This window comes from Lytechinus pictus, chromosome 5 (assembly GCF_037042905.1).
Source record: "Lytechinus pictus isolate F3 Inbred chromosome 5, Lp3.0, whole genome shotgun sequence".
NCBI lineage: Eukaryota > Metazoa > Echinodermata > Echinoidea > Temnopleuroida > Toxopneustidae > Lytechinus > Lytechinus pictus.
The window spans coordinates 18,745,506-18,888,444 of record NC_087249.1 but is presented as its reverse complement, the minus strand read 5'-3'; the positions used below and the strand labels follow the sequence as shown (position 1 = coordinate 18,888,444).

General features: G+C 36.5%; 6 protein-coding genes and 2 long non-coding RNA genes across 8 annotated transcripts; 4 read left to right on the top strand and 4 right to left on the bottom strand.

Moving 5' to 3' along the window:
* Nucleotides 1-781: 781 nt before the first annotated feature.
* On the top strand, nt 782-8,120 carry LOC135154257 (uncharacterized). The gene is made up of 3 exons (XR_010293676.1): nt 782-948; nt 4,507-4,636; nt 5,046-8,120. It is a non-coding gene; the product is annotated as an uncharacterized LOC135154257 (long non-coding RNA).
* Nucleotides 8,121-19,631: 11,511 nt separating this feature from the next.
* Nucleotides 19,632-25,279, bottom strand: LOC135154256 (uncharacterized). The gene is made up of 3 exons (XR_010293675.1): nt 25,128-25,279; nt 23,235-23,418; nt 19,632-22,155 (listed from the first exon to the last, which is right to left on the bottom strand). It is a non-coding gene; the product is annotated as an uncharacterized LOC135154256 (long non-coding RNA).
* A 16,315-nt stretch (nt 25,280-41,594) lies between these two features.
* Nucleotides 41,595-50,663, top strand: LOC129260429 (large ribosomal subunit protein uL24m-like). The gene is made up of 5 exons (XM_054898407.2): nt 41,595-41,821; nt 43,073-43,168; nt 43,449-43,552; nt 44,432-44,568; nt 46,428-50,663. Exons 1-5 carry the CDS (start codon nt 41,627-41,629, stop codon nt 46,562-46,564), a joined length of 669 nt encoding a protein of 222 aa, XP_054754382.2. The 5' UTR covers nt 41,595-41,626; the 3' UTR covers nt 46,565-50,663.
* LOC129262322 (protein pygopus-like) lies at nt 49,930-68,112 on the bottom strand. The gene is made up of 3 exons (XM_054900426.2): nt 67,937-68,112; nt 58,119-58,225; nt 49,930-54,776 (listed from the first exon to the last, which is right to left on the bottom strand). Exons 1-3 carry the CDS (start codon nt 67,971-67,973, stop codon nt 54,228-54,230), a joined length of 693 nt encoding a protein of 230 aa, XP_054756401.2. The 5' UTR covers nt 67,974-68,112; the 3' UTR covers nt 49,930-54,227.
* A 4,629-nt stretch (nt 68,113-72,741) lies between these two features.
* LOC129260430 (monocarboxylate transporter 12-like) lies at nt 72,742-77,512 on the top strand. Its single transcript, XM_054898408.2, has 4 exons — nt 72,742-72,943; nt 73,287-73,427; nt 75,166-76,119; nt 77,385-77,512. Exons 1-4 carry the CDS (start codon nt 72,742-72,744, stop codon nt 77,510-77,512), a joined length of 1,425 nt encoding a protein of 474 aa, XP_054754383.2.
* A 2,486-nt stretch (nt 77,513-79,998) lies between these two features.
* On the bottom strand, nt 79,999-84,493 carry LOC135154109 (uncharacterized). The gene is made up of 6 exons (XM_064099354.1): nt 84,359-84,493; nt 83,156-83,328; nt 82,325-82,400; nt 81,544-81,759; nt 80,611-80,729; nt 79,999-80,082 (listed from the first exon to the last, which is right to left on the bottom strand). The coding sequence occupies exons 1-6, from the start codon at nt 84,486-84,488 to the stop codon at nt 79,999-80,001; spliced, it is 798 nt and encodes a 265-aa protein (XP_063955424.1). The 5' UTR covers nt 84,489-84,493.
* A 3,487-nt stretch (nt 84,494-87,980) lies between these two features.
* On the top strand, nt 87,981-109,481 carry LOC129262323 (T-complex protein 1 subunit alpha-like). The gene is made up of 12 exons (XM_064099950.1): nt 87,981-88,282; nt 94,846-94,931; nt 96,774-96,902; nt 97,400-97,497; nt 98,041-98,151; nt 99,280-99,461; nt 99,873-99,999; nt 100,989-101,164; nt 102,056-102,179; nt 103,343-103,535; nt 105,248-105,411; nt 106,037-109,481. Exons 1-12 carry the CDS (start codon nt 88,213-88,215, stop codon nt 106,272-106,274), a joined length of 1,698 nt encoding a protein of 565 aa, XP_063956020.1. The 5' UTR covers nt 87,981-88,212; the 3' UTR covers nt 106,275-109,481.
* Nucleotides 109,482-111,403: 1,922 nt separating this feature from the next.
* LOC129261699 (uncharacterized) lies at nt 111,404-123,789 on the bottom strand (the record flags this gene model as incomplete). The annotated part of the gene is made up of 6 exons (XM_064099951.1): nt 111,404-114,354; nt 114,796-114,883; nt 115,620-115,739; nt 116,662-116,743; nt 118,528-118,805; nt 123,609-123,789. Coding segments are annotated over 6 exons (2,247 nt in total), but the record flags the coding sequence as incomplete, so codon positions are not given.
* Between the last annotated feature and the right edge of the window lie 19,150 nt (nt 123,790-142,939).

Here is a 142,939-nt window from a genome sequence, read left to right as displayed (position 1 = left end):
ACTAAGTTTTTCGCCGATAAACTTAGTTTTTCGCCGATAAACTAAGTTTATCACTTGAAAAACTAAGTTTATCAAGAAAAACTAAGTTTATCGCCGAAAAACTTAGTTTTTCAATTGAAAAACTAGGTTTTTTTGATAAACCTAGTTTATCAATTGAAAAACTAAGTTTATCGGCGAAAAACTAAGTTTTTCACCGATAAACTAAGTTTTTCAATGAAAAACTAAGTTTTTCAATGAAAAACTAGGTTTTTCAAGTGAAAAGCAGAGTTTCTTGAAAAACTTAGTTTTTCGACTGATAAACTGAGTTTTTCTAGATAAACTGAGTTTTTCAAGTGATAAACTTAGTTTATCGGCGAAAAACTAGGTTTTTCAAGTGATAAACTTAGTTTTTCAATTCTGATAAACTAAGTTTTTCGAATCTGATAAACTGAGTTTTTCTAAGAACGCCATTTGTCCCATAAAGGCGATAAACTAGGTTTTTCAAGTGATAAACTGAGTTTTTCTAAGAACGCCATTTGTCTCATAAAGGCGATAAACTAGGTTTTTCGCCGATAAACTAGGTTTTTCAATTTCGATAAACTAAGTTTTTCGAATTGAAAAACCTAGTTTATCGAAATCGAAAAACTAAGTTTATCGAATCGAAAAACCTAGTTTATCGCCGATAAACTTGGTTTTTCGCCGATAAACTAGGTTTTTCGATTTCGATAAACTAAGTTTTTCGAATTGAAAAACCTAGTTTATCGAAATTGAAAAACTCAGTTTATCGAATTTGTGAGCGGGCGCGCGCGCGCGCACGTACTGCATGCATTTACACGGCAAACAAAGCTGCCATTGCGATTATTACAAGAAACACAGTATTTTACCACTTTTACCACGTCTGAAGTTAGTTTTGGACGTCAAATTCATCAACGCCAACTGTACTGCTGGATAACTGAAACTAAAGCCAAGGTAAGTTCCAATTATATATTTTTTTATAATACAACGGCAGCCATGGTTGTCGGCTTTCATGGTGTTAACAAACCTGACACCCCAACCTGAGTAGCGGATACCGCTGATCCCTGCCCCGAATATCGGGGGAGAACAACGGAGAAGATGATGGTTCGATGCTTTCCGTGCCGCTTGGTTGCTAACCCAGAGGCAGAGAGCCCACACCCGCGAAGCTGCCCGGCCGCGGTGTGGATTCTCCCTGCTGCCTGGGTACGATTACGATTCTGCTGCTTTGAGTATGATATTGATAGCTAAGACCTAAGTAAGAAGAACTTTTGTCCATGGTGACTCGATGCTAATGTTGTAACTTAGGCATGAGCGCGAGTGCCTGTTAAGTGTTACCATTGAGGTTATCCAGCACAGCAAGAAGAAAAAAGCACGGAAGATGTATTTCATTTTCAACACAGTGAAAGTATCATTGATCATACCCAGGCCCGGGAGCGCCGGCATGCTTCGCGGGCCGGCGCCCAGGAGCTCACCGTGTATTTACCCATACTCACAGGATGTTCGCTATATCTATTAATCTAGCAAGATAAATTGTGAAAACAGAAATTATGCACTTACCACGATGGATGAAGGTCTATCGAGTGGTACATGTAGTATCCTGACATCGAGGCACGGACTGGAAGTTGGAACCTCAAAAAAACGAGAAGTTCTCCCAGTGAGTCCCAGGTCAGAGCTCACCGTGTATTTACCCATACTCACGGGACAGAATACCTCGTGATACATCTCCTAATTTTTTTCAAAATTCATAACAAAATGGCTGATCGAGACTGGGGTAGCAGGAGATAACTTTTCGTTTTTTTGAGATTCCAGTCTGTACCTCGATGTCAGGATACTGCCACACGATTGACCTGGCTTCATCCATATAATCATGGTAAGTGCATAATTTCTGTTTTCACAATTTTCTTTCCAAGTTATTGAGACCACAATCTACCCTAGTCCCATGTCTATGTTTAAATGCACTTTGGACTCCTGGGCCCAGGCTAGACCAAAAGCTTCAGTCTCTGTTATGTTGGTCGTTCAGCTGAACTCCGTTGGCTTCACTCACCAAATACAGAGACCGAAGTTCTAGCGCGATCTGTACAGGGGACTCACTGGCCATATGTTTATGTACTTAAGAGCGGATAAAACGGGGAAGTGAATTTGCGCGACAGCCGAGGTAAGTCACTGTTTTTGTTCCTTTTAACTTGATTTTTCTCTGTTTTTTGGCAATTAATGCCAAGAGGGAATATTAATTTGCATTTTGGTCGCGTTAATTTTCAAAAATTTTATTCATTAAAGACAAAAATTGAAGAGCCCCGACGGGGGGATTTTGCATTGCAAGTCCCCTAATGGTGGCTGCACGCTAGCGAGCCGTCTGTGTACGAGGAGAAATAAAAAAAATAAAAAAATGTTTAAAAACTCCTCGAAACAGACGGCTGCCAGCTGTCTAGGCCCAGGCCTGCTTCAGGCCAGCAGGCATGTGCAGCAGGCATGATTTTAGCTGTTTCGCTGTAGTTTTTCAGGCAAATTACACCATTATGTTTCATTCCTGACTTTCTGAGTCATGGTACTTTCCACCAAGAAAGTGAGTAAAGTATGAGATAAATAGGATCTATATATATGTAACATACAAATGTGAAAATTTGGAACGGAAAGTGCACGAGTCAAGTGAAAGTTTTAACGCATGTATTAAGTGCCCATTACAAGCGGCTAGGTTCAATGCTTGTATTTTCTGGTAGCCACTTTTGATGACAACAAAGGGCGATGAAATGTCCAGCTCCTACGTCACTCTCAATGGGACGGTTCGCCGATGAATATTCATTGGATCACGTGCATGGGTGTGTGTGTGTATACTATACCGAGTGTAAATAACGAGAGTTTTCAAATGGTGAGTGTGTATAAAACAACGTAGGGATAGGGGTTTATTTAACAGAGAATGAGTAGTATAGTGCAGAAAATAAAAGCGTACAATGAAGTTTTACAGAAGAGGAAATAATATAAATATATGGAGGACAGTGCAAGATGAGGTAAGGCAAGTACAGTGATGTTGTTTTTTCAAAAGTATTAGTAGAGGAAATAATACAAATATATTATTGAGGACAATGTAAGATGAGATAAGGCAAACTTGTGTGCAGTGAGGGTTTTTTCAAGAGGAGATAATACAAATATGGAGGACAATGTAAGATGAGATGATCAAGGGCTCAAGGCAAGTGTACAGTGAGAGCTCATCTTACATTGTCCTCTACAGTCTACATCATCATTATACATTATTTGATAAAACCTCAATGTACACGTGCCTCATCTTACATTGTCCTCTACATACCGGTATTTTTTTATCATCTCCTCTTTTGAAAAAACCTCACTGTACACTTACCACAGCTCATCTTACATTGTCCTCTTTTTATCTTATCCTAGTTATACATTCTTTGTTAAAACCTCACTGTACACTTAATTGCCTCATCTCATCTTACATTGTCCTCTAGATATATATTTGTATTATCTCCTCCTTTGAAAAAAAAACCTCATTGCAGACTTGCCTCATCTCATGTTACATTGTCCTCTATAATATATTTTTTCCCCATGATTTCCTCTACTACTAATACTTTTGAGAAAAAAAAATCACTGTACTTGCCTCACCTCATCTTGCATTGTCTTCCATATGTATTTATATTATTTCCTCCTCTGTAAAACTTCATTGTACACTTTAATTTTCTGCACTATACTTCTCATTCTCTGTAAAATAAACTCCTGCGTTGTGTTATACACACACACACCATTTGAAAACTTTCTTTGTTTTTTACACTCGGTATTGTACACACACACGTGCACACGACCACAATCTAATGAATATTCATCGGCGAACCGTCCCATTGAGAGTGACTATTTGAATTAGTTGATATTTTTGATAGCAGATATTGTTTTAACCAAAAGTAAGGTTTTGTGAGAGAAAAGGATTTCCAAAATTAGGAAAAACAATTATTTCAGAAAAAGGATAAATTATGCACCTAGCATTAGAATGTTTTGTTTTTATATGTGGAAACTGCACAGATAGTGTGTGTGTGTGTATTTGAGTTTTTGTCAGACGTGTATCAATCAGATATGATTATTTACGTCTGGGACCGACCTTTAACGTCACCATCCGAAAGACGTGACCAGGATTCGAACCTCGAACTTCTGCATCAAATTGTAACTTCCCCACGTAGCTTGGATTACAGGCGCACGCCACAACGCCCAGTTGAAATGCAAACATTAGTCTTCTTTCAGACGTTTAGATTTGTCTTTGGCAGAGTTAAATGCAACAAATATGCATCATTTTTTAACTGCTGCAGACACCTGTTCAGACATAGAAGATTATTTTTACCAACAATATTCAATTTATTTGTCAAGTCCATTTAATTCAGACTGTAGAGTCAAATATGCATTACATGTAGGTTCATGATGATATAGAAAGTTATGTAAACTACAATTTCAGGGATATATTTATGGTCATGAAACTGAGGATGTTTTTTCCCTCTTTTTCTTTTAACCTCCTAGATTGAATAAACACAGTTACATTGGTTCTTCGGAGGCCAGCTCAGTTGATTGTTGTACTTATACAATCCCAAGAGGAATTTGCCATCCGTAATAGTTCCTTTTCGTCAACAAGCCACCTGACTTAACAAAGGTATGTTTTATAGGGGCATATGGGTCATATCTGCAAATTGTGCAAGGCTACAAAAAATACACAAAATGCACAGGGGTGAACAATTCTCAGTATTGACGTTATCATGATGAAGTTTACAGTTTTGTAGGAAATTGTCTTCATTGTTTATTTTTGTTCGTATACATAATTACAAATTTTTAGTGTTTTCTAAGTTTGTAGGAGCAGGATGGGGATGCACAACTGACATAGAATGTAATCATGATTATAATCAAAATTGAAACACTTAGTTTCTCAATATGAAAGAATGTCATTGAAAAAAGAAATGTATTCTACTAAAATTGAAAAACTTAACTTGCCTTATCAAAATCTAAAAACTTGCTTTTCGATATAAAAAACACGTCTCTCATTTGTTTACTTGTTACTGTCGCAGCTTTAATGAAACTTCCATTTAAAAGTTGTAAACAACGGGTCTCCTGGAGGATACAAGCACTTGGGCTGGTACCAACCTACACCATGGACGAGAAGAGGTTTCATATTCAACAAGACGGATTTTCCATTTCTTTCATTAAAAGAAAGAGTACCGAATTCCAATGACTTGGGCAGTCCTTTGATCGATGAGGTAATACAGCTTCATAGATACAATAAATAATTTTTTATGCAGTTCATGCAGGTATATCAAAGTTCAACTCTTATTTTTGGTACATGTATTTCCAAATTCTTTAAAAGAAAGAAAGAACAATCGAATTGAATGAAAAATTAACTTTTTTTATATATATATTGTATCGTATCCGAACATCTACCCCCTGGGCATCCACCCCCCGGACATCCACCACCCGGACATCCACCCCCCGGACATCCACCCCCTTAAGACATCTACCCCCTAGGACATCTACCCCTGAACATTTACCCCCCGGACATCTACCCCCCGGACAATTACCCCCGGACATTTACCCCCCGGACATCTACCCCCGGACATTTACCCCCGGACATTTACCCCCCGGACATTTACCCCCCGGACATCTACCCCCCGGACATCTACCCCCTGGACATTTACCCCCCCCCCAGACATCTACTCAGTACTCACGGATATTTTGGATACGGGGGTTCCAAAATTACGCATCATTTCATAAGTGCATGCAGACCCAAAATTGCACAAAAACGTAAATTTGTGTACAAATCCAATGCAAATAGAGTTTTTAGCCGAAATTCATAAATGTATAATTTTTCCATTTACTGATTGAAATCAATTAATTCCATCTTATTTATGGTCCAAATAAAGTCCCCGACAATTTCCATTGAAAAAACAATAAAAAACATAAAGTCCAAAAACAAAGAAATACATAAGAAATTTTGAAAACAGTTAAATACATGAAAAAATTAATGTGATTTTGAAATTTTTTGTTAGTACATTTGAACAGATTAATATTAAGTGTCTGTGTACCAAAAATTAGCATTTTAGGGGCATTATTTAGTTAATTAAAGCAAAATTCTGATTTCATGCATAAATTAGCATAATTAATTAGCAATGAGATTTTTCACAGAGTTTGATCCTGTAGTTTTGTATATTATGCCATTGGTAACGCGGGTGCCAAGTTTCGTCGCGATCAACGGCCGAGATCATAAGGAGGGGGGCTGAATCAGCCCCCCCCCCCCCCCCCACAGTCTTCTTAGGCATCGAAATAGCCCAGTCTATTTAGGTTTAATTCATGTGTAATATCTGTTTTATAAATCTTCCAAATGATACCAAGTATCGTTCAAGTGGGTTTAAAGGGGAAGTTCACGCTGACAAAAAGTTTATTGTTAAAACAGAAGAAAAAAATAATAAAAATATTGCCTAAGTTTTGAGGAAAATCCATCAAAGAATTAAAAAGTTATTTGAATTTCAATTATTTGAGTTGTAACGTCATATTCGGGCAGCATTTCTACATAATGAATTTTTTTTTCTATACCTTTTCTATATCAAAGGACCAATCATTTTACACCCAAACATGAAAAGAAAACACAAAATAACAAAAATATGTCCTCTGGAACCATTAAAAAATGAAATTCATGCATTTTATATTACATAACTTTATTTGGCAGCTGCTCGTGTGTGTGACGCCACAAATCCAAAGGCTAAGCTTAGAATTCTAATAAATTTTTTAATATTTAACAGATTTTCCTCAAACCTTCACCAATTTTTTTGTCTCACCTGCATAGCAGACTTGTTTTGTCCAAGTGAACTTTCATGTTAAGATTGAATGAGTTGCAATTATCTTAACTTTAATATATTTAAAAAAATTATTTGCTTCTAAATTGAAGACAAAGTGAAGATTGAAATGGTTTGATTTGTTTCAGTAGCAAAAGAGGTGCAGACTGCAGAGCTTCAAAATATTTGATATCGCTATAATATTGTCAGTACTCTATATCATTCTTATCATTCCAACTATTTTGAGGCCGCCTGAATCGCAAACCCTGTCTGGCAAGTTTTTGTTTATGACAAACAATGATGAGGGATGGCTGAAAATCCCTCCAGGTAAGTTGGGGTTTATGTAATTGACATGGTAACCAAATATGAATTTAGTAATTTATAACAGGATGTATATTCCTGAAACAAAGTGCAATTGTTTGATAAATGTTAATTGAATTGGCCACTATTGTAATTTTAAGATTGTCCTTATTGTTAGCTTTACATAGACACCAAAACAGAGGATATTGTTCCCAACTGGAATTATGATATCACTATGCTATTGTCATATTCATCATCATAATAATGTATCTGGTAATGTAATGCTATCTAAGGGGATGGTCTGGGCTGAAAGTATGTGTAGCTTAATAAATAGAGTAGAATTCACTGAGCAAAATGCAGAAAATTTCATCAAAATCGGATAACAAATAACAAAGTTATTGAATTTTGAAGTTTAGCAATATTTTGTGAAAACAGTCGTCATGAATATTCATTAGGTGGGCTGATGATGTCACATCTCCACTTGTTCTTTTGTATTTTATTATATGAAATTAGGTTTATTCAATTTTTTTTCCTCCAAGAACTAGAAAAATTGGATTGTCAACTGAATAGTGCATTAAATATTTATTGCTGCAACTTATTTCATTATAAGGGAGACATTCAGACAAGTATGAAATAATGAAAAAAATATGATTTTATGTAATAACATAAGACAACAGAAAGTGGAGATGTGACATCATCAGCCCACCTAATGAATATTCATGACAACTTTTTTCACAAAATATTGCTAAACTTTAAACTTCAATAACTTTATTATTTGTTATCCGATTTTGATGAAATTTTCGGCATTTTGCTCAGTGAATTATACTCTATGTATTAAGATATAAATATTTTCAGCCCGGACCATCCCTTTAAGTTTTGAACCAGGATTTGATTTTTGTGGGATATAATATACATGTATTTTATATACACCTCAGTTCAATATGTGTTACAATGTAACTGTACATCTGATTAAGTTTATCTTATTGTTACTTAATAAAACCACTTTACTCCAAAGAAGTATTTTGAATATTGGGTTATTTCACTATGAAGTATTCTTTATCCCGCTTAATATTCAACCTTTAATGAGAGATGTGGTAATGAGTTCCATGACATTTGCTCTGGCGACAATTGCTCCGCTGTAAATTCCACACACTATTCAGCTTCAACCCCTAAACCTACCATGAAACCCTATTGCAACCCTGACCCTCGAAGACAGAATTAATCCTGGGGCAATTATCGCAGGAGCAAATGTTGGGTCACCTGGTAATCAGATGGAAATGATTGGAGAGATGAAGATTAAATGGGGGGGGGGGGTGGTGGAGATGATGAAAGGTGGGATGGCCATGATGATGAGTGATGGAGTTTAAGGGTGGGGACGACGAGTGGATGGAGATGATGAGAGGAGGAATGGGGATGATGCAAGGATGGATGGAGATGATGTGGGAGGGATGGAGATGATAAAGTTTAGAGATGAGTGGGTTACAAGAGACGAGCAGGGAGATGAGGTGGATGGAAACGATGTGGAAGGGTTGACATGAGGAGAGGTTAGAGATGAGAGGAAGGATTGAGATGAAAGCTGGAGATGTGAAAATGGTTGGAGATGAAAAGGGAGTGATCATCATCAACTTCATCAATATCATTGCCATCACCACACCATCATGATCATCGTCACTATCATGACCATCATAATCACCATCATTATTAATATAATTACTTTCATTATCACCACCAAATAAATTATCATTGGCGTAATGAGCCAAAGATTTTGAGAGGGACAAGATATGGCAGATTGTGCCAGTATTTTTTTTTTTTAATTGTGAGCAAGCAAACTTTTCTATATTTTCATTACATAATTTTACGTTTTGATAGATTCTGACATAATACTGAAAATCTTCTCTCTTTTCTTTCTCTTATTATTTGTTTCATATGGCTTCATCATCACCATCATCGACACCATTACTATCACTATCCTCATCATCACCACCCACCTCATCACCATCACCAGTCTATAATTATCATCTTCACCCACATCATTATCCTCATCACCACATCTTGATCATCATCTTCACGATTATTTCATCTGTGATTTCATACATAGAAACTACATGTAGTACTAAGTATATGTCATATTATTTTTTACCATGCTTGAGATTATACTTTATATGACTTGACTTTATATTATATTCTCACCCAAAAAGGACATTTCAATGATTACTAGTAGAAATCTATGAAGATGATTTATATCTCCCTTATCAAATCAGCGCGTATTGAAAAGCTTTGACAATAGAACCAGAGAATAATGTATTTCAGAACTATTTGTGAGAATTAATGAAAAGTAAAATATCAAAATGCAAACCGGCAGCAAGATTTGCGTTAAAAAAGGAATATTTCTGTTTGTTGGAATTTTTAGAGAATTAGTATGATTAACATCAATCAAAAAGTGGCATGAATATTCATCCCTGCATAAAGACATGCAAGATTAATTTTCTAAATGTGTTGGAAACTGCATTACCATGGTAATAACAAGAGGTATCCCTTTTCAGCACTGTTATTCTTTTACCTTTTCATTTTTTTCAATTTCTTTATCCGCGCCCCTTTTCCCTTTTTGCACCCCCTACATACGACCCTGACATTGATACAATAGTAATATCTATTTGATGGAAGCTCCTATACAGTCAGTGCGTCCAAAAAAAAACTATACACCTTTGAAATGGCTGCCAAACAAAAAAATATATCACTTTGGGGGGGGGGGGGAAAGCCAATAAAGTCAACCTTCAAAGACACCCATAAGTGTTTAGCGAGCACTCCCCACTATGTTGATTTGAGTAAATAGAGAAAAATCAAACTTGCTAAACGCTGAAGATTTCATCAAAATCGGATGTAAAATAAGAAAGTTATGACATTTTAAAGTTTTGCTTATTTTTCACAACACAGTGTTATGCACAACTCAAATGAGACGGCCGATGATGCCCCTCACTATTTCTTTTGTTTTATATTGTTTGAATTATACAATATTTTATTTTTTTATAGATTTGAAAATAAGGACCAACATGTCTGAACAATATAGTATTAAATAATGCTAATTCTACATGTTCAGGGAGGAATTAATCGTTGTTTCACTTGACAAAGAGGAGAAAAATAGAATATTCCATATTTCACATAATAAAATACAAAAGAAATAGTGAGTGGATTATGTCATCAGTCTCCTCATTTGCATACTGACCAGCATGTGCATAACTGTTTTGTGAAATTAAGCAAAGATTTAAAATGTCAAAACTTTCTTTTTTTACATCCGATTTTGATGAAATTTTCAGTGTTATACTTGTTTGATATTTCTCTTTTTATTCAATCCACTATTTGTTGGGATGGACTTGTTCTTTAAAGAAAGGGTATGAAAATAAGGCTGGGCATGAATTAGCCTTACAATTTCTGCCAGTTCTGAGAGGCAAATCCTTTAATTGAAACCTGAAAAATTAAGGGTGTTGTGATGAATTAATGATCAATCATGACCAGTTTGGTTGTTCAAGTAAATTTCATAAATTATTAAATTGAACTTCAATGCATGAGTGAACACAAATTGTACTTTTCTGGGCAGCATTTTAACTATATCATGTGGATCTTCATGGGGGTCGGGATAATAGGGAGTGGTGAGATGGCACTTAGTGGGAGAATTAGGTTGATGGAATAAGGGTTAAGAGAACATTTAGCCCCCTCCCTCCCCTCCTGTTGACAGACAGATTGCTATTACATGTGCGTAAGAAAGTCAAGAGCACAATGTTGATTTAATGATAAATAATGAAAATCGGGAGTGGTGCATCAAGTTTTACATATCAATCATTTATTAAACAATTTATCAATAAGTCTACTCATAATCAATGTGTAATGTGATCAATCAAACATTCATATTTTTCAATAAATTATTAATAAATCAACATAATCAGTCAATATCTTGGTAATCATTCCATGAAAAAACAAGTGGAGCGCCTCTGGCAGTCTCACTCGCATCAAACGATTCACACTCTGAAACATACTATGAAATAATTATTCACAAAAACACCATTCATGTATAATGATACAATACTACGTTGACATTTGACCTTGATCATGTGATCTAAAACTTGTCAGAGATACTTGATTACCCCTATATCCACATTTTATACACTATATCTATAAACTTTGAGAGGTCATGTGACCTGTACCTCACACAAGACATTCAGTGATATTTGGTTACTCTTACATGTATGTCCAAGTTTCATGAATCAGATCCATAAAGCTCTCAAAGTTATGATGGTAATTCAATACCCCCATATGGCCAAAGTTCATTGACTCTAGACCTTTGACTTTGGTCATGTGACGTGAAATTCGCACAGGATGTGTAGTGGTACATGATTACTCTTATGTCTAAGTTTCTTGAAACAGATCCAAAAACTTCAGAAGTTATGGTAATTCAATAGATTATGGCCTAAGTTCATTAACCTTTGAACTTGGTCATGTGACCTGAAATTTGCACAGGATGTTCAGTGATACTTGATTACTCTTATGTCCAAGTTTTATGAACTAGACCAAAAAACTTTCAAAGTTATGATGGTAATTCAACAATACCCCAAATTTGGCCATGACCAAATCTCAAATTTACTTCTTATGCCAGGTGTAAATTAATGCAATGAGTCATTATACAGAAAAGATAAATAATATCAAGCTTCTATTTTAGCTTTGTTCCTTTAAAAAATACTTAAATGAGAGAACAAATTTTTCTTTTGTTTTACAAAAACAACATTGCCATAAGTAACAAGTCACACTCTGAAAAAAAAAACACAAAGCATGGAGTGGTTTTAAAATGAATTCTCTGTAAACTTTCTCAGTTCTGTCTGAACATCTTTACAAATCAATGGTTATAAAACGAACCCAACATGTATCTCAATAGATAATAAAAACCTATAGATTTTTTCTTGAAGTGTTGATCCTGACCAATCACATACTTTCCATCAAAAACTTGTGAAAGAAAACATAACAAAGTACAACTTAACAACAAAAACAAAAGAAAAAACCACTCCTAGTCTCCTAATAGCTTTTCCTAGTATTTATCAAAAAACGTCTACAAAGACAATATACAATCATGTACAGTAACCAGGGCAGTATTGAGCTCTATAATACCCTATAGGCCAAGATGTTCAATTCACAATGGACTTGGAATAGATTAGTTATTATCAAAGTATAAACACAAACAAAATAATTGAAGAAGTGGCTACATACATCAAGCTATAGCTCTTAATGTTTCCTTACACCAGATGTATGAGTTCTTACAAAAAGGATGATGCTTTTACAAACAAAAATGTATTGTAAAGTACAGCTTTTTTTTCATCAATCCTTCGGGGATTTGTTTAAGACATACATCACTATCCTGACTACTCTGAGAAACACAGAAACAATAACAAAAGCAAAAAAGAGAAATATTTGTTTTCCATTGAACATAATTTCTCAAGGATAACGATGGTACATGTTTAAGCCGCTCAATGAATAGCACCATATGTCTACATAAATAATATGCACCATAAAATTATTGGAAAAGTGTATCCTGTCAAAATCCTTGATTTATATGTATTTTCATTCAAATACCCTAACCACTTTCATCTTCATGAGGCCAATTGATAATGGAACCAGCCAGGAGCCCCAACAACTTGGAAACAGTCGTGTAAATAACAAATACATGTGTAGTAATATTATGATAATGGCAGATCTTTCATATGAAAGTCATAAAACAATACCTTATTTTTTGTTTCTTGTAAGAAACCAAAAATTAAATAATATGTATGAAATATAAATTGTCAGTTATCAGTTTCAACTTAAACGAAAGAGAGACATGTTGAGATATCAACACAATTCCTATTTACCAAAGGACAGGTCGTGACATAAAAATAAGAAAATCTCAGACAATTTTTCATCATCTAAGTTTCCTTTAACATTTAAAACTTTGCCTTTAAAATCTTCAGTAGCAAAACCCCTTTGATCATAGGAGTGGGCTATACATGGATCAAAAATACTTTTTTTGACATTTTAATATGGCAACAGTTTTGATCTATTCCTTGTAATGTATCTCAACATGAAATGACAAATATTTTTTGCCTCGGGTCCGAGAAAAAGTGTGCCAGGCCAAAATCCAAAATGGCTGCCAACCCCCCCCCCCCCCCCAATCAAAGTTTTGCCCACATATAATATGTTGGGGTTTTTTTGGGGGGGGGGAGCAGGCAATTTGTTTAACCTGAAATGATTACTTAAAAACCATTAATTTTGGAGTTAAAAGGTGATTTTACCTACATTTACACATACAATACCCTTTTCAGCCCAAAATTAGGTTTCTTGTGGTTCTTGGATATTGGACGATACCAGTTCCATAATAGCAAATAATTTCAAATAGCTATTTGCTCTTATTCTTCTACTTTGGTTTTTACGGATATTTGCGAAAAATATATTATTGAAAAAAAAAATTGTATTATCCATAGGGGCTATACAGTATACATTGTATTGTACATACTACACTGCATTCATGTATATTCATGCATTGACCATCATGACAAGGTCTGTATATAAACTATAGTGTGATACTAAATGATTTATTGAGAAATTGAAGATACTGTATGTTTTGTCTCAGATTGAAGACATATTTTGTCAATTATGCTCATTCAGGGGGGGGAGGAAAATATCTTTAACAATGGATTAAAGTCACCCCCCCCCCCTATTATGGCACTTACACTGGCTTTCTGATTATGGTAACTTTGCCATCCAATGGTAACTTGCATGGAATCCTGAAAGCCATTGACCAGCATTACCACATGTGGTATACCTGACTCCATAATATAGGATTAGAATACCAGGTAAAAACAAGCTGCCAAATGAAGATGTGGCTGAAAATATGATGTACATGTATGTACGTACACTACATGATGTTTACATGCAATTTATGTTCATCATCGGGTTACATCATGTTCATCAGCTAACAAGCAATCAAATTCACAAGTCACAATCTAATTCTAAACATCAGAAGCTCACTACTACATGCATGCCACTGGTATATATATAAAGTCCTAGTTGTATGCCATGGTGGTCAATGCATGGATATGTATGCAGTGTACAGTATGTACCATATATTGTACACCGTGCCACCCCTATGGATACCGTAAATTACATTTTTTTATTTGATAAGATGTATTTCGCAAATATCCGTCTTAAACTCAATTTAGAGGAATAAAAGCAATATAGCTATATGAAGCTGCTTACTACTGGTCAACTGGTGTCATCTAATATCCAAGAACCACAAGACGATGGAACCTAATTTTGCTTAAAAAAGGGTCTAAAAATTTGCAAATTTAAGTTAAATCACCTCTTAACTTTACAAATAATAGTTTAAAAGAACTAATTTTAGGAAAAACAAATTGCCTGCCCCCCCAAAAAACATGAATAGACACCAAAACCAGATAAAATGACCACCAAGAAAGAAGTTGTGGCCAAAACTGTGATTTGGGGGGATTTTGGCGGCCACTTTAGATTTGGGCCCGGCACACTTTTTTCTCGGACCACCGTGACCAGAGACAAATAATATTGTCATTTCATGTTGAGATAAGGTTAAAGGAATACGAAACAAGTGGAGTGCTTCTGGCAGTCTAGCCTGCATTACGCGATTTAATATAGCAGCAGTGCTAACTTTGAAAACTACTATAAAATAATCATTAACAAAAACACCATTCATATAATGACATTATACCACGTTCATTGACTATAAATGACATTTGGACGGTGAATAAAACTTGTCAACTACACCCATGTCCACATTTCATTCACTCTATCCATAAGCTTTCAAAGTAATGATGGCAATTCAACAATTACCCCAACATGGCCTAAGTTTATTGACCTTAAACTGACTTTTGACCTTAGTTTTGTGTCCTGAAACTCACAGGGGATGTTCAGTGATACTTGATTACTCTTATATCCCAAGTTTTATGAACTAGATCCATAAACTTTCAGAGCTAGGATGGTAATTCAACAAATACCCCCCAATACGGCCAAAGTTCATTGACCCTAAATGACCTTTGACCTTGGTCATGTGACCTGATACTCAGGCAGGATGTTCAGTAATACTTGATTAACCTTATGTCCAAGTTTCATGAACTAGGTCCATATACTTTTTGAAGTTATGTCATTTCAAAAACTTAACCTTGGGTTAAGATTTGATGTTGACGCCGACGCCATCGGAAAACGGCGCCTATAGTCTCGTTTTCTATGCAGGCGAGACAACAACTGTTGGCACAGTAAAACCAAAAATCACCCATTTATAGCACACTCCTATTGATAAACACAATGTATTGATGATTTTGATGATTATTCTTGTAAAATAACTTTGTAGATGAATAAGTGGATTCCTTTTCTTTCTCATCACAGGAACACGAGTGAAATAATAGATAATTTGAGAATCGCAGACTTCACTGTCAAACTTTCTCGTAATCCTTTGTTATGGAATTATTCTGATAATATCGACCAATTATCTCAATTAATCACTGCATGCCATGGTGAAGATGATCCCTTCTCTTTGTACTCTACATCATACATGTACTATGTAGCTGGAGATTTGTACCAATAAGCCTGATGCTCGTAGATTTGTTCTCACTTTTCCTCAAACGATATACCTGTTGCTCGAACAAGAAGCGCTTTTTTGAGCGATGCTGGCAGATCCGTAACAAAATGGACGCTATGACGAGGGGCTGTCTGGCCTTCACAATCACGGGTCGTTGAATGTAAACATGCTTTTTTGCTGATATGACTATGAGGTCAAAACACGATCTCAATCCATCATGGCCCCAAAATGCATTATGATTGGGTCGTGACCACGGCCGACATTCTGCTCACTTCCATGACCATGTGTACATGTAGATCTTCTTGGGCTTGGCAACCTGTGGCCGTGTGGGCATTAGTATTTGAACATTTTCTCTGTCTCTGACTCTTCCTTCGACAGGTCAATGCTTTGAGAAACCCAACTCTTGAATCGCATTTCTCACCACCTAGCTGTAGCACTTTCTCATCTTTTTTTTCTCAACGCCATATATGAGCAAGCTCATTTTTCTATCGTGAAACTCTAAGTTATAGATCCAGAATTATTTGTGTCAGATCTGTCTTAACTTAAGCTTTTTTTGGCGAGCATTGCCCTTGCAGTCAATGACTAACGAAATTCATCCATGGCCATACCCTTTCTCATGGTAGTGATATTTAGTATTCAGTACCGTAGGTCTAGTTTTTCTATAATCTTATCCATAGGCTTTACCAATTCTGCGGACTCCGGCTTGGCTGTTTCGGCTCACCGACAGTAGCTGTAGCAACGTTTTCGACCGAACTTTCGCCCGACGACGCCCCGGGCTGCTCTGCTCAGGCGCTGGTACCGTATGACCCACTCACACGTACCTTGTTCATTGCACCGGCTCGAGTCCACCCAAGGGTTCATTACATGCCGCCGCGCACAGAAAAATCAAGCCATAGAAGTCGTGTGTTGTGGACCCAAGAAGTGAGATCCCAGCACGTGCGACCCACTAGTAAGAAATCCACTGCCAAACGCGGTTCGTGGTGCGAGGTTAGTATACTAATACTAACCTGGCAATACGTGTGAGTGGCTCGAGTCACCGACGAAGATTGGGTTAACGTTAGGATTCCTATCCCTCAACAAATAAGGTCGCTGGCTAATTTCTTGAATCTTGCTCATAATCTTTTCTATTAAATATACAGAATCATATCTTGTTCTCCGGTCCGGTAAAAAGGGGGGAAAAACTCAAAATCAAACTTAGAGCCTTCCAATATTCTCCATGTCCAGGGTCGAATGGCGCCCACTACTGGCTTACAGTGAATAACCCTGATTATCGAAATTGAAAAACCTAGTTTATCGAATCGAAAAACTTAGTTTATCGAATCGAAAAACCTAGTTTATCGAATCGAAAAACCTAGTTTTTCGAATCGAAAAACCTAGTTTATCGAAATTGAAAAACCTAGTTTATCACTTGAAAAACCTAGTTTTTCAAATCGAAAAACCTAGTTTATCGAATCGAAAAACCTAGTTTTTCAATTTCGATAAACTAGGTTTTTCGGCGATAAACTGAGTTTATCGCCTTTATGGGACAAATGGCGTCCTTATGGGACGCCATTTGTCCCATAAAGGCGATAAACCTAGTTTATCGAATTGAAAAACCTAGTTTATCGAAATTGAAAAACCTAGTTTATCAGATTTGAAAAACTTAGTTTATCGGCGATAAACTAGGTTTTTCAAGTGATAAACTAGGTTTTTCAATTTCGATAAACTAGGTTTTTCAATTCGATAAACTAGGTTTTTCAATTCGAAAAACTTAGTTTATCACTTGAAAAACTTAGTTTATCAAATAACTCTGTTTATCAAATGAAAAACTGAGTTTATCGCTTGAAAAACTAAGTTTATCGAGAAAAACTAAGTTTTTCACTTGAAAAACCTAGTTTTTCATTGAAAAACCTAGTTTTTCATTGAAAAACTTAGTTTATCAGTGAAAAACTTAGTTTTTCGACGATAAACTTAGTTTTTCAATTGAAAAACTAAGTTTATCAAGAAAAACCTAGTTTTTCAATCGAAAAACTAAGTTTTTCGGCGATAAACTTAGTTTTTCTTGATAATCTTAGTTTTTCAAGTGATAAACTTAGTTTATCGGCGAAAAACTAAGTTTATCGGCGAAAAACTTAGTTTTTCAATTGAAAAACTAGGTTTTTCGATTGATAAACTAGGTTTTTCGGCGATAAACTGAGTTTATCGCCTTTATGAAACAAATGGCGCGCCATACGAGTCTGTCAGATCGTCACGCAAAGGTGAACATGAATACGGACTCTTTATTCATTGCTTTTAGCCTACACCTCTTGCACTTGCACACACCGAGCACTATTTCGCTTACTTCTTTAACTCGCCATATGCCATACATTGTTCTTTCATGTTTGACTCAACAGATTTACTGAATGCTGAAATCTTTTCACCCCAAAGTAAATATTATACAGCTAACGAATTCAATAATGCTTTCAACAAAACAGTTCCAAATTCTATTCCAGATTACTTTAGTTTAATGCACGTAAATATAAGAAGCTTACAGAAAAATTTTGATACGCTTTGCGAACTTTTATCCATTCTTGATACATTTCCATTTTCTATCATTGGTCTCACAGAGACTTGGTTGCATTCAACATCACCTCCCATTCTCAATATCGATAACTACAAATTTCTCCACATTGATCGTAAAATTGGTAAGGGGGGCGGTGTCGCTTTCTATATTCATAATGATTTGAATTTCAAATTAAGACATGATATTGAGCTGAAAAATATAGAATCCTTATTCATAGAAATTACTAATGCTAAAAATAAAAATAAAATAATCGGTGTTATTTATAGACCCCCAATCAGTTTAGCTGAAACATTTTTAAATGAATTGGAAGCCAGTCTTGATTCAATTTCGCGTGAAAACAAAGATATTTATATCATGGGTGACTTTAACATTGATCTATCATTTCCCTACAATCCCTGATAGCAGAAACTGGTAAAAATGACGTCATAATTACGTCAGTTTAACGACGAGTGTCACGTCATTTTGACGTCGTAACATGACGTCTTATTGACGGGATCTTGCACCCGCGAATAACGTCATTATGACGTCGTATATTGACGTCATTATGACGTCTCCAAGAGTGACTACGACGTCTTAATGACGTCTGAGCAACGTTTTTACAACGTTTTCTTGACCAGTATCAAGGGTCAGATTGACGTCGTGTATTGACGTGATTATGACGTCTTTGAGAGTCAACAACGACGTCTTAATGACATCCATGCAACGTGTTCCTGACCGGTTTTAGACGTCATATTGATGTAATTATGACGTCTTTAAAAGTCATCTACGACGTCTTAATGACAACTTTGCGACGTATTCCTGACCAGTTTCAGACGTCATATTGATGTAATTATGACGTCTTTATAAGTCAACTACGACGTCTGAATGACGACTTTGCAACATATTGCTGACTAGTAATAGACGTCATATTGACGTCGCATATTGAAATGAATATGACGTCTTTTGGAGTGAACTATGATATCTAAACGTATTCTGACGTGATAATGACCTAAACATTAAATTCTACATGCAATGTACATACACACATCACTTCAAAGACCTTGTCATTGAGGATTATCTATATTTGGTGAATACTGAGGTGGTCTGACAATGTCCAGCATTCCCAGTAACAATATAATGATCCTCCATGCCAGGGCCTTGCATAACTTGTCTCAGTCTCAAGAACATGACCCCCCCCCCCCCGAAAAAGAATATATACAAAAATGGAAAACGAAATCAAATACATGTACGCATTTCAATTACGAAATCGTGGCAAATATTCTATTAATAAATAAAAGTTGCATAACATATTACCAGGAAAAAAAAAAGGAATACAAAATGTTGAAAACTCTAAATAGATTGAAAAAAAAACACTTTTCTATGAAAATGCAGTATTAGGGTCAAAGGAATGAAATTACAATGTTTGTTATACCAATACATACAATTGTACATGTACATGTATAAATACACATTAATACATAACAGAGGCATAATGATCTCCAAGAATAAAGCTTTTTCGTTGAAATTGTAATTAAATATACCTTCAACTTTAGACAACTATGTAATGTAGGTAAAAATATACTGTATGTAAAAAAAAAATACCCGAGTTGGAATAGTTTCACGATTTATGGAAGCTCGAATTTGGGTGAAAGAATCATACATGTACATTAATTCTTATGAAATGTTTGGGTTGTATTACACTATCACTTAGGGCCAGGGGTAAAAGACAGTAGTTGCAGCAAACAATTATTTCTTCGGAAAGTCTTTTAAATTAAGGTTAATTGTCAAAATATTGTACATAATCTAGATCTGGGCCCTGTCTTACAAAGAGTTACGATTGATCCGATCAATCATAACTCTATGGAAATCCATCAGTGTCATAATTTTTTTCTACGAAAAATTTCCACAATGTCCTTTGTATGCAAAGAGAAGCGCAGCGAATTTTTGAGAAAACAATGAATGCATGAACATACATCATAGCTAGAAAATATTTTGAACAAACATGCTTAATAGATGTTAACGTTGCTGACCGTCCATAGTTGCGATTGATCGGATCAATCATAACTCTTTGTAAGACGGGGCCCTGGTAAATTAATGTAAACTTGTATCTTTGTAAAATCATGAATTTTGATCTTAAAATCAATAATTCTGATGATCACTAACACAGAAAAGCATATGTGGGACAGGACAGTGTATTATGATTGATTTGAAAAATACCCGACATTTGATAGAATTACATGCTTATTTTGCTAATTTCTCAGCAATTACACATTTTCTTCCCGAGCTTTTTGGCACACATCTTTTATATATACATACACTTTGCTGGTAATTCTGTTGGATTCTGTTCGAACTCATTTTAAGATAGTTACTACTAGAGGTGCGCTATTAACTTAAGGCAACTATGTAATGTAGGAAAAAATATACTGTACCGTATGTAAAAAAAAAAATACCTGAGTTGCAAAGTTTTCAGGATTTATGGAAGCTTGCATTTGGGTGAAAGAATCATGCATCAATAAGTCTGATGAAAATAGTTTGTGGAACTGTTGTATTACACTATCACTTAGAAGGAAAAGACAGTAGTTGCAGCAAACAATTATTTCTTGAGAAAATCTATAAAATCAAAGTTAATTGTCAATATATTGTACATAATCTACATCTGGTACATTAATGTAAACTTGTATCTTTGTAAAATCATGAATTTTTAAACTTAAAATTGATAATTCTGGTGATCGCTGTAAACACAGAAAAGCATATGTGGGACTGTGTATTATAATCGATTCGAAAAATACCTGACATTTGATAGAATTACATGCTTATTTTGCTCATTTCTCAGCAATTACGCATTTTCTTCCCTACATGTAGCTACGTAGGCTTTTTATGTGAGCTGAGAGATTTCATACCAGATTTCCTTTGCTTGATAAAGTTCTTATGATAGTCTGTGTATCAGCATAGCATGTGTTCAGTGTTTTGAACCCACTGGAAATTGTGCATCATATCTTTATGTATGGAAGTCATTTTGCGTCTGCAGTCTCCATGGTTTTTTCAGGATCTATGTGTTGACTAGACCAGTCCCATATTTATATTTTCGTGCTGTGTCACTTTGGAAGGCCATCTCTAATTGGTTGACTGGTGAGTTGGCAGATGCACAGCCCATCCCACTTTTCAATTATATCATTACATAATCTCTAACATGTCTAAGATATCCACCAGATCAAGAGGCCGCTTGCACTCGGCTAACGCATGTACACAATCCTCTGCTTCATCATTAACTGGATCTAAACAAAGCCCAGCATACCTAGATCATATTGATACAGTCGTTCAAAGAGCGGTGGCCGTGGCAATGGAACGCGAGAGACAAAAACTCAATGATGACATGGATAAGCGCGAAAATAAATTGCGTGAAATTCTTGATGAAAAGCTCACTAGTCTACACGTTCTTGAAATATCTATCGATACTAAATTGAAGCAACTCCGTGATTTTGAAAAATCGGTTTCTGATAACATGACTAACACCATAATGCTTTGTCAAATAGGCTTGACCACATCGAGCAGTACTCCTGTCGCAATAATATCCGTATCCGTATGAGATTGTTCGAAATGTAGCAAAGCAGATTGGTATCGATCTTACTCCATGTGACATTGATCGATCCCATCACCTTTGCCGACCAACTAGCAGTCATGATGTTCAACCCAAAGGATCATACCCCGGCGTGGCCCTGTAATGCCAACTTAGCAGCTCCACCAATCAATGTGAAATTCACTTCATACAGGCCGAAACAAACGATGATGAAAAATAGAGGAAAATGAAAATGCTCAGGAACAGATGACTGGGTGCAGGCAGGCAAGGCAGTTCAGGTGGGATGAAAATTTATTGGCAGGACACCTTCCGTTTCAAATTACAGCATCTGCAAAAATAACAGAAGAGGAGAAACATAAAAACCTTTTCTACATAAACTATTTATTAATCTTCATTAAAAACTAGATGGTTTCAATATTAATTTCCAATTTATTTTAAATGATTAAAAAACGATGTGGGGTTTGTTACATATTTTATACTTCAAATATTAACATGTTAAGTCAAGTCGGGGGGGGGGGGCATGATGCCCTCAAGACCTTTAACCATCTCTGTATAAGGAAGGAAATTTTAGAATCAATTTATTTGACACATAAAACATATTATTTTTTTATAATTACAATTTTAATTCATGCCTTTTTTATGTGTTTTAAATGGTTATGGGGTAACCAGGACTGTCAGGACCGATAATTCGAACTTCGAGGCTGAAATACAGCCATTCCCTATGCCTGATTTGGCTTAAATTCAGGTCAAGGATCAATTAAATATATATTTTGCAAAAAAAATCTGACAAATTTTGAGGTGGAATTAGTTTTCTGGCATCGCGAGATCGACCAATGCAAAATTTTATTAGCGCCAATTTACCATCTAAACTTGTCATTGAAATTAGAACGTCCAAACCGATCTAGTACCAGTACTAGCACAATGAATCAATCAGCTATGCATGTGCACCAATTCTGTATTTCTTGCATACGTACGTCACTCGAGTTAAAGTTCATGTCATTGCGTTATATAGCGTGGGAATTGTAAGAAAGTGATCCTTCAAAAATTTTACCTTCCAACAATTAAAATTTTTTAAGCCTTTGTATGCATTTAGAGTACAAAAGCTTACAAATTGGACAAATTAAATGTTTGCCCCAAAATTATTGTGGGAAGGGTGGATTTTCTAGGGAAATCCATCTTAGTGTACAAAGTTCTACAGGCAAAGGAGACTTGTCTAGGCTCCGTGAATGAAAATACAATGAAAAAATATCACAGAGTCCTCGAAGTACAGTCAGGACCATTAACAGATTATAAGGTGCCCCGAGTTTGTGCACACCCAAATCTGCGTGATTCTGATAATAGAGATTCCCAATGATCCCCCCCCCCCCAAAAAAAAGGCTTTACATCTGAAATAGCCTTCTAACTTACCTACTGCCCGATGCCTCCTATCATGTAGGGCAGCAACGAAGGATCTCCACTCCTGGCATCCAGCGATTCTTGGCCTTCTTCTGGAAACTCCCCCAGGCCAGGTAATATTCACTGACTTCATCTCCTCCTCAACTCCTCATGTGTGACACCGAGACAGGTGGTTTTGTGTCTCCCTCTCTTTCTCCTGAAATGTCAAACAGATCTATTCATTAAAAATCTTACTCAAAATGGTGCTTTTGGTAGAAAAATAATGAATATAGGGCATTCCATGTGACGGCCTTAACCCTTATTAAACTGGGGGGGGGGGGTCAATTTGACCCCCCCCCTCAACAAATTTCATCACTACGCTGTCGCGCAAAAAAATTTGATCGCGCCGCTCACTGACTTTTTACTTTCAAGTCTCGCGCAAATTTTGAGACCAAATTGGTGACACCCGGGTACGCGGTTACGACATTACGCAACATTATGTAAGTGCATGTCAGACCCAAAATTGCTCATAAACATGATTTCATGTACAAATCCAATGCAAATTGTGTATTTAGCCAAAATTCATAAATTTATCATTATTTCTACTTTTACTGATTAAACTTAATTAATTTTGCCTTGTTTATGATTAGAATTAAGTCTAGAACGATTTCCATCGAAAATACTTGTAATAAAAAACAAAATGTAAAAAAACAAAGAAATACATGATTAAAAAATAAATAAAATACATAAGAAATCGGTCTTGGTACCAGATTTTTTTTCATTCACAATTGTTAGGAATGCTATAAAGAATATTTTCACCCAAAAAATAGCATTCTAGGAGCTTTATTTAGTGAATCAGAGCAAAAAGTATGATTTCATGAATAAATTAGCATAATTAATTCATATAAAATAAAAAAATATGAATTCAGTGAAATTTACCAATGCAACATATTACGTCATTCTCTACCATCATGCAAATTTTCGTTGTGATCGTGCAATCCACGGCCGAGATCTTATAAGGGGGGGGGGGGGCAATAATACCCCCCCCCCCCCGGGAATGACAAGAATCAAAATACCCCGGTAGATTTAGGATTAAAAAAATTGTCAGTACGGTATATCATCGAGGATCTACATAGTAGGATGGGGGATCGGGTGTCCGGACACTTTATATTTTTGAAGCCTTCTTTTTTGTCTTAAGATTACACTAAAAATATGAATTCAAGAGTTGTAATCATCTTCTATTTTATTCTCTATAATATTTTCTAAAATTTTGTACTAAAATTTGATGAAACTTCGCTTGTAATTTTTTCCAAATGACTTTCTAAAATTGATCGTCCGGACACACAACCTGTCCGGACACACAACAACTGGGTATACATGATGTAGATCTGGTACAGTTACTTACAATTACATAAACTGAACTTTGTGAAATCTTGAAATCTACGCTGAAAAATGTTCAAACTGAAGATCACCAACACAGATAAGAGCACGTGGGACAGTTATTATTGCTCTGATTAATGTCGGCCCGGCCCGACGCTTGCCTTGGCTCGAGTTGACCCGAATCCTGTGCTTTTTTTGCTATTTCGCAGCAATTACACAATTTCTTCCAGAATCCTGGCTTTGGCACATAGCCTACCGGTATATTATTTATAAATATAGACAGACACTTTGGTGGTCATTTCATTGGATTCTGTACGAACTCATTTTGATATCGTTACCACAACTGGCATTTACCTTAAACTAAGTAAAGTGTGCACTGTGTCTGTGCAGACTTGGGCCCTGAGCCCACCAGCGCAGCCTGTCCTATTCAGCATGCCGGCGCTCGGGGCAGCCACCCCGGCCGGGCGGTGTCAGTGCACGAAATCTAAAGCCAAAGGCAAGCCGCGCTCCGAAAAGAAAATCTTAGAAGATGGTTATCTAACTTACTGTTTGGTCTCCTGAGCTGCGAATGCCTTCGAAGTCGTTATCCAAATCTGAACCGTGTTCTTAAAGTAGTAAAACTATTATTAACGGCCATCTTCGTCGCACTTAATTCTCGATCCAAAATTAGGCTGCAACATTTACCGGCGAAAAACGGGCGCATTCCAATTTTTCAAATTAAATGGTTGCGACTGAGCTGCATGCGCAGCAGCGCCAGTTGCATGCAGTGCAGCGCGCATGCGCAGGCTCGACGCCCGGCGGCGAATTAATTCTGCGGATCATGAATTTTTTATAGGGGGGGGGGCGTGCATGGGGGGGGGTGAGCTAACTAGATAGGGGGTTTGCATGACACCGGGGCATGACACCACTTGCGAAAAAAAAGTTTTAAAATAGATACAAACTTCTTTGACATATGAAGCTTCCTCGACCTAGTTTGGTTTGGTTGGCAACCAGTTAAGAAATGATTATTTTTGCCACTGCTTTTGAAACTTTTTTTCTTTGAAGAATTATATACTTTTTTTAGTTTTACTTTTCCTTTTATAAGTAGAAATAGCCTTGCTAACATGGCAAGGTTGAAAAAATGGCAAAATAGTATGTGGCTTTGAAATTAAACTTGTAAATTCTACGGTCGTTGATTGGTAAAATTTGATGTCATAATCACGTCGTAATGTGGTCATATGAAAACGCAAATTTCTTTGTCGTTGTTTGGTAAATAAATGATGTCATAATCACGTCATAATGTGGTCATATAAAAATGCAAATTCATTTGTTGCAGATTGGTCGATAAATGACGTCGTAATCACGTAATAATCTGGTCATATAAGAAAGCAAATTTACTTGTCGTAAATTGGTCAGTAAATGACGTCGTAATCACGTCATAATCTGGTCAAATAAAAATGCAAATGAAAGTTGCCATTCTAAGTCGTCAAAATGACGTCGTAAGAACGTCATAAATACGACGACATGACGAGTATTACCACTTTACGATCAGTTAATGACGTCATTACGACCGTGTCTGCTATCAGGGATGCAATCGCTCAACATTTTACAAATCTATTATCATCTTTTGGACTTCAACATCTTATAAATAAACCTACTAGAATTACAACCGTATCCAATACAATACTTGATAATATTTTTTCTAACGCACTTGATAATAACAATAATGGAATAATTTACTATGACATTTCAGACCATCTGCCTATTTTTGCAATGTATCCAAACGATAAACGCCAACTCAAGGCTACTGACAAATCATACACTATAATGCGAAGGAAAGAAACCCATCGTAATATTGAGTCATTGAAGGCAGATTTGGCTGAAGAATCTTGGCAAGATATTTATCTTGAACATAATGTTAATGACTCTTATGAAAGATTTTTGGACAAACTTCTTTATTATTACGAAAAAAATATGCCATTAATAAAAATTAAATCGAATAAAAAGAAGAGCAAACAACCTTGGATTACCCAAACTATAATCAAATCCATATTTACTAGAAATAGATTATATAAAATATCAATTAAATCGCCTACAACTGAAAATATAAATAAATACAAAAAATACCGCAATAAATTAACATCAGTTATACGCCAAGCTCGAAAATCCTACTTTTCTGATAAAATTGAAAATAATAAAGATAATAATTATACATTATGGAAATCTATAAAAGAAATTTTAGGTAAGAAAAAGGAAACATGTGATAACGTTAATTTCGTAGACAATGGTCAACAAATGCAAGACTCCTTTGATGTTGCTAATGCATTTAATAATTTCTTCAATAATATTGGCCCAAAACTAGCTTCAAAAATAACATCTAATGATGATGACTTTTCTGTATATTTAAACGATGTTCCAGAACATTCTTTATTTTTCAATCCAACAAATACTAACGAGATTTTAGAAATTGTTAGGTCCATGAAACCGACTAAATCCTGTGGGCATGATGGTATAAGTGTCTATCTTTTGAAAAAAATAATTTATTTTATAGCCTCCCCGCTTTCGCATATTTTCAATCGTTCTCTTTCTTGTGGTATTTTCCCCGATCTACTGAAAATTGCAAAAATAATTCCAATATACAAAAAAGATGATCCATATGTCTTATCTCAAACTATCGTCCAATTTCTTTATTACCGGGTATCTCTAAAATAATTGAGAGAATAGTTTACAAGCGTTTATATTCTTTTTTGAACAGCAATAATTTACTGATTCCTAATCAATATGGTTTCAGAGATAATCATTCAACGGACCTTGCACTTTTGCAATTATGTGACAAAATTTCTGATTCTTTATCTAAAAAGGAACACACTGTTGGTGTTTTTATGGATTTGTCGAAAGCATTCGATACCATGGATCATCGCATTTTACTTTGTAAATTAATGAAATATGGAGTTAGGGGGGTGGTTCTCGCTTGGTTTAAAGATTACTTAAGCAATCGACGCCATTATGTTTGTTTTAAATCTAAATCATCTAATATTTGTACTTTAAAATGTGGAGTACCACAAGGATCTATTTTGGGTCCCTTGTTATTTTTGATTTATATGAATGACATTGTGAATGCATCTAGAATATTAACGTTTGTTTTATTTGCAGATGATACAAATGTATTCTATTCACACAAAGACTTAAATATACTTGTTCCAACACTTAATTTAGAATTGAAGAAATTATCAATGTGGTTTAGAGCTAATAAGCTCTCTTTAAATATAAACAAAACAAATTTTATGTATTTTCAACACATTCAAAGTAAACACAAGTTTCTCAACAACATTTTTATAGATGATATTCCCATCACGGAAAAACAAGAAACCACATTTTTAGGTGTTTTGATTGATTCAAATTTGACTTGGAACAGTCACATTCGCAATATTTGTATGTTGACATCCAGAGGGATAGGAATCTTATATAGATTGAAATATTATATCTCAAAAAAGTCATTATTTATGCTTTACAATTCATTCATCTTATCCCACTTATCTTACTGCAACATTGTTTGGGGGTATAGTAGTAAGTCAAGAATAGAAACTATATTCCGTCTTCAAAAAAAGGCACTTCGCATCTGTACACTTTCACATTACATTGCACACACTAATCCAATATTTCACAATTTAAAGACATTGAAAATTGAGGATATTAACACATACCAAATAGCCATATTTATGTTTAAATTTTCCACAAATACCATTCCAATTCCATTTCGCAATTTTTTTATCTATAACAAAGACATACATACTTATCCAACGCGTCATTCAACAGATATCCACTTAACCAACCCCAGAATCTTACTCACTCATAAAACAATTCGCCACCATGGTCCAGATATTTGGAATGCCTTGCCACATAACATCAAACAGTCCGCGTCTCTTTTTTCTTTTAAAGCTTCATTGAAAAAGTTTCTTATTTCTAAGTATTCATAAATGTATCACCTGCACTCACCCACTAGCACTCACTCGCACTTTAAAAAAAAAACTTTATCTTGTCTCTCCCCATTAAAAATCTAAACTTTCATACTTTCTCTTTTGTGACATCATTTTATCGAATTATATTCATAACCTATTATTACGGTTCCCATGTAGCCCTCCCTCATGGCTGCTATTGTTTCAAGCAGTTACCTGCTTATTATAGCTGGCCCCTGCATTTTTACCAACTTTACTATTTTATGTGCTTCATTTATGTATTTTTCAGCCTTATTCATTATTTATATTTTCGATTGTCACACAAAAATGTACTCATTTATGTCATTGTTATTGTATCATTCTATTTTCATTTGTTGATTTATGAATAAATGCAGAAATTCCTGCAAATACAAAAAAATAACAGTAATGAGCCAAAAGTTTTGAGGGGGCTAGATATATGGCATATCGCTTAAAATATGTTATTGTGAGCGAGCGAGCAAGACTTTAGACATTTTTATTTTAAAGATCCAATTTTTGTGACAGATTTTGACATGAAATTTAGACAATAATATCATATTCACCCTTTTCTCTTTCTTATTTTCCTTTTTTTTTCTTGGTCGTGAATTTTTTTTTTTTTTTTTTTTTTTTTTTGGGGGGGGGGGGGGGGCTGAAGAGCCTCCTATAGTCCTATGTCCCCCATCTGTACGCCACTGAAAAATAGGATTCCCCAAATAACGGGGTCAAAAGGAATACAAATTATATAAGCATGATGAATATATACACCACCACTTGCATATAAAGCAATTAATAAATTTATATGAGTACACAATAAATTTTTTTAGTCAGGTCCGATGACCAATGGTAGTATATGGACGTAGGCTGCAACCAAAATTTATGTCATGAAAATCCATAAATGTACTTTATCCCAAAGTTGCTTAATTATAATTATAGAAAATGATGAAAGATGACATCTGTAACTGAATTCTTTACCCGGGGGGGGGGGGGGGGGTTGCAATATAATTATTATCATGGGGGACCGCCTCCCTCTATTTTCTCTCAGATTCCATCTTTCCTATTTTCTCTATTAATAGGTGAGGCAAGAGCCCTATGGCTCCTATATAGTTTGGCTGGATAATTGGGGTGGGTGAAACATGTAGATCATTAAGACCCATTCCCCCTTCGTGTATTCTCCCTCTTCGATTTGTTTATTCTCAAATTCTTCCTTTTAATTTTTTCCCCTGTATTTTCTTTGTTTTACAATGTTATAGAATAATGTCCATATTAGTATCACTCGATCTTAAATAATTAGTTTTTTAAAACATGAATCTATATAGGCCCTGGGAATCTATAGGTCGGATCTATCGAGCTGTGAGAATTTTCCTTTCTAAACCGAGGAACTGAAAAATGACAACGAGAGAATTTAGATTGAAATACGTTGAATTTGGATACTTTCGTTGGTCGACTTTTTTTTTTTTTTTTTGGGGGGGGGGGGGGGGGGAGCTTGAGCATCCAATTCCGCCCTCCGTATAACTACCATGGCCACTGGCAGTACACATTGTAAGAAAAACAAGAGAAGAACTTGAACACTATCGTAAACCCAACGGACATGGACTATTCTTCCCAGCATTCGATCAGCAGGGCCTTTTTACTCTTTTTTCTGAGGAAATGTTCCAGAAAGATATAAGATCCAGGAAATTCCGAGAAATCCTAAAAAAGCAATTACATAATAATTGAATGTAGGAAATTTCAATATCCACGTTATATTTTCCTGATATTGTAGCTCTTTTTTTGTTTGTTCCCGATTTAATTAGTGCGTGCTGATTATTAGTATATATCTCTATGGTGCTGAATAATTGATTTTTTGCCAGTGGACGGCGGTTCCACGGTACCCAAGTTCAGGCTCGCTCGCGGCATTGTTTTATTTGTACGATTTTTGTCTAAAATCTAACTTGGAGATTCAAAGAATTCCTTCTAAATTTCGGAAACTTTGGGACTCGGTTTCGTGAAATTTAGTTTTGTGCTCCATCCGGAGCTGCATGTGTTGTGGAAACACTAGACAGTGCACGCTTGGAGTAACATTTAGGAAATAAGCTGGAGGGTACCGTACCTTATTGTGTTTTAAATGTGGTCGATAAATTTAGTTGATTGAACGTGACGAGAGGTAAGTGATTCTTTTATCGTTTTTTGTCTTTTTTGCTGAGAAGTTCATATTATCTCAATAGTGAATTGAATTGAAGGTTATGTTCTTGCCATATTCTCATAATATGTTGTTAAAAATTATTTGTGTTCCCCCGACATCGTGAAAATATTGATTGAAACTTGTGTCGTGTCATAACCTGTAGTGTAAATTCTAGTCCCATGTACTAATATTTTTGTTAGTGTAAGATAGAACTTTGCAGTCTGCATCTGCACACTCATGGGATCAATGCATCTCGCGTGCGAAGGATTCATATGCACATGGTGCACGCGAATTTTTCACACCCTTTTTACTAAAATAACTAAGCCATTCCTTTTAAAATAATGTTTCTAATTGTGCTATGACACTTACCGAACCATATGGATCGTTTCTTGTCTTCTCTTTGGTGTGTTTTTAAGAAAAAAAATGCATTTTCTCGTGATCTTCACGTAGATACCGCAGGGTAATTGTGGTTGTAAACTTTTGCTTAAAGAGGGCGCGCGATATTATTCACAAGATGTTTGTTTACGACGGTTCTGCAGCTTGTACTGCTAGCTGCATTTTAGACGCTCAGCATTATTTTCCTCTTTCTGTTTTTTTTTTTTTGCTGTCAAGCGGTATTTTCTATTGTAACGCCATCAGCGATGATGAAATGTAAAGAGTCGCCTTGAAATGAAGAAAAATTATGTCACATTAATTCGTTAGTTTGTTTCCTATTTTTTTCCACTTTTTTCTTCTTCCTCATCTATGATCAAAGGTGAATACCTTTTTTTGATATCTGTTCTAAAAGCTGGACATTTTAAATATTTTGTTCAAGTAAATAAATCAACAGGATAGTAATCAAAATGCGATAGAGCTGCCCGAGCTGAAAATTCTGATACAAGGACTTGAAAATAAAACATTCTGAGCACTTTTTATAACCATGATGAGGAGACCTATATATTATATATGTGTGTGTGAAGTTATACATGTACTACAGCTTTGGCAACTCTTTTATTTAAATATTGTGTGAAAGATATATATATATATATATATATATATATAGGTTCAAACAAAGAAAAGTATAAAAACTCCGTGGACAGTAATATTTTAACGAATTTTTTAGCTCTGTCGGATGGCCGACAGAGCTACTGAACACCTAAGGTCCGTTAGACTCAACACTCAAGGTCTTCCTGTGGCCCGTCACTTCAATTTGCCTGGACACACCATAGATGATATGAAGATCTTCGGAATTCTATCTTGCAAAGGAAGTGATGAGGACAGAAAGCTTTTGGAAGAGAAGATTATCCATCGCCTTGGATGTCTCCAACCCAATGGACTCAATGTTTCTTTCCACTCATTTCGTCTGACGTAGATATTTCTTTTCTTCTTTTCTTCTTCTTTTTCTTTCTTTTTATTTTTCTTTTACCCACTCTTCCTTGTCTTTCTTTCCTTTTCTCTTTCCTTTTCTTTTTCCTTCTCTTTTTTCTTTCTTTCTCCCCTATCTCCCTCCTTCTCACCCGCTCTTTCTTTCTTTCTTTCTTTCTTTCTTTCTCTCTCAATGTTTCTTTCCACTCATTTCGTTTGACGTGGATATTTGTTTTCTTCGTTTTTTATTTATTTATTTTTTATTTATTTATTTTTATTTTTCTTTTACCTTCTCTTCCTTGTCTTTCTTTCCTGTTCTCTTTCCTTTTCTTTTTTCTTCTCTTTTTTTCTTTTTTTCTTTCTTCCTTATCTCCCTCCTTCTCACCCACTCTCTCTTCTTCTTTCTCTCACGCGCTCTCTCTCATTTTCTCTCTATCTACTTCTCCTACTGTCTTCTTTCGTTTCCCCTTTATGACGTATCCTTTTCGTCATCCTTTGTGCGCTTTTGCTCACTGCTTGGATACCGCGCATTTTTATGATGCATTATTTTGACGCAATCTAATAAATTTGTCATAACTTGACAAAGCCCTATGGGCGAAAATTCGTTAAAATATTACTGTCCACGGAGTTTTTATACTTTTCTTTGTTTGAACCTATTTATAATCTCCGAGCAGATCATTTGACTATATATATATATATATATATATATATATATATATATATATATATAAAATGCTTGATTTATTTACGCCTATATATATATATATATATATATATATATTTATATATATATATATGTATATGAAATAAGCTAACACGAAAAAAATACGTTTTGGGGACTGTTAAATAAGAATTCATGAGTGGGATAGGTAACTATCTATTCTATTCTTGTTCGTTTTCTATTATTATTTGTGTGTTGTGTTTATTTTTCTTGAAGCACCAAAAGGTGGACATGTCCGCTAAGATATATTAACGAAGTCACCATTATTATCACAAGCTAACGGATCAATTAAAATGCGAGCGTGAAACGTGAGCTTCTTTTTTTCTTAATTCAGTCTTAACGATACTTTTTCATCATATTTTAAAGGTGAATCTCATGATTCAAAATGATAAATGCTTGTCGCACGGGCAGAAATAGCGGGACCAATAGTTATTTTCAATATTCCGAACTGCATTCTGGACGTTGTATAAGCGCCTTTGTATAACAATTAAAAGGGTAGGTCTATTTACCTTACAAATTATGCGAGCGCTGAACTTTTGGACATTTAAACCTCAACAAATGGACATTTTTAAAATATGAACAACATCATAAATGTCACTTACAAAAATGATGCCAGCGCGAAGCTCGCGCTTAGAGTTTTTGATATTGATGACAGGACTGTATCTAAATGAAAAATAATGCGAGGGCATTTGCGCTTAAGATTTAAATTTGGGATTTGAAAAGTCCGACAGATTACCTATACTTTTAAAAGAGGAATGACCTCCAGAATTCAAGCGCGAAGCGCCAGTAGATTTATGTTGAAGTTTAGACCTAGAACAGGGACGTTGAACCTTTATAATCATGAAAAAGATGGTATTTTTATAAATAAAACATGGGAGTCTAATTTTGTTTTAGTGTTAATATTCAGATCTTCAAACTTGACATTTTCCTATCCCCTTCATTATCCCCTCTCCTTCTCCCTTTCCCCATTTTCGTTCTCCCTTCTTTTCTTCTCTCCCTTTCCCTTCCCTTTTTCGCTTTTCCTTTCCCTTCTTTTCTTTCCTTTCTCGCTCTTTCCATTTTTCTTTCCCTCTCCCTTCCCCTCTTCCTTTCCTTTGTTTTCTTTCTATTTTATGGTCTCCTTTTCCCTCTCTCTCCTCTACCTTTCCCCCTCCCTTTTCCTTTCCCTTTCCCTCTCCTTTTTTGTGCAAACATATAAAAATACGTGAAGGATATGTTCCTCTTCTGTTTTATACTTTAACAGAAAACATTTTGTTCAACCAAATTATGATTTGTATTTCCAAGTTCCATGTAATATTTTCATTGGAAAATCTCTTAAAGGTCAAGTGCACCCCAGAAAAAATTGTTTGAATAAATAGAGAACTATGTTGATTTTTGGTACAATTTCCTATTATGCGCCGACGACTTGAATCGAGAATGTTCGATAGGAAAATTTCGCATTTCGATTGTTGTTTGCGTAATTTCCACCGCAGTACGAAGGATGACTAAGGACGGACCGAGCGAAGTATCCTGGTTGAGATTTGGAGGTAAGCGATAAAAACACTTTAATAAATAATTTATAATTGCTTTTTCATAAAAACTTGATCATACGATCAAGATTAACATAGCGGACAAATATTGAAAGGTTTGGCGTAGTTTAGTCCCTCACATTCGTGTGATGAATGAAAACGTCAAAATGCACTATGAAATCACATGTGTTGTGCGAGGTTAGTATACTAACCTCGCATGTTGTGTGAGTGGCATCTGCAAAGCAAAGCCCCCCCAAAAGGCAAAGTGCAAAAAACACGTTGACATGTCAGTTTAGGAAGAGTTCCTCTTGTGACAGCCGTCCAAAGTGAAAAGAAATTATGAGTGAGAATGTTGTAAACTAGGCGTAGGCCTAGTCGATCTAAAGTAAAAGTTATATATAATTATAAAGCAAAATGAAATACCACCATAGCATATGAGACTATGTCTATGGCCCTATGAGACGATCAACAAATCAAAGCACGATCGGATCGACTGAGCCAGGTCTTAATAAAAAAGAAATCAACAAAGAAGGCTATACAATGTTAAACAAATGTAAAGAACAGAAAGGGAGATTGAACGAAAGAATGAAGGAGAGAAAGAAAAGAAAAAGATTAATTGAGAGGAAAGAAAGAATAAATTACAGTGAAAATAAAGGAAAAAAAGAAAAAGAATTAAAAAAAAGAAAGTTAGAATGAAAGAAGGATGAAAGGGGGAATAAAAATTGAAAGAAAAAACGTTTCTGTCATTCTTTGAAATGAACAAAGAAAGAAAGCAAGGGAAGATGAATAAATGTGTCAAAGAAAAAATAAAGGAGAGAAGAAAAAGAAAGTAAGAAAAAATGAAGAAAAAAGGAATGAAGGAAACAAGAAAGAAGAAAAAAATGGGAAGGGAGAGAAAGAATGAGGGAAAAGAATTAGAAGGCAATACATAAAATAAAGAAAGAATGAAAGAGGGAAGAAAGAATGAAGGGAGGAGAGAATAAAAAAGAAGAAAATAATGGAAGCAGAAAAAGAATGAAAAGAAGAGGAAGGGAGAAGGAAGGAAAAACAAATTTAAAGGGCAAGTCCACCCCAACTAGAAGTTGATTTGAATATAAAGAGAAAAATCCAACAAGCATAACACTGAAAATTTCATCAAAATCGGATGTAAAATAAGAAAGTTATGACATTATAAAGTTTCGTTTAGTTTTCACAAAACATTGATATGAACAACTCGGTGACATGCAAATGAGATAGGCGGTGATGTCCCTCACTATTTCTTTTGTTTTTATTGTTTGTATAATATAATATTTCATTTTTTACGGATTTGACAATAAGGACCAACTTGACTGAACCATATAGTATTGAAAAATTCTTATTCTACATGTTCAGGGGGGAATAAATCGTTGTTTCACTTGACAATCAGAAGAAAATTAGAATATTTCATATTTCCTATAATAAAATACAAGAGAAATAGTGAGTGGATGACGTCATCAGTCTCCTCATTTGCATACCGATCAGGATGTGCCATTTTGTGAAATTAAGCAAAAATTTAAAATGTCATAACTTTCTTATTTTACATCCAATTTTGATGAAATTTTCAGTGTTATGTTTGTTGGATTTTTCTCTTTTTATTCAAATCAATTTGTTGTTGGGGTGGACTTGTCCTTTAAGGAAAGAAAGAATGAAAGAAATAAAAAGAGGAAATGAAGAAAAAGGAAAGTAAGAGAAAGAAGTAAAGAAAGATAAATGAACAGAGGGAGAGAAAGGATCAGGAAAGAAAGCTAGGAAAGATTGGAAATAAAGATAGATGGAAAAAAAAAGGTAAGCAGGAAGGAAAGAAGGATAGAAAAGAAAGAAAGAAAGGAAAAACCTTCAAACTTCAAGCAACTCAAAAAATCTAATCATCTAACAAAAATCTTAATTACATTTTGGGTTTTTAAAATATATTTCAAACATTGTTAGAAAAATAAATGTTTTAGAAATGAATGAATTTCAAATGTAACATTGTCAAACTTAAAAAATTAGATGAAACATTGCAGCATCACACACAAGCATCCCATTACAAGATCACAACAAGACTCAAAATGAAAGCTGAAACAACTATGAAAACTCAATAAATTGCTCCTCCGATTACATCACCAAATAAGTAATCTGAGAATCCATAATATAATTAAAGATTTCCCGCCGATTGAAATCTTAACCAAGGTTAAGTTTTTGAAATGTCATCATAACTTAGAAAGTGCATGGACCTAGTTCATGAAACTTGGACATAAGAGTGATCAAGTATTACTGAACATCCTGCCTGAGTTTCAGTCAGGTCACATGACCAAGGTCAAAGGTCATTTAGGCTCAATGAACTAAGACCATGTTGGGGGAATCAATATCAAAATCTTAACCAAGGTTAAGTTTTTGAAATGTCATAACTTCGAAAGTATATGGACCTAGTTCATAAGACTTGGACATAAGGGTAATAGTGTATCAGTAAAGATCCTGCCTCAGTTTCAGGTCACATGATAAAGGTCAAAGGTCACTCAGGGTCAACGAACTTTGGTCATTTTTTTTAATAAAGGAATTGTCATCATAACTTTAAAAGTTTATGGATCTAGTTCATGAAACTTGGGCATACGAGCAATCAAGTATCCTTGAACATCCTGTGCAAGTTTCAGGTCATATGATAAAGGTCAAAGGTCAAAGGTTATTTAGGGTCAATAAACTTTGGTCATGTTGGGGGTATTTGTGGAATTGTCATCATAACTTTAAAAGTTTATGGATGTAGTCTATGAAACTAGGACATAAGGGCAGCAATGAATCCTTAAAAACCTTGTGTGCGTTTCAGGAACATGGCCAAGATCAAAGGTCATTTAAAGGTTAATGACGTCTGGCAGTGTGGGGAGTATGTGTTGAATTGACATAAGGGTAATCAAGTATGGATGATTGTTTTGCATGTGTCTTAGGTCACATGATCACGGTCAAAGGTCATTTGGGTGAATGGACATCATATTTTATCATGTTAGTGTTTTCTTCTGTGAATGATTATTCATTAGCTGTCTAAAGGCAGCACTGCTGCTATGTCGAATTGTGTAATGCAGGCGAGACTGCCAGAGGCATTCCACTTGTTTATTTTAGACACAGTCAAGTGAAGAGCATGCGATCGAAAAAAATTAGAATGTCTCAGATCAAGCTCTAAATTTATAAATTATGATTGGATGTTAAATAATTATGATTCAATAAGATTTTATGGCCATAATAAAAATATTGACAATGTCAGCAAAGTGTGTTATGTTCATATGGAAGTATTTATACTGTTATTATTTTTATTTTTATTCCATCTCTGGACGGACGTCTCCGAGAAAAGCACAATGTGCATGCGAGTTCAATGACGTATGACATATTTTCCATTTATGAATTCAGAGCCAAAATTTGGGCACAAACGAGCTTCAAATTGATGGGAAAAAATATCAAACGTAATTTTTTCTGTTTTTTTCATTTAAAATGTTATTATATGGTGATATCATAGTCGTGGAAAGAGTTTCTGCATATTGACAATGTTCAAGAATTAATCCTGACATGACAATTTTTTTTTTTTTGACAAGTGCACTCACTCACATCGATCGTGAAGTGATGTCCGTCATGAAAAATTGAAACGAAATACAAATGTTTCACATCAAGCTCTAAATTCATATAGTGATTATCATATGCAAATTATTGTTAAAATATTACGATTAAATAATGTTCTATGGTCATGATATTAATATTGTTCATGAAAGCAAGGTTTATTTTAAGTTGATCGTACAAATTTTCTGGTTTGATTAAAGCACAGTACTGCGCATGCGCGATCGATGGCGATGACTTCCATTCATGAATTCATCGTGCATAAATTATCTCAGCACGAGCAGATGAGTAAGACTCGAACTATTATCGAATTAAACTTCCAATTAATGGTGAATAGGCATCAAAATTACACAATCGGTTTCATTTTGGGGGGAATATAAATCAAGTAAGTAGTAGTCAAGTTAGACATTACTGTTTATTTCGAAGATTGTGTGAACCAAACGAAACGGCTGGTCGATGTATATGATATTAATAATAATATAGAGTATTTCTAAAGCGCCAAATCCACATTGATTATGTGCTCAAGGCGCTGCGAAAAGGAAAAAAGAGAAAAATTACATGGAGCAGGAAGGGACAAAGATAACAGAAGCACAGTCATGACAATGAAAGGAAACTACTGGAAGGCAATTTTAAACAAATGGGTTTTTAGAGCAATTTTGAAATTATCGATATTTGAAATACTACGATTGAAATATGGCAACTGATTCCACAAGGATGGCCCAGCATGTGCAAATGACCGATCCCCCCATGATTTCTTGGATTTAGGAACTGTAAGCAATTTGAATCAGAAGATCTTAAACGTCGAGGAGGATTGTATGGCATCAACAAATTAACATTATATTCTGGGGCAGATCCATGGATACAGTAAAAAACTAACAATAATAACTTAAATGCAATATGGTACTCGATGGGAAACCAATGCAGTGAGGACAGAACTGGAGTTATGTGAGTAGAGCGTCTGATAAGGGTAACAATACGGGCTGCAGAATTCTGTAATTTTTGTAAGCGTGAGAGTTGGGATTGTGGAAGCTGAAACAAAAGAGAATTGCCAAAATCAAGTCAAGATGATATCAGAGCATGTATTATCTTTTCTGTAGCGGAGCGGGTTAAATACTTGCGAATGATGCCTAAATTACGCAATTGATACCTGACTGATTTACACACGGCAGTGATCTGGGCAGACATAGACATTGTTGAGTCAAACAAAACTCCAAGATTCCTGCATGATTTTGATGGCATAACATTAGCATTACCTATTCTCAAAGAGGGAAGTATTATCTTATCTAGTGCAGCTTTAGAGCCAATAAACAGCAGCTCAGATTTATCTTCATTTAATTTTAAAGAATTGCAGCTCATCCACCTATTGATATCGTGAACACAAGCCTCAAGACTTTTTACAGTATGAATGGCATTGGTCTGGTTAGGTAGGAATGATGTGTACAGTTGGATATCATCTGCATAACAATGATATTTAAAACAATGGCATCTTAAAATCTGTTTAAGACCACCCAAGTACAATGAGAAAAGGGTCGGGCCTCCGACTGATCCCTGCGGTACACCATGAACTAATTCAGCAGGATCTCTCTTTGAATTATTAATACAGACTACTTGAAACCTTTCAGATAGGTATGACTTAAACCACTCTAGAGCTATCCCATCAACCCCAAGGGATCTCAGAGTATTTAGCATGATTGTATGATTGACAGTGTCAAATGCTGAAGATAAGTCAAGAAGTGAGAGAACAGTAATTTTTCCATTATCCATGTCTTTCAAGATGTCATTAGATAGATTGACAAGCAAAGTTTCAACACTATGATGCACTCTATTCTTTTTTTCGATGCACCGATTTTGCAAAATCTGCACCGGCGCTCGAAGACATCGATCGAACACTGATTTTAAAATCGATTAGACTCAGGCTTATCTGTAATCACACTTAAAAGAATAAAATTGGAAAGAAAATGTAACAAAGGAAATCTATATACTCATAAATTTAGCCGCACTATAGCCGTTCCTCAAAACTAGGCAAAAACGTCGGAAAAATTAGCTGGTGTGCGTTAAAAGTAGTTCATACAGGAAGCAATTAAGGATCGATATAGCCTTTAGACGAGGCACACAAGATAAATCAATTTTTATCACCAAACGGACAAAAACAGAAAAAAAAGAGAAAAGAAAAAATGTAAGAGAATAAAAGCATACTTATAAGAAATTGAAAAATAATATTACGCGATTTTAGTACGTTCATGTTATCATCAGATCTTGCCAATACCACTAAAGTCCATATAGAAAATACAACAGAAGGCCCTGACAAAAGGCTATTATTTGATGCATCGGAGAAAGATGTTGTTAATATTCATGAGTCTAGTTCCGTAAATTCTTCTTGCTTCTTCCTTCGTTTGGTTTGTCTGGTAACCAGTCAAGATGACTATTTTAGCAACGGGTTTGGTTTTTTCTTTGAAAGAAATAAGTTATTTTCGTTTGAATTATTTGCTTAATTCTTTCTTTCTCCTTCATTCTTTTCTTCTATTCTATTCTATTTCCTTGTTCTTTTTCCCCTTTTTTTATTCTTCTTATTTTGTTCCTCTACCTTCTTTTCATTTTTGTCTCACCTGCATAGCAGAGTGAGACTATAGGCGCCGCTTTTCCGACGGCGGCGGCGGCGTCAACACCAAATCTTAACCTGAGGTTAAGTTTTTGAAATGACAGCATAACTTAGAAAGTATATGGACCTAGTTCATGAAACTTGGCCATAAGGTTAATCAAGTATTACTTAACATCCTGCCTGAGTATCATGTCACATGACCAAGGTCAAAGGTCATTTAGGGTCAATGAACTTAGACCATGTTGGGGGAATCAACATCAAAATCTTAACCTAAGGTTAAGTTTTTGAAATGTCATCATAACTTAGAAAATATATGGACCTAGTTCATGAAACTTATACATAAGGTTAATCAAGTATCACTGAACATCCTGCATGAGTTTCACATCACATGACCAAGGTCAAAGGTCATTTAGGGTCAATGAACTTTGGCCGAATGGGGGTATCTGTTGAATTACCATCATAACTTTGAAAGTTTATGGATCTGATTCATGAAACTTGGACATAATAGTAATCAAGTATTACTGAACATCCTGTGCAAGTTTAAGGTCACATGATCAAGGTCAAAGGTCATTTAGGGTCAATGAACTTTGGCCAAATTGGGGTATTTGTTGAATTACAGCCATAAATTTGAAAGTGTATTGGTCTAGTTCATAAAACGTGGAAATAAGAGTAACCAAGTATCACTGAACATCTTGTGCGAGTTATAGTAGTTTTCAAAATCAGCACTGCTGCTATATTGAATCGCGTGATGCAGGTGAGACGGCCAGAGGCATTCCACTTGTTTGTCGGTTTTTTTTTTCTTTCTTCCCTTTTTCATTCTTCTCTTTTGCCTTTTGCTCTTTTTTCTCATTTTTTTTTCTTTTTCGTCATTTTTCTTCCTTCCTTCTTTTTTGTCTCTAAATTTCTTCTTGTCTTTATCCTCTCCTTTTCTTTATTTGAGAGATTATGCACATGGTGTCGTATAAGTTTTTTATATCTGATTACTGAATGGACGATCAGGAACATTTAAAGTTGTTTTTAGGTGCTAACAAGTAAAAACATATTTTATATACCTTCCGTTATGAACTCAATTGTGATTGCCTGAGAACAGATTCAAAATAAAATTCCATAATTTGTCACAATTTCTCTCTGAAAACCATCCAGATTCTAAACGCAGCAAATTACCATGGTGCGCCTGACGGATCTCCTGCTCATGGCAAGGAAGCAGATCCCTGCCTGGAAGAAGGTCAATCGACACTACCGCTATACCATGTCAAGGCCCTGGACCATCCAGGCCCAGATACAGAACCTTCCCGGGAGGGATCGTCCTAAGGTCCAGGTGGAACCAATCAACGAATGGAAGATCTTTAGAGGTGACTTGGTAAGTATAGATATCCTAAAATGTGACGCATTTTGAAAACTAAAGAAGTGACAAGATTAAACATTTTCTGTAAAAGATAACAGTGTTTCTCTCTTTTGCCTACATATATAAATGTAGACTGACATCAGCAGAGTCATGTCTTGTCTTGTCTTGTACTCCGCCAACTTTATTTAAAAACATCATGTTTGATTTTTTTTTTGGGGGGGAGGGGTGAAGCTATGAATAAAAAAATGCTGAAGTTTATAAAGGAAATGTTTCTTCTCTTGCAAAATATTAGTGATAAAGTAGCTGTCAGACATAGATGTTTTGACCAGCATATGCTGACATACTTTGTAGCAAGCCTTTTTCTTCTGCATTCCCCACTTTTTGATCTCAAGAATGTCATTTTTGTAATGTAAAGAATTGCAATTTGTTTAACAACCTGAAATATCAAAAATTGAAATTTTACATCAACATAATCACTGTGCTGTTAACAGAAGATTCTTCTTAGTATCAAGAAATGGGATAAAGAAAGTTGCTGGCCATAGCCTTTGTGCAGGTTTATTTTCATTTGGTCCAATGCCACAGTTCGTCCAATTGCCAACTCGTCTACTATCATTTGGTCTACCAACAATTCGTCCAATATCAACATGGTCTAATTGCCATTTCGTCCACTCACCATTTCGTCTAATAACCAGTTGGTCCAATCGCCAATTAGTCCTTATACCATTTGATCTAATTAGACTGTGTTAATTGGGCATAGTGAATGAAAATAAAACGAATATTAGACCAACTGGTTATGAGACGAAATGGTCATAGACCAACTGGTGATTAGATGAAGTGATGATTGGAACAAATGGTTATTGGACCAAATGGTTGTTAGACGAAATGTTGATGGACGGAATGGCATTAGACCAAATGGACGAATTGGCAATTTACCCTTCATACATTGGCTTACAACAGCTAAAACAAGCCCCATTAGATCTTGCAAATTTGATAGCGGACACTCCCGAGTGAGCGTTCTTTGACAGAGGTCTTCACTCGACTTAAACTCACAGTCCGCAAGGACAATAGTAAAAACGGTTGAGTAGCCATGTTTTATTTTTTTATATGGATTCTCTGTTGTTTTGGGTTGCTTATGTCTGTGTAAATTATAATCAAATGACGTGACTGTGTCTGATTATTTTCATTCAATGGGTGGGGCAGGGGGATGGGTATACATACAATAATGCTACTTTTATTCATCCCATCTATCTTGTCTTGCCTGTTTAGGTTCAGGTCTTGAAGGGGAGAGATACAAGCAAACTTGGACTTGTCCTAGATATTGTTAAGCAGAGAAATTGGGTCATCGTTGAAGGCTTGAATTGTGTAAGTATATCAGAATTTTCATTTTTTAATGTAAATGTAAAGTGTTTAGAGATGTTTTTGCAATGATTATGAACAAGTGTTAGTGTTCCAACCTCTGTCCAACCCATATTGCACCTTGTATATTTCTTACATGTAAGGTTACAAACACTTGATTTTCCACACAACTGGTGGACATCTTGTACAGAATGGGATCTTCCAGTTTAACTCTTCACCTTAGATCTGACTTGAAGCAAGTTGATAGAATTTGTTGCCAATTTCTTGTTCGCGATGAATTTTCCAGCATTATAGGAGGATAGGGAGAATGCCAGGATACTCTGGGACAATGGTCAAAAGTGAAGGACCCTTGGATGTTAGGGAAGTTGCACTTGTGGACCCTTCAGACAAGTGAGTTCAGAAATACTTTTTCATACTAAGTGTTTATTTCCAAATCCTCAGTTTTAATAATTCTTGGTCCTTAAAGATATAAAATATGAGGACTGAAGATCTTGAATGCTATAGGGAAACAAATTTACATGGGGGCTCTGGCAAATCCATCCCTGAAATGCATTACAAAGCCCGGGAAAACTAATAAAAAGCTCCTGAAATTCCCATAGGGTTTAGTATAAACTCTTATCTAATGTAGCAAAATTTGGGCTGTGAGCTCAAAAGGTAGCCCTGGTAAAAAAATTATTATATCCCCCCCCTGGAGGTATATCTTACCTGTGTAAGTAAATCATGGTTTTGTTTTTAAGACAGGAATCAGGGCCTTATCTTACAAAGAATGGTAATGGAGTCAATCAACCACAACTATGGAAAGCCTGCAATGCCAGCACATCTAAAATGCATTTTTGTTTTAAAAAACATGACGTATACTTATATATTTATTTATACATCATTCTTTTGACAATTCAGTGTGCTCGACTTTAATACAAAGGACATTGTGCAAATTTTCTGAAAGAAGAATTATGACAATAATGAAGGATTTCTATATAGTTTGGGTGGATTGGATTGATCACAACTCTTTGTAAGGCAGGACCCAGATGTCTGATGTCTTTGGAATGCTGGGTTTTATGTTATAAGTTTTCATGACAAAGATAACATAAATCAAATAATTCTTTGAAGCTAATTTAATTCTCAATTTTTTCCTTGTCATTTCATGCTGGCATTTTAACACATTCTGTGTTTATTTAACTACGTGTATGTGATTGGCAAGACAATATATGTGATTGGTGATGATAATTGCTCAAAGCTTAGCTGATAATGTTTAACTGTGCTTATTACTAGCAAACCAACGGACATTGATTTCCGGTACACGGAAGCAGGAGAGAAGGTACGGGTTTCCAGACGGACGGGGAGAATCATCCCCATACCAATAGTAGACTCTGATTCCAGAGATTACAAGAGCAAGGAAAGCTATGTCGGTAAGAACAAGGAAACACTTTCATTGTGTCCTTATTGTATTGTTATAGGGAAACAACGTATGCCAAAGTACCCCGGTTTATATACAATACTCTTGGTCTCACTTGGTCTACTTTCAGTTATTCCAACTGTTCATTTTTGGCAGATTTTATGCTGTATTTTAATGTAAATGCTGCATGTTTCATGGAAAATACTTTTTTACCCCAAATCATAATTATAGCACATGTCCATGACAGAAAATTTGAAAACAGTGTTTTTCCATCCAAATTCCTTTATTTTATCCCTAGAAATTCTGAAGATGTTTTACTAGTTTGTAATCCCTGGACTCTAATACCACATGGGCTAAACCCATTTGTTTTGCTATCAATTTGTTCTAACACTACACCTAGTCTGATGCCCACTTAGTCTAATTATCATTTACATTCAGGTAGTCTATTACCCATATTTTCCAATTTCCACTTTTTTGTGCTTTGTCAAATGAAATTTGGATTCATGATCATTTTTTTTTGTAATCATATAGACTAAATGCTGAATAGATTAAATGGATATTAGATGAAATGGGAATTGCCTAATTTTGGAAGAAAAAAAAAATGGTTGATGGGCCAAATGGCAAGTAGGCCAAATGGTTTGCAGGCAATTGGTTGAAGACCAAATGAATATTTGGTTCAGTAGCATATGGATTTTTAAAAGGGGAGGGTTTTCAAGCTGAATGAAATATTGACAAGCCCCCCCCCAAAAAAAACAAAAAGGTCTTCACTACAAAATCTTAGGGAGGGGTTTTGGGTAGCAAGCAAATTAAAGGGGGGGTCGAACCCCTGTAACCAGGTCTTCACTACAAATTTTAAGTCGTTTTGTACGACCGAAAATTTGAAAAGCAAACAAAAAATGAATAAAGTTTTTGAATTTTTTTATTAGGGGGGGGGTTGAAATCTTAGGGAGGGGTTTTGGGTAGCACAAAAAAATTAAAGGGGGGGGGGGGGTTGAACCCCTGTAACCATCCCCTGCGTACGCTACTGATTTGGTTCATCAACAGCTCATCTAATCAGATAGACCAAGTTTATATTAGACAAAGTAGGAACCAGTATTAGATGAAAACAGTCCATACTATATTACTATATTATACTAGTAAGTGACAGTTGGACCAAATGGTAGGTACACAATCTGGTTGTTGTCCAGGTAGGTGTTTCATAAAGGTCTCTGTAAGTTATTTATTATTATCATTATTATTTGTTTGGTGTCACCTGTGCCTGGGAGGCGAAAAGCGAACTGAATCACTATGACCCGCAGGTCTCTTCTCCTGATATAACTGATTGGGGGGGAGTGCAGGTGGACCACTACACCGGGGTTTCCTCCTACTCTTATACGAATAGTGCAGTGGGTTCTTAACGTGCAAAGGTGGTGACTCTCCTCTACACAGGGCCTCCATTTAACATCCTATCCGAGGGATGGATTGTTTTCGATTGTAACATAGCCTGCATCTATGAAACATGGGAGAGACGTTTACAGACAACGCACTGGATTCAGTCATCCGCCTCGGGGTGGACTCGAACCCACAATCTTTGGTTTGACGGGCAGACGCGTTACGGACTGAGCCAACAACACTCTCAACGCTCTTATGACTAATTTGCTAAATGATGTACACCAAATTTTCATTGGTGTTAATTTAATGTCCAAGAACGCATCACCTATCATTCATAAAGTCGCTTGTCGCGCTTGACTTATGAACAGCTCTATGAAACCCCCACCTGATGAGTTAATAGCAAACGGTAATTAGACAAATTTGGTGTAGACTGTAGAGTAAACCAAGTGGCAGATTACCATGATGATCAAACTATATCCATTTTGTATTCTTGAATTTCAGAGCAACCCAAAGACTCTGTTGCAGAGGACGTGTGTAAAAGAACATTTGAACCCTCATTGAAGACGGTCGAAGAGGAGCTCATGGAAGCATATGATATCAAAGAAACAAGGAAACGTGGCAAGACTTACTGGTATTGAGGACCTTTGTAGTCCCATGGATGAGAGGATTTGGAACTCCGAGCTGAGATAGACAATGCCAATAAAGACTTCCCAGTGTAAGCTTTTATGGAGGGATTTGATTTCTATGCAGTGTTAATGCAGCAATAGGTGCTGTCTTCTCACCCAGGGGCGAATCAAGCATCTATTATCCCATAGATGCTGTGCATTTGTTATCTTGTGCTCGCCGCCCCCCCCCCCCCTATGGAAAAATCATCACCTAGTCATCCCTGTTCGGACATTGCCTGAGTCAAGCAAAGGAATGTCTGTGATCCGATTCCGAGGTTCAGTCCCCCCGAGTCAGTCTCGTAGATGCAGCGATATCAGAGGGATTCCATGGATTATGACAGCGCCTGGTTTTAGCAAATTGCCATTTTAAACACCATGAAAACTCAAAACAGAGTGAACAGGGCCCTGTAATATAAAGCTTAGTGATTGATAGTGGGGCAGATAACTGTGATAGATCACTCACAGTAATCGGTGCAATCAACCCCATAAAGCAATCCCACAAACAGTTTCTAAGCTCTATGCTACTTGGACCCATATGACATTCAGTTTCTACTATAAAGAGATCGTAGGATGATGATACTGGTGGTTTTGTGTAGAGTACAGAAGAAGAATAAAGTGACTGTAGAGAATGAAGCTGACAAGATTTCTGGTTAAATTTTTTCTGACGAAATTCCACACTTCACATTCACAGAGTACTTTTTGTTTGTGTCAAACACGGACAGGTTATGTTGAGGAGGCACATTTAATTTGATCAATGATATGAGGATATCAACAAAAAATAATCCTGTATTGATAAAATAAGATATTTATATTTCTGCAGAACTTGAAGTTACCAGGGAACTTTGTCTCAAAATTGCCTAGTTATGTTTTACAATTTTGATTGATACTGTGTAATAAATAAAAGTATATAAATTTTCTTGTGTTATTTTCAAATTTATTGTTTTCCAGTATTATATATTTGCACTTTAATTTAAAAACAAATAGATAATGAGACATATATGCCGTGTATCAGAGGTAAAAAAAATCTCTGAAATATTTTAGTAACTGTTGCGTTTTCCCATCAGAAAGTTTTATTGCTAACATGATCACATTACATTGATGAGTATAATATAATACTAATTTAATGCTAATTTGATGTGGTGTGATTTATTAGTGATAATGTTCTCTCTAATATCTTTGGATCTCAAAACTAGTAAAATAGTATTGGCTGATGTCGTGGCCCAAAAAAGAAAGCTCATAGTGGGATGCTGTACAGCAATATTATCCTGTAATTCTCTTTAATTTTTGGTTTTGTGGCAACTGAAAAGTATAGCTCATTTACATCACATTGATGAGCAATATGAAGATATCCATGTAAGGCCTCCATACATTTGATGAGGATCTCAAATCCTTTTTCTCTCCAACTTTATTATGATGAATCAGTTGTAAATTTAAGTTAGAATCAAGTTTTAAAATCATTCAGTTTTCTTTTAAAATAATATTTTCATAATGGCATGAAATTTATTTGTAAACGATGGTTTTCATTCACTTTTATAAATTATGGATTTTTTGCAAAGAAGTTGATCAAAAGGCTTGTACGGTGTCTCATGAGTGGTGACATGAAAGACCGTCCTTGCAAGATCCTTTCAAGCGATTGGCCAAAGATTAATTCTGGTGAACAGATACAAACACTTGGGGGTTGTCATTGCATCAGATTCTCTTCAAATTATTTCATGATCAGTTGTCAAAATGAGAGTTGATATTCCTATCCAATTCTTATGTTTTCCTTGAGACGCCATTAACCATAAGTTAAAGGGGAAGATCCCTCTGACAAAAAGTTGGTGTGAATTAGAGCAGGAAAAAAAATGAAAGAAAAGTTCCCCAAAATGTCATTTTTTTAGAAACTGAAAGTGATTTTATTTAATAGGGTGGAATATATCAGACACATCATTTTTTTAAATTGATGGAATGTATATTGCATGTACATGACATAATGGGGGAATGGCTCGCATAAGACATCACAAATAAAAAAGAATTGAAATTTTGTGATTTTGTCTTATTCTTTGATGGGTTTAATCAAACCTTTACATTTTTCCCCTCTAATTTCTCTGCTTTTATTACAACAAACGTCTCGTCAGGATGAAGACATTAAAAGTTTTGCAGAATATCACCCAAAAAAATTACTAGAACATGAATATCCTGATTAATATGTAAATAAGGTAACTGATGATGTCGCCCACTCACGTTTTCTTTTTCAATCTATTATATGGAATATTGCATTTTTTCTTTACCAGAATGTTAAATAAGGTTCATTTCTCCATGAACACGTGGAGTTGTCTTTATTGTAACGTATGAATAGGTTCAATACCGTCGGCTCTACAAAAATCAATATTCTATGACTCATACTGTAAAGAAATGAAATAAGTGGTGGTAAGTCAGAGATGACATTTGCATGTCACTGTGTTTTGCATATAACTATTTCGTAAAAAAATAAGCAAAACTTGAAATAGTCATGAAATTTTTATATCTAAAGGACAAGTTCACCCCAACAAAAAGTTGATTTGAATTAAAAGAGAAAAATTAAAATTAAAAAAAGCCACGCATAACACTGAAAATTTCATCAAAATCGGATGTAAAATAAGAAAGATAAAACATTTTTAATGTTTCGCTTAGTTTTACAAAATACAATGTATGCACATCCCGGTCGGTATGCAAATGAGGGAACTGATGACATCACTCTTTATTTCTCTTGTATTTTATTATATGAAACATGAAATATTGTTTTCTCCTCATTGTCCTGTGAAACAAATATTTCTCCCTGAACATGTGGAATTACCATTGTTAAACATATACTGTTCAGTCAAGTTGATCTTTACTGTCAAATCTGTAAAAATTGAAATATTGTATACCGTAATTCAAACAATAAAAAACTAAAGAAATAGTGCGTGAGGGACATCATCGATTCTCTTATTTGCATGTGACTAAACTGTGCATATAACTATTTTGTGAAAAATAAGCGAAACTTTAAAATGTCATAGCTTTCTTATTTTACATCCCATTTTGATGAAATTTTCAGCATTATGCTTGTCTGATTTTCCCTATTGATTTAAATCAACATTTTTCTGAGGTGGACCTTTAATCTGATTTTGATTAAATTTAATTATGCTTGTTTGATTTTTCCTCTTTTTATTTGGAACAATAAACGTTTTGCTGGGTGGACTATACGTCTACTTTAATGGCGGTGGGGGTCAATTTGACCCCCTATTGTTTCATATGACTATGGTTCTTACATACAACTCCATATATATTGCGTACAAATCATTTCAAACAACAAATAATGAGACATGAATGCAGTGAAGTTGGGTAATCTTAGTTGTCAAAGTTGTAATTTTAAAACCTCATAAGAATTTCAATAAGTACTCTGTACAATATACAAAGATAAGTTAGACAGTCACGACTGACAAATTTGCATTTGAACGTTTTTCTTCAAAATTGTTGGTTCCATGATTATAAATACAACATGTATAGCCTTAAAAAATGAAATGAAAGGGGATGTTTTCAACATTGGCAAATGTAAATGTAACATGAAACTAACATGATCTCATCAACACAAATATAATAAATACTGTATGTGTTTATTGATTCTAAAGGGGGTCTCGCAATCTGTCGTGCAACTATTTGCGATGGTTGTGATCATGTACAAAATATACAGGTGAATGGTAGCATTGTAGCAAATGGTTGCACAACTAATTGTGAAAGTCCTTTAAATAGAGTATTCAAACGATGATGCTCTAGAACACTTTTCTTTTATATTTCTGTGCTTTGGACATCACATTTTGGCATGAGAAAACAACCAATGTCCCATATTTGGTAGGAACTGGTTCCTGGGGGCCTGGGCCCAGGGATATGCCACAAGCATACCTACAAGTACTTGGTCCCAATGAAACTGGTGTATTTTGGCCTGGTTACAAGAATAGTTCTGAACCATGCCTGTAATAGGTCCCCATGCCTTATGTCAAATTTGGTGTCATCATTTGCTACCAAAAAATATGATCATAAATATGTTGTGACACAGACACACACAAAACAAAAATATGTGCTGATCCACTTCACTTAAGCACTCTACATACACGTACAAGGGCTCCAAAATATTGAGGATTTCACTACTTTATTTCATATTGAATACAAAAACCATGCAAAAACTTCCATGATTTGATATTTTCATATTATTAGAGGAAAGCAATGAAACAAAATGTCAATATAATTTCATCATTAATTTAATTTACAGTTCCCTAAATTACAATAAATATTCCATAGGCCAACAGTAAATAAAACTTAAATATACAATGAGAAATATCGTCCAAAATCCTATTTTCCAGAAAAAGTGAATCAGAACATTTCATATCAGGCAAATCAACAATAATATTAAAGTAAAATCCTTACTCGTGAATCAGTAATGAAACGGCTATCTCTTGCAAAGGTAAATTCCAGTTAGATGAAAATTAAGTTCTGCTTGAATGCACAGTGCATCAATATGCTTTATCATTACTGTGCAAACTGGAAGTAAAACCAGCAAGAGGTGCATTATTAATTATATAAGGCATATTATCTTGAGCATTGCAAATTGTTGAAACACTGGACATTCAAATTAATTTGTACATTGCAAACAGGTGTGCCCCGGAAAGTGACATGCATGCTCCAGCAGACAGAATACCAAAAAAATAAACTATAAGACCCTTTGAAGACCTGTGTTCTGGGCAACTATTTGATAAAACAAATAATGCACCTGCTCTGGTGTGTGTAGAATAAATGCTGGGAAGTTTGATTTGCGTTTACTGCCTTATTTGTACAGATATGATATTCTCTTCTGCCAAAGTGGTCTTTTCAAAGGTGACTCAAACCATTCTAAGTTCATAAATGACCATTGGTACGTTTTCATGGGTAAATTTAATCACTTTAATGGCCTACATTTCATCAGGGGCCCATCTTACAAAGAGTTACGATCGATCCGATCAATCGCAACTATGGAAAGCCAGCAACGTCAACATCTAAAATTATATGTTTGTTCAAATATTTTGCAGAAATGAGGTTAATTCATATATTCACTATTTTCTTGATAATTCAAGGTGCTACTCTTTGATTTTCAAAGGAGAATGAGCAAATTTCCTAGAGAAAAAATTATGACATTCATGGATTTCCATTTACTTGAGATTGATCGGATCAATCGCAACTCTTTGTAAGACGGGCCCCAGATCTGATCCCACTTGGTCTAAACCCATTTCCTCTATTGTAACCAGTTCATTTCCTAACCACTTAGTCAAAGTGCCATTTAGCCCATTCTCAATTTTGTCTATAACCCACTTGTTCTAACTAGTCTTTATGATTAAATTAAATTAACCATTTGAGAATTAGACTAAACGACAATTAGACCAAATTAATAGTGGACCAAATGACCCATGTGGTATTAAACTATCTGAGAAGTACTTTAATATAGACCATTGGAATACAAATGCTTTTCATGGCATATTTTGACAGTAGGCAGGTGAAGATTTGCTTAACATTGTTAAGATATTTTAATCCTCAGTTTCATAGTGCAGTTTAAACTACATGTATTTGACCATATTACAAAGAATCTTTATACAGTGCAACCTCTTGTGGTTTGGGAGTTCAAAACTGTTAAGACAAAATATAAATATCATCAGTCAACATTTTGAGACAATCCTTTTCATAAAATATCTAGACATTTTTTTTCAGATTATAGAAAAATGTAATGACAAATATTACAGAACATGATATTTGTGTCGCTTTTTTAAATTTCTGATAAGAAAAATGCTCACAGTATAAAAGACAAATTTACTTCAAAACAAACATATACTGCAATGTGGCTAATTGGCTATGCCTCACTACTAAAAGCTAAATACATTCTTGTAACTTGTTCACAATAAATCCTCTTTACATTGTTGTGGGAAGACACTTTAATTTGGCATTTATTACAGTATATTTCAAATATTAATTTTTACTTCCAATGAATGAGTGGAAGAAATGGATAGGGTTCAATGCTTACAAAAGAAAATATTAATTTACAATAATATGACATTATCAAAATTATTTCAGTTATAAGTACAATACTGACCACTGCTTGTTTCTTTTTAAAATTTGAACAATGCATTTGATTTTATTATTTGTTTCAAGTGTCTCTCATGTAAGACTTACTGATCACACCTAAATTGTTACATAAGTTCTGTCTTTTGGCTCCTGTCCAAACAAACCCATATTAATTAGTTTGCCTAATTTCAATTACAGTCGTACCATAAGAGTTATTAACAATGACTTGAAATAAATAAGAGCTTAACATTCTAAATCACAAGAATACATAAAAAAATGAATATCGATTAAACATATACCTGAAGCATATCTAATCCTTTACTGGAAGGGGGGGGGGTAATTTTCTCCTTTCAAGTCCGATTTTGCGGTTATTTCAAGGATAGGACTCTTAGACACAATACTGCAATGTAAATGGGTTCACTTTATTTGTACAATCACTGCATTCTGTGATGTGTAATGATTGAGTTTTCTCTAGTTATTCAAATCATCTTAATGTTGAGATGGCCTCGACCTTAAACTACAAGTGCGTGTATTAGGTTCACGCGTACTGTAAAATGATAGAGAAAATATCTATTTCTTAGATGAGATATCTTACTTGATTTTTAAGTCAGAAGGTCATTAGCAAGGCTACATTCATGCCTATATTTCAAGGCAATTTGATTGTTTTTTTTTTAATATTTAGCTCAAATGTGAAAGCGATTAGATTTGTTTCATTTACAACCAATCCAGGGCCCGCAAAGGCAAGCGATTAATCACTAAATGAAATGGCCTATTAACACCATCGTTGCATGTGCATTTCGCTCAGTACATTGACTAGGAACCAATAAGAATTGTTATTTCAAATTGGCGATCGGATTAATATCGCTAACCTTTGTGTTATGGGGCCCAGATCAGTGTTTAGACAAAATGTTCCAAGGCTCAAGGATGTATCCATATATGAACTACCAGTAAACATATTTCAAAATGCTGATCCTCGCCCAAAGAACTTGATCATTGTAAATGCACGTTTAGAGGTTCTTCCATACACTCTTATTACAGCCCTTCTGAAATCACTCTATAGATGATGATGGAGTATAAAGAGCGATGTGGAGAGCCTCTTTATTCACCACCAAGTCACAAAACTACAATAAATAAACAATACATGTATACTTTTTTTTTAAAGAGGAGTTTGCACGACATCTATTCGGTTGTTTAAAAGAAATTTGATGACCCTACAAATTTCAACATAATTACACTCTATCAATTAATACCATAAATCATTAGAATTTACATTATGTCCTCCACTAATCAATGCCCAAGAAGAATCCTTTGCCAATAATGTAACTTCAAATGCTACTTGTCTAACTTGACAAAGCAGAGGAAGGTGTGGGAATTCCTTTGAAATATTGTTGGTAAAAACAATTGCTTTCAAAGAATGCAAGCATACACACAGAGGATATAAAATTCATATTACCTATGTGCAATGGGCATTAACAGATCAGTGCATTCTGATATGAACAATGCCTCTGGTGATAATCCAATATATACAAAACATAAGCAAGAAAGCGTAGATCTACGTGATTGGCTGTGTCTTCAGCCGGACCAAGGGAATCTTCTTCTCCCGTACGCACCGATCGCAAACCCATTCTGCCGCATGCTCGGAGTTGAGGAGCGTGTAGGCCGTTGTCGTCATACCCGTGCAGATGCGATGGAACCACGTATGGCAGCTACTGACGCAGATCACCGCGTCTTCCGAATCCTGGACCTGCTGATGGCAGATCCCACAAGGGAAAAGAGTCTGAGGGTTATTGTACATCATGGGAGGCATGGGGCCATTGGAGTTGTGACTGTTGGCCATGTTGTTAGGGTAAGGCCCACCACCACCACCGCCGCCACCACCTGGTGGCATACCATGTTGGTGATGAAATGAGTTGCCGTAAGGTCCAAACTGATTGTTCATGGCCGCTGTGCGGCCGAGGCGGCGCGTTAGTAGGTTGAGACCCCGAGCGGTTGCAGTGGCGCCGCTCGGGTCGTCCTCAAATGGGTTGGAGGCTACGATGTTGTCACCACTAGGGGTAGGTGGGGGAGCCAGGTTGCCACCTCCAGAACCACTCCCGGGCCCCTGTAGGTCAAAAAAACATCCAATAAATACTTACAATTAACAACAATATCCCAAATCAAAGTTGTTTGGGCATTAGTGTAATTAAAGGTGTACTCCGGGCTGAAAATATTTATTATATCTAAATAAATCAGAGTAAAATTTACAAAGCAAAACGCTGAAAATTTCATCAAAATCGGATAACAAATAACTAAGTTATTTGATTTAAAGTTTAGTAATATTTTGTGAAAATAATTATATGCAAGTCATCATGAATATTCATTAGGTGGGCTGAATTGGCTGATGATGTCACATCCCCACTTTAATTTTTCTTATGTTATTACATGAAATCATAATTGTTTCTTTTTTTCATACATGTGTGAATAATGTGTCTCCTTTATAATGATAAAGGTTGCAGCAAATGAATATCTAATGCACTATCAGCTTTCAGTTCTTGGTAGAAAAAATTTGCATAAACCTAATTTCATATATATAATAAAATCCAAAAGAACAAGTGGGGATATGACATCATCAATTTGCTCATTGAATATTCATGAAGACATGCCTAGAACAGTTTCACCGGAATACCGGTAATGCAAATCTTTAAAATGCCATAACTTTGTTATTCCTCGTCCAATTTTGATCAAATTTTCAGTGTTTTGTTTGTCTGATTTTTCTTTATCTGTTTAAATCAAATCATTTTCAGCCCAGAGCATCCCTTTAAACACACTCAGTACTTTCAAAACAGCCATTGCCTCATTCTGGTGAATTGTAATTTACTCATAAAGATATGCAGACTCTATGCATGACTTTATGCATGACTAAAGATTATGGACAAGTTTGCAGCATAGGGATACATCATTTAGCACAAGAAAGGGTCACCAGTCTTGTGTAAACTCATGTGTAAAGTACGATCAGCTTTATAAACTAGCCTGTGGGTGTGGGTTCCACACTTCCAATAGTAACTGAGGTGGATAATTCTTACTTAAGCCCTATTATTAGTATTATCTGTATACTCATAAAAAAAAGAACAAAAAGTGATGTTGTGAGCAGTCAATCTACATGTACAGTGACACTATAAACCTAGTGAACAATGAATGGCTCTATTAATAGAATTTTAAATGTTTCCCGAGGAAGTTGCATTATTATTTCTAACTTTCACCTAGTAAAGAGGAGAAGGGAAGCTGAAGTAATTGTTTCCAGTTCATGATGACTGTGTCATGGACCGGCATGCCTGGCAAGCTCCTGACACAGGCCTTGAAGGGCAATGCCACTTTCCTAGATTGCACATTTTAATGTTACAGCACAAATAAGAAATATAAAAAAGGGCACAACAAATCTCCATAGCCAATGAGAGGGGCACCAATGCCAAAACAGAGCATCCGAGACCATGGTCTTCTATGGCTTTGGATTAATTCTCGCTACCCCAAATAGGAACAAAAATCTCATAATGCGCGAGACGAGATAATTTTCACCCCGTCGGGTCGTCATCACCACTTCCGGTTTAGAGTCATGCTCGCGCGAGGTTCGCGATACTGAGTTTTCCACCACGCTGAAATCGATGCCAATCAGCGTAATATATGTACAGAGTATAATACTTTTTATTACATTTGGTCAGTTTTGATTCCATTTGAATTATAAATAAAAAAAAAATATATATTTCACGTGAGAATAATTTTTATTCATGCTTTTATTTGGTTATAAAAAAATCAAACAAATAATGAATATCTTAAAATTTTGCATTTAGCGACCGGCCTGACATCACGATCGTATTCAACTAGACACTAAATATATTCAGCATTCATTTCGTTCAATTTTTCGTCGACCACAAAATGGATAAAAATCAGTTTCGGAACTTAAAAAAATCTTAACTGACAGATGAATACCATGCAATGGAAAGCGTCAGGCAGAATTAGTGACTTTAGCAGAAAAGGCTGTAAAACTGTTAGTGTAAGAGAGGGTTGTGATCACGAACTTTCCGAGCGAAAGCTACGTTGTGTTGTTGTGCATGACGGCACTGTTGATCTAAATGGCAAATGCAGTGCGTTGGACTTCCGAACAGGAAGTTGTAATACCGAAAAAGCTATCCCATAATGCAATGCACGTTACAGGGATTTTCCCGGATCTCGGCGAAATCGCTATTTGGGGTAGCGAGAATTGAAACCCTGCTGACAGGATTACTGTCGCTCCAGCAGGTTCCAAGATTTTCCTTGATCATATTCCAGATTTCCTACCGTATGAAGGGTATCCAGAAAAATGTGCTTATAGAATGGAAAAGTCGTCTCTCTTTTACCCATTCCTTATTTCATTGCTAGTCAGTACTTTTATAACAAAAGTCGGAGCTCTGTATGTTTTAGCAGGGAGTTTGTGCTCAGTACCTTTCTTACCAATAGTTCGACATGTACCTATTAGGGGAATCTAGCCTTGATCATAAAATGTTGTTTTGGAATGGAGAAATAAATAAGACAGAATGATAAAACTTTGACAGAAGTCAGACAAGCAATAAGAAAATTATGGCCGTTTTAAAATTGAGATCCCTATAAAGACTATGTAGATTTCAAATCAGCAACTGGATACATTAAAAGTACTATGACAAATGGCAAAAGACAACTTTCCTATAGGCCATGTACTCAATTATCAGGGATTTGTGGTTTTCTCCTAAAGTACCTGTTACCCTGGGGCAGTAATCTATAAAATATAACCCAGGCAGTCTATTGTTTTATGTCCTCATGAAAGAAATATACAATTTGAAGTAAAATAAAATGACATTTTAGCCATTTTATGTACTAGTATTGGAGTACATGGAAAAGTAGTCCTTGCCTTACATCACTATGACATGACAAAGCCAATTTGAAGTCTCCATGTGTGTAGTGATTACCAATATTTACAACTTATAAAAATTCATATTACTTCTTATTGTTTATCCGATATTGTTACTTCAAACTTTCATATATCAACTTGTCTGATTTTTCTTTTTCCTCTAGAAGTTTTTATTTGGGTTGGATTCCCCTCTTAGAAATACATCAGAAATGTAGCGAAGCCAATATTAATTATAGTGAGTGGGATTCCTGCCAAAAGCGGTGCAGACTTATGTAAAGAGGCCTAACCAGGGAATTATTTTGCATACCAAAATTTGATTAGCACTTTGGTCATAAAAGAAGAGCTCTCATTTAAGTTCTGAACAGTCTTATGTAAAAAAAAGAGAGAGTTTTTTTTGTAGCAGTCTTTCAAAAATATGGAGCATAATTGCGATGCCTTACCAGGAAAATTATTCCCTGCTAACCTCCCCGTAAGTTGAAAATTAATGGACGTACACATGGACAGAATAGCTACATGTAACTTTCTTCAGGGATCAATAGAGATTACCTTTAGGCCGGGAGGTTTCTTGCGTTTCTTGGTGGGGCTTGGTGGCTGGCTTGTGGACGACCCCTTACTGCTATCAGTGTTCTCACGTTCACTGTCTGTTGATGCAGCTGGTACAGAAGGAGAAGGATCATAAAAAAAGACAACAATGCATAATAGGCCTACTACAGTGTATATTAAGGGTAAAGGGTATAAGTCAGAATTATGCACACAAGGTACTTTTAGAACAGTTCTAACTCGCCTGAAGCAAAACTGAGGACATTTGGACTGTTGTAAAAAGTGTAACTATTCCAATGCCAAAGCAGAATGATGTGTATCATTAAATGTTGAATAAAATAGTGACATGGATCATTGTGTACCATCCTCATCTCAAAACCATGACTGGTTGATAGAACTAGTCATCAGTGCCTGTTATCTAAAAAATGACCGTTAATGATAAGATGGTTCATCCAACCATTTTGTAAGGATCCATGTTATACATGTATACAAATAAAATAACTTATGGCATTGATGATTTGAATAGAGACCTATTCTTCATCAGCCACCACTCAAGCAACGCGTGGCCATCCATAAGCTATTTCTGAAAAGGAGGAGAAAGAGTGTAAGACAAAACACCTTCAGTGTTTATAGAGAGAAAAATGACTGGAACTCTTTGCCCGCTGATCAATGGCTTCAAGACAAAGCTAGACAAGTTCTAGTCTGCGTGGTATTATGTTCATGCATGGGAATAGTGCCTTTTCCTTTAATTGGTACAGCACATAGCACAATGTCAGTTTCGAATTTATCCAAGCTAGGAAGACAACAAGATAGACCTGGAAACTTGACTACAGGAACAACTGTGTTTTTCCGGTAGATGCAGTATAAACGTATAAACATGTACAATTGGAAATAATTAGAGGGTCTATAATCAGGGTGACCGAATTTCACAAAATGAAATACGGGACAAAGCACGATCCCCGAGCAGATCAACCAAGCCAGATTGGCCGAACCAGGTCTTAATAAAAAAACAAAGAAGGCTACACAATAGTAGTATTAGGGCTGTTATTGATATCATCTTTATCACTAGTCTTGACGATAATCGCTTGTTTTTTGCCACTTTGCGATATCGATACCCTTTCTCTCGTTGTCGATAATATGCACTATTATGTAGGGACACAGTGATTTTCCCCGATTTCAAAGGAATTCAGGGAAACAGCCTTTTGAAAGTGGCTTTTCAAACAGAAAATCACGGAAAACATATTTTTCCTCAAACTTCACAGAACAGCAACAGAAATTACTCTAAAATCGCAACAAAATACGAATACTTACTAGCCACAAAACACAATTTCATCCCCATTTCGCTATAATCATGACAATCCAAACATCGTAACTGCACTCGACTCCATTCGATCAAATCGAAAACATCACAAGCGCAAGCTCAATTTTAGCAAAGTACCAAACTAACGTAGAAGGTAGCACACAGCCGTGTGTTGCTGCCCTTTACGTTCGAAGATGATACAGCACGATATCAAAATGGAAAATAGGCGAAAGACATTGACTGCTCAGAACAATGTCTAAAAAGCCCCCAAATTATCGATAAACCCTAAAATAATGCTAATGACGTGAAAGGAGAGGATGTATTTATGCTAAATACGTTTGTTAAAAGGTGTTATGTAATCATTTACATCCGATGAACGCGGATTTTAAAGCGTTCTTGGTACAGTGGCAGATAAAAATTTTGACCAATGCGAGTATGTGACATCGCTGTAATGCATAAACAAGTGGAATGCCTCTGGCCGTCTCACCTGCATCACGCGATTCAATATAGCAGCAGTGCTGATTTTGAAAACTACTATAACTCGCACAAGATGTTCAGTGATACTTGGTTACTCTTATTTCCACGTTTTATGAACTAGACCAATACACTTATAGAGATATGATGTCAATTCAACAAATACCCCCAACGTGGCCAAAGTTCTTTGACCTTACATGACCTTTGACCTTGATCATGTGACCTGAAACTCGCACAGGATGTTCAGTAATACTTGATTACTATTATGTCCAAGTTTTATGAACTAGACCAACACACTTTCAAATTTATGGCTGTAATTCAACAAATACCCCAATTTGGCCAAAGTTCATTGACCCTAAATGACCTTTGACCTTGATCATGTGACCTGAAACTTGCACAGGATGTTCAGTAATACTTGATTACTATTATGTCCAAGTTTCATGAATCAGATCCATAAACTTTCAAAGTTATGATGGTAATTCAACAGATACCCCCAATTCGGCCAAAGTTCATTGACCCTAAATGACCTTTGACCTTGGTCATGTGATGTGAAACTCAAGCAGGATGTTCAGTGATACTTGATTAACCTTATGTATAAGTTTCATGAACTAGGTCCATATATTTTCTAAGTTATGATGAAATTTCAAAAACTTAACCTTAGGTTAAGATTTTGATGTTGATTCCCCCAACATGGTCTAAGTTCATTGACCCTAAATGACCTTTGACCTTGGTCATGTGACATGAAACTCAGGCAGGATGTTCAGTAATACTTGATTAACCTTATGGCCAAGTTTCATGAACTAGGTCCATATACTTTCTAAGTTATGCTGTCATTTCAAAAACTTAACCTCAGGTTAAGATTTGGTGTTGACGCCGCCGTCGCCGCCGCCGCCGTCGCCGTCGGAAAAGCGGCGCCTATAGTCTCACTCTGCTATGCAGGTGAGACAAAAATGTGTATTGATCGTTCTTTTGACAATAGTTATCGATATCGGTAAGATATTTTTAGCGAGATATCGACAGAGAATTTTCTCAAAGATAACTGCCCTAGTAAATATTGGGTAGCAAGAAAATCACCGCAGAACTTGCAAAAGTTTAGAGTAATCAATTTTATTGCTGTCTCTGCTTCATCCGTTGGTTATTTGATGAAAATTCTTCACTTTTCTATGTATCAATTACATTTTGTTCAATATTCTGAAATATGGGACAAATAGGCGTCCCGGGAAGGGTTTGTCGGGATGCAAGGACAAAGGAGCAAAATACGGGACGTCTGGTCTATAATTTTTTTTTTATGGCTAGGTGTTGTAGCTGGAAAGAGTTCCATTTGCACCCCCCACCAAAAATAACAAAAGATTGTTGAGACTTCCGGTTTGTTCACTTCAGATTTCTCTATGATTTTTTCACTCTTGCTTACCTTAGTTGGGAATCGAACTCACCTCGTTTTATCTGCAGTCAAGACTTCTTCCCGCTATGCTAGCGAGAAGCGCTGATACCGGAAGGAGTAAATTAACGATTATCAGCCAATAGTTCGACTCGTCCATACTCACAGACCCTTTACTGACTAACTAAACCGATGTTTATGGACAATTACACGCACTAGATCTTGCTCGAAATTTGATGGAATTAAGCCATATTTTGGTATACTGTATTTCCACTCTCCCATCATATAAGTTCTATATTAGGGCTAGATATATTATTCTGAACCTTCTCCATATTTTTATTTTCTATTTTAGTGGGGGGTGCATATGGAACTCTTACCTTGTAGCTCACTAACCCAAATTTGCTGGGAGAAAGTATCTAGGCCCTAGAATATCACATAAATGAAAAAAAGTAATTTTATACACATGAATTTGAAATCAAGAGACTGTTTAATACTTGTACTCTCAAAGTGAGCCCGGGCAGGGTACAATTGCTCAGACCATGATAATTGTGTGAAAAGAAAATTATCCCTCCATAGCTATCTCTCATGTGAATTGTAAATTTAGCTCATATCAAAGAAGCTATTATTCTTTATTCATAGTAGATGTAATGACATAGGCTATTTGATGATTTCAATATGGTTCCATCATCAATATCCTTAGGAACGATACATAGTAAAATTTATAGTTGGGTTGAGATTGATGTTATTCAGAGAGTAAGATTTTGTGATTCAATGAAAAACAAGCTCAATATCACTGGAATTTAGCTGTTGAATAAAAAAAATAAAAAATTATCAGTAAAATTTTTGGGATACAGTTCTAGCCTTGGATTAGACCAAAAGCTTCGGTCTCTGTTATGTTGGCTGTTCCGCTGAACTCTGTTGGCTCCACTCACCAATTACAGAGACTGAAGTTCTCACTCGATCTGTACAGGGACTCAATGGCCATATGTTTAAGTCCTGGGGGGGGGGGGGCACTCAGTAGGGGAAGGCGGGGCAAGTTGAGCCACCACCCCCAGGCCAATAATGAATGAGTCAGACATTGTGGTGGTGTCATCACTGTCATGCATTGATGACCCATTACATAACCCTTAACCCCACCACATTGTTTTCAACTTTGAAACAAAAAGTACTTTTTTAGAGGGAAAATACAAATTTCAGCCAAAAAAGTAAAAAGGATAAGGGCAATTCCATAGGTTGGTGGACATGAGCTTAAAAATTCAAATTCAATATTTTCTTGAATTTTAAACACTTTAAGTCCTTCATACATGATAGTTTCAGAAACAAAAAATAAAAAGTTTATTTTCATATGTATACTTTGGAAAAAAATGGTCAAAAGTTGTGTCTTTCATTCTGTACCAAAATACAAGAAAATAGTGAAAAATGAAATATGCCTTATTACCATTTTGTTATTGAAACATCATACCACTTTATATATTTCTGAAGCTTAGAAGAGTCAAATTACTTAAAGTACACAACAGCTTTTCAAGTTAGTTTGTAGTACTCATTCAAAAATAAATATTGCAACCTGCTCAGGTGATGTAACGTGAATAACCAAAAAAATGACTTTGTTTTCTGAGAGAAAAATTCTTCACAATTGGTGGGATTTTAAATTCTCTTCCTTCAAACAATCTTTGACACGGTGATGACTATCAAAATCATTAAAAAATACAAATTTTTTTAAAAATGATGAAGAAAAACTGTAACGTAACTGTGTAGCGTGAGTAACCATCATGTAACGTGAGTAACCAGTAAAAATTATGAAGTTAGGTAACATTTTCTGTGGGATGTCAAGGTTTAAGTCTCATGGTGAGTTGTGAAGTTATTTTTGATTAATTAAAAGCAAAATGAGGGTACACCTCTTTGATGTGACTCTTTTTTCATCAAAATATCAGTGGTCATACAATCACACAAAAAATGGAATACTACTGTAGTAGAGGTATTCACAATGCGAGAGTGCATTAGTAAGACTCAAAGTTTCTAAGATTAACCAAACTTTAAAGAGTGTTCGAACAATACATTGAATGCCCTTAACCCTATCTAGGCCGGGGTATTTTGGGAGTTCATATGGCCGGGGGGGGGGTGGCCTCCCAGGCCCCCCCCCCCTTCAGATCTCGGCCATTGGCCGCGCGATCGCGTCGAGAATTGGCATGCAGGTTGTCTTGGACATAATCTACAAAACTGTACAGTAATTTAATTCATGCAAATTGGTATTAAGCGGTTATGCTAATTTATGCGTAATTAGTACGCGAAATCATACTTTTCCCTCTTACTCCCTAAATAAAGCTCCAATTGTTCAAATTTTTGGTATAAAAACTCTTTTTGGTGTCCCTAGCAAGTGTACTTGAAAAAAAAATGCGATATCAGATCAATTTCTTATTTATTTTATTGTTTTTTTGCAATTATGTATTTCCTTGTTTTTTGGACCTTTTGTTTTTCATTGTTTTTTCAATGAAATTTGTTGGTGACTCTTCTGAGATTATAAACGGCATAAAATAAATACATTTAGACCAGCAAAACTAAAAATAATCATACATTTATGATTTTTGGTTGAAAACAGAATTTGCATTGACTTTGAAGAACCTGCTCCTTTTCTAATCCTGATATGATGGTGTGATTGGTTGATCAGTTTCTAGCTTTTTTTTCATTTACCATAGTTGATGTACATGTATCGGGATCTCATTTTTACTTTGACAGTCATTCTGCAAGGATCAATATTACTGACACTCTTCATGTCAAAGAAACTAGATCCACCGTCTATTGCTAATAATAGCGGACACTTTAAATTCACAGACACATTTTAATCAGCTGTATATTACAGTAAAAATGCAGGTTAAAATGACACAGAGAGTATCAAGAAATGGAAGCTCAATGTGTCTTTGTACTGTATAGCCCATCTGAACTGTACATTTTAATTGTGTTTGCCTTACTTATACTTATAGCTGGTTCTTCAATTGATGTTGAGGGTTTTACATTTTTTTATTTACACAGCCCAAGCCAGATCTCGTACAGTTTAGTGAATACATTACCAACATACTGACCAATAAGTAAAAGAGAGGAGAAAACTTATTTAGAATGTTAACTTTAAACATAAACTGGTGTCTGAAATCCTACTCATATTATTACAGAAACAGAAACATGAATTTTACACACATTATTGAATTTTTAGTGACATTTATGTTGTTGACCATACATGGACAAAATGTAACGTGAGTAACCGTAACGTGAGTAACCACTTTATCTGCACCCCTAGTAAAAACCATGTGTTCTTAATTTTTTTAATTATATACAAAGTTTGTCTCCCTAATATACTTCTTTGAAATTGATATAATCAACTTTCATAAAAGCTTTGTATGAGGACACTTTTCGCTTATGTCGACTTTTCATTTTATGCATGTCCAAATCATGTAACGCAAGGCTCGACATTAGCGGAGGCCCGGTGGCCCGGGGCCACCAGAAATTCACCTCGGGCAACCATTATTGAAAAAATATTAAGTTTTGGTGGCCCGAATCGGGCAACCAATAGTTTTCAGAATAGCACAATTTTTCTCCCCATTTTGCACGCATTTATCAACTTTCTACAGTTCAAATTGCAAGTCAGTTCGTCATGCGCCCTTTTTGTTGATCAACACACAAACACACACACAAAGTTGGCCTACCGCTATAGCATTAAGTAGCTTTTATCCAGCCGGCCGCGCCAGCCGGCTGGCGTGAGCTTTGCATGCTTGAAGCAGCTGTGCGTTAGCAGCCTATTCAGACTCAGGGAGCTGCAATACGAAATGTTGCTGCTAGTAAGAAATCTTTCACAGAACTGTGAAAATCCAAGTCAAAGTCACATTTTACACCAATGAAATGCCCTTCTACAGACCTTTTTGCTAAAATCTGGTGTATCCTGATTATTTGCAAGCATTAAAAAGAGGAATCATGACCTCTCTTTTGACTTAAAAAGACCGATTTCCAAATGAAAATAATACACATAAAAACACATAGGTGAGTACATCACAGTCCCACGTGTGCATTTATATGTATGTTGTTACTTGGTTTCTTTCGAAGCTGTGTCTTTTCCGGTCTTTTCTAGCCAAAAATAAACAGACAGTTACTTTCTTTCTTGTTTATAAATGACTTCTTAAACAACTCTTGAGAAAGTAAATATTTGGGAAGGCATTTCATTAATATGAAATGTGAATTTTTCCAACATTTTGGCAAATATAGGGAAGGAATTTTCTCACACTTTCTTTTGCCGTTTTATTATTTTCTTTCATTTTTTTTTTACCGTGGTTAAACCATTTATACCCATTTATTCATTTTAATGTTTTTCTTTATATTTTTCAGGCCACCAAACTTTAATATCGGGCCACCAAAAAAAATTATTTGAAGGTTTTGGTGGCCCAAACGGGCCACCACCAAAAAAAGTTAATGTGGAGCCTTGTGTAACGTGAGTAACCGACACATTTCAAAGATTTGACAGGAGCATAATAAAATTTCCCAAGTTTTGTTTTTATACAAAGGATAGTCAGACTGTGTGATTTGTTGTGATAAAGAGATGTTTAGTTCCTATCAATAATAATGGAGTTACAGCTCCAAGTATGAGTCAAGGTGTCTCCAAATGTAACGTGGGTAACCGTGGAAAAGCCCATAAGTGCTTTTTACCCACACACATCTTTCAATGTAATAAAGAAATAAGAACAATATCGTTAGTCCAGGTATGGATTATCATCCTTGTCATAGTCTTTTACATGATGGATGCATTAGAAATGGATATGAAAATATCGCATTAAGTTCGGACTGGGGTAATTTGTGCCAGCCAACATGGGGCAAGTTGAGCCATGGTAATTCTTGTGGTAATGTGTAATAAAAAACAAGCAAACCTTAAAAAGCCATTGATATGCAGGGAGAACAGAGAAAATTCACATGACAATTCTTTTACTTTTAGAGGATGTTAGTATTTATAGAGAATTAGCAAATTAAAAAAAACTTTAAATAAAAAATGGACATGCGGTTCTTCCCGCATACATTTTGTACATATTTGTTGTGGCTCAACTTAACCCAGAAGGTGGCACAACTTACCCCACAGATGGGGCAAGTTGAGCCATTTGACATTGTTTTTTCAAAGGTCACTATGACTTTCAGTGTGTGGGTAGAAAGTTATATATAGGTGAAAAATATTTCCCAACCCAAGAATCAAATTTATAGGCAAGGTACTTAATACTACAATATTATTACCGGGTAGTCATATCAATTCTAACATGCAAAATGCAAAAAGTGTCACAACTTACCCCGCCTTACCCTATATAATGCATAGTGGGTATGTGCCGTGGAGGGGACCCCCATTTTTACACTCAAATTTCCGTTCCAAGGCATATAATTTTTGTCTTATTGAGAAAAAGAATAAAGAAATCCGCTCCAAAGCATAGCATTTTCTTCTTATCGAGAAAAAAGAAGAAATCCGCGGCCGCAGAGCGCTGTCCGACCATCGCCTCTTCTTTCAGAATTCGTAGCAAAATGGCCGTTCGAGACCGGTACCGAGGGTGTAGGGCGCATGCGCGAATTTGACAACGTCTATATGCGCTAGTGCTATATAGCCTCGGTCTCGATCGGCCATTTTGTTTTGAATTCTGAAAGAAGGAGAGCTACCACGACAGAACTTTTCGTTTTTTGAGGTTCCAGTCTGTGCCTCGATGTCAGGAAGCTGCCACTCGTTAGACCTTCATCCATATAATCGTGGTAAGTGCTTAATTTCTGTTTTAACTATTTATTCTTAAAATTATTTAGACCATACTTCACGCTACTACCGTGGGTATGGGGAATTACACGGTAAGCCCCTGGGCTCCGGCCTGCACAGCGGGCCGGAGCTCCCTGGGTTAATACCTACCTTGCCCTTGGATAAGCTGATGAATTTGCTTTACACTTTATACCTTTTTGTGGCAGTGAATCGCAAGAAGACCCACACCCAAGTTGCTTTTTATCTGTGATAGGAGTGAGTCCGAGTGACTTATCTCTTTACTTCACTCGATCTTGACTGACTGAGCAAACTAAACGTGGTTGAATCTCCAGGGGGCCTAGGTTAAACTCAAGAGTCTCAGGAAATTTATTCTAACTCAACATAATTTACAACAAATAATGCTAAAAAAAAGATAGTGGAATCATACCGTACTGGACTGTACACATCTAACTTTAAGTTTCATCTGACTAGACCTCTATCTACTTCAGTCTTCATTCATTCATCCATTCATAAAAATATCAGAACCACAACATCTGAGACTGAAGTTCAATTTCAATCCAGCTAGGTCCTAGGAGTAGGAACAGTATTCAGTCGAGTGTGAGTCATTTCCAAGACTCGGGGCATTAGAAATAGAATCGCGAGACGAAGGGAACATATAGGGGGATAAGCACGAGACTCGTGACAAGTAAGGCTAAACTAAAGCGCGAGATTTGGTTTTACATGTAGTTTACTGCGACATTCCATCAAATCAAAGACTTCAGTAGCCGCATAGCGATACACTCACTAACGTCTACGCGGCCGGGCATGGCAGCGGAACAGGCCTCCGCGGGCTCCGAATCGATCTGCCGCTCAAGAAACCTACACTGCTGCAGTTCATTAATCAAAATCATTTTTAGGAGATACGAGATACTTACTGCGGAGTCTTTTGGTAGTCTTTTTTTCTCTTGGCATCAGGCAGCTAGTTGCAGAAATGATGCTGGGCAATTGTGGACGTTAAGCTCATAATTTAAGCGTTTACAAGCATCATTTAACCTTATCCGGTGCCTGGAAAATATCCGCGTCGAAAACTACAGTGGATGTAACAGTAGATGGCGCTAGTAATCTAATTAGATCAAAGTAATTCTCTGAATTCAGATAAATGCATGACGCAGAAGTAACAGTGACGAGCGAAACTATATAAAAGCCAAGAAGTTCAAACTTGGGCTTCTGAAGAAGAAGAAGATGAAGAAGAAGAAGAGGAAGAAGAAAAAGAAGAAGAAGGAGAAGAAGAGGAAGAAGAAGAAAAAGACTGAAGAAGAAGAAGATTTAGGAAAAGAAGAAGAAGGAGGGGGAGGAGAATGTTAAGGAAGAAGAATATGTTTTACCCTAGTTCATTCTGATTTCTTTTTCGCTTTGCTTTCTTACATTGTTTCAGAAATAATGCACCCATTTTCTTTTTCTTTCTTTTTGTCTTGCCTCATTGCACCATGTAAACACCCCTATAACCATACGCTTTGTAAAAATAAAAAGAACTCTGAAAGTTACAGCTGGCAAGGTTTTAAATTTTCCTCATTAAAATGGTATACATTAAAAAAAGTTGGACATTCTAAGCACTTGAACAGGTTCGTCACCTTACTAAACAAATTTTGATGCGAGCGCGAAGAGCGACATGAAATCTTTTGATATTCTGACCTAAAATTTAGACTTTCTAAGCACTTTTGGTAATCGTGAACAGGATGGGCATCTAACTAAGCATTATTTTGATGCGAGCAAACATGAGTTTGGCGCCCCATGTGAAACATGAATTTGGCGCCCCGGGTCAAGCATCAAACGCAGTGCCCCAAAGGTCTTATATGAATTTGGAACCCCCTCCCTAGGTACATAAATTTCGCGCCTCAGGACAAACATCAATTTGGCACCCGTATGTCGAACATCAATTCGGCACCCCCTATATAGGTTGAACATCAATTCGGCGCCCCCTTTTTCAAACATCACGTCGGCGTTCCCAGGTCGAACATAGATTCGCCGCCCCTAAGAAAAACATGAATTCAGCGCCTCCCCTATGTTGAACATCAATTTGGTCCCCCTAGGTCAAAAATAAATTTGACGCCCGTAGGTTGAACATTAATTCGGCGCCCCCTAGGTCGAACATCGATTCGGCGTCCCCCTTCCCTTTTTTTCCTTCTCTCTTTCTTTTCCCGGTTTTTCTCTTTCTCTTCTTCTTTCCCTCCTTTTTTCTCCCCCTTTTCCTTTTTACATTTCTTTCTTCCTCTTTTTGGCGCCCACTTTTTCGCGTACCCGCCCCCCCCGAATACGAGCTTGAATAATAATTATGATGATGATTAGATTTATATTGCGCTTTTCGAGAGGTCAGGATAGGTATACTAATAAATTATCATGGAAAGCACACATCGACAATATATGCAAAACAATTTCAAGAAATATTGGAATTATCAACAAGCTCAAATTTTTTTCTTCCATCTCGTACACTACTTACACTATATCACACCTTAATATTACCATACATTAATTACGGTATTTTGACATGGGGTTGTGCAATTCAAACACAATTACATAGGATACTTTTGTTACAGAAAAAAACACTTAGGATAATATTTCATACACATTTCAGATGTCACACAGATAAATTAATTTTTGAAAATAAAATCCTTAAAGTTAATTATATATATCTGTTCCAACTAGGCCAATTTATGTACAAAAACTAAATAAAGATGATCTCCCCGCAATTTTTTCAATTATGTTCTGCAAAAACTTCTCTGTACACGATTATCCTATAGACAACGAAACTCTTATCACCTACCTCCAACCCGAACTTTACTTGCAAAAAATTCTTTTGTCTTTTCTGGTCCCGTATATTGGAATTCCTTGCCCAACGACTTCAAGGAATCCCCAACATCACTATTTTTAAACATAACCTTAAAAAGATGCTTATTTGCCAATACTTTACACAAACAAGTCAATCTTCCATATAACTTAAACTGCAACAAAAACTACTAAAAAACCCCTCTTTTTTAACCTCCCAGGAAACTTGCCTGCCGACCTGTTCCCGCACATGCCATGCTCCTCATTGCACCTCCAATTGTACCTGCACCCCTCCTCTCTCCCTACATTTGCCTCTCTGTTTCTCCCTCATTATCACAATTATTGTAACCATATTATTATTATTTTATTTATTTATTTTTTAATTATTACTATTATCATTTATTCTAATTTGTGTCACTCTTTCGTTGTTACCTTCGATATTTTGTATAGCATCCTTTTAAACTGTCTTCCGTCTCTCCTTTATACTATAATTTTGTAATGTTGTCTCTAAGTTACGTATTGAAACTAAGTTACAGGGGCTTGCCTTCCATACAAGCTTCGCTTTTCTTGGCAAGCCCCTCCGTTCTGTTTTATATAGTTATTAGTCAAAATTACTTTAGTTCTCATTAGTTCTCATTGTTTATACCTTCTAATTCTTATGCATTATTCCGAGTGACATTGTACTTTAAATTTGACTATGTATTGTTACTTTGATTTTGTTTGTGCTTTGTGAACGGAAAATGAATAAATCTAAATCTAAATATTATTGTTACACAGGCAGATGCCTTTTTAATAGGTCAAGCACTTAAATTAAATAAAAACAAAATTTTAAAATAGATTTTGACATAGATTTGTGATAAAATAGATCACCATATCTTTCATCACTTTACTTGTTTATATTATTCTCAGCATAAATAACAAAATATGTTGATAACAAAATCATAATGAGATTAAAAACAGATGAGGGGGTAAGCATGCTATGTGGGTGAGTGGAGGTGCCGTAGCCGAGTGGTCTAAGGCGCCTGGCTATACATAAAAAGTCCGGGGTTCGATCCCCGGCCGCGGCACCTATGCCTGTGAGCAAGGCATTTAATGTGCTATGCTCTTTTATACTGCTTTAAAATAAATGGAAATGCTATAGGCATTATTGGTAACTTGGTGTGCACTTGTTTAAAAAAATAATAAAAACAAATCGGGGGAAAAAACATTCTAGCCATTTTATATACTGAGGTAAGTAGGAGAGTAGTCCTTACCTTACATTACTAGACATAATCCGGGGGGGGGGGCACTTCATGGATTACTTGTCAAGGGTACCGTTTTGTTTCCAATACTTGTTAAGGGGTGCATTTTCAGAACATGGAAAATACTTATGTAGGGTGCTTTTGGAAACCCCATGGTCACGCATGGTATCCACTCGTCAATGGAATTAAGTGGCCCCCGGGGTCCGATATTGCTCAAACTTTCAAGTATATCAACTTGACTGATTTTTTTTTTTCCTGTAAAAAGATCTTTTTAATTGGGTTGGATTCCCCTTTAAAATGCCAATTGTATATAAAACTATGTTTCCTTTGAATATTTAGAGTTTTGACTAAATATGCACATATCTGAACGGATCGCATACTCTTCTCAGTTTTTGTTAAATTCCTAAATGTACACGCGAATGCCTATATTGCGTGTATTCCGTTACCATGAGTAGTAGTGACGATTCTTGGTTTTTGCATCATGTTTCTGTCCGTCAGTACAGGAGGCAAAAAGTGGCTAATTGGTCCTGATACCCCTAAAGGCTTTAAAGCTGAAAATGAATTCAAATCTAATTACCACTGATCCTTCAAATTATGTTTATTCATGGTAGAGCCACTTATTACAGTCATAATACAGTATATACATATATTTGATTTGATTTTATAGATGTAAAGTACTTATTTTGTGTTGAATATTAGAGAATAAATTCATGCATGTGTGTAGAAATGTTCTGCCCCGTTCATTATTGTCTAGTGCTTGTGCTGAAGACATATTATCAAACCGTATGAAGAAAATGGATCGTCACGGGGTTATGAATTTGTAAAGTGCCTAGAAATTCTTGTACTCCGTTACTTTATTGTATCAACGGTTTCCTTTGGCAAATTTTTTTTCTTCTCTTTCATTCTATTCCCATACATAATATTAATACAATCTTTGCTAATGGTATATAGATGAATGCATAAATATAATTATGTTGTAATAAACAGAGCGAGTCAGAAAAAAATGTCCCATCAGATGTCTTTTCTGAAATATGAATTTACGAACAATTAAATATTAATTTCTTGATATGTCCTGATAGAGCTATTCTCTCCGCTTATTTTGGTACCATTTTCATTTGGTATGAGACAATCTCCTGAAGGTTGTAAAATTTCAGTTCCGCCAAGTTGATGGGTGAAAAGGCAGATAGATAAAGTTATAACTTCTGTGCATGCAGAAAGCTACCCATCCTTCAACACACAGACGCACACGCACCTCTACACCCTCACACGCACACACACACACACACACACGCCACCACCACACAGGGGCGTCGATCTTTCAGAGTGGGGGGGGGGGGGCAAAATCATGAGTCATAAATCAACATTACAAAGGCGCTCGATCTCACAAAACAAACTCACACACACGCACCCAACAACTTGGCACAAGTGAGATTTTGCGACCTGTCCAGGAGATTGTCTCATAGTCAGTCACGCATGCAAAGATCCACATGAAAATGGTACTAAAATTTGCCAGAGTTTTTTTATGGCAAAAGTTTTATGCAACAGGCCCAAAGACATATCAATAAATAAATCATACTTCAGAAAAGAAAACTTCAAACTGATGGGACATTTTTTCTGACTCACTCTGTATTTATTCCATATGCTGCTTGCTTACTATTCATGCAACCCGGAAAAAAATGGCGGAAACTATGCATGAAGATTCTTCCGATCCCTGGAAATATTTCATCTTTATGAGTAAGTTTCTGCTTCTATTTATCGACGGCGGGATTACCAAGTCATTCGGAGTACTCATCCCCGACGTCGTTGTCCTGTACGACAGCGACTACAAGACTGCAGCCTTTGTTTTGAGTCTTCCCAGCACGATGATGTATTTCGCTGGTGAGTACAGAAAATGGGTAACACCACAATAGCCTACACGTACGTTCGGGGTATCGCAAAGAAATTTTAATGGGGGGTGGGTCAGAACTCTACTTGTAATTTAATGATAAACTTCGATCTGCCATGTGTGCAGGTGTGTATGAATATACGAGCAAACTCAGCGAGCGAGGAAATAAGCAATTGCAATTAATATATCCTATATTTCGATTCAAGTCAACTTGCTGTTCGGATAGAATCGATTGGATTTGCTACAAATATGCCAAACATAACATGATTGACATTATCATAAACCAGGTCTGAGATAATGACTAAAAATAAATCAATTTGTCTTTTCTCTTTCAAGTTCCCATCACGATGTTATTGCTGAAATTGACAACACCCCGGACAATGGGGATGGTCAGTGGACTATTATGTGCCCTTCCAATGATATACGCCCCTTGGGCTCCATCTATCCATATACTTGGTATAGTGCTCTCTGTAACAGGTATATTTTGTCTCCGCCTTTTTCGTTGAAGTAATTCTACATTTTTTTTTGCTCATCTCTTTTATTCATGAGTATTTTTTTCAGGTCAATATAGTGATTCTAGTCGGTCGTGAAGAGATCTTTCATTCGTAACAATTCTTCAAAATTTCCTAACAAAACCTATAGTTTCGCCTATCCACTACGCGAATAAAATCTAGATGCACCCCGTCGATAGATATACATCTACATACACACCCACACACCCTCAAACCCACACACACCATTTAAAGTTACTAGATGCATTGTGTAATCGATATCTGAAAAAGTGGTCTGGCCTTGCGAGACCAGCCACTTTGGCTTTCCTTCATATATATGCCAGAATGTCTTAATACACCCATCATTTCAGATCTCTATAACGAAGCTCAAACTCAGAATTATACTAGAATAAGAGCAACGGGGGATGCTTAAACATGTTAAAGACAAGTCCATCCCAACAAAAAGTTGATTTAAACCAAAAGAGAAAAATCCAACAAGCATGACACTGAAAATTTCATCAAAATCGGATGTAAAATAAGAAAGTTATGATACTTTAAAGTTTCGCTTAATTTCACAAAACAGTTATATGCACATCCTGGTTGGTATGCAAATGAGGAGACTGGCGATGGCGTCATCCACTCACTATTTCTTTTTTATTTTATTATATGACATTAATTATGCTGTAAAAATGGAAATGTATAATTCAATATAATATAACAATCGAAAAAAATAAAACAAAATAAATAGTGAGTGAGGGACATCATCTTCTCTCTCATATCACTGACTTGTGTATGTTTTGTGAAAAAAGCCGAAAGTTTGAAATGTCATAACTTACTTATCTTACATCCGATTTTGTTGAAATTTTCAGCGTTATGCTAGCTGGTTTGATTTTCGTCAATTGTTTCAAATAATTTTTCTGTGGTGGACTTAATTTGATTTGATTATTTTTTCTGCATTCATATCATTCGTATAATACATTTTTTCATAACATAACAAACATGATATATTAAAACTGTTTTTGGCATGAATCATAAAGAAAAATTTTGAAAACAGAGAATAATTCTATATAAATATCTGCTACCAAATTACAACAAGCACAGTTTGCAGGAGGATTGTCATCATAAGCAGATTGCTTGAAAGAAGAATGACAACCCCAGATTTAAAACTCAATAAAATCAATCATACCTTTATACAGCAGAATGGTAATATCAGTTCATAATTTGAATAATGAAGATGCAGATGATGAGGATGATGATGACGGTGATGGTGGAGCTATTAAATGGTGATGATTATGTTGATACAGAAAATTTATTTCAAATATTCTGATAATAACATGGATTTAACGTTAGCCTTAAATGAGTAAGGAGAAGAGCGTTTATTATAGGCTCTGGCAGAGAGTTCCATAAATCGGGACCATGGTCAATAAGCAATTTTGGGTTTATTAAATAAAAATTTGAAGAGTTACGGGTAGGGTATGAATGAATAGATGTGTTCTTAGTATAAAAATTGTGGAATGAAGGCGGGAGCATGTTGAACATGAGCATGTTATTTACGTATACACTTGAACATGACTTGAAATTTAACCTAAGCCTATACTTTAGACCCATACTTGAAATAAAGGTGGAAATTCAACTCTTTTTGAGTGTCGGAGACCTTCAATAGCATGTCACGACTGGTCATTTCCTGAATTTTATCATGTAATTTTTTTCCGTTTTTTTTAAAGGTTACGGCATGGCTCTGACGTTTTATCCATTACTGCTGTATTTCAACGTCTACTTTTCCAAGTCCTTCATCTTTTCAAACGCGCTGACCTTCTTCGGGTGGACGTGCGGTGCTTTCCTAGTTCCTATCATCGTTGAGAGGTCTCTAGAAGCCTACGGATACACTGGTAGCTTTCTCATTCTCGGTGGTATCGCTTCCCATATTGTTGTTTGTGGTGCTGTCGTCAGACCACCTCGAGACAGGAGAAGACACGACTGCGTAAAATCCACAGACGATGGGGGAAAAGACCCACTGGTTGACACTCCAACGTCTGAGCCAGTCGACAAACGTGGAGATCAACACCATCACCATCCAGGAAAAGATGAGAGTGAGACATCAAAACTTTTGTCAGCGCAGCTGTCGGGGCAAAACTCGCAATCAAATAATGAAATGATGTCATCAGATGGCAAAAGTTCTTGGTGTTCATGTGCTTCATTCACGACCAAACTTAAATCAGTCGTGTTCTTACAAGAGCCCCTCTACACCCTTGTTGCTCTCGCCATAATCCTGCAATTTTTCATGATGGCCGGCTGGATGCTGTTTCTTGTACCCCATGCGGTAGGAGCCGGAATCGACAGATCGAATGCTGTCTTTCTGTCAAGTATTGCAGGCATTAGCGGGATATTCGGTCGCATCCTGTACCTGGTGCTTTTGTACTTCGACTATGACAACACAGTTATTTTCTGTATCGCTTGCATGATAAGTGCTTGCACGTTCTTCATCGATTTTGTCAGTTCAAGCTACATTTTCCTAGCAGCAATGGCTGGCGCTCAAGGCTTTACCTTGTTCATATTAGACTCCATTCCACATGCGATGATGAAGCTTTCAATTCGGAACGAAGAAAATATTCCTGGAGCACTTGCAGCAACTCCTTTCCTAGGCGGAGCAGCTATTGTAACGGGAGACTACGTATCTGGTATGAAATCAAAGTTATAGTCAATTTAACCATGATGCGATAAAGATTGTGATTATACAGATTGTATAGAGAAAACGTAAACTAAAAGTTATGAAAAAGATATATGAGTGTCAGTGACAATGAAGACCTGAAGGCAAGCAATCTTAGTAAACTCAAAAAGAAGGCAGTTTCAACATAAAAAGAGGGAGAAAAAAGGAAAAGAGAAGGATCGGCCATAACACCCCTATAATTCGATTGATGAAAATGTGACGCCACCTTTAAGTGGCCTTGTTCCCTATCAACCCCCTCCCCTACGCCCCTGCATCCGCCAATACCACGTAGTTGTCTTTCTTAACTCTTTTACGGAGGAATTCCTAGACGGATATTTCGTAATTGATACCAATATTATCGGCTAAAAGAGGGGTCTCCCCATTTTGTAGTGCATTTTTTTTTACCTCTTTAGACATGTCACAGAGCAAGACCGCTGAAATATGCTTATCGAAAGAACATGAGATTTGCATAATCTGCCAATGGCCTTCATTGAACTTTCCATCATTTCTAAGATTTTGCACTGTCACTCTTGAGCGATCTTTCGGTGACCAGCGGCCATTCAGGAATAACATTCTTGAGTGGTCTATCACATTCTTTAATCATTTTGCATCCCAACATGCACTTTCAAAAGTCTTATTAACGTGATTAATCTTCTTTGGTCATTTCGTCAGTACCTCTTTTTTGCAGATACCACTTATCTCCTGAAAGGTCATTGAAAGGCAAGTGGAATTCCTCAGAAAGATTGCTGAAAGATCATTTTGTTGCCTAAAATTTGCGAAAGACTATTGAAATAACTAACTTAAGGATCACCGCAGGACTAGTTTAACTTCACTACGACAAGACGTATCAGACACTTCCACAGTTCTTTTAGGGGTTTTTGGCGCCATTTCACAGATACCACAAATTTCAGTGATCTTGAGGAGTGCTGAAAGATTATTTTAACATTTTCCGGTGATCTTTCAAGGGTCCCCGTCCGGTGGAACGGGGTCTAGCCTTTCATTGATCTTTCAACAGTCTCTTAATTCTTGGGGATACCACTGAAAGAATTTTTAAAAAGAATCATTGAAAGAGAAGTGAAATTCAATCATGGAGATCGGCAATAATGACTGTCATCCCCAAATAAAAGTCATATATCTCGAGCACTAACACCAAACATTAAGGCAAAATGCAATATTGTTGAATATTTTTTTTCCACATCAGTCAAATCGGAGCTTTGTCTTCTTTCTTCATTCCAGGTTATATCTACGACGTCACATCATCGTTAAGAACTTTGTTTACGCTTTACGGGGTGCTTCTCGTCATCATTACAATCGATCTGGTCATATTCAAGTTGATTAGTCAACAACGCAGGACTCGTGAATAAAAAGAACAGTAGAAATTTGCAACGGTGGTGGGCTGGGGTGGGGGTGGATTAGAAAATTTTGCCAATGGGCTGGTCAGATATCCTTACATTTTTAATTTTTTTCTTCATATAATGGATAATAAATACGTACATATATCTTTCAGAAGACTGTAACTTCTAGTGCAATAAATGCCATTATTTTCGTTTGCTTCATTTCCCAACTGTAGGCCACTAATGTACAAGTTTATACGTTATGTTTCATAAATTGAAATATTATCACGTGTTTTAAGAAAATTGTACAAAAAGAAATGATATGATCTTTGTAGGTTTGCATGATGGAGTTTATAACGTGGAGAAGGTTTACGGTTCACCGTGTGTAATGGAAGGAAATACAGGCAGAAAGATTGAAATTGAAAGACGAGATAGGATGAAAAGAGGAAATTAGAAGTATTCTTTCTTGAAAGTGAGTGAAGTCCTGAAAAGCACTGTAAACCAGATGAGATAAGCTGAATATGGCTTGAGTAGCGATGGTTTGAGTAGAAGAAGGATGAAGTCCTATCTCGTCTTTCAATTTCAATCTGTCTGCCTGTATTTCCTTCCCTTCTTCATATTACACATGGTGAACCGTAAACTCCACGTTAAGAAATATTATGTTCGTCACTTTCTCCCTTCTCCCACTCTAGGCTTGTACATAGGTCTCAGAATTTGTTACTGTTTTGTCACTTTCGTTGCAAAAATATACGTCACTATCACGTCATGCTTCATTTCCACATGGTACGTATAGGCCATGCCTTATCAGATCTTCACGATTGTGACAGAACTTACAAAGTGAAAACGCTGTTTAAGATTTTATACAACGCTGTTTACTATATGAACCTTACAGTATCTGTTTAACCGTTTAAACAATCATGTTCAATTTATTGAAGATTAGATTTAAACTGTTTAAACAATTACTGTAAGGTTCATATAGTAAACAGCGTTGTATAATTTTTTTTACTGTGTATCATTTCTTTTCAACACACATTCACTGCCCTTTGTATAGGTCAGTATCAGTCACTCTTTGGTCACTTCCGTTACACAATAAATGTCACTATCATTTGCCTTATTTTCACATGGATGACCAGTACTTATTGTCATGGTTGTGAAAGAACTTGTGATTTCCTTTCATCACACATCCAAACACGCAGATAATGCACATTTCCGTGATATCTTCTTTTTTCTTTTATCATATCATCTCTTTTCCATCGAATTTCGACACTCGAAATATAAAATAGTGCATTATTTCGATGCATAACATAAACAAGAACACAGCAAAGATATCGTTTGACTATAATTAGAACGTGGTAATGAAAATAATTCTCCAAACGAATAACGCTCTTCTGTCTTCTTTTAAATTATACAAATTTGTTACTTAAAGAAATATAAGACTAAATAGATCGATAAGAGTTGAAAATCGATATTATTTTCTAACTGGAGCATGTATAATGGTTTATTATAATATTGAATATTTGAAAATTGAAATAGACGAATAAACGAAACTGAAAAAAAGACAATTTGATAACGCTCCGGCTTTGGTACACGAAATAATACATCTCCATTTACTTATAAAATTTGTATAATTTATAATCGTTGCACCATGGAGAATCCACGAGGTCGAGTATAACGTACCATGATACATCAACAGCTGTTCCGCTTAGCCTGATATTCAATGTATACTGAAATAATTATACCCTCTAGAAACAACATAATCATTTTAAACCAAGTATAAAATGATATATATGCACCTCCGTGGAATATTTTTTAAACTGAAAGCAGGGTTTATAAGGATAGAGCATATAGGCTAAGCAGAAAATAGTTTTGAGATGACAAACTTTGTCATCGGCCTCGTGGAAAGATCATTCCGTGACATGGCTATTTTGTACGAGGACTTTAATCAGAAACCTTCATTTAATATGACACTGCCACTTTTTTCACGTTAAAATTATGTTGATCTGTGCTTTTGAACGATTTCCCCGGAGTATTACACGATTTGATATAATTTTAAATTAAGTGGCATACAAGTGGCAACACAATACATAGCAAGCTAGCATTCCACATTATCGTACTTTAATTCGAACGCCGCTATGGTAGTATGATATGGTAAAATTACATTTAGAATATACAAATCTGTCATAATTTATGATGAATTATGCAGGTTTGATTTGGGTACATTAATACAAAAAGCCACCATTCATCCCTAACAAAAGCTGTCAACCATGGAATCACATATATTTGTTTAAAATACGATATATAGTTTAAAGCAATAACAAATTAATTTGTGAGAATAATCTTCTTTATTCAATATTATTATTTTTAAGTTTTCATACAAATTTTTAGAAACATTGTTATGTTTGAACAAACAATATTATAGGATTATGATTCTGATGATTGTTCTTCTTTTCGTAGGCCCCTATTTCGTCGTTCGCCTATGCATGAAGTAGCATATCAGATCATATAGGGTATAAAGTTTACAAGCCTCTGAACTGATCCAGTAAGAACTGCCTTGCTGGGAAATCCCCGGATGCCCGTCTTTGTCTTCTCGAGTCATCCGTCTGCAGCAGTCATTGAGAAAAATAAAGATTCATCTTCATTTGGTTACCATTTTCAGTCACTGATGGATATTTGATGGTCAGATTGCGAAATATCGTTAAGGACCAACTTTTCAGACTCGGGTCAATTATGAACGACGATGCACTCTAAAAATGAGATGTTAAATCAACATTTTAAAGGTTGCAGGAGTGACAACCTTTACCAAATATTATATCCGACCTTGTAGGCCTATAGAGCTGGGGTCACGACATCAAAGTCTAAAAGGTCAAAAGGTAACAGAAGTCATTAGGGTTATAAAAGCCGATACATGAAAATCTTTCGCTCCAACGAATGGTTGAGGTTTCAACTTCAATCTTGGCCATTTGGGAACGAAGGTTAACTGACAACTAAACTGCATGATGAGGACGATTTTTCATACCAGGGGCACAGCTGCCCCCCCTTTTTTGAGAACTATTAAAATACTTTCAGTGGAATGTGTCCGGCATACGCAAGTCATACAATGACACAACAAACAACACGCACACATATACAAACGGACTAGAATTCAGTACCTGATCGTCTTCTGAGCAGTCTTGGGGAGCATTGAAATATGTTCCATGTTCGTCCAATGGTTCGTAGCCATTGAAGAAGGAGCTAAACACAGACGATCCTGGCAAGGGATAGAAATAATCGCGGATAAGTATAGCCTCTCGTCAAGGCTCTGGCAGATGATCTTATACCCTGCTTGCGAAGCAGCACCATCCTCATCTCAAAACCATCACCGGTCAATGGAACTATCATGAGTAGGCCAACTAGTCACTGGCAACCTTTTCTGTTAGCTTAAATAAATGTCTGGTCACGTGACAGAAGGGATTTAAGCCAATCATATGACAAGGATCCATCACCATTATAAAAAAGTATGAGGAATGCAAGTCCAACTATCCCCTTGGTAGTAGGTACACTGAAATATTCCCCAAAACATAATTGCTCATAGAAAAATCTGCCTGTGGATAGCTTTGATAAAAGTGATAATTATATTCAAGTAAAGTAAAATAATGTAAAAAAAAAAATAATTGGGAATTTGTGACATCACAAAAGTTGGTGGCATTGCCAATGAGAAGATATTCAAATCGTTAGTGATCTCAACATTCAAATGCTCATAGCTTTTCTTGTTATTTTGTTGAATTTATCTCAAACTCTCATTGATTTTGCTTCTTTTATTTCTTCCCCACACAAGTTAACTGTCTTGTTTCCAGGGTTTTATATCCGGTGTTGTAGTGCCTGGATGCTCAGTCTTGGCCTTAAGGCGCCTTAAGACCCATGCACTCTTTAAAAACCTTGGCCTTGCATGGATTTTCAAGCCTTTGCCTTGGGTTTCCATGATTTGCCCTTGGGTACTGCACCCTTGGCCTGGGCCTTGAGGGTTTGGGCCTAGACTACAACACTTGTGTCATCTACTTAAACGGCAACATTGCTAGCAATACCTGTCTTCGACACCATAGTTATCTCTTCCCGGAGCAAATGGTAAGAATCCGGTTTAAATTCTGGATTTGGTTCCTGAACGAAGGTCACCACTCGTTGTCCAGTCATACCCATATCGGGCAGTTCAAGGTCCACGGTGAATGTCACGGCTTGTAGGCCGTCATCAGGTAGTTGCCCGTATGCTGTGATATCCCATGTACCTGTGTACTTCATTTTGTCTTCGAAAAAAAGGACATTAGCCTATTTTATAATCCATTTCGCAGACGCTTTCTGCAACGTTGAGAATCTATTGAAAATGCCCGTCAAATCACAATGGACAGATTAGAGGCCATTGTCGAAAGTTGGTGGACCGGGCCAGCACATCATCTTAAGATTCGGACAGGGCAAAACAAATGCAAAATTAATATGTCGTTTGTCCAGAACGACACTGCTGTTTTTATTCACACATTTTCGACAAAGGTTGCTTTGTTATGAAGGGCTTTGGACAAAAGATTATCTACCGTATAGAAAGTGTCTGCAAAGTGAATGTTGAAATGCCCTATATTGATTATCATTACAAAGGACATTCTTGAAAAAAATAATAATCCACTCTAAAACAGATTGAGGACAAACATTTTTGTAGTAATAGGCTCGAGTAGTTAATACTAATTTGGTGGGAATAAGCAGCAACCTAAGAGAGATTGTAATAAATTGTTGAAAACCTTCTACTTATGGAAAATGAAAGAAAATATTTCAGAAAATACATTAAAATCAAGGATATCACATATTATGATTAAAACTTACCATTCAAACATCTTTCTGGAACTGTAGTGACTGGGTATTTCTTACATTCTCCGTTCGTTACCACGTAATGAGCATTCTGTAGTTGAATAAAACATAAACGCCATTTTTTTTTTTTGGGGGGGGGAGTCTTTCATTTATAAGTAAAACTTAAATATATTTTCCTGATGAAAATATAAAGTTGGTTACAATAAAATACATGGTACTGTTATACCATTAGGGTGAATCTAAATAAAATCACGCCACAAAGTGACTGAACATTAAACACAGTGATCGACTGAACAAGCAATTTAGTATGATCATGTTCAGCACATACTGACAGTGGACACAATGAACAATTAAAAACGAAAGTCATTAAGAAGAACATCAATCACTTCTCCATGTCTCATAATCTCTTTTTATCTTTATTTTTTGAAATTCACTGCAAAAGGCCTTAAAATTCTGCATAGATATACTTTTCGTCCATTAACAATCTGAACGCTCATATACTGCCAAGGTGTCCAGTGTGTATTTCCCTTCCCTTCATTGTTAATTTGGAGCATATTACCCATTAATTGAGCAAAAATAGATCCTCTTGCCCCGCGCCTCTCTTATCAATGTACCCTGGCTCCACCCCTGTAAACCGATAAATGCTCATTTTCCCAAACTAGAAATACATCACCATGATTTCGGAAACACAGTCCCAGAATTACTACTCAGAAAATCCATGTTTTCCCCGCTTTTATAGTATTGTTTATGAATCACAATAATTTAGTTATTTCCAATTCGAATGGCGGGTCCAGAACGAAAAAGTGTCAGGTGGGCTTTCGTAGAGAAAATATACCCTGAACCTACATTTGCTCTGTCGATGATATCTTGCCTTTCGTCCACTCTCGGTTGTCCACTTGCATCGAGAGTCGTTAGTGTTTTGTTGGTGTAGAACTTATCATGGACAAAGTCCACAGCAGAGAAGATACGATGCTTGCCCCCCACAGGCTTCCCTCCCATCATGATGTCTTCAACACCAACTGAGGAAAAAAAAATCAAATAAGTCGAGTAAGGAATAATCCGCAGGGAGTAGGGAATGTACATCGACTACGTGTTATTATTTTTCATTCCTCAGATGTACTTGTTATTACACCACCCCCCCCACAGAAAATTCCGATGTTTTGCCAAAATGAAGATGGTTATCATATTAAAACAATATATTTCGTAGCGAAGCAGAGGAAAAGTGACAGCTATACATTATATCGCCGAGAAAGTGATACTCGCCACATTCCCTGATGAATCCAAGTGATCAGCAGCTTGCTTTATAAATTATATTCCTCATCGGAATTAGCTATATTTTAGATAAAATATAGTCCACCGTGTAGAACGAGTAGTATACTTTCATTTTGGGCTTCGGCTTACCCCAGGTAGTGTTTCACAAAGAAACTTACAATCGATTGTAAGCTAAGGTCTATTTACAATCAAGCACAGGTATTTTGATTAATTGCAATTTTGCAGTTTGCCCTATAGAAGCACGCCAAGTGTGCTTCTTGGATCAAGTTGTTTTAGTTAAAACCAATCTATCACTTTTGAATTTACAAATTAAATTCGCAATTGATTGCATAAAGTCGCACTTAAACTTTGTGAAACATCCCTATAGGGATAAAGTCCGTTGCAATTCTCGGGGTAATAACTTTTTTTAATCAAAGGTGGAATAACCTGGGAGATCAGCTAACAGCAGAACATCGCTTAGTGTTTGATGGCCAATCAATCACGTCAGGGGCCGCGGAACCGGGGGGCTGGGGGGGGGGGGGGGGCTTCAGCCCCCCACTTTTTTCCAAAACCGTGTACAATAATGTGAAAATGACCATATGATTGTGATTTTTAGCATGGTCAGCCCTCCACTTTGAAAACCGTTCCGCGGCCCCTGCACGTGATTTCACTTTCCATCAATCGGACATCAACATTTTTAGTATGTGAAATATTATAGAAAGTACTTATCTTTGAACTAGTTACAAAACATACTATAACACATAGAAATATATAAAGCTAGGCAATGTTTTATCTCACCTTGAGTGGACCTGTATTCATGCGGTAAGCAATATTTGGTAGGATCGGGTGTGCCATCGTTCCCAGTTACATGAGCAAAGAGCATGAGGAAAATAGTTATTGCCAGAGACATATTGGTGCTCCGGATCATTGTGGACGATTAAAAAAATATATATTCTTCAAGTGAGACAATTATCAACACAGATGTTCTGCTGTTGATGGTAAAGCAATGTCTAAGCAGGGCAGATATATTCACCCAAATGATATGTCTGTTACGCTCAATCCAAACATGTGAAATTGAGAGGTCGTGGCGCCACGGTGCCTGTGTGCGTGCGTGAGGGTGGAGGCATGGGGACGACCGCCCCTGTATTTTTCTAGGGAAAAAAGGGAGGAAAAGGAGAAGAATTTCTTTTTAAATGGTTGGGGCCGATAAGAATGAGAGGTCTGAGCCGTGTAACTATATATTACCATGATTACGTCTGTTAAAATATGACGCCATTTATAGATCGTCTTACTCCTTGTACAAACCATCCTGGCGCCGCCCCTGGTGAACTTATTCAATATTTGCTGTCACACTATTCTTCCCTGTTGTTATGGATGGTTGATTAATTATATAGAGATGAGCATTCACCATAAGACACGGATCGGTTGATAAGCAAATAAAAACAACCATTTGAAAAAAATTTTATAGTTCACCATAATAATGACTAATAACATGAATAATGACTATTATATATCGCCAAGATATTTTGGCGCCTTCCACGGTGATGGAAAGGGAGCCGTGGACGGTGGAGGGGTTGGTATGGTGGCCGGGGGACACACACACTCACACACACACGCTCACTCACCCCCACACACACAAAATCGTCCAACTGAATTACGGCCACCATGAATATGTCCTATCCTTTTTTATGGATACTGAAATATGGGGGTACATGCCCGTCGGAACGAATTTTGAATTGGTACTTTATGATTTTGTTCGGAACCCTGGTAACAATGTACATAACAACCCTCCATGGCGAGGTATAAACATGCAAAAGGGCTAGGCCTATAATCACTTACGGCATTCTCCCAAACGTCCCATCTGCCCACGGTCAGTTATACTGCGGACACACAAAATGGTACTTTCTTATTATGTCAAAATGTGCATTTGGGTGCAAACTATGCCAAGTGCAAAGAGATAAAAATAAGTTTGTGTCTGAAGTAGTTTTGTGTTTCGTATACTAGTGGCCTATAAGTTGAGCAAAACCATTTTAAATAGCTGTTTGATTGTTTGGAAGACTTGGGAAATTTTAAGTTGTAAAACTCGCTATGTGGTACCGTATATATTCTGGCGATGATTACGAACTAAATTATGTTTGTTAAATAAAAAAGTGACTGCAGGAAAACCTAGCTCCTTACGAAAGATATTTTTTATCACTTAACGAGAACTTTAAAAAATAGAATACATAAACCTTGGAGTTTGTTAGCTCCATGCATAATTCAATTCAATTCAATTCAATTTATTTTTCATTCTCCAACATAATACAAATAAGTACAAGATAAATTGATTCAATTTAAATAAAAGCATGAACAAAATTCAACATTGAATAAATGATATACATATTCAATAATTGATTCAAATATAAATTAACGTGCATGTCAAGTTTAAATCAATATAATCAATATAATTAAATATAATTATATCAATATAATTATATATCATGAGAAGAATGGAGGGGTCCACTGAAAAGCAAAGCTTGTAGAATGTGGACCTCTCAAAAAGTTAGATACAAAGAATATTGAAATATACGTAAAGGAATACATGAAGATAACAAAATATGTGCAGGGGCTGGTTCAATTTTTGTCAAATGGTGGCCAGACGGAATTTTTAGGCAATCCACATTTTCCAAGATCGGCAGCTATTAAAAAATAATTTTGTTATTGATTTTTAGGGGCATATGAGGATGGAAGTTTTAAGTAGACCTAAGCTCATAATATATCTCATCATAATGCCTACATAATTGCATGCGCGAAGCGCGAGCTCAAACTGTTGATTATTCAGTTCAGTTCAACTTTATTCAATTCCAATATTAAAAACATTTAACAACACTGTTGGATAAAAAATGCAATTCAAGATAAAATAAAGTAGTTCAATGGTATGTACATACATATTGAATAGAAAAAGTATTGAAATTAGGTATAGCTGTAAAAAACCATAAAGGTCTTGCCAAGACAGCTCCCTTAATAACATAAGATTTGATCAATTAATAAAAGCGGATAACAAATTCAGTAAATATTCAGTAAATAAAAATGAATTGCGTCTTGCACCGGTACCAAGACAAACCCAGTACAAACATACATGTAAAGGGTAGAAGAGAATGAAAAGCAGAGGGGGGGGGGGGGGGATTGAGAGTGGAAAGAAGACAAAAATCATTTAAAATTCATCGAGAGTCACGTTTGATCAAGTTATTACCTTGAATTTAGACCGAAATTAATCATTCTGAGGAGTTTTGTATTCATGAACAAGATGTGTATTTTACTAAAGTTTTTTTTCTTCATATACTGACCTAGCTGAAAAGGGACCTGTAAATGCTTGCAGTTACTAATGTATATGATACATATATCACAAATAAAAACATGCGAGTGTATAGCGCGAGTGGTGAATATTTTTTACATTCCGTCCGGTAATGACTCTAAGCACTTTCAGGATCCATGTGTATCACGCTAACGGGAGCCACAAACTCATATTTCCTGATTAACTTTTATAAGTTCTTTCACCAACTGCGGGAAAAGGTTGCTTATATGCCCCCTACAAGGTAATATTTGTGTAACAAGATACACAACAATTTTTAAGTAGAAATTAATACGCCTAAATTATTTCCCTTGGTGTCCGAATAAAATTATTCCTGTACCTGGAACAATATCTTGTTTAAGAGAGAAATTAAATGAGTTAATGTAGTTTTCATAGGTGGATCCGGGTTGGGGCCGAAGTAGACACCCCCCCCCCCATTGACAACGCGATACCGAAAAAGAAAGAAAAAATAATAATTAAGGGGAGTGTGAAGAAATACAAGAGAGAAAGGTTGTGTCATGTGTATGAAATGATGATGATAATAATGATGAAGATGATAATAACAACAACAATAATAATAATAATAATAATAATAACAACAATAATAATGATAATGAAATAATAACCATAATTGTAAAATAAACAAGTAAAAATAAATTTATTCTTATATTTTAAGGATTTAACAAAGAATTAACTTGCCACCTCAGTAACAAAATCCTACTTTTGAATTCAAAACACAAATTTATGTATTTTTTTAAAAACTTTTCACACTGACTCACAGTTCTTCTCAATCATTACAGTATTATAGAAAATTCTAGTAGGTCTACAAAGACTGATCATTCAAAGATACAAAAGTCTAGCTGTTTCCCATGTAGTACTGAAGAGGTTCAAATGAGTTCGGCACTCTCGGCTTTAACTTGATAATTATCATAAATTAAGTTAATAAAACACCTGAAATATTTCTCATATAGTATTAATCAAATAATCTTATGACGATGATGACTGGCAAGTCATAAAAAGGGTAAATTAATCACCATTTTACGCTGACCTAGTAATACGCTTTTGAAAGAGCACTTCTTTGATATCAGTATCATTTATAGTACGTTGCTCATGTGCTATAAACCGCCATCAACGACCAATTATTAATACAGAAGCATGCTCGCGATCGCTTGAGCATAATTTTCTCTATGGGAAATTGTACAGCAGATCGATCCCATCTAATCGAAATTGTGCATGGAAACGAACCCGGTAACGTTGGATCTACTGCCGAAGTACAGTAATTTTTTCGTCGTTTAATTAATGGTAATATAAAGCTTATATCATGTCTACCCTAAAACAGTTGACTGTCAGTGGGGAGAGGACATCGGGAGATACAGTGAGGACACAAAATGGTGAGTTTTATGTAATTAATCAGTGAGTATCAAGACGAGTCGAGACGAAAAGATTGACATTTTGTAAGAAATTGTAATTTTGTATGAATGGTGGTGCCAAAAAGTCTGCGCACATTACTTACATGACCTAACGTTATTTCGTTAGGCCTAACAATTTGAGGTCATATTTAACATGAATTTCTTTTAATTTCACAAAATCTTTCAGATAATAAAGAGTTCCTTAAATTATTATGAGTAAGTCAGTGTACCAAATTGATCATAAAGCATGTAAAGATTTGAAAGAAATAGGATTTTCTTGGAGTTGGATGAAACCTCGGCATGCTCGGGCACTCATTTTCAGATTGAAAAAAAAAATGGTAGACTATACTTAGTAAAACTTAGACAGCTGGCAGCCATCGGCAGGGCTCGAAATTGGTGGCGGCGCGGTCTGGGGGCCATTGACCGCCTAACGTTAAAGCTCCGTCGGGCACCCTAAAAGTCAGGTAATACTAATAGTGCCCGGGCTTAGCAGGGGGCCTGTTGCATGAAAGGGTCTTTCGTAGAACCATTCTACGTAAGAACGAGATATCGCTCAACTGTTTCACAAAGTTTCACGAAGCCGATTTGGGCGATACGAAGAATGGTCCTTGGAAAGACACCTCCAGACATGTCCTACGTAGGCATGATCTTCTTTGCACACCGCCCGCCACTGTCGGCATTAAGAGAAAATGCGTTTACGGCAAGCAGGGTTGGCGCGTTTTAAACGGTGTGTTTTAAAACGCGTTTTTTTTTCCAGGCAGCCTCTCATATTTTTCATTTTAGTCTCATACAATCAGACACTTGATTTTGTTTACTCCATTCAAACCCTATTTCTACCTCAACAGATAATATATTAACGCGTAATTTGCAAAATCATCATTATATATATGTATTCAATAAAAAATCAGTATATTGAACTAATAAAATGTCGAAATTACTTAGTTAACTCAATTTTTATGTCAGACAAGGGTCTCTTTCGTTGAAATATCAATGAAAGGTGTCTCTAAAAGGTCACCATGTTCTAAATAAGGGACATAATGAAAATTTCGATTTTATCCAGTTATGTTTGTGAATCTTGAAAGTTTTTAAATTTATCTTTTTACCTCATAAAGTACGCTCCATAGATCAATTCTACAATCAGTAATAAATAAAACATTATTTGATCCCCTTTTATTGAAATATATGATTTTATGAAAAGTCGTCATTCCGAAATAAAAGGTTCAGGTGACGATGAAGACTAAATATTTTTCCGATACTATCGATATCAAACGATGTCGTGGACTTGAAAGACAAAATTGCCTTCGTGAAATGGAAAGCGCTGATTTGTCGCCAATCTTCCTATCTCGGAAGAATGGTCCTAGGACATTCTTACGTATCGCTCATCTCGTCATGCAACAGGCCCAGGGAGGCTTCTGGGGAGTAAAAGTCATCTATGATCTACTATTAACTATACGTAGGCTTACTCCTATGAAGCCTGGCATGGCAAAGCATCATGAGCATAGGCCCACACGAAGGAGAGTATTTGGAGACAACAATGTTGCTCCAAAATACTTGATTTGTTTAACTTGCTTATCACACAATTTCGTAAATGGAAAAGAAGTTCATTTCCCCCCATTAGGCACTCATAACGTTTTTTTTCTCAAGAATAATTATACAAATATTAAGAAAAATCATGTAAGAAGATGAGCAGATACTCACCGATGATCTTGACGCCATATTTCCGTCTTTGTTCGTAGCCTAGTTACAAGACGCGTATAAGAGAGGGCGACGATATGAGCAGTGCCAATTAAAAAAAAAAAAAAATTCAATTGGCCGATGAATATCGTGAATTGTAAAATACTTGCATTAGCCCATAAATATTTATTGGCTAATTCAAGTATTTTACAATTCATGATATTCATCGGCTGATTTAAGTTTTTTTTTTTTCATTGATCGGCCTATTGAACTTGAAATAAAAGTTAAGTCCTTTCATTATAGTATCAAATTCATCGTGTGGTGAGCTTGTTGTGTATAATTTGGTGATTGAGGACACATTTTGTGATGTTGGGAAATGGACATCGACAATCATGATCACTTGTTTATGTTTTGCCTCATCCAAGTACATTTAGTATTGGGGGTAAAAAAAGGAAAAAAATAGTTTACATATGTGACGGACCAAATCATGACAACAAGTCTTGGTTTGATAATATTTTATCACACTTTATTCACTTTATGGAGTGAGTGCACTTCAACTTTTCCGTGGCAACGACTGTTAACTTGATGTGATGTTTTGACAATAAATTTATCATAACCATGATCATGCTTTTATTTCAGGAAATTTCATTGACACTTGTTCATTTTAAAACGTACCTCTAACTTTAAGTCTAAAAATGAACAAGTGTCAAGTAAACAAAGGTGTGAAAAGGATCATGAGTAATTTTTTAAATCTCCTTTGAAACAAAGGCTTGAGTTTGTCCTTTTTAATCCACAGAAAGGTTCCACCAGTAATGTAGTGTTTCGCAGCAAACTTACACATACAGAGTTGATACACTTTACAATTTGTCATGATACAATATGCATGTGATGACCACCTAAACTGCCATTTGACCACCTAAAGTTCAGTCCAGGGTACCCGGCTGACTTCCAAAAATTAAAGTTAATTGAGAGGCCTGCATCTGCTTCGAGTTTTTTAACATTAAAAAAAATGTTCTCCTTGTACATACATGTAGCCTGGAGGCTCCTGGAGAGTAAAAATCAGTCTACTATACGTAGGCTTACTCCCCATGAAGCCTGGAATTGCTTCCCATACAGCTACACATACCGTCCCAAAACCTGAAACTTTCGCCCCCCGAGATTTCTACTTTCCCTCTAAAAGATCTAGCCCTAAATTGTGTACATGGGGTACAACTTCATTTCCGACATTTCTACAATATTGATTTCATTTTTAAACAAGAATTCATAAAAAAACGAGAAAAATGTTATGAAAAGACGGGAAGAGCTTACGGCCGTGTTTACGTCGCCATCTTGATTTCTTTGTCTTTCGCTTGGCGACAGCATGCAAACCGCGCGCCACTAGCCCACACAGTATAGCCTATGGGGATGGGCCAAAATGTTGTATGCATTACATTTTATGGAGAATTTAAGCCTTTATTTTCACTATTAAGGAAATTTTATGGTAAGTTTTGAGCAATATTTTTGACAATAATGCTATTAATAAAGAATATATCAAGATAATGCTTTTTAGTAGAAATGCTGTTTCGTTTTTTTCGTTGTCCTACCAAGAGAAATAAGAGAACGTACACAATTTTCCCCATAATTTCAAAAATTAGAATAATTTAAAATATGGAAATAACAAAAGAGTTTTTGTCTCGCCTGCATAGCAGAGCGAGACTATATAGGCGCCGCTTTTCTGACGGCAGCGGCGACAGCGTCGTCGTCAACATTGAAATCTGAACCAAGGTTAAGTTTTTCAAATGTCATCATAACTTAGAAAGTATATTGACCTAGTTCATGAAACTTGGACATAAGAGCAGCAATGTCTCTGAATACCCTGTGCACGTTTCAGGAACATGGCCAAGATCAAAGGTCATTTATAGGTCAATGAACTCTGGCCGTGTTGGGAGTATGCTTTGAATTGGGGCAGGTCCAAGCTATTTGACTTGTGACGTACGGGACATTTAGAGACTTTAAAGTTGTGTAACATAAAAAATAAATGCGCAACAGAGAATCTTTCATGGATTTTGGAAGGCCAGTTGTGCCCTCTTTATTCAGTAAAAAAATTAGTGATCCACAATTCCATTAACGATGTAATATTTTAATTAATATGCGCTGTGACGTACGGGACCAGAAAAAAGCTGATTTTTTTGAAAAAAAGTTTGTCATTAAAACTCTGTGAATTGGAATAAGCTGGAAATCTCTCATTTTCATGTTTTCATCTTGTATGGGACATTCCATCCTTGGACAAGACCTAATTTGCATATTTGATTAGATGACACCACTTTCTTCCCCCAAAAGCAATAAGATGTTAGGGGGTCCATGTCCCACCTATGACTAAATCTCACAAGTTTTGTTTTGATATTTTATGAGTTTTTATAATTGTCCCATACGTAACGCCCATTTTACCAATTATGCAAATTAGGTGCCCCAAATTAGCATAAATATGCATGTTATCAAAATTTTCTTAATGATATTTGAAAATTCAACATTTGGGCTTTCTTACCCCACCAAAGATAACTTCTTAAATCAAAGATGAAATTTTGCCTTCTAGGGTGACCTTTTCTTGGACTTGCCCACATTTAAACATGGCCATTGACATGATTGAGTCCCTTTACAGATCAAGTTAGAAGTTAGAACTTCGGTCTCTGTAATTGGTGAGTGGAGCCAATAGAGTTCAGGGGAACAACCAATAGAACAGAGTCCGAAGCTTTTGGTCTAGACTACCCCATGTCTGCGAACCCATTCACTTTGCACACGATTTGGGGATTTTGATGAGAAAGGCTCATGGAAAGGTCACATGCCCAAATTAATTATTTTTCCACCATTATGAGTCAGATTTTTTAATGAATATCTGTTTATGTATTGCATGTGTAAAGTTTGTGTTCGTTGCGTATCTTCTTAGAATCGCTCAGATACACGTGTGCGCAGACAAGGGGGACTGCGCAGACTAGGGGGAACTTGCCATACTGTACTAAGAAGAGTCAGTCGGATCGTGACTAGCCAGGAGGCTCCTGGAGAGTAAAAATCATTCTACTCACGTAGGCTTTCTCTCCACGGAGCCATTGCTCCACACATACGGAGTATCTTGGAGACAACAATGTTGCTCCAAAATACTCATTTTCTTTAGGGTTAGTTTTGAGCCCAAACTTATGTAAATGGGCTAAAACTTTATTAACCCCTCGCATGCACTATTGGTGCGCATATTTTAATATTCAAATAGAAAAAAATGCGAAAAATAATTAAGAGCACAAGCATTTACTTACAGTCTGTTATTGTTGTCATTTTGCCATCTTTTTTTATCGTAGCCTACAGTTAAACGTCGTCGTTTAAATGAAAGTAAGCATGGATGCAACCGTGTTTTGGACTACCGGTAATCACATATGAAAAGGGTGATTCTGGATTTCTGGTCTGAAAAGTGGAAACATAAACATGCCCTATTTGTAAATAATTTGCACACAAAAGTGGTCACTAACTTCACCCAACTCGTCCCAGCATTTGGACCTTCTAACGTAAATGAAATAGATCTAGACTAGAACTAATTGATTAATGGCCCTCCCCATTCCTGCAGCCTCCTCTCTGCCAGGGTAGGGACTAGGGAGGTGGGATCTGGGAGGGGCTATCCATAATAATGGCATTAAAGTTTGCTGAAGTTACATGTAGCGGTCACTTATGGATGCAAATAATAGAGTCCCCTAATTAAAACTAGCCAGGGAGCTCCTAGAGAGTAAAACTCATTCACTCGCATTTGCTTACCCTCCACGGAGCCAGAGATTGTGCCTACATGTAGAATCTATGTATAGCTAGGATGGGAAAAATTGAAACTTTTACCCCCAAGATTTCTACTTTCTCTGTAAAAGTTCTAGCCCTAAATTATCACAAAGAAGAGCAACAAAACTTATAAATTCCTTGGCAATGCTAGACTATGGTCATGGGGACAGACTTCGAGCCCTAAAACTACATGTACTATCCCTCTAAAAATACAGAATGAGAAGAGGTGACATGATTCAGACTTATAAAATAGTGCATGGAATAGACAGGTTTGAAAAGGATATGTTCTTTTCATCTATGCTGTTGAGGCAACTCGAGGTCATCCCTTCATACTCTTCCAGAATAAAAGCAGATTGGATGTTAGAACAAATGCGTTCAGAGTTAGAGTAGTTCATGACTGGAACTCACTACCTAATGAAGTTGTCTCTGTTCCATCTGTAAACTCCTTCAAAGCCAGGCTTGATAAATTCTGGAATGCAGAGTGGAATTGTCTAACTACTGTCATCCTTGGGAATGATACATGTAGGATAAGAATTTTTATTAGCCATACTGTCCTTCATGCACACTGGGCACTGACACTGTTCGAGCAAACTTTGAGGAGGAAGATACAAATACTTTGAATGAAAGATAGACCTGGAAACTCGACTGCAGACCTCTGCATTTTTCCAGTAAATCCAGTAATACATGTAGGTAATAGGTTAATGGGGTAGAAATTCATTTCCGTCTTTTATTCATTATTGATATAAATATACGTAAAAAAAACCCCAGAAATTTATTATGAGAGGATGTGATTTTCTTACCGATGTTTGCATCACCATCTTGTCCTCTTTGTTAGTAGCTAAGCTACAACACGCATATAGAGGGCGGCAGATGTGATCAATGGCTGTTAATTCTTCGGAAGTTCAGACTCTGTCAGAATACTCAAATTCTGTATAAAATCAACATGCTCAATTGGTAGACTTTAATACTAGACTAGATTTAATTGATGATATTTTTTAGATCTAGTTAAAAAATATAATTGTGTGTGTATATATGGGAATTATAGCACTTATGTTAATTTTTTTTTTCTTTTCCCTTAACAGTAATGGCTGCAGCTGCAATAGCCAACATCGTCAAAAGCTCTCTTGGTCCTGTAGGATTGGATAAAATGTTGGTTGATGATGTGGGGGTAAGTTGTACAAAATATATATACTCTGGGAATTAGTTTTCTCTGGAAGAGTTGCTTTTGTGACAGCCACCTACCCAAATAAAAAAATATATATATATATACATGTATACATGTATTAATATGCATTCAAATGTTGTATTTACTAGGGTTAGGGCTAGGGTTGGCTGTCGCAAAAGGAACTCTTTCTGTTTATAGTTAAAAAGGTGTTGGATGAGATGCACAGTCTTAGCATGATTTGAAAGAAATTAGCTTGTTTCTTGTCAAATGGTGGAATGACATTTGATAAAACTCTTCTACAGACTTTAAAGTTTTATAGTTTCATTTTGCTCAAGTTAGTCTATTCTTTTTCTAAAAATCAAAATGAAACTTGTAATCTACTATGGTATTTTATGAGACATGTTGATATGTCCACAAGATTATTAGAGTGAGCAAAGCTATGTACCTACATGTAATTTAAATAATTTACCAAACTCAACATTTATCTAGTTACAGCTAGCTGTTTAATTGCTAAACCCAATAAGCCTACTGCACATAAACATATCATTTATTTAATTATTTTAACCCTTTATCAACACAATTTTTATTTCAAACTATGTAAGAAGGTTTAAAGGTCAAGTCGACCCCTGAAAAATGTTGATTTGAATAAATAGAGAAAAATCAAACAATCATTATGCTGAAAATTTTTATCAAAATAGGATGTCAAATAAGAAAGTTATGACATTTTAAATTTTCGCTTATTTTTCACAAAAGAAGTGATATGCACAACTCAGTGACATGCAAATGAGACAGTCGATGATGGCCATCACTCACTAATTCTTTTGTTTTTTATTGTTTGAATTATACAATATTTCATTTTTAACAGATTTGACAATAAGGACCAACTTGATTGAATCATAAAGTATTAATCAATGCTTAGGGAGGAATTAATCGTTGTTTCACAAAACAGGGAGAAAATTTGAATTTTCATATTTCATATAATAAAATGCAAAAGAAATAGTAAGTGAGTGATGTCATCAGTCTCCTCATTTGCATACCGACAAGGATGTGAATATAACTGTTTTGTGAAATTAAGCGAAACTTTAAAATGTCATAACTTTCTTTACATCCAATTTTCAAGAAATTTTCAGTGTTATGCTTTTTGGATTTTTCTCTTTTTATTTGAATCAACTTTTTGTTGGGGTGGACTTGTCCTTTAAGAAATTATTGTTCAAGTTTAGAAGTGAAAGCTGATTCAAAGATGGGCAATTCCATAATACATGTATGTACATCCGACCCCCTATATGTGGGACCTGAAATTTTCTGTATCTGATTTCTTGTTCTTTTGACAGTCTGCAACTCTGTACATGACCATGACTTGGTCAGTTTATGAAATGAAATAAACCTTAAGAAAAATGGGGGTCGGACATACAAAAAGATTTATCATTTTATGGAATTGCCCAGATTATAGAATGTTCTGTACACTTGTGTCTATGGTACCATGCAAATTCTGCATATTCCTCACTACCAACTACTGCTACTATATTAGTCTCCAATCACCTTCATAAACACCACCACCACCACCTCTACCACCATCATACATGTACATGTACCTCATCAGATCTTCATTGTTACTTCCAACACCATCACCACCAATATTACAAATGCCGCCACCACAATCAACATCTCGACCATCAACATCATCAATATCATCACCATTGCTAGTCTGCTACCACCACCTCTACCATCATCAATATCATCACCACAACCACCACCATGAACATCACCACGGGCACCCCTACCATCACCACCACCTATAATTGTCATCACCTCTGTTGTCATTATCTTCATTTTGTGCTTTGACAGGATGTAACAGTAACTAACGATGGTGCGACCATCCTCAAACTTCTTGAAGTAGAACATCCAGCTGCTAAGATTTTGGTAGAACTTGCTGATCTCCAGGACCAAGAAGTTGGAGATGGAACAACATCAGTGGTAAGTAGAGTTTAAAATTCATGAAAAAAATCCATGAAAATCCATATTTTATTGTTTGAAATTGGAATCTGAAACAGAAATACTCCAAAAATTTGTTTTGCCAAATTGATCATGAGCCTTGCAGCCACTGTGCAGCAACAGATTGACGTTGCTCTTTCCCTTAAACTAATGTTCTTTTCCAATTAAACAAGACTGGGTGTGGCCGGTTGAGGGGGGGGGGGTGTTTGCAAGAAGAATTGCAATCAAGTAAAACTTTATTTGACCCAATCAGAAGCACATGCATTTGTAACTGGCATATTGGTTGTGCTAAAACTGAACTCTTTCTGGAATCAACCGCAAAACTAAAAAGTTATTAATTTGAATCAACCTAAAAGCATATCGTCTTGTACTTCGTTCAAAACCGGGTCATCAGATTATGATTATTGCTCTACCAAACAAGCTAGCCATTTGTGTTTCTACTGTACATTTATTTATTTTTATTTCTACACATTACACAGGTCATCATTGCAGCTGAGCTTCTCAAGATGGCAGATGAGCTTGTCAAACAGAAGATTCACCCTACAACAATCATAAGTGGATACAGATTAGCCTGCAAGTAAGTCACTAGAGGGCGGGCTTCAAAAACCTGGGTCTTATTTTCCATAAACTTGTCAATTACTCAAGAAAGTAGAGAAAGAGGATATGGAAAAAAATAGAACAGGATATTAAGGAACAAAAAAGATGCGACTGATAACTCAGTCACATACGGTGAGTCGAAAGCAGCCGTTCTAACGTTTTTTTTTGTACCAGCTACATATATGGATGCATGGTTTGAATAAAATAAGATACAACAACTGTTTTCGACTTGCCGTACAGCGGCCGTAGGGGAATTGTGACTTAGGTATAGAAGTCATATACCCTATTACATGTATTTCATTGAGAGAGAGAGAAAGATAAATATGTCTTTTCAGCCTTTGGGCATTTTCTGAGGCCCTTTTTTTATTGCTCTTTTTTATTTGCTCTTTTGAGCATTTCGTAGGCGAAATCGCGCTAAGTAACCTGGTACTTTTTTCTCTGCTACGAACTGAGCTATGGCACCTGACTAGACCTTCGGCTGAAGATCTGTTTTAATCTTCTTTTCTTTCTTGTCGGTTTAAAGGGAAGCATGTCGATACATCCAGGAACACTTAACAATAAGCACAGATGATTTAGGCAAGGAGAGCATCATCAATGCCGCAAAGACATCAATGTCGTCAAAGCTTATAGGAAGGTAGGTTTTGAACTGTCTAGTATTTCAAGTAATAGTTAAAAGATAAACGAGTCCCTCCTACGTCTCCAACATGATTACACCCTATGTTCCTCCACACAGACTCAGATCTTCAGAGCAACATTCCCTACATGTTCTACGTCACTCAACTCAATCCTACTACGGCCAAAGATCCTTTGACGTAGCAGTCCCAACACTCTGAAATTCAATCCCTCTTTACATCCGCCAGGCTTCCTGATGATCCAGTCCTTTAAATCTTTTCTTAAAACTTGCCTGTTTCTTTCCTAAATCCTTGTATTATTTGTATTTAACATGTTGAAATAATTCCATATATCGCTGGTTTATTCCGATTTTACAGTAATTAATAAATATTTACATATCCTCATTGACAAATGTCTTATGTTTAACTTTGATTTAATTATGCTTGGTTTTACTTTTATGGTGTATCAGTAATTTGTACCCTTTAGTTAGTTTGCATTCTTACACAATTACTTTTTTTTATACTATGTTAATATTCATGTCTTACACTGTAAAGTGCAAAGAGCTTTTTCTATTATGCGCTTAATAAATCAATCTTTATCATTATTATTATTATAAAAAAATGTACATGTAGTTTCAGTAAACATACTGATTTCATGACAAAGTCTGTAAAACCATGGAGGCGGTTAAACCAAGGACAATTGTCACTACTAATCATGGATCTTAATCTGGTACAGCTACACAGACTGAAGTTTATAAAATTGTGAAATCTTTGCTGAAAAATGATCCTACTGAAGATTGACAGCACAGATAAGCACATGTGGGACAGTATGTTATTGATAATATTAGTATTGATTGGAAAAAGACCCAACATCAGGCTAGAATGCGATGCTTATTTTACTCATTTTTCAGCAATTCAATTTTTTTCCAGAATCCTTTGGCACCTATTTTTTTAAAATTATATTTGATACATACAGACATTTGGATAGTCATTTTATTGGATTCTGTACATAATACTCATGTTCAAATCCTTACCGCAATTAACTTTTGTCTTTAATGATCAGAACACTTTCATACAATTTGGAATGGTAGGAAAGAAGCTAGCCAAAGCTTTTGATACAGTCTAATCATCATAATATTTGTTATTTTCAGGGATCCCGAGTTCTGGTCAGAGATGATCTACGAGGCTGCTCAGGCCGTCAAGATCACAGATGCGAAGGGCGCCATCAAGTGTCCCGTTAAGGCTATCAATCTCCTGAAGGCTCATGGGAAGAGTTCGAAAGAAACTGTCCTTGTTCCAGGATATGCTCTTAACTGTACTGTAGCATCACAAGGTAAGCTCATCTTTATCTTGTGTACAAACCTGATTAATGTTAACTAGGGGCAGCGGGGCAGAGTAATCTGATTTAGGAGAAGGGCCAAGTTGGTGTAATGTTTATCATTGTTTCTTGATGCAGAAAGAGGGGCACTATGTATGTGTAGCTGTACAACCCATCATTCTCTTTGTAGTACTCTCCTTAATTTTTAGAAATCCTTTTTATATCTTTGTTTTACTTAATGTATATATATTTTTAAGGGGTGCTTCCACCCCGATCCCCCCTCTTGTTCATACGGTAGAGTCACACAATACAAAATTATCCTTAAATCCATTGCATCCCATTTATAATCAGTAAATGCAACCAGATTTTATTATCAAGATCTGAAATGTTGAAATATTTAATTTATATATTCCCTCCCCCCGGTAGCAATGACCAAGAGAATTACAGGTGCAAAGATTGCATGTCTGGACTTCAGCCTTCAGAAGACCAAGATGCATCTAGGTATCCATGTCATCGTAGACGACCCTGAGAAACTTGATGCCATCCGTCAAAGGTGGGTGCAAATTGATTCCAAAGATTGGATTTTTATGAAGTTGCAAATACCAGTAGACCTTTTGCATAGGATGTCATAATATCATAGCGCCCTCCCTCAGAGGATATAGGAACACGTGTAAACGGAGTTATTAGAGATGCGCCAGCTGCAGATCACCAATGCATGCAAGGCAATGGCTTCAACCTCTAAGGTGGTGACGTGATGACATCAATGCAAAAGGTCTATCCAAGGGTAATGTAGTTGCTGGAGGGCAGGCCTGGGTCTTGTTCATAAAGCATGTTATGATAAAAAAGTGGGAAGCATTAGAAGCTAGGGAAAAGACTATTTGTTTTTAATATAACTTTCTTTGTCTTTGCCTTTGCAACTTTCTTGAATGAACTGTAAACTGTCCCAATTTCCTCCAGATGGCAAAAGGTCAACCTGAAGTGTGATCATGCAGGACTGTGTGTCCGAATCAGCGTGTTGTGTTCACATGTATGTATATTAGGGCAAGAGCACAACGGTACACCATACATTTACAGTACTGGTCATGATTGTATATGACTGTGCAGATGCTAGATTAAAGCTAGTTTGGCTCTGTTATATATAACAAAAATACTTATGAATCCATAAAACCATAAAAATCAAGATCCATACTTATCTACTCGCTTCTTGTAGGAATTACTGTTAATGCAAACAATATGATATCATAATACCGCTGAATTCACGGAATGTAACATTTCGTCACCTTCCCGCACAAAGGCCGTTAGCGCGCACTGCGTGTCGCCTTATGGCGAAAGAGCCGTTAGCGTTGACTGCGTGTCGCCTTCCCGCACAAAGGCAGTTAGCATGTACTGTTCACTGCATGATAACGGGATGGCAGTGTGAAGTGCGCGCTAATGGCCTTGGTCCGGGAAGGTGACGATTTTATGCTTGCAAAAGTTGAATTCTTTCTTTACAAAAAAAATGAAGAAGAAATTAACTTATTGATGATCCTGGTAACTTTACAGAGAGTCTGACATCACCAAGGAGAGGATTCAGAAAATCTTGGATGCTGGGGCCAATGTGATTCTGACCACCGGTGGTATCGATGATCTCTGTCTCAAGTACTTCGTAGAAGCCGGAGCGATGGCTGTAAGGAGGTGCAAGAAACAGGACCTGAAGAGGATTGCCAAGTCAACGGGAGGTAAGAAACGTTGTTAAAGGGGAAGTTCCCTTTGTCGATAAGTTGTTTTTGATAAAAGCAGGACAAATTTGAGAAACATAGAAGAATCCATCAAAGAGTAACAGAAATTTTTTTATTTTTTATTTGACTCGGTGAGGTCACAGACGAGCAGCTACTCCTTATGTTGTGTGATATAAACATCATTACCCATTCTATGAAAAGAATATATCTATTCATTATGTTCCATTGAAAACTTTGAATTTATGGAATTTATTCAAGCCGGCATTAAGGAAAAAATATAAAAAATCATGAAGAAAATTGTAGGATTTTTTTCTGTAAATGTGCATGATAATTCCTTATGATCTTATGAATTTCATCCATAAATTTCCAGAGTATTAAGAGTAAATCAAGAATAGCAGGAAATATTTCACTTCCAGCAGTAATGATCAACAGTTATAACAAATTAAAAAAAAGGGCATTGATTCTGAAGGTATCTTAGCATGAAAGTAGAAATGATGTTACATTTAGGAATTAAAAAAAAATACTTTTTAGGGGCTGTTATTATTTTTTACAGTACCTTGGAGCAATTGCTAAATTTGGGGGCCATTTCTTTCATTTCAAGGGCTACATTCTTGCTCAACAAGCAGTTATGCTGTAAAACGCATTTCTCATTTTTCTGCTGTATTTAAGAAAAAATGATTTTCTAAACTTTCTTGAATATTGCTCGTGCCAGATATTTGGCAACTTTAGAAAAGATGATCGCCCCAAATCCTTCAATAATGCAAGTTTTAGGACTGCTTGTGGCTTCATGAGATTGAAACTTGCCATCGCCCTTACTTATTTCCTACTTATCAATGCAGTGAAAACAACTTTCCTAATTAAGTTATATGTTGTTGTTTATTTGCCTTGTAGCGCAATTGATAGTCACCTTGGCTAATTTAGAAGGTGAAGAAACATTTGAAGCTAGTATGCTGGGACAGGCTGAGGAGGTTGTCCAGGAGCGCGTCTCAGACGATGAACTTATCCTCATCAAGGGGTAAGTTGACATTTCTGTAATTGGAAATTGTGCAATTCCAAAATAGTTAAGCCTAAAATTGTAACTTCTGAAGATTTCCATGGCAAAGAAGAAGATAACACTACGCATGAGCCTTAAGTTGACAAGAATCTTACCTAGGATACTGATAAAATATAAAGTGAAGTGAAATGATAGAACTGCTCTAGAGAGGAGGTATAGCCTTTAGAGCATATATTTTGCCATCAAGTGCTTGTGGTCTAGTGGTAAAGCGACAGGCCAAATCTGTTTGCTGTACTGACATTATGGCATGGGTACCACCCTTGATGGCTAATGTTAAAAATATTTTTCAGTTATGAATTGAAAACCAAAGCATTTATTCCATTGAAATTGATGTGACAGTAGTGAGTTTTAACGATTAATATCCACAAACTTGTCAAGAGATTTGCTTGTTCTGGTGGATTTAATGGCGAATTTGATCAAATCAAGATAATGTAAGTCATGGCACCTATTTCTTTCCATTACATGGACTACTCAAGCCATACACTGTATAAATTTAATAGTATACCAGCCTATCATATAAACTAGAAAATAGAGAGAAATTTCAGGAAGGCCTCATATATACATATATAAGGATCATGGGATATTTCATGGAATCGCTTAACAACAATGTGTGGAATTCGTTAGATAATCAACTCTCTCAAAATCAATTCTGCTCTGTCCTTCCTCACATAGGCGTTGCAATCTACATGTATTAGTGATTCTGATACACGTGAAGCCTTCTGGCCAAAGTTTGAATTCAGGCTTCAGGGCAGCTTTAGAAATCTAAATCTGTCTTTTCACCATTCTTTTCCCAGGGTGCTCCCTATTTCCTGTCTTCCAGCATTTCTCCTCTAAAAAAGAGTGCAATATTGTTCAAATATTCAATTCCACAAGGCCATTATCCAACTCAAACGCGCGAAATAGACAAAGCGTGCAATAAGCAATTCAATTCAACACAAATTTATACTATATGACATGATAAAGAGTTACATGAATGTTGCATTTCAATGATCAAAGTATTTTTATTTTTTTTAAACTGAATGCATTGCTATTGTCATGGAAAGTGGTTTTATAAGATGTTTTTCTTGGATATTGCATTCATCAGCATGAATATCATATAATTATTTCTAAATTGTATTACGCAGACCCAAGGTCAGGAGTGCGGCATCCATGATCCTTCGTGGAGCCAATGACAACCAATGTGATGAGATGGAGCGATCCGTTCATGACGCCCTCTGTGTGGTCAAGCGTGTCATCGAAAGCAGGTCCGTGGTCGTTGGAGGAGGAGCGGTGGAATCCGCACTCTCCATCTACTTGGAGAATCTAGCAACCTCATTGGTACGTTGAAAGGGAGAACTGGATGATAGAGTTGGGGGGGGGGGGGGAGGTGGGGTTGGGGGATGGGGTCTGACTAGAAGGAAGATTATAGAGATATTAGAAAAAGATTTATGACCAGCAGACATTATGTAATGCTACTGGAAATTGCCTTAGGGTTAAGTTATCTCACTTTTCCTGGCCTGACAGTTGGCCCTAAAAGGACTGGGTGGGCCATGATGGCCCCCCCCTCGACGCTTTGCGCGACATTTCCGAAACGCCATTAATTGGTCTGCTTAATTAATTTAGGGTTTAATTTAGTTGTTAAATGGTCTGTAATAATTTCCATCTAAAAAAACAATGAAAACAAAAGATGAAAAAACAAAGAAATACATAAGAAATTCTAAGGACCAAGAAAAAATTGGCTTTTGCAATTTTTCCTCGTTGAAACCTTTAAATTAGATTACAAAGATGAAATCTGCAAAAAACGAAGAAAAATTGAAGGGAAATAGGGTGTTAAATAAGCAAATAATGTTTTTCATGAATAAATTTGCATATTTTATTCATAATAATTAAAAAATCATTATTTTCAGGATTTTTTTTATAGTTTATGTGGTAAAGAATGTGCGTGCCAAATTTCGGCGCGATCGCGTTAATGGCGGCCGAGATCAGAAGGGGGGGGGGCAACATATCTCGGTGGTACACCTAGTTTGCTTTCCCCTACAGATGTCTCTGTTTAAGTAGCTCCAATGCTTTTCACAAAGTCTGGGGTTAGCAAATACTCACTCCCCATGAAATCTTACAATCGTCTTACTTTTAACCTTATCTAGGCCGGGGGGGCGGCCTCGGAGGCACCCCCTCAACGAATCGCGCGATATTTTCGCCGTGCGAAATTTTTTTCACCGCGCCACTCGCTGACTTTTAACTTTCAAGTCTTGCGCAACTTTTGAGACCAATTTTGCGTCACACGTGTACATGGTTCCGAAATTACGCAACATTATGTAAGTGCATGTCAGACCAAAAATTGCTCAAAAACGTGGTTTTGTGTACAAAGTCAATGCAAATTGTGTTTTCAACCAAAGATCATAGATATATGATTATTTTTAGTTTTGCTGGTCTAAATGTATTTATTTTATGCTTTTTATGATCTCAGAAGAGTCCCCAACAAATTTCATTGAAAAAACAATGAAAAAAAAGGTAAAAAAACAATGAAATACATAAGAAATTGCAAAAAACAATATAATACATAAGAAAATGATTTGATATTGCAATTTTTTTCATGTACACTTGCTAAGAACACCACAAAGAGTTTCTATACCAAAAGTAGAACATTTGGAGCTTTATTTAGGGAGTAAGAGGAAAAAGTATGATTTCGCATACTAATTACCCATAAATTAGCATAATCACTTAGTGGCGATTCGCATGAATTAGATTATTATACAATTTTGTAGATTATGTCCTAGGCAACCCGCGTGCTGATTTTCGGCGCGATCGCGCGGTCGACGGCCGAGATTTTAAGGGGGGGCCTGGGAGGCCCCCCCCCCCCCGGCCATATGAACTCCCAAAATACCCCGGCCTAGATAGGGTTAAGTCCTGCTTTAGTTAGTATGTCCTTGTCATCTAGAAAATGAATGGGGGAGGGGGGTTGTGTCCTAGGGGCATGGTAGAATTGCTCTCTCAACAGTTAAACCCTGTTGACCAAACACCGGTATATTCACTTATGTTTTCCTCTGCAGAGTTCCCGTGAGCAGTTGGCCATCGCAGAGTTTGCCAACTCCCTTCTGGTCATTCCCAAGACCCTTGCAGTCAACGCTGCAAAGGACTCTGTTGATCTGGTGGCTAAGCTCAGGGCGTACCATAACACATCACAGCTTCAGGCCGATCACTCGCATCTCAAGTGGTAAGATACTTGTAGTTTATCATGCTAATTCTTTCCAAGATGAGGGTCATTGATGCAAGAATATTAGTCTTTTTTCATGTGGTCTTTTATGAACATTTTCCTTAAATTATTCATAGTTCAATGAGGAGATCTGGGGCCCATTTCATAAAGGATTTGCAACTGTTGTAACTTTGCCATAATGGCAACTACCATGGCAACCTTGATTCTGATTAGCTGCTGAGCCCTGTTACCATGGTAGTTGCCATTATGGCAAAGTTACAACAGTTGCAAGTCCTTTATGAAAAGGGCCCCTGTTCATGATAAACCAATTTTTTGGTCTTATCATGCAGGTCGTTATTCAATACAAGTAGTCAATAAATCAAAAGGTTTGAAAAATATAGATATCCAACCCACTATACGTGTCTGTTTTGTAGTTCATTTGAAAATTTATAATACTCTCAAATGATCAATCATGATTTGGCAGTTCAAGTGAAGGCAAGCAAGATGGAGAAAAATTGGGGTTGGAAGTACAAAAAACTGATTATTTTGTGGAATTGTTACATTTAGTATCATATTTGATTGAGAGTAAATGTTCCCAAGTTTCATGCTTCAGTTTGTTGAACAATTTCTATTTTCGTGCTCTTAGGGTTGGTCTGGACCTGGTTGAAGGAATCGTGCGAGACAACAGGGCCTTCGGTGTTCTGGAACCCGCCATCTGTAAGGTCAAATGTCTGAAATTCGCCACCGAGGCCGCCATCACGATCCTGCGTATCGACGACCTCATCAAGCTCGCTCCCGAAGAACCACCCCAGGGTGGTCACGGAGGTGGTCACCCCGGCATGGGCGGCATGGGTGGCATGCCAGGTGGTATGGGTATGATGTAACATTTGACCTCTGAGCTGATGTTAATTTCGGGGATGCCCCTTTTCAGGCTAGTCTGAATTCAGACAAGCAACTTACTAGGGACTTTATGCTACTGCACAGGAAAGTTTCTAAGGATGCAAAATACTACAATAGAATTCCATGGAAGAAAATAGTTCATCCAAATCAATTTCCCACCACACATGTGCATCTTGTGCATTGTCATGGCTTTACTTAAACTAATACTTAGAACAAGGCAACACAACCCCTGTTTACTATGTGCATGGGAAAAATTGCATTTATACAATTGCTGTATGTGGAAGCTCAATTGAATCCTATTGAAGTGTTTGTCCTCAAAGACCTTGTTAGCTGTAACATAAATTCCCTACTTTCATGCCTTAGAAAACATTCTGTGTGCAAAAAATGGCTCATTCTAGCTGATTTTCAGGCATTCATATCAATACGAAGTGGCATCCCTGAGAGTTGACCTTTGATTCTCTTTGAGGCAATAGTTATCTTCTCTGTATTTATTGCTATGAGTGGCATGTGGTCCCTTTGTTTTACAACAATCATCTCCAGGATCCCTTTCACAAAACTTGTTAACATAAAAAATGGCATATGATTGGCCTGTAGCAAAGTTGTGATGGAAATGAAGCATTTGCTATCGATAACAATTTTGTGCAATGGGACAGAGATTTGGAAGGAGGCGGTTTTGTATTGTGAAAGATTTTTCGTAATTTAAGTCATTGCTTTTAACCTTTGATGGTGCTGTTTCATTCTTTGCAATCACATCGAAGTTTCGTGTTGAGATTGAAGATTGGTTGAGGGCGATTCCGTACGTGTCGTACAGGACATTTTGTCAACAATTTCTAGTCTCTCAGCTGATTGCTTGAGCAATGAACAATTATGTTTGGTCAATAATAAAGTTTAGTGGGTAGTAATGTGAAAAACTGATGACCAACAAAAAATATTTGATTATGGCTGAATTAAGGGCGAAAATGTTGTGTGTCGTACGGGACTCAGAAATGTCCTGTACGACACGCAACATTTTCACCTCTAATTCACCCATGGACAGCATATTTTTGTTGGTTGTCAAGTTTTCATATGTCTACCCAGTAGTACTCTATTATTACTACAAAACAAATTGAAGTTCTTTGTTTGGACAATAGGTTGAAAATGGTGCGAAAATAGCTGATTTTTCTAGCATGGAATCGCCCTTGAAATAACATCATTATTGGTTCAAAATGTGAGATTTAATGATAACCTTGCAAAGGATATTTGATATGAATTTTATGATATGCCTATTGGTAGGTGAAAGAAAATTGTGCTTTTTCTATTAAATAGTAAATTGAATGTGGTGTCAAAATCTATAAACTTGTCCTGGACATTATGATTTAGGATATATGAACACAAGGGGAGCATTTCACAAACAAATTGTGATTTTCACTGACATTTGATATAAGCTACTGAAATGCTTGTGTCTGATTGGCTGAGAGCAAATTTTTCAGTAAATACTACAGACAAGATTCATGAAACATTCCCTCTCTGAAAGCGGATTGGTGCATAATCCCATTTTCGTACAAGAAGCATGCTTTCAGAGAAAGCAGTCGGAAGAAAAACCAAGTAGCCACTTGTGCTTGGAATTTTTGCCCCTTTCTTGATGGATCCTTTGGCAACATCCCTTATCCTTGATTCTGTGACAGAACAGTTCATGAGTATGAGCCCTTCTCAATGAACTTAATTCGTCTTTCCTCTTCAACTTGGAATCACATGTTTGTTTCTCAAGGTAGTTAACTGGAATGTATCACTGACCACAAATCAAGTTTTCCGTTTCTCATGTCTCTTTCTTTCTCTGTGTCTCTGTTTTATCTCTCACTCTCTCTGTTTCTCTCCTTATAATTGCCCTTTCCCTCTATATCTCTCTTTAACATCTGTTCTCTGTCTTTATCACTATCTTTCAATCTCTTTATCCCCTTTTCTCTGCCTCTTAATTTATCTCTCTATCCTCGTTTATACTTGTATCCCTCTCCATCTCTCTCTGTCTTCAACACTATCTTTTCTTTGTATCTCTGCCTGCTTGTTTCGCCTTATTATTCCTGTTAACTCTCTCTCTCATGAGTCGCATTCACTTGACCTTAGCTCTGTCATTCAAAGGCTTGTGGTTATATTGATGATTAAGATCACACACCACGGGGCTAAGATGACCTTAGCAACACTACTCAAAGAAACAAAACAGAAGGATATAAGGAGGGGTCATATAATAAGGTCTTGATTATGAGATGACCTTATGAAGAGTGTTTTATTCTCTAGGGGGTGTTTCACAAAGTGTTGTCTGTCTAAAGATCCTTCTTAAGTACAACGAGCACTTGATATGTAAAATGTAATTTTGTTGATTAATAAGGGGGGTAAATCTTTCCCATGATCATGATCTGACCAACGTGGTGATGCATTACTTGGTTGTATTATTCACCCACAAAACTGGATTAAGTGCGATTTCTAGTCAGACATGAATCCTTGTGAAACGTTGCCTAGAATTTATCATATATCAACTTGTTGGTATCAAGAAAAATTTTGTGAAAAGTCACCCATCACAGCAGCATAACCTATTGCACATTTTGATGTGAGGATCCTTGCTAAGGAGACTGGTGTCCCAGTGGCCGAGTTCCAGTTCGGTGTGGTGTTGACTTACCAATAATAAAATTTGGACCATTTAGGGGAACTCTTTTGTTTGTGTGTGTTGGAGCATTGGACGGCAATCAAAATTGCACCTTCAGCACCAACACCGAACTTGAAATTGCCCATTGTGGTGTTTAACTGTAACACTTGGTTTTATTTCAGTTACATGCAAACCATAAATGTTAACTGCTTTACAACTGTTTGCCCTCTTTGTTCATATTCCTTATTAAATTAGATGAAGGAAAAAATATAATGATTGTAAGGTAATGCAATAATAGTTTGTTTCCAAATAATAATCTTTGAGCACATGCTACATCTGCTTTTGGGAAAGCATTTCAAAAGTACATTTTGTAGAGAAATAAAATGAATGTCCCTGTTCTCTAAATTAGCTCAAATAGATAGTGCTGTGAAAATATTAATCAATTATGAAGTATTAATGTTGTTTGTAGTGACATTTTGTGAAAAGCATTGAGTGAGTAGACAAAGTACAAAAGTGCACATGATTTTTTTTCTTATTTGTTTTTGTACTATTAAAGCATTAATGTCTGAACACAGTGCTATGTTTGAATGGGTCTATACATTGTGTTGTTTGGAAAGAGAGTTCTTCAGATTTTCTGGTTAAAAAAGTGAGCTATTTTTTTGTAATTATGCCATCGATATAGGATCTGGAGTTACCTTGTGAACTTTTGCCTACTATTTTTCAATAATAATACTGTCTTATTTTTTTATCTTAATTTTCAAACTGCTGTGACAGATTCATGTCATTTTTTCTGCTTATTATTTATTTCAAAGGTTTTTTTTTCGTAGGGGATGAATAACTTCTGTATAACTGAACAATATAGAAAAGGATGTTTATAGAGTTCAGGGAGTGAGCCCCCCCCCCCTCTTACCTATGACTTTCCTTGATTAGTTGTTAGGAAAAGAAAAAAAGAGGACGAGAGAAGAACGTAGTGTATCAAATAAGAGAGGTCTTAGTTATACAGTTTGGGAAAAGATCAGAAGAACACTTTGCTTGGGTAAAGATCATAAGAACTTTTGTTTTTACTAAGCTCCCATGCAGTATGGTCCAATATTTACTTTCCAAACTGTATAGCTGGATAATACCCTATTATTCACTTGAGAAAAATATGACGTCACAATCAGGTCATCTTAACCCCCCCCCCCCCCTCCCTATCAAAACACCCAGTCCACACCCCTGCAAAGACTTGAGAGTGATCCAATCAACTTCAACTATGAAAAGCAAAAATGCATGTTTGTTCAAAATATTTTATAGATATGCTGTATATTCATACGTTCATTGTTTTTGGTAAATTCAGTGTGCTTCTCTTTGTTTTATACTAAGGACATTCTGCAAATTTCCTGTAGAAAAAACTATGACATTGATGGATTTCCATACAGTTCAGGTTGATTGGATCAACTGTAACTCTTTGGAAGATGGGGCCCAGGTCCCAAAGATGTGGATTTATGAGTATTACTACCAGGCATAAATCTTGCAATTTGTTGGGTAATGACCTGCATATTGTTATATTCCTGCCATAATATCAATGAAGTGTTCTTTTTGATGTTTCTTGAAAATTGGAAAGAAGCCGGCATAGAGTGTATATAACATCGGTTATTATCGTCTTTAAAAAAAATGCCAGATGGATTACTTATGTTTTTTTCAAGGTATCATATAGGTCAAGTCCACCCCAGGAAAATGCTGATTTGAATAAATAGAGAAAAATCAAACTAGCATAGTGCTGAAAATTTCATCAAAATCGGATGTAAAATAAGAAAGTTATGAATTTTTGAAGTTTCGCTTATTTTTCACAAAACAGTGATATGCACAACGAGGTAAGTCAGTCAATGATGTCCATCACTCACTATTTCTTTTGTTTTTTATTGTTCGAATTATAGAATATTTCATTTTTTACAGATTTGAAAATAAGGACCAACTTGACTGAACCATATAGTATTAAACAATGCTAATTCCACATGTTCAGGAAGGAATTAATCGTATCACTTGAAAATGTGGAGAAAATTAGAATATTTGATATTTCATATAATAAAATACAAAAGAAATAGTGAGTGGATGACGTCATAGTCTCCTCATTTGCATATCAGCCAGGATGTGCATATAACTATTTTGTGAAATTAAGCGAAACTTTAAAATGTCATAACTTTCTTATTTTCCATCCGATTTTGATGAAATTTTCAGTGTTATGCTTGTTGGATTTTTCTCTTTTTATTCAAATCAACTTTTTTTTTTTAGGGTGGACTTGTCCTTAATGATTTGCACGAGGATCTTTAACCGTCGCTGCCGTTTTCTTGTACTGCTTTTTCAGAATGTGTTTGTCACAAAAAAGGCATAGGGGTGGGGCGTTTTATAAAGCTATTTGTAAGTTACATTGATCTGTATCATTGGTCAGGAATTCATTATTGCTTTGTTGTAATAATGAAACACAATCCTTCGTCAAGAAAAACAACATCATAGATCTTTTTCAAAGAAATGTTAAAGAGTTTTACTCTTTTAATATCGAGTCATATAACACACATTTCCCCTTTTTCATATCTACATTCAGACACTTCTATAAGTATAACCTAATGAATAATATTTCATATTCTAACGCCATATTACAGAATGTGCTGTATGAACTATAGTAAGAATATACAAATAATCATATATACATATATTTGGTTTGTTTTCTTTCTACATTATGTACAAAGAAATTAAAGTACATACACACTGCCTCAGTTTATGAGAAACGGCTCTTTCTCTACAACGTTGAATTGCCCGAAGTATTTTTACAGGCACTTTATTTTCATGTAAGGTCGTTCGTCATCTTCACAGAAAATAACTGAAGCCGAATACCGAGTCTCATACCCGACCTTGTGTATTTGATTGCATCCCACACTTTACAAAGTATGAATGACAATCGACACACCATAACTTTGACTTTAGTATTGGATCACCTATACATCGAAGATCGAAATGACATTAAACATGTCCTCACTCAATTAAACAGGATCAATTAGCCCTGAAGTGTTGTATTAAATCAGAAGTTTCGTAGAAAAAAAAAAAGAAAATCGAATAAGTGGACTGAAATCTTTATCTATCGTCAGAGGCGTCTCGCCCCCTTGAAAATATGAGGAGGGGACACCAATTCCCAAAATGATATTGACAAATTGAAAAATTCATGATATGCAATGCAAGTAAAAAGCTTTGGAAACCATTAGAAAGGTATTAAAGTCATACGAATACTAAAACACATACAAAATTGCACATTTTCGGCGCGCAATTCTGTATCATAAATTTTTGACATTTTCACTTTACCCCCTCCTCCCCAAAGCAAAACTTGGATCGCCACCCCTATCTGTGTTTTTACCGTGTAGATACCAAATATATTTTCTCTTTGAGAACGATAACGAGTATGATAAGCAGTGTCACTTTTCTATTAATCCAGTAGTAGTATTTTAACAGAGTATCTACCAATTTGAAGGAAAACATAAAACTTTTTATACTGACTATCGATTTGAGCTGCTTTGAATCTTATCTGAAACATTTCTGCTAGTATCCAGGTGGGTGTTTCATAAAGCTGTTCGTAAGTTAAGAGCGACTTTAAGAACGACTGGTGAACCTCTCTTACGCTCTAAATAATCACCAATGAAAATTTAATGGTCGATATCATTTAACACAAGAAGGGATCACCAGTCGTTTTTAAAGTCACTCTTAACTTACGGCCAGCTTTATGAAACGGCACCTGAAAAGAAAGTTGTATTCTCAATGATCCAACATTAATATATAGATAAAAAATACATTATTGCATAGGTGAACCTCTTCGTTTCTTCATTACATAATTAGAATGATCATGCTCTCATTAACACTAGGCTACAATCATCAACATCATCCACTGTCCATAATTAGAAAATATATAGACATGATTGCATTTTTAGATATGCAGTTCTTCATAGTCTGAGTCTGTGTCCCATATGGTTGATATTTGCATTCGTTTTGGAGGAGTTGTAGCCATTATTACCGACGATTCATACTGCGGATGGGATTTATTGTTCGAGTGACTAAGATCGTGGTATTCGTGAATGAGTTTCCTGGTGCTTCTTTTTGCCCGTTCCCTCGCAAACTTCACGGGATCTGCGGACTCATACAAGGGGAGACCCGTTGATAGTCCTGATGGCGTGAGGTAGCCAGTCTCGTCCTGGCTGACATTCAATAAATTGCTCTTTGGTGTTGTGTTCTTATCGCTTTGGTCTACTTTATCGAGCTGCGCATTTTCATAATCCTTGCGGATGGATTTTCTGGTGTGGGATAGCTCTGTGTATCCTGGGGACGACCAGACATCGCTGCTGACTTGTATCGTTGGGGGTATGATGCGAGGAATATCGGGAAGTGGCATTGTAGGTGTCTCTGGAGTCAGAGATTCCTTGCGCCTGCCTGTTGGTGGCACAGGAGAGGGCGCTTCTGGCGTGAGGGACTGCTTGCGTCGGCCCGGAACTAAAATGGTAGGTTTATCCGGCGTCAAGGATTGTGTGTCGGGTGTTAAGGATTCTTTTCGTTTACCAACATCTGGAAATACTTCTGCGTCTTTGGGTATCAACGATTCCTTCCGTTTGCCAATTTTCGGTGCACCTTGTATTTCTGGGGTTAACGATTCTTTGCGTCTGCCAGTGACTAGCATGACGGGGATCTCTGGAGTCAGGGATTCCTTTCTTTTGTACAGTGGCAAAGGAATCTCCGGCGTCAAAGACTGCTTTCGTCCACCACCTTTAGGAGACAGTGGCAGGTCAGGGGTCAATGATTCCTTTCTTCTACCACTAGGATTAAAAATCACAGCCTCCGGAGTCAAAGACTCTTTCCTACCGCCTCCTCTAGGAGACAATGGCAGCTCAAGAGCTAAGGATTCTTTTCTCCTACCATGAAGGTTAAATATCACAGAGTCTGACGTCCGCGTTTCCTTGCGAAGGTTCGGTATCAGTGGTGGTTTCTTCGGCGGTGGCGAATCGGGTTTTCCGTCATCAGAGCGCAGAGACGACACTGGTTTCAGAGGTGCTTTTCGTTTTACGGAATACTCCCTTGGAGGCTGGTCTTGCTCCAGAGAGCCCATCTTCTCACCTCCCTGTTGTCGGTTCTCCCATGACCCTTCTTTCGAGGACGTCCGAACAAGTGACAATCCGGTGTAGTGCGTTTCAGAAGATCTATGAGTGTCGCAGGAAGTGGATGTGTCCATGAAGGAATCGCATGTATTTTCCAAGTCGTCGGTACAGAAACCTTCATCGGGTACGATATAGTTGTCTTCATCGATGTAGCGCATCTTCAGATGATCTATAGGGGTGGGGTCCTTCTTGATAGCCGATTCGGTATCGTGCGGCTGTTCGATTTGGGCTTTGCTCTGGCGCCTCAGACTTGCCTGTCTTCTTTTCCCATTTTTTACCCTGAAAAAAAATAAATAACGACAGTTACCGTTATGAAATATGTATCAGGAATGTATCTGGTTTTTAGAAATTATGTAAATGCATATGTAATTTGGTTAGTCTATAAACGGTCCAACGAAAAGCTTGTCTGAGAATTCAATGGCGTTTTGCATCTCTGTCACATTTGCACGTGCTAAAGCTTAACATAATTTCAACGATCTTCTTGCTCGCTTATATTGTTTAATATTACACCGTATTTATCTTTTGCCTACATCATTCAACTGTCCATTGATTAGCTTATCCGTAATTTTCCAAACTCCAAATTATCCTCAAAATCTACCAAGTCACTATATGAACTCACCACCATCAATGTAATCAAGATGACTTCATTCGAATCTGATGATAAACCTAAAATTATACCAGTCACCATGGCAACTTATCGCAATATAATCAATGACTTACTTGAATCTGAGGATGATGAAGATAAGGAGGTTGAGTAGGAGGATGACGAGGATGATGCCGACTATAGCTCCGATAGTTGGTCCAGATACTGCAGCATGGGATACAAATCAGTTGGGAATAACACGAGTATTAGTTACCGTACTTGGGGGCATTTTGTGAAAAGCTTTGTTAGAGATCTTCACTCACCTGACAGACGTTATAAGCTACTAGAAAACCTTACATCTGATTGGCTGAGAGAAAAGCAGCGAGTGAAAATTTCTGACTAAACTTCTCATGAAACACTCCCCTGATTATACCTACGTGAAGTTTCTTTAGGATTCCTTAAAAATTAAGTTTGGATTATCTATCACTTTAAAAATTAATGCCCTTATTAGGGAGACTAAAATAATCCATCCAGCTTAATATTTTAAAATTGGATATATTGTCCAACAATAAATGTTCACTGCAAAATATATCATTTTGAGGGTTGAATGGAGGGGTGGGAGCACCCAGGGGCGGCCCTTGGATATTTTTATAGGGGGAGGCGATTAAAATCAACCATCGTGGTAACTAATATCATTTTATGACTCAGCTCTATTCTTAAAATTCGTCTATTTTTTCTTAATTGTTCTCCTTTTCTTTGGTTTCAATTTTGTATTTTCCCCCTTTTCACTAGGCCTATTTGAATATTCCAAGGGTCGGGGTAGGAGCGATGAAGACGATTACATCATCATGTCCAACTGCGGCACCCCTGTTCTCACTCCGTATGCCCTTTTAGTGGCTAACAATGGCCGATTATAAAGTGAATATGGGTAGAAAAAATATAGGTAGAAAGCAATGTTTACGTGTGATAAGAAGGGACCTGCCGACCGTGTTTCCCTCTGTCGTTGTAGTAGGAGGTGATGTGAATGTTTCGTCATAGTGGTCGAAGGAGGATGACGTCACTCTGTTCTGAAAATGATCCTCTATTTCGAAGGAAGGGGGTGGGTGAGAGAAAAAGGAGCAAAATAATGTGAAATAATGGAATTAGACCAAATGCAGATTATACTTATTGGATATTAGATCATGTGTAGTGTAGACCAACGACACTTAGACCTAATCATTAGTAGGCCAAATGGGTTTTGCTCTTAATTGTGGTATTAGACTATCTGAAAAGTAGACCGGCTGCTTGAAGACCAAGCTAATCTAGACCGATGAAATGACTGTAGAATGATTCTTTTATAATTATGAATGATGAACTTGACGATTGACCCGTCAATAAAATTAGCTAACAGGAAAGTTTGCTAATGACCGGTACTAATGACTAGTTGTGACTAGTCATTAGTTCCAGTCATGGTTATGGGACAAGGATGGTGTGACACGGATCCCATTACCATCTTAAAAAACGTTTACACATCATTTTTTTTCATGGGGGGGGGGGCGTTAGAATCACACACAGTTTTTAGCTTAGAAACAGTCAATTTGCCCTCGATTATGCTTCGGACGTGTTAGAACAGTTCCAAAGGTAACTCGGTTATATTTCTTACTATATAATGCCCTCGATGATTAGCAGTTTGTATTGTGTGTGCGTCGTGGTCTAGTGGTTCTGACTCTCGCCTTTAATCAGAGGGTCGTAGGTTCGAATCCTAGCCATGGCGTGTTTTCCGTCAGCAAGAAATTAATCCACACTGTGCTGCACTCCACCCAGGTGAGGTGAATGGGTACCTGGCAGGATTAATTCCTTGAATGCACGAGCGCTGATAGGCATCTCGAGCTAAGGCCGGGGTAATAATAATAATAATAATAACAACGCGCCTCGGAACAGATTGTTTCTAGATAAATGGCGTTATACAAATGCCTATTTTTATTATTATTATCTATTTTTATATTATAGGGAGTTTAACTTACTAAGATCAAGCATACTTGTGACTCGGATATCGTCCACAGCTACACTTGACCCCGGCATCCGGTGAATGGCCTCTAACACCAACTGTTGCATAGGAGGGAAATGAAATTAATCATATATCATGTTGGCTTTATTATGTCAAAATGTTGAGTGAAATAACAGGAGGTATATTTGAAGAATAAATGTTACAGTAACCCACTCTTTCGTTGTGTCTCATGAGAGTTGATTACTTGCTGAAGTTAGCTATTGGGCAAACGTTATTTAAACTTTTTACTAAATTTTCTAAAAGCAGTTTATTCTTAGTATTCTAGATAAATGTAAATAACAGTTTTTCGTATCATATACTTTGAACGTTATAATAATTATGATTATTACACAAGATTATTTTTTTAACATAATATCGTTCGTTAACATTATTCTATCTTATGTTATAATCATGTAAATCCTTTGTAAATGTTGTGATTCTTGATGATACATTTTAATAAAAACTTGAATATGTAAAATCATCACTCGTTATATAACGAGAACATTAATTACAGGAAAAATACCAAACTGATTTAATCACATTACCCAATAGACGCTGATTTAATTTCCCTTAATAAAAATCTGTCAAATTGGGATCGGAACTCATTCTCCCTTTTCTGAACCTTACGTCTTACATAAATCATCACGGTGATAACAATAAACAAGGTGACTAACGCACTATCTGACACATCTGGTCCCCGTCTTACAAATAGTTGCGATTAATCCGATCGGTCACAACTATGGAAAGCCAGCAACACCAACATATAAAATGGACGTTTGTTTAAAAATTGTTTTCCAGATATGTATATTCATGCATTCATCAGTGTCTTGATAAATCAGTGTGCTCCTCTTTGTTTACAAAAGGGCAATGCAATTTTCCTGCGAAAAAAAATGACATTGATGGATTTTATGTAGTCGAGGTTGATCGGATCAATCTCAACTCTTTGTAAGACGGGACCCAGGACGTTCAGCCACCGTATGCCTAGTCTGTATTGGTGACCAGCCATTTTTTTAAATATCAACGATTGCATTAATGACATTAACTATCAAGAATTCACCTTTTATATGAAAATCCGCCTGAGTTGTTCAATAACCAGATAACAAAAGATATTTCTTGATATCAAGAAATTTGATTAAATAAACGGCTTGCCATAGCATACGTGCGTCGGCATAGGTTGATTAAAACGTTCGAGATTGACAGCCACATTAGTTTGCTTTAAAAAAGTAACGGGATCGGGAGTTTGAAGAGACCGCAGCTGTTTAGTCTAAATGCTATACCACTGGTAATAATTTCAAGCTAATGACATCTACGCCTCTGAGGGGTTAAGCGTAGATTTTGAGAGAAAACAAATCACTGACAAGACGCTTCATGGCATTCGCACCGATTGTATCTGCTAGGATATTGTAGCAAGGATCAACATTCACTTAATTAGATAAAATATTTTCATCTAAGTTAGGGGTAGATAGACTACCATAAGAGCAATGATACTCTGAAGTTCTTATGAAACAGTCTCCCTGATTATAGAAACAATAGGGAGTTTTTATTCCACAACGCACGACGGAATCAAGAACATAGAAAATGTATTCATAATGCTCTTCAGGTCAAAGAACAACCAACAAGTCTTTGTCGAAAATTGGTGATTCAAAACAGAAGTTTCGTCCTGGACTCTAGACAAACGACATATTTGCATTCCGAAATTTATGACGAAACTGCTGTTACGGTTCACCAATTTTCGACAGAGACCTCCCAGCTGTTTTTTATCATTTGGCGGGCATTGTCAATACATTTACTGTGTTCTTAAATCAGTCGTGCGTCGCGGTGTGAAACTCGCTATTTCCTTTACCTGAAACGTCTTGTTGCAGTTGATGGTAATGTCAACCTCCTGCCAGGCAGCCGTGCGTCCCTGCAACGACCAGCTAATCTCGTCGCCACACCCTCGCACCCGGAACGTTGGTAGGTTGTCGGCTTTCCGTACGGGGTGGAGGTGGGTCCAGAGGTAAGCGCTGAAGCTCAATCGACCACGCCCACTCGACAGGACCAGACTCGGAGACACTATCATCACCCGGAAGCTGTAGAAATATCTTCCGGTTTGGTTCGTCGCTTTGGTGTACCCATAAGACCCTGGAGATATATAAAACAATGTATGTTAGAAATGCCAATATATAATGGATTGCTCAGCTCAGAGTTAATGAAATCAAAATATAAAACAAATCGAGTTTTAAAAGACACAGAGAATACATTATCAAACTATCTTTTAAAAGTTAAAGTGGTGGAGACAAACTTAGACAAAATTAGTTTTGGTGCATTTTTCATGCTAATCTCTGGCAGGGGATGGGGTGGGATTCATCTATGCCAAGCGAAATATAATTTATGTACTAGCATAGCAACGAATGTGATTCATTAAATAAGAGACTGGATGTACTTCAGTAGCTTAAGTGAACAAAATGGTGTATTAGTAAAACTCTTTGACCTATCAAGGGATATAGAACAGTACAATTGGTAGTAAGTGAAGCATACCATTATTGTCTTGTGGTATTCTGTGAATGTATTGTTTACACGCGGCTCAAATCCATAGCCTGAATAGAGGGGCTTTAACGAGGGGAAGGCTGACGATCTATCCTGCTTCAACGTATATCGTGTCGTATCGTATACGGCGTTTCACGACTTTTGAGAAGCAAGATAGCCCAGGAGCATTCAGAAACAGTCGTCTGTCCGTAAATTGAAAGTAGTAATATTTCAGCGATCTGAAGCGGAAAATATGTCGCGATCCATATACGTCGTGAATGTATGTGTCGTTTATCAATACGTCGTGTATTAATACATCGTATGTCCATACGTCGTGTAACAGTAAATCGTGTTTCCACAATGTCGCGTGTCAATACGTCCTGTATCATATACGACGTGTATCATGCATGTACGACGTATTTATCAATATAGATCGTGCATCTTTACGCTGTACATCAATATATCGTGTGCCCATACGTCGTACATCACTACGTCGTGTATCCATACGTCGTAGATCGATACGAGAACTCTGATCAGTCGATGGTGAACTGCTGTTCTGGTTTACCTTATGAAAGGCCTTTATCACCATGCGTTCTAGATATGCCGTTTATATATACGAGAACTTTCAATTCGGATGAATGCAGAGATGATCAGCTTTTCTTCTGATCAGATGCCTTCCAATTATAATGGAGGATCAAGTTTCTACAGATTCCTCTATGGTACAGGTAATTGAACACTTTCTTTCGAACTGCATACAGGTACAAAATATTATCATCATCATCATCATCATCATCATCATTATCATTATTATTATGATTATGATTATGATTATTATTGTTGTTAGTATTATTATTATCATTATTATCATTATTGTTATTATTATTGTTATTATTATTGTTATTATTATTATAATTATCATTATTATCATTATTATCATTATCATCATCATTATTATTATCATCATTATTATTATTATTATTATTATTATTAATAATAATAATATTATTAGTATTATTGTTGTTGTTAGTGTTGTGACATTAGTGTTGTTATTATAATCATTATTTTCTAGCAAACATAAAAAAAATTATATGCATACAGGCTTGCTCAATGGGGCAGGATCTTGGAATTAGATTTCCCTAAAGGATATTGCATATTATTTAGTGAAATCAGTGCCAACCAAAATAATGAAGCGTAAATATGTACTGGAAATCATACATTATGCACTTCTCGCATCTTGAGTCGATGTACTTTGCATATTTGTGAAGTACGCAGATCTAAAACTCTCGTAATGTAGGGCTCGATTATTTGTAAAGGATATTACAATAAATAATAAAAAAAATAGAAGGAGAATAATGATAATGATAATGACATTTAAGAGGGGATTATTAAAACGCTTTGAAACAAATGGAATAAAATTTGAAGAGCATTACTGGATTCGTCAGACATAACACAGTGGAACATCAGAAACAGACACATCATTGTATAAGTGGATAATGTAAATCTAATTATTAGAGTATTGGAATGCAATATACAAACTTGCTTTTAGGGTCTGTCATGACTCATTATATTCCCCCGTTAAACAGTGTTGCATTCTCAACTGGCGATGCGCTAATTTCAACAGTCATTCTGAAACATGACATCATTATCCTTGTTCATCATTTAAACTGAAGGAGCTTAATTGACGGGTTCCCTTCTCTAAATGAGGCTAATGGATCCGATATACAAACCTGATTGATCTTCAGATTGGATGAAAATCATGTTTTAATGGCCCATTTTTGTAGATTGATAATTTCTACTTTCATAAGCATAACGCTTCGCCGTGAAAGATAAAGTGACAATGACGAAGCAATTAGCGTCTGTTTTGACACCTTCCACGAAACATGGGCTAAGGTGACTCACCAAAAAGGAGCATGGGCTAGGGGAGGGGGAGGGGATGGGGTTGACTTACCTCTTCCCCCACAATTATTCTTCTTAGTTTGTATAAGAGACGTTGCAATAGTATGAAAAATACGCCATTTCAAAGTGTTCAATTTCTAGCGGGGGAGGAGGGGGAGGTGGGACAAGTCATAATCACAGGCACCCCATCCCTTTTTAATCTGATTGTTTTTAATGATAAATGATTTGGAATGAATAAAGTATGATTCTGGGCACGAAACTATGATCCCAGCAGTCAAACTCCCAAATGTATCAAAACAGTTTATACTCCATGAGAGATCGAAATAAAGAGAGGGAGAGAGAAGGAGAGGAGGGAAAGCGTGTGTGTGTATGTGTGTGAGAGAGAGGGGAGGGAAAGGTAGTGCACATAAGAGAGAAGGGGTAATTATTTTATTAAAATTTAATCTTCAAAATTTTAAGAATATTTTATATTCTCAACCATAATGCCCTTTTTTTATATTTCAAATATATCGACTTCAAATATCATTAATTCAAATGTAGCTAGGGAAATTGGCAGCAGGCAGAAAGCCCATCAAAATAAGCTATTTCCTTCGAATTTCTCATAAAATAATTACACAATTTCCCATGTACTTGAGAGACCCCCAAAACTCACTTTAAAAGTTGTCAACAATTACATATCTTCCATAGGGATGAATATTATGCTCTATTAGACTTATTTTTGCATTTTGCAAGAAAATTACCGTATGGAATGAGTAGATAAGGCCTCTATGTAACTTAAATAGTTAATAGTTATGACGGGTTATAATTCCCATGTTATTGAATAATTATTTGGGCAATTTTGAGATTGTGTTAAGCAATTGATGCTATTTCAACAAATCATGGACTTGCATGGCTATGAATAATCCCCACATGCCCCGGTGTGTTTGTCCTCGCCCGCGTATATGGCGACTTCCTCCCCAAAATAATTTTGTTTCTAAATACGTTTCATTTGAAGTACCGTGCTGCAGTTATTTGGTCTATTTGAGTTAGATAGATTGTTTCCTTCCCCTCTCCCATATTTTCTTCTCTCTCTCCTGTCTATCTTCCTCCCTCTCCCTTTTTTCATATTTTTATCATTTTCTCTTGGGTGTTTTTTTATAGTGTAGTTTGTACACCTACAGTGACCTATGATCTCTTCTCTTATTCTGCTATTCATCAAAGCCTTCCTCGTTTCTTCTTCCTTTCTTTCTTTCTTCTTTCTTTCTTTCTCTCTCCTTCCTTTCTTTCTTTCTTTCTTTCTTTCTTTCTTTCTTTCTTTCTTTCTTTCTTTCTTTCTTTCTTTCTTTCTTTCTTTCTTTCTTTCTTTCTTTCTTTCTTTCTTTCTATCATTCTTTTTTATTTCTTTCCTTCTTTGTTTCTTTTCTTTAATTTTGTCCCCTTAAATCAATTTCTTTCTTCCTTATTTTCCCTTCCTATTTGTATTTCATTCATCAATTGCTTTTATGTGTTTATTTATTTCATTCATCTATTGTTTATTTACCTTTTAATCTAATCATTCTCCTCTTCTCCCCTCTCTCACGCACACGCCATAATACCCCTTCCTATCGCTCGAATATTTTCAATAACGCTGACTCTTTTATAGCTTGTTTATTAATAACCCAAGTATGTGTCATATCCATGGCAACTAGAAAGCCTTCGAAAACAGTAGTTCTATATCCATGCCAAACAATCTACTTCAATCACGGGTCTAAAAATGAAGATGTTCCAGGGCTTTACCCGCCGGGTGTGCGTCACGAGTGATTTAAGTTGTCACCTTGCGCCCTCGAAACAGATTAGTAAGACTATCAAACTTTGCTGATTCTTTGTAAAGATCCCCTCTTCGCCTAGATCTATTATCTGGACGCCATTGTCTAAGAAGATTTACAAACTTTGAAGAAAAAGATAACTCAATTTCATATGTCAACAGCAGTGATATAATGTATAAGATTGTAGTATCCTAATAATAATTTACGAATGTAAATGAATAAAAACATAGCACTAATATTACGAGTAATTATAAGTTGCTATTATTATTAAACAAACAAAAAGAGTTAAGGTACATTAGAGAATATACAATGATTACCGTTTGGGCGCCGACTATTTTTGCAACCAGTGCACAATATTCACTTCATACTCTCATTAAAGTATGAGTAAATTGTGAACTCTTTTAAGACTAAATTATAAAGAGTGATTTTTCATTAATTTTGGATTTAAAAATACCTCACCGATAACTGACGACCCCAGTGATCTCTGAGGTCAAACAAGCGAAAATACACATTTTGGTTCGAACTATCTATTAAGTAACTCTTATTAAAGAGTAGATATTCAATTATTTTAAAAGTGAACATTTAAATCTTTTCTGAGTAAACATCTTTACTCTTAAGGGTGAACATTTTAACTCCTTTAAGAGTGAACAGTTTAAATCCTTTTAAACGTGAACATTTTCACTTCTTTAATAATGAAAATTGTCACTCCTTGAAAAAAATAAAAAAATTATTGAATTACCTTGAGGGGTGTTGAGTGTAGTATCGGCAGTGGGCCCATCTCGTCCACCCCTGCTCGCCCAGGCACGCCGCACGTCCCACTGTTCGTCCCGATGCTCTAAGCTCTTCTGGGGGAATTGAACCCTAAACCCGCAGAGTGACGAGCGTGGGTCCTCAAAGTCGCATCTGAATATCTCTGGAAATAAATGTTTAAAATGTAAGATAGGTATAAAGATATGTGATAGAAATACAGACAGTATTGAGGGAGGGAGGCAGTCAGAGAGAGAGAGAAGGGGGGGGGGGGGTGTAGAATAAAGCGGAAGATAACTCGTTTTAATTATCAATCAGTTAATAATAATTGTTATGATAGATTGATAATGATATCATTTTATTGTGATATTTTCCAGTTTTAAGTTGCAAATTCCTTCAATCCTTTGAAATATCTACCCTATCGACCACTATCACGTCATATTGGGGGCAAGGGCACATCAACCACCCCTTCTTCTTTACCTGAAGAGTGTAACTGACAAAAATGGGGTAAGAGCCCGAACGAAAGAAACATGTATGGAAACGGGTCTATTGCCCCCTCCCTGCCGGCGCCTGGACATGGTTTTCACAGCCTCTGTCCTCACCCGCATTTTCTTTTGCGTAAACACTTGTTGACAAAATGCTTGAATGTATGCGTGCAATCGGAAAATAACAAGCACAATCCACTTCGCTTCATCTCAACTCACGGTTTGATACGTGAAAGGTTCAGTCAGTATACGTCGGGCAAGGCAAGCCGATGACTGAATCCACGTTACGGTCACACCAACGATACCGACGCCAAACCGACCGATGGCGTGTCATTTGTAATAACGTAATATATTTTGTCGGTCTGAAGTCGGTTGCGCATAATGTGACTGGGGCATTAACGATAGAAAGGGAGTCTTGGCTTGGGAATGACTTTCAGGTGAAACACTTAATCTAATCCGGAAGTGTGTGTACGCTGAATAGTTCGTGCGTGACGCCATTTTCCGGCAAAGAGGTATGTGTTTTAAAGCATGCTTCATAAATACCTATAACTGTCCTACTTTATGTGCCAGTCACACTGACGAAACGAATCCAAACCGACCCAACTCATGTCATTGGTTATAACGCATACTACAATGTAGCTTTGATCGGTCTGGCGTTGAATCCTCCGGTGTAACGGTATAGGAGTACATACATGAAATTCATGCAGTCGTGTGCTGTGACTATAGATTAAGGGGATTTACGGGGTTTGTTTTTGTTAATCAGACGTGTGTAAATCGGATATAATTATTGACGTATGGGGTGAACCTTATACATCACCATGCGAAATATATGACTTTGGCATGTTTGGAGCTCGAACGCGGGACCACTTCTTCTACTTGTCACTTTCACAAGGCTCTGGATTTCGGGTGCATGATATTCCATAATTCCGCAACCGCAATTTGAATTATATAGAATTATATTTTGTGAATGATATCAAGACAAAATTGGAGAACAAAATAGAGACATAATTAGAATCATGCTTTTTAACTGACTTCCGATGCTTACTTGTTTCTCAAAAGTTGGCAAATAATTCAACTTTACAAATCCAATTATACAATTTGGAAAGCAACTGAATGTAGGTTAGTCAAAAATAAAAGGAGCAAAATCTTTGCCAGCTTGAGGATTGACGAAATGTCGGGCAGAGCTCCCATCTCGACTAGTTTCGTCAACTTTGGTATCGGCAACAATTTCTCTTGACAAATTAATGACTTTTTTCAGTTTGTCCAATATTTCATAAATTCAAGAAGTTGATGCGAAGTAACAATCAGTTTTATAATAATAATTGTCAAATCAGACCATTTTTGTTTACTATATAATAATTTTTGTCTGGTCAGACAATTTTGTTTACTTGATTGTGCTTTACCCCGTAATTAGTATCATTATCGTGATTGAATTAGATGTAGCCATATTTTGTTGTATATAAGTTTTTGTTTCGTTTGGGGATACTCCATCCCATTTATTTGTCATATTTCACACTGTTTATTCTGTTATTATTTGGGTTAAATAGCGTTCCGCGGCGTCACATTCGCGTTGCCGAGGTGCGTACCGCTAGGGTGACCCGCCCCGCCCACTCGCGGCATCCCAGCTGAACTTGTGACCAATCACAAAGCGGAAATGCGGTGGGCGGTGAGTGCACGTCGGCGAAATGGATGAGGGCTCCGATAAAGAGCGAGTCACCATCAACGGTCCCATTAACCCTCGATCGGGTTTCCCGTGATGGGCATTCGGCCAAATCCGCAAGCTCCCCGAGTCTTTCCGATGACCGGGACATTTACGCAAGAGAAGTGCACCTTTCTTTTCCCAAGTCCTATCTACCCCCCCCCCCCCCACTTCATCATTAACCCATCCCCTTCCCGCATCTGCAGTTGTTTCAATCATAGACTCCTTTGTCGTGATTGTTTTGCAATCAACGGGCGAAGAGCCAAATTCTGGTTTAAAAAAAAACACGGGCAAGGACGGGATTGATTTCAGGGCCACGCGGAGTTCAACGGGACCGGTTTACAACGACGATAACTGTTCGGAAGATGCTAGGCAGCGTCTCGGGAATACCTTGTCCGGGAAGAAACCCTTTAGATGACTGTATTGATACTATATGTGTCCCCCAAAAACAGATCTTGACTAATTAGGCCTTGTTTGGGGAACTGCCTTGACGTGTTAACATGGTTAAGCCTTTCGGATTAATTAGAGAGGCCAACTTGAACTTAATTAACGCGACCAATACTGTCGTGTTATACAGAGGCTGTTTTAACCAGTTTGACCCTTACAAAGAACAGACGGTCAAATATATTTCGGGTACCTCGATGTGTTTCATAAAGATGTTCGTTAATTAATGCACGACTATGGGAACGCCTGCTACGTTTATTGTAGAGTGAGATGTCCCCATTATCTTAATAATGACTAAATCTAACTATTGGTTCCAATTAATCCCATGCATCAACAATAATTGTTGAACTTGGTGTGCCGTAACAAGTCAAACGTTGGACTAATGTGTTGTCTGCGTAGACCGATATGTTACACATTTTTATAGACAATATGCATAATATGAAAACCCTTAAATCACGCTATACAAATGTCTGTGCATTAAAAAAATTATACATGTATAAGAGTTGTGTATAGCTCACGTATACTTCCACCTTGTTATGTGCTGAATGCGCTCCTATACCACCCCGGCTAAGCTAGTCTACCGCATGACCGATTCCGGTGCTCACAGCTCTCTGAGGAATTACTCACTGCCCGTACCATTTACCTCACCTGGGTTGAGTGCTCCAAAAGATGGGTAAATTTCTTGCTAAAGGAAAACACGCCAAGGCTCGGAATCGAACCCACGTCCCTCAGATCGAGCGACTTAAGTCTTAACCATGCACTAGACCACGACGCCCCCACAAATGACAATCATTGCGTAGCTTTAAGCCGTTCAACATAGTTACGGTTTCAGTTACATTTACTTGGCGTCATATTGTATTATATTCATTAATAGAACACATAAGACAAATGATTACAATAATCAAATCACGCAGACCAGATGTAGCAATACACGTCTGAATGGAATAAACGTAATTTGAGCCAGTTTATTAAACTAGATCTGAATAAAGCACGTTGTGCGATTGATATCGTTCAATTTTTATCTGAACTACATCTAATTCCGTGGAAAATTTGAATTACTTGGCATCGAATTCATTTTTTTGGTTAAAGATAGACTATATATAATCTGTGTTGAGAATCCAGCAATCTTAATCTTTACCAGATCAGTTCTAATAGGCCTTTCACAAAATCGTGTGGGCTTATAACAATACGTGAGAGGATTGAGTAATTTGTGGTCAATGAATATTCAGACCTATATGTGGGTTGTGTTACCGTGCAAGGGGGGGATTTCGATGCACCCACGAAAAAGGTTTGAAACTTTAACAACCATTGGGGGAGCGTTAAAAAAAAAAAAAAAAAAAAAAAAAAACAATATCTCAGGGCCTCAGCCCTGTTTCATAATATTGTCTACTTTGTTGGGTAATGTATTTTGGTAAATATATATATATATATTCTGGGCAATTACTATCCAATTGAGCAAATTTATTATCAAATTATCAGTTTTTATTACCCAATTTGGACAGATTTTAACCAATAGTTGAGTGGACAGTAAGCATGGAGTGATGGTTAAAAAAATGGGGTTTTTGCCCAACCTTTTTAAGAGTGTATGTATTAGAATGCTACAAAAAGATTTGTCATGCTTATGGTAGTCTCAAATAAAAAGAACGACAGTGTTCTTGATCTCTTTCGTCAGAATAGATTAGAACTCCCGTATTGCATGGTATGCTTGTCATTACAGATCTGTAATGCTTGTTGATGTGTTGTTGGCAAAGTCAAGAGCAAAGTCGAAACAGTTGCCCATTCAAACAATAATTTGTAACAGCCAGTGCACAAATGCTTATCTAATTTTGAAAGAAGTCTGCTGTTTATATTTCTTTCCAAAACTGACAGATATATAAATTACATTAAACAGTGAGAGTACAGCCTATTGTTTGAACATGAAGCAAGGACTTTTTTTGAGGGGGGCTGTCGGCAGATTATTTCAGTTCTTGATTTCATCTGTAAGCAATTTTTATAATATTTACAATATATAGTGAGAGGTGTTCAGGTGAGGAAATACACACGCAATATGATATTTCAAACACAGCTAGTGCTTTGAATATGGAGGAATAGCTCCATGCTTTGAGAGTTTAGAATGAACCGCGTGAGATCGATTCAGTTCCTGACAGAAAATGGAGATTGTATAAGTGAGACCCAGAGTTTCGTCACGGGCAGTTAAAAAATGCATATAAATTTTAGGGTCTATGTACTATGAGAATTAGAAGTAAATCATCCGTGATAGCATTGTACCCTGCACGAAGCGATATATATTTTATTAATGCAAATAAAAATATTCTCGAAAATCGTTTTAAATACAAGTCTCTATTATGACATGCCTTTGAAAAAGAAATGATATTGAATATATTTTAAGCCATCTTCAAAGGTGTAAAAAGACAAACACATCAGAAAAACATCACCACGGGCAAACATAATTTTCCTGCTTGTTTTCAAGCGGCGATGACAGATGAATATAGCAATGTAAACTTCTGGCACGTTCTGTGTAATCTACCGCGGGGTATCGAGACTATCCTTGTGTCAGACAATAACTTTGAAAGAAAATTTGGCGCGAACTTTGCAATGTGATACAGTTGCACGAGAATCAGACCGATTATGTGACAAACGAGACGAAAGAGAAGATGGTTTCTTCAAACTTTGAAGGATATTATTCTCATAGATATTGTTTTCGTTTTTTTTTATTCCGATTCCATGCGCAGCCTGTGTACACTTCAAATAAGTCATTCATGTGTCAACTAAAGAAAATTATACAAAAATCGAATATGTACGATTACACAAACCACATGAATGCATTCATCTTATCAAACATCTAAAATCATCTTATATCTTTATTAAAAAATCACCTTCAAAGGCATTTATTAGGTCTATGAATAAATAAGATTGTATTCTTTAAATGTAAACGGTACTCTTGGAAAACAATTTTTAATAACTCAACAGACCTCAACAGAAAACAAATAAATAAAAGAATGAATGAATGAATAAATAAATAAATACTGAAATGAATTAATCTAAGACTACATTTTGCTACAAATTCCATGTAAATCATGTGTCAAATTTTCATCCATATCACGGAAGACCACCTTTTTGTAAAAAGAGTGATTACTCTTAAAGATGAAATTTACGGCAGTTTTATTGAGATTGATTTTATTTTGACACAGAGAGATAGTTCGAAACATTTTCATATCCCATGTCAGTGCATCAAAAATACATATCACAATCCAAGTGTATTTAACGTTTCAGGATTTTAGTGTCATAATGTAATGAATGAAATCATCTACCAGTATCCTTTATATATCGATATTATATATATACAGTGCGTATCAAAAACAAGTTTACACTTACAAAAAATCCTGTAAAATTATACATTTGTAATATCCTGAAGATTTTTCCACATTTTAACATTGGTACAGATCCATTTAAGCAAATGACGATATAACTGTCGAAAAATATTTCCGCTTGAGTGAGCACCACTTACTTTTGAAAAGTTAGTGAAAAATGATTTGCGCAGAAATTTGAAATAGTTATGTGAATAAAAGTAGACCTTAATCATGAAGAACACGTGGAATTTAGCTAGTAAAATTGATTTGAAGATATCTTTTACCTTTTTAAACTTGTTTCCTTGCCCAAAACACTTCAAAGAGTGCATTGCACCCCACACCACTCCCAACACCGAGGCCATCGTGACGATATTTGCTTTACACTGAGCCGTGATTAACATGAAATGGCCTAGGCTTGATTTTCATTATGTTACTCATTGTCAAGCTTGGAAAAAGTGTGGAGAAACAAGTATTGAATGAAAAATGAAATGTAAACCCACTTTAAATGATAAAAACTTAGTGAAAATATGCTAGAGATGTCTGATATAAACTTTTGTTCAGATTTAGTTATGTCCTCAGATCCAGCTGGCACTAAAAGGTTAAATGTTGTGCTTACTAAGTGTTGAAATTTCAATTTGGGTGGCAAAATTGTTACAAAATGCTTGAATGTATCCGTTTTATTTCAACTGACTAAAAGTTCAAGAGAAATGTATGAGAAATGTTTCGCAGGGTAAGTTTGATTTCGTCCTTTCCCCTTGACACAGGGTGAAAACGAGCATTTCTGCGCAAACAGATTTCTGCGAGCTTTACAAAAATGGACAGTGCTCACTCAAGCGTAACATTCTGTCAAAACTTTTACTTTCATTGGATAGAAGAGACCCAAACCCAAGATTATATGTGAGAAAAATACCAACATGTTGTATATTTTTTAATTCCCAGGGCTTTTTCAAAGTGTAAACTTTTTTTGATACGCACTGTATATCGATATTTATAGGCAGATTTTTATGATTCTGCTTTTAATAATACAGTTATGATGCAGCTAGTCAATAGCTTAAACACATAACCGAAGAAATCATCCTCATGTACACAGTGACTTGTCCATTTCAATGTTCAAATACGTCACAAAAATAGTATATACCGAACAAGACAATAGGTGAATTATTTTAACCAACCCCCAAATTGGTTGACAAAATATGAATCTACCAACTGTTAAGAAAATCTCAAATCATTTTGCACGCAATTTGTTTTAACAAACAATATGTAAGTTCATATTTGACAATTTCAGAGAGTGTAATTGTCAAATAATTTACACAAGTCAGTTAGTCAATAGCACATATGACAACTGTTGGAGACTTTAACACGAGTGGACAGAGAGATTATCTGCAACTTCCAAACCAAATGTCACCGCTTGCGTCAAGTTCATAATACACGGACCCAAACAGGGTGCGTTGTCAAGCCGTTAATCATGTCTCTCTCGTTATTGTTTTGAATCGCACACAATGCGACTCTGGTGAACTTGGAGGGGGATATATAATTTGGTTGGGGGTACCGCATAGATGCTATCTGGTTTTGTTTTCTAAAAAGTCTTGAACATGTGCCCATTAAACGTGGAAATGATCAATGAAGGCCCTGACTCTGTGCGATGACATGCTAGGTACATCGTCAGCAAGTACAAGCCAGGTTAGCCAATGCCCCCCTTTGAGAGCCCTATCAATATTTTTAATGTAAATTTGCCGTTCTTACACAAGTGTGCCCCTCCTTTTAAAAGTTACAGCATACAGTTTATTTTTCAATGGGGACCCTTTTTTTCTGCTTGTAAAATTTTATTTAAACAAAATGACCTTCAATTTTTGGTGAAATCTTTTTTTTTTGCTTGCTTGTCAAATTTTCCTTGGGCAAAAAGTGCCCCCCCCTTTGGAAAATCCTGGATCCACCCTTGCTACCAGTTTTTACCCAATTCTCTCTGAGACGTATCAGGAGTTCATGAGATTCTATCCCATTGATTATGTTGATCAGGGAAATTAATTGCAGACGGTATCTCACAAGATCTTCCACATGATTCTGCCGTTCTCAATGTGGTCATTGCAGGGGTCGTGATACAGGGGGAGTCTGGCGACTCAGTCACAAACCGTCATGATATACCATGTTGAGGAAACAAAACAAAAAACAAGACGAGGGGAAAAAAAGAAGAAAGACAAAGAGTAAGAAAGAGGATGTGGGAAGAATGAAGAGCATGAAAGCGCTTTATTATTAATGTAACTCTATTACCCCTGTAATTAGATTAAGTAAACAAAAAAAGAAGAAAAAATCCCAGAAAAAATAGGAAATCTCACACCCCGTCTTACACCTTGTCTATTAAAATATATATTAAAGGTCAATGTGGCTGGAAGTTTAGATTCACGAAGACGAGGGTATGTTATTACTTAGAAAGATTTGCCGGTCGTAATCTTGAATTTCGACATTACCTACGTATGTATTATTTTAAATCTTATTTTGCAATATACAGGGGAAACTGTAATAAACTCGGTTAAAGGTGAACAATATATTTCTATCGTAAAATAGTGCAAGCTAAAATAAATCAAAGAACATTTTGGTATCCAAGCAATTCTTTCATTTTTTTAACAAATCAAATTGATCAAAATTGTGCTGCGCTCAACCCAGGTGAGGTGAATGGTTACCCGACATGATTGATTCTTTAAAGCCCCCCCCCCCCCAGCGTCCTTTCCAAGCTGCAACTGAAACAATGGCAATGCACAATGCGTCATGAAATAGGCAACTATGATTTGGCGCCTCATAAACGCCATATATCATTATCATTAATGACCATAAATGCTATATATCATTGTTGTATGTATAATATTATTTTTCATTCGTCGTATTGACGTCAGCCTAGGTTTTCATTCTTTCGCCAATTTTCCTGAAACACCTCTCTTTTCGCAGAAACTGAAAGCCTGCCACGTCAAAGTTTGGTAGACAGACAGCAAGGTTATTAATTTGTGACGGTTTTGGCAACGATCATTAGGCCTTAATAAACCTTGTTGAGTTTCGTAGTGATTCGAGTGTAGATTCGTTAAGAATGGTTATATTGAAAGTCATAATTTACATGACTTGATTGTTACAAAGCTATACCATGGAAAATGATGTGATTTGTGTAACAAGGGCCCTATGGCTCTATAGGTTATTTGAATACAGGATATTTTCATGCATCGTAAAGAATCGGAAAATTTCCGCTGAAAGTTGGATGAGATCGGTTATTATTTCCATGAATATGATTGAGGATTTATGACACATTGGGACACATTGTCTCAAAGTTCGGAACACAAAATCCATACACTCTAAAAAACGAAGAGCTAATTTAGCTCTTAAAGAGCGTGTATAGTATGGAGTGTGGAGTACACCACTAATTTTAGCAGAAAAAAGAGCGTTGTGTCCCATTAAAAAAAAAACTGCCTTCCCTTCTGAAAGTGGTGATACCATCCATTGGCTGTTTAATCAGGTTAAAAGGTAATAAAATAGTTTTCCATATAGACATCCAACAGGTGTTTAAATCGACATGCAGCAAGTTTCCATCGATCGTTTTGTGTCATAAAAAAATGAGAGCATCCACTTCTCCGTCAAAATACTAATTGATGTGAAAGATATGGACCGTCTGATCAAATCAAACACGTGTGCGCCAAACTGAACATTAGTCACTACGGCGACTAATTAACACATTGCCGCAGTTGTTTTACCGCATGGATCGCGGGAGTGTGCAATGGTATGAGTAAACAAGTCATCGTTTAATAACTCAATGAATGTTTCCAATATTAATTGATTGGGCACAAAGTAGGATATTGTAATTTTTCTACTAATTTCTTTGAACTTATCGTCACTGATGATACATTGTAGGTGCGTCAGCTTTACCAGCTATAGGAGGGCGTGGGGGTACGTAATTTCAGCGCAAATGTGGGCCAACCACACGACCTGCCATGTATGACGGTTCCCTTACATGTCAAACTCTCACTGGCGAAGAAGAGGGTTGTGGGTTCGAATCCCATAATGTTCAATGTGCTGCACTCAATCAAGGAAATGGGTTCAGGCAAGAAGTAATTCCTCAAAACAGCTATGGGCACCAAAATTAGTCTCCTATGTCTTAGCCAGGGTAATATAGGAGCACCTCGGGCACGTTATAACGTGGACATGTGCGCTAAACAAATGAGACGTAACTACGTTACGCTCTAAACTGCAGGGATTTGAAATAAATCCAGTTAGACTGTAGTTAGAACCAATCGAATTATGGATCTAGTTTGAATCCTAAAATCTTATTTTTAGATCTCAATTGATTTAAATTCAAATCCTTCGAGATTTCAAAATAAGCTAGAGTCTACCTGTATTTATTTCAAATCCATGTGGTTTAGAGTGTAGTACTGTCATCTTAATATCATCAATATAACATCATTATATATCATCTGAACTGTGCGGGAGGATGGGCAATCTATGTACATGCTTTATGTTAGTGCTGTCATCATCAAACTTATATCACATCCGTCTTTAGTACATGAGTCAGATTGAAAGAAAAGAAGAAGGGAAATCTGTAGTCCTGCGAAATACGATTTTATTAATCTTGATAATATTAATTAAACTTTACGGTTAGTAATAAGGATTGGGGAGTAAAAATCTCCAATATTTGTTGGATCGTTTTTTTTTTATATTCAAAACACTTCTATTTGATCACATTTGCATTCCTATTCACAACTTCATTCATTTTATTAAAATGTATTGAATCACAAAGGGCCACATCGGGCTAACATTCAACCGAATCATTGCTACACTCTAAATTACAGGGATTTAAAATTAGTCCACATGGACTGTAGTTAGGGACCAATCGAATTCCGGATTTAATTGAATCCTTCAGATTCCTTTTTTAAATCTCGAAAGATTTAAATTTAATTTGAATTTAAATCATTTGAGATTTAAATTTAAGTCTTTAGGATTAAAACAAAATCCAAAAATCGATTGGTCCCTAACTACAATCCATCTAGACTTATTTTAAATCCCTGTAATTTAGAGTGTACGTTGCACTAACTGAAACAAATGACTAGGTAATTACATAAGTTAATTCTTCGTAACTATGCTAAAAAGAAATTCATTGCAACGTAATATTCACTCTTGGCTCCGCTAATGTATAATATTTGGCTCGGTAAAAGAGATTGCCCCATTTTTTAGGCCTTACCTCTCTTGGCGGTAACATCCTGCACAAACAAACAGAGAAGAACAACTGCAAACACGTATTGAGACATCGTTGATTTGGTCATCATAGCGAACAAGATTAATCCATAAATGTCTTCACAATTAAGTTGCAGAAGGGTGGTCACATGGATTGAAGAAAAGATGAACAGAGTTTCAGAACATTTGAGTGAAAGTTAATCCAACTCAATTTAATTGCGTGTATTGTAGCATCCTTTCTGTCCTCAAAACGTTTCGCCCCCCTGTCGGCTTGAGAAGCGTTGGTGAGCTTCCAAACTTAAAATGGTAATCATACAGGCTGGATCGAGAGAGGGGGAGAGTTTCGAAGAAGAAGGGTAATCGTTGGCTAGCAACCCTTACAATGAAACTAACCCGCTTTCATGACTCGTGTGCCCCCTCCCGTTGTTGGCTTCTGAAAAGGTGACGTCATCCATTCTGGCGGCCGTGTTCTCACGAGGACCATTGAAAAGTGTCGAATCTGGGCAGGTTCTGAATGATTTAAATTCTTCCACATTTGACAAAAGGTTGATTTTCGATTTTCACAGCTAATACTTCATTATGAATTCATCTATATTAACTGAACAAAATAATAATAATAATAAAGACTGATAAATTTTAAAGCAATATTCGGTATTTTATGATACAGACTGATTTATATGCCTGTAAAGACATAGTGAGGACGCAAAAGCTAATTGAAATCAAATTTTAGGGCAATTAATGAACTTTTAGTTGGTCTTTTATGTATGATTTAAACATACCCTCCTGAACTTAATCATATATGATGTTAATTTGGTGTTGAGCTTAGACTCTGTCACAATGTGTGGCAATTATATAATCAGCTACTCTCTCTAATAATAATTCAGATATTCTATATAAATTGCATTTTCGTCAACCGTAGCATGAAAGGATATATCTGGTAGGAGGCAGGAATAACCAGAAGAACAAGATCCACTTTTCCACGCGATCATAACCCTTTCAGGGGCGGATCCAGAATTTTGCAAAGAGGGGCGTTTGACCAGTTGGTTTGACCCAACCCAATGGCGATAAGCTGCGACGGACTGCGTCCTAACCCTCCCCTCCCATAGTCGTTACTGAGATACGCCACTGTCCTGCTTGCTTGATAGCAGAGTAGGGGGCGTGGGGTTGATCCCCCCTCCTTTTTTAAGGCAATATGCCATAAGAGATTTCATAAGTGTAATGTATCTCAACAGGTATTGCAATCTCGACGAATTCTACCATAATTGCGGGTTTTGCGGCATATAATTGCATAACACTACATGGCAACCTGCTATGTTACACGACGGTTATATCTATTATTAGTTTTTGGTTTATATTTGGCGCTGCACCAATCAGAAGGCCGGAAAGACGGTTGAAGCTCTCATGATGGGTGAAATCAATTTGATTTGAAGGTTATTAACCACCTGATTAAAGTCAGAGATCTTTAAGGAAACCACAGACCCATTGAAGTCACGATAAGTAGCGTACCTGAGACGGGGGGGTGGGGGGGGGGGGTGCGATGGTATGTCGAGGCAAAGCGTCCTGGCATATTTTCGATTATTAAATCTATTTTACTTTTTTGCTTCATAATTTTTTTTCAGGGGAAAGTGCATCTCTAAATGTTTTTGTGTTAATCGCTGCTCGAAAGAAGTTCTAGACTTTTTTCTTGTCAGAAAATGACCCCCCCCCTCAGAGATGTATGTATGGTTAAAAGATGGGTCCCGCTAATTTAATGAGAATAATGATATCGAGCATATAAAGAACACAGATAGTCTGGCACCAGAATTTCTTAAATATAGATCAGGCAGTCGCCTTAGTTCACCAGCTGCTTTCCGAGTAAGCATTTCAAGTCAAATTTCCCCCAAAAGTCTTGAAAGAGTTCATTTCCCGCCTACAATTTATGGGATCGATATTGCGTTGTGTTGTCTAGCAAGCGGGTAATACGCAATCTACATCTTCTTTACATGACTATGAAAGTAAAATCGAGGCCTTAGAATGACCTCTTTGTAAAGAAAAAAATTGATTCTTAATTAATTTTGTCTGTAGGACATTATGAAAACCGATCACACTGGACACTTGAGCATAGCCCTGAGAAGCGGGGGATGCTTTGGGTGTTGTGTATGTTATACACCATATGCAGCACGACCTGGAAATCAGATTGGTATGCGAAATAACAAAAACCTGTCCAAAATCACTCTCATTTTGGAGCGAAATCCTCTTTTTGATGCTTTTCGATTTTTTTCTTAACAAAATCACCGCCATTATGGAGTGAAAACCTGAAAACTCCTTTTAGGGGCTTATAAGATTGCTTCTAAATCAGCACCGCATTTTCAAAAATCGTTCCCAGGTCCATGTACCTGAGCGATGTAAACATCTTTATCACCTATTATGTACCCCTCCACCACTAAAACAAACAAACATACAAACAAAAAAATAGAAAAATAACAACCAACAGAAACAGTCGCCTTATAAAATCGCAATCAAATGACTGTTAATGAATGCAGATGCGGTAAAATATTTCTAATTATTTGAAAATTTGAGGTATGTATATAAAAGTAGAAACTTTGACGCTTATAGATTGTGGGAATGTTAAGGGAGTGTTACTCAAGTATCGCATTATTAAGAAGAATAACAAAACTTAAACTTATTTTTTATACAATTGCTTTCGAAAAGGGAAAGTCGTCAACAGTGTCATCACTTAAAACATAAATTTACCTTTTTGCAGTTTTCCTCCTGTTGACGTCGACTTGGTGTTAAACAAAAGTTGAGAAATGTGGATTAAAAATTATTAAAAGCTTCTGAAATCCTTCAATTTGATTGACGATAAAAGTGTTATGGAAATTTTGCTTTTGTTACTATAACAAATCCTTTATGAAACAAGACACATGAACTCGTATTACGTGGCATACTATATGCATGCTATAGAGAGCTGTGTGTCGTCCCAAATCAAAACTTTAAAAATTCTTAATACTCTTTGATGGGATATCAACGAACTTCCATTGCTATTTTTTCCAATGGAGTTCTGTGTCCCTACATATTAAAAAAAAAACTTACGTAGACTCTTATCTTTTAAAGTTTAGCCCAAACTAACGATGAATGCATTCTATTAGACAATGAAAGTGCGATCCAAGAGTATTTTTGTCTTCGAGCGGTTACGTGAGAATTAAATCTTTGGAAAGACCTGACGCTCGTGTTTGGCGAAATCCTATGTTATTTTACACTGACCAAATTAATATATAACTCGATCAATGTCAATAGAAGCCAACCATCCGGGGCTCTTGTACAGTCACACCAACGAAACCGATACCACACCAACCGATCATAGTATATCACTGGAAATAATGTGATAGATTTGGCTGTCTGAAGTCAGCCTAGCTGGTGTGACTGTGGCCTCTGTGTGGTTATATTTAGAGGTTTGGACTCGACGAACTTGGAACAAAAACTGATGAGAGATTGAGTTGTCTTGTCTGATTCAAGATCACAAGATGAGAGGTGGAGGATATCAGTGATGGCTGTTTCCGAACGATCTTAGCTTGACCCTTCCTCAAACCAATTACCCAGCTCGATCGAGTGAACTGAACTTTCATTTGAGCCAAGTGACAAGTTGGAAGACTGAGGGACCCATGTTGGGAAGAACAACGTATTCTGCAGTGTGCTCCACAGTGTATGCACAGTGTGTTTGCGATGTGGAACACAATCTGAAATCACCTTCCCGTGTTGCAATTGTAGCATATTGACACAGCGTGTGTAACATATTTTTCACATGACTTTCTCCCAATAGTCCACCATGTGAATAATGTCAAGTTGTCCACAGTGTAAAGTCACTTTCACATTGCTCTGAATCACACCCTCTCTCACAGTCATCTATGTAAAGACACTGTGAATACACTGTGTGACACAGTGTTCTGTCCACACACCGTGTGACAGTGTTCTGTATACACAAAGTGTGATACAATATTCAGCCCACGCAGTGTGTAACACATAATTCTATCTAATATCTGTGTGACACAGTGTTCTGTCCACACACTGTGACACAGTGTTCTGTCCACATACTGTGTGACATCGTGTTCTGTCCACACACTGTGTGACATCATGTTCTGTCCACACACTGTGACACAGTGTTCTGTCCACATACTGTGTGACATCGTGTTCTGCCCACACACTGTGTGACATCATGTTCTGTCCACACACTGTGACACAGTGTTCTGTCCACATACTGTGTGACATCGTGTTCTGTCCACACACTGTGTGACATCGTGTTCTGTCCTCACACTGTGCGGTACATTGTTTTATCCACACACTGCGACACAGTGTTCTGACTACAAACTATGTGGCACAGTTTTCTTTCCACACACTTTGTGACATGGTGTTCTATCCACTATGCGACACAGTGTTCTGCCCACACACTGTGCGACACAGTGTTCTGCCCACACACTGTGCGACATGTTCTGCCCACACACTATGCGACACAGTGTTCTGTCCACACATCGTGTGAAATGTTCTTATAAACGCTCGCTTTTTATGTTTCTGTAATTTCTGCAAGGTGCTTTTTTTGTCAGTGACATTGGTAACTTAACTTTTATTGATAGTTTTCAGTTGACATGGGAAGGAAATTTCTGTGTGATTTGCCATTTTACTCAGCATTTTTTTTACTTCATTCAACTCACTAATTTCAACATTGTCTGCGTCAATCTTTCAAGGCTGGGGAAAGGGCTTACATTTCTTCGGGTCCGGTTGATCAGAAGGAGTGCTGGAGAAACAAGGTTTGTTCTTCCGCTGGAAGCACACTAGAAAATCCCCTCAAAAGTATGTGTCTGGCCGTTGACATCCGGGACAATGAACGTGCACTATTTATTTCAATTTACTTCCGGTTCATAACAAGTTGACTCGGTTGACTGTTCCCTTGGTTCCTGAACTATTTTTTTTTTGTATTCTTAGCGTCACATGTTTATTTCCTGCCATGTAATGCAAGTCTAAGAAACATGAATTCAAACACTAAGATCACAGTTGGTTCTTGACATTTGAAATTCTCGAACTTTTCGCATTTACTACGGGAAAACTGTCTCCAACGCATCAATTCCTTTGAAAATGCAAATCAAATCACAATGGAGAGCTGAGCGGCTATTGTCGAAAGTTGATGGACCGGGACAGCATCGGAATCTCTTGACGCTGGACAACGACACATTTTCAATTGTTCGTCCGGTGCAAATCTTCGGATGATCTGCTGTCCCAGTCCACCAACTTTCGACAAATGCCTCTCAGCTCTCCCATTGTGATGTTAATTGCATTTTCAAAGGAATCGACACGTTGTAGAGAGTTTTCCCGTAGTGAATGCGAAAATTACCTATTGAGAGAAGGGTGAAGGGGGGGGGGGGATAGGTCAGCGACAATAGAGTGGACCGACCAAACATTATTTTGTATCACTCTCACATGATAAGGACTTTTTTTAAAGTCGTATTTTAGGAGTTCATTGTATTATTTCACTGACACATCACCATAATTTATGACATGTTTAATTTCTCTGCTGGGTGCAATCGTTGTATCAGGAATAAATTGGCACAAGTTTCGAAGCATCAAGTAACGAGTTTTCAGGTGCATTTTTTCCTGGCACGTTGTTTAATTCCGTCACTTTAAACTTTTGAGAACTTGTTTGAACAGTTAAAACTTAAAACAAAAATAGTTGTTAGAGTGACGGGCTTTAACAACGTACTAAAATTTTAAACAGCGTTTTTACAGGGTATAGCCTATGGCTCATAGATTTTTTTTTGTAAGTCAGATCAATGCCTTTGATAAATTTACCGGTGTGTTGGCTCAGTTTGTAGAGCGTCCGTCTCACAACCGGGAGGTCGGGAGTTCAGACCCAAACCCCGGCCGCGTCAGTCCAAAGACGTTAAAAGATATTACTGCTGGCGTTCAACGATTAAAGGAATAGAGCCTCGCGTCGATCTAGCGCTGCGCAGTGGCTGCCGGGCCCACAATCAATATTGGACAAAGCAAATTTTCGGAGTATTTCATTTCACGTCTATTTCGAACAATAAAACATGGATTTTCATTTTAAACGGGAAAATGGAAGAAGAGGTGAAGAAAGATAATGAAGAATATAAAGAATAGGGGATGATCTCTATCTAGGTCAGCATTATTTCCATCACTATAGAATGTGTCACCCATTTCTTAACAAACTGGGGTCTTCCCATTTTTGACACTCCCGGCCCGACGTTAATTCACTCCGCGGGTCCATTCTTTTTTTTTCTTTGAATGACTCGCCAATCATTGTACACTCATAATGGTGTTCGATTTGATAAACGGATGAGTAGGAGTTAAAAGGCGGAATGTATTGTTATGAAACAATATACTCATATCGCTAAGTAATTCAGTTTATTTTAACAATGGTGAATCCAATTAGAGTCCCTTATCCACTTAGCGAGGTAATGTTTCCTCGTGGCACCTCGTTAACTCTTTTTAACCAATCACCATGATTGCTTTGAGCATGAAGCCACTTGCGTACAGATGAGGGCTTGGGGGCATTGGACCCCCAATTCTTCACGACCAAGGGGGGGGGGGAAGAAAGGGAAATATAATACATTTTTTTAAATAGGCCAATATTATATCATAAAATTAGAATTTTGTAAAAAAAAAACAGTTTATATAATTTTTGCTCCCAACGTCATGCGTGCCCCCTCAGGAAAGATTCTGGCTGATAACGCTACTGAATGAATCTATTCTGTTAAAGAGATGGTCCGGGCTGAAAATATTTACATCGTAATACATAGAGTAGAATTCACTGAGCAAAATGCCGAAAATTTCATCAAAATCGGATAACAAATAATAAAGTTATTGAAGTTTAAATTTTAGCAATGTTTTGTGAAAACAGTCGTCAAGAATATTCATTAGGTGGGCTGATGATGTCACATCCCCATTTTCCGTTTTCTTATGTTATTCACATCTCCATTTTCCGTTTTCTTATGTTATTCCATAAAATCATAATATTTTCATGATTTCATACTTGTGTGAATAATATGTCTCCCTTATAATGAAATAAGTTGCAGCGATAAATATCTAGTGCACTAAATCAGTTGTCAATCCAATTTTTCTAGTTCTTGGAGGAAAAAATTGAATAAACGTAATTTCATAGAATAAAATACAAAAGAACAAGTGGGGATGTGACATCATCAGCCCACCTAATGAATATTCATGACGACTGTCTTCACCAAATATTGCTAAACTTTAAAGTTCAATAACTTTGTTATTTGTTATCCGATTTTGATGAAATTTTCGGCATTTTGCTCAGTGAATTCCACTCTATTGATTAAATTATAAATACTTTTAGCCCGAACCATCCCTTTAATAGTATATCCATGATTTTGGCAACTTCTTCACTGCTCAAAGTCTTAATGGCGTGGCAGTTAATATACAGTAGATTAATTAGAAATGGAAGGATGGACGGGTATAATACAAGGACGTTCTATATATAAATGAGTTATCTTTAATCGCCATTTTAAGAGGCACAGATTATTCAACATGGCCAATGAGACCTATATACGTATGTCAGCGTAAGAATTTCATCTTCATATTTGAACAAGAAGTCAGAAGAAATTATCTATCATTTCATCCCTTTGAAAATAATTGATAATTTGATGTAATATGTTTTTCTTTTAGGGATACACATAATTTAAGTTTTGATTTTGAAAGTGAATCAATTAATCTTTAAACGTTTTTCGTTTTAAAATATGTCCAAATAATCATTGCTAAAAAACAGAGTAAACATAATCGTCATTTATTTTTCGGATGCAAATATGCTCGTTTGGTATGGATTTATTGCAATAATACGTTTGATATTGTCGGTATTGGCAACTGAATTTGGTTTAAACATTTGGTGAAAAATAATTTTTTTCTTTTTTTTGGGTTAATTTATCAATACTTCTAAAATCAAAGGGGGGAGGTCGTCCCCTGCCCCCCCCCCCCTCCCCTCCTCGGCGCCGACGAAGTAGACGGGGATCTATAAACATGTATCCGTATCGACCTAGCGAGTTACACAACGCATTTCCCCCGGAACCCACTGGATACCCCACCAGTATGGGTCATTAGCGAGTGACAGAAACGAGAAGAACATATCATCAAGTAA

Bases quoted from the DNA above. Each gene is read 5' to 3' on its own strand.
- LOC129260429 (XM_054898407.2), top strand. From the start codon at position 41,627: ATGGTGCGCCTGACGGATCTCCTGCTCATGGCAAGGAAGCAGATCCCT. The intron at 43,553-44,431 runs GTGAGTTCAGAA...GCTTATTACTAG, and splicing joins CTTGTGGACCCTTCAGACAA to CAAACCAACGGACATTGATT. The intron at 44,569-46,427 runs GTAAGAACAAGG...CTTGAATTTCAG, and splicing joins GAGCAAGGAAAGCTATGTCG to AGCAACCCAAAGACTCTGTT.
- LOC129262322 (XM_054900426.2), bottom strand. From the start codon at position 67,973: ATGCCAAGAGAAAAAAAGACTACCAAAAGACTCCGCA. The intron at 58,226-67,936 runs GTAAGTATCTCG...CTTCTGTACCAG, and splicing joins GACTACCAAAAGACTCCGCA to CTGCATCAACAGACAGTGAA. The intron at 54,777-58,118 runs GTAATCTCTATT...TTTGACCTACAG, and splicing joins AGAAACCTCCCGGCCTAAAG to GGGCCCGGGAGTGGTTCTGG.
- LOC129260430 (XM_054898408.2), top strand. From the start codon at position 72,742: ATGGCGGAAACTATGCATGAAGATTCTTCCGATCCCTGGAAATATTTC. The intron at 72,944-73,286 runs GTGAGTACAGAA...TTCTCTTTCAAG, and splicing joins CACGATGATGTATTTCGCTG to TTCCCATCACGATGTTATTG. The intron at 73,428-75,165 runs GTATATTTTGTC...TTTTTTTTAAAG, and splicing joins TATAGTGCTCTCTGTAACAG to GTTACGGCATGGCTCTGACG.
- LOC135154109 (XM_064099354.1), bottom strand. From the start codon at position 84,488: ATGATCCGGAGCACCAATATGTCTCTGGCAATAACTATTTTCCTCATG. The intron at 81,760-82,324 runs GTAAGTTTTAAT...TTTTTTTCGAAG, and splicing joins TCCAGAAAGATGTTTGAATG to ACAAAATGAAGTACACAGGT. The intron at 80,730-81,543 runs GTATTGCTAGCA...ATCCCTTGCCAG, and splicing joins AACTATGGTGTCGAAGACAG to GATCGTCTGTGTTTAGCTCC.
- LOC129262323 (XM_064099950.1), top strand. From the start codon at position 88,213: ATGTCTACCCTAAAACAGTTGACTGTCAGTGGGGAGAGGACATCGGGA. The intron at 97,498-98,040 runs GTAAGTCACTAG...GTCGGTTTAAAG, and splicing joins GGATACAGATTAGCCTGCAA to GGAAGCATGTCGATACATCC. The intron at 101,165-102,055 runs GTAAGAAACGTT...TTTGCCTTGTAG, and splicing joins GATTGCCAAGTCAACGGGAG to CGCAATTGATAGTCACCTTG.